The following is a 144179-nucleotide window of genomic DNA, read 5'->3' as shown; positions in this document are numbered from 1 at the left end:
CAAGAAAGATGACTGTTTACCTAAAGCATTATCAGAAAGGAACTGGGTAAATAAAGAAAAATGTCTTTTTAACTTTTTTTTTTTACTGTGATGGCTGTATCACTGTGCTGAGCCATCCACTGTAATCCTATCCAAACACTCCCACTTACTTTTATCCACTTGTGTTTCTCATCTTATAATTAAATGGTGAGTGTGCTGGAGTAAGATCTGTCCTCCTGCTTCATGTTTGAACAGCAGCTTGCACAGATTGCTCCCATGTCTCTGGCTAAGAACAGTAGGTGCTGCAGAAATAAAAATAAAATGTGGATTTTGATAAAAAGATAATCATGATTCACCTAGATAAAGAGATGATAGATGAGTTTGGCTTCAAAAACATGTGAAAAGAAAGGAGACAGACACATAAAAAAGGCCAAGGAGGAGAAAGTTAGTAAATGCAAAGATATGATGACTGTCTCAGACTGTCTGAAAAAATCAATTCCTGAGGGCCGGGAAAGTGCATTTCATGTCCAGTCACTGTAGAAGTTGTATCTATCTGCTTGAGATGATAGACTGACCTTCTGTGGCTATTCTATTGACCTTACATAAATGACTAAGCGATATTGAAAAAACAGACAGAGGTGTGGTAAGCAGTTAGAAAGAGAAGAGAAGACTGGAAAATCTGGAAGGCCTAGGGAAGGTCCAGTTTTGCAAAGTACGGGTAATGCAACTGTTAGAACTGGAAAACAACCAGGAAATCTGAGGAAGGAGGGAGAGAAACTGGGGACTCACAGGTCAAGCCCTGCTGGATTTCACCCACATTGGTACTGAAAAGTCAGCTAGACTCTGTGTGGAGACAAAGGAGAATCAGGATAGAGAACCAAAGTTCTCCCTGGGGTTGGGAGTCTAGGATTAGATCTAGTGGGAGAAAGGAGAAGGTCAGAGGAGTTGTGAGGCCAGGTGCAATGCACAGACATTGAGTGCTGGAACCGTACACGTGCTGAGGATATGGAGAATATGAGGAAATGCACCTCTGCCCATTCTGGTCAAACTCTTTGCAAGCAGGGTTGTAAGGAAGAAAGAGGAGAATCATGATTACTAGAAAAGCAGTCCGTGCACAGATCAACAAAAATGCATTTGGCTCTTGAATCAAAGTAAATAGTCAATACTGACTTCAGTAAATTTTTTCCCTGACTGGTATTGATTGGTGTCTATTTCTTTGACAGAAAATTATACTGCTAATTCACTTTTGTTTAATTATGAAACCAGGTTCTCCTAGCCTCCCCTGGTTAGAGAGATTCTTCATTATGCTGTAGTCTGTTTGAGTTATACCAGTAACCAACTGAACCACAGGCCTGTAGCATGTTGCTAAATGAGAGAAAGTCACTGCAACAGCCCCAAGGTACGCAAAGGGTGATTCTTGCTCTGTACAGAGGGTCATTGGCAAGCATAGGACTAAATAAATTGCAGTCCTTAGTTCCCGATAAATCAGCCAAGACATCTGTACAATAAGATAAACCTAGAGCTTCAAAATCTGTCTGATTACAATGCTTCAATTGAATGAGAAACAAATCTGACAAATTTTTACATCTACATACACATATCCTTTATAATCTCTAAAGGAAAAGCAAGACAGTAATTTTGCAAAGACCCACATGCTAAATTTCAGGCATGTGAGTACTATTGACTTTGATGATCCTTGCCATGTATGTGGTACTTGAAGAATCTGAATCTGTAGTCAGATTCTAGAGCATATTAAGCATATTAAAGGAGTAATAGCACTGACCCTCTTAGATTTATGGCAGAAAGGCACTCTGATGTCCTAAACTTTAAAATAAATAGTCTGTACAAGAAGCTCTTACTATTCTGCAAACAATGGAGTAATTTTCCAGAGGGAACAGCACTGTGACCTCTGTGTGTGATTGATAGCAAGGAGCAAGACATTATATTGCCAATGTCCAGACAAAAGCAAAGTATTAGCTGCGAGAGACTCCAGCACATTTTTGTCCAAGCCTTTCAGGCTGTCTCAAAGAGATAAAACAAACAAAAAAAAAATTAAATATCATAAACCAAATTCTTTAGGAGCAGTGATGTTGCAATGTGCTAAAATAACACAGGGTCTCCAAAATGCTCTCTGGGAATACATATCTCTCTCTGTGTGTCTCTCCTTACAGGGACTTTTAGTCCCTAACTTTAGATATGCTCAACAACACACGACTTAAATACCCTTACATAATTCTGTGATGGAAATTATCTTTAGAAACCTCTGTGATAAATACAGAGGGGGCTATTCAGTGATTCCTTGATCTAGAGGAGCAAGGTAGAGGATCCCAGTCCTGTCTTAACTTGAGCCACCAGGAACGTGATTTCAGTGGAGTCAGGCTGTATCTATGTTCTATTTAGGAACTGGATCCAGCTCACTGTCGATATGACTGGGAATAAGTTTTAGGTTTTGGGTGGGGTCCAGTGTACTGGCATGTCAGAAGAGATAAGCCCACATTATCCTTCTTACGGCTTGCTGTCACACTGGATGGACTGTGTGAGCTGTGCCTTCTGGACCTGGGTCCACAAACACAACTCACAATGCACTTTCTTGGCCATAAGCAACCATACAGGTCTGTCACAGTGCAAACAGTGCTGCAGTGCATCTCTTTGGCATGTGCTGTAGCTCAAGTACGATGCAAGCGCGGCCCACAGCTTACTGAGGGCAGGATGTGTGCTTCACAGAGCCTTTATGATCACAGTGTGTCAAACAATGATCTGCTAAGAAATAAAAACATTTAATTCAAATATTTAACTCACTGTATTTGTGTTTTGAAAATACAGTATTTGTTTATCTTACAGGACACTATCATTTAAGTCTCACTTTCTGTAAAGTTATTCTGGAACTGTTTTATGATATTTTATCCCTGACTATAAATGCAGTGTGCTGATGCTCTTTTCCAAGAACAGGAGAATGTCCTTCTGGTGTAGTTTAACCCACTTTGAATGAACAAAGTCCTCTTATTTTGAAATAAAAGTGACCATGCTTGCAGTTGTTCAAGAATAGCATTCTTTTTTCTGAATTCGCTTTCTAATTGGAGACATCTTTCAAATGTAAACAGATTGTTTAGATGTTTCGCAGAAGTGTCAGGAAGAAAATACCCATTCTGAGGAGTGATGCCCTAGCTGTCATGCCAGCTTCTACCTGTGCTCAGATAAATATCCAGCCCAACAACCTCTGGGTATGGTGCAACCGCCTCTCTGGAGCAACCTGACCTTTTTGCCATTGCAGGGAATCGTGTGAGAACATAAATATTCCAGTATCCAAGTGTCTCCATTCCACTTAGATGTGCACAAAAAGGACATAGCAACATATAAATGCATAGAAATATCTGAGCAGTATTGTCACCAGGAATACAGGACTGGACTTCAGGAATTTCACTGCATATCGTGCCATAACTACTGAAATTTTGTGGATGTGGCTCAAATATTCTAAGACCTTCCATTCCCTGATGTATGCAATTCTGTGTGCTAAAATACGGTGTGTGATTAGTATTAGGAGTGGGTTCCTGACATACGGCTGTACCTCTGAGCACAGAAGCTCACATGGGCTGCAGACTGCAGCTGAAGCACAGTTCTGCATTTTCTTCCACCACTGACTTCAGAATCACCTGCTTGGTAAATCACAGGTCAGGCCAATGAAATAATTTGGTGTCCTGTACTGTACTGCTGAGAGACCAGACATGTACAGAATACACTTCTGGGGGAAAGTAAGGCAGGAGCTGAGTGTGAGTGTTATGCTCAGCATGTGAGACTTGAGGGTATGAGTCAGGTGGCAGTAGGGACAGCATAAACAATGGGCACTGTGGAAATATTAATATTGAGTCTTTGGATGTTAGCCAGAATTTCCCTTTATTGGTGATTTTGAGTGCCTACCATGAATCTTGTTGGTTACTGTGGCAGCAGTTTCCAATGCCTTCTTTTAAGGCATTAAAATTTATTTAATTTTCAATTTATTTCTAAATTATTAGCTACTCATGACTGGAATAAGTCATCAGAGAACTGCCAGGGGAAAAAATGTCTCATGGTGTGTCTGTACACTAGCCGATGTATATCAATTCACTTCCTGTGGTGAAAAGCGAGTTAAAAAACATAAATACTTGTTAGAAGTTTTTTGGGTTTAGTGAGTCCAAAAGCAGTTCAAGTCTCTCACCCGGAAAGAAAAATATTTATATTGGCTCAGCAGCAACTCTTTTTAACAAAAGACTGAAAGATGCTTGAATTCAAGTGCACAATTGAACCACATGTTGATTACACTCAGAGCTGCCCCTCTTATTTTATATGAATGTAGAAGTAATCAAGTAATTAGGTTCATTGCTCTCAATAATTTATGTTTTTACAAAATTTGAGTCTCTAGTTTTGGAAAAAACATAAGATTCTTTTAATATTATTGTTAGTTAAACTTGTAATTTGCATTTATTGTCTTGCAAATAGCTTGTGATTTGTAAAAGAAGGATAATGTGCAGCTGTATGAGTGCATCTTTATGCTATGCTGTGCAAGGTTTGGACATGTGAGGAATGAAGGTTATATTCTAAAAAGAGGATTCCCAGATAACTCATTTGCTTAAATCCCCATGATTCAGATTCATGACAAAACTTAAAATAATTTATCCCACAGAATTTAATGTATAGCACATATATAGGTCAAATTTAAACTCTTGCTTTCGTATTAAATAAAGATACAGCTATTTCTTTAAATTTAAGACAGCTGAACTGCAAGCTCAGTTGGCTGTGAATACTATCACTCTTACGGGAGAAAGTTCTAAGCAACTGCTGTTTCTAGGTTAATTTGTTTAGGAGACTTGTATAAAAACCTTTAATAAAAGACAAGCTGGATTTGATTTAAAGTAGAGAAAAAGGCTTAGTTTTGCTCTTAAAGGCTACTCAGCCTTTATATGTTCATGTTTGTGGAACATGACTCCCCTGACATCAGGCTGTGGAATTGCCTTCATAATTCAAGTCTGTGGAGAAGATATAAAAGATGCCACACCAAAATGATACCCCTTTATCAAGAGAACACTATTGCTTAAGAAATACAGCCCTCAGTCCCTCAGTGCCTCTTCCTACCTCCATTCCTTTATTGTCATGCCAGAGAACAAACAGAAGAGTTTATTTTATTGTTACCACTTTGCAGAGAGTAGTATTAAATCATTTAATGAATACAGTAGGTGTTTCTGGGTTGCCATAGGATCATTTCACAATTCAAGACTTTTCAGAGCTTGGTGAAATGTACTTCTGGGGCAGTATTAGCCTTTCATACTCACAGCTCTCATCTCCCACCAATTTGCCAAACTATGCAGGAATTTATTTTGAGGGTCTAAGAGTAGTATTGTTCAACTTTTTTGATAGAGCAGATGGCTGGATTGCTTTCAGCATTCAGGAAAAGACTGAATGGCTTTTTCCTCTCCCATAAGGTGACCGAATCTGCATGCTGTCATACGCAGGGCTAGTGCTCCCAGAGATACTAGGCTCCTTCTGCAATGACAGCCAGAAACATTGCAAGTGCACATTCAGTGCTTCAGGAACCTCCAGATGTGGAGCAAAGACAAACACAAAGTCCTGCATCCAGGAGGGAACACACTGTGCATCAGTGTAGATCGGGGACTGACTGGTTTGGGAGAAGCTCTGCAAAAGGGACATGAGCTCCTGGTGGAACAGTGGCCCTGGATTCAGCAGTGTGCCCATGCAGTGATAAAAGGCTAACCACATTACTGGCTACACTGGGTACAAGTGCTCATTCCCCGCTGGCCAGGACTTGTGGGTCTGAATCTGGAGCAGGTTGTCCAGTTTTAAGCCTGCAGTATGTGAGATATAAACCAGAGAGAATCCAGAAACCACTAAGATGGTTAAGAGCATGAAGCACCTGCCCGGGGACCTTGGCCAGTAATGCCCAGTCTGGTACGTGTGAGCAGTTGCAGAGCACAAACGGACAGGACTTTCTGTCTGACCCTGGACCCACTGTGACCTCCCTGCTGGGAGGGGTGAGTGTAGTGAATGTGATGCTGGAGGGGGAGCGAGCTAGCATGGGACATAATCTCATCTCACTATTTCTTAAATATACCCCTCTGTCCAGATCCACTGTGTTTTGTTGTTTGCTCTGTCTCACTCATTGAACATCTCTGTTATACGCCTACCTGATTTGTAGTTTCATCCTCCTGAGGCAACTGAGAGCAGCCTGTGCGCAAACTTCCTCTGGCCTGAGATTTAAGCACAAGCTCTAGCTGTAATACCACCTTCTGTAACTGGCTAAAGAACATTATTTCTTTACTCTTGTACATAAGGAAAATAATTTATCGAGAACTACTAGTGCTAGAATGGCACAAAAGACAAACTAAACCACCGACTAAAGCATCCACCACCTTGCAATGATGCCAGCAATTATTTCCACACATCCTCCTGACGGCAACTCCAGCTATTCTCTTTAGCTGTAATACTCATCTTACGGTACAAATCAATATTGATACCCACCAGATTAAAATAAGAGGTAGCATCTGCCCTGTCTATAAGCCTTTGAAAAACATGATGACTTTCCCACAGGCTTTTCTGTAACTGCATCTGCTTGCTGTCATATCTGAGAAAGGAGCAAAATGGATTACTTGAAGCGATTTTGGCAAAGGGTGTAGGGTGGCTGCCTGGACAGCGTCAGTGGCTGCTGCGGCCCAGCAGTGCCATCCAGTGGGACACACAGCGAGCCACAGCCACCCTCTGCGGCTATGGGGAAGCGAAGGGTCCCCACCGCCGCTCCCGCTTGGAACCTCCGTGATCACCCGCGGCTGCTCCCTCCGAAGAAACTGCGAGACACCCAGCCGGTTACAGAGACCCTGGCAGCGTGCTGCCTCCTGTGTCCTCCCAGCTTGGCAGGTACCCTCCCGGACTGCTCTGGAGCTGGCAGCAGGCATTTTTGTTATTCCAAGTTCCAAAGACTTGAAAATTAGCGTCCCCACAGCCACTTTCTTTTTCGGAAAGCTGCTCATTGGAAACCTCAGTAATTGATTTTTCTTATAAATCACAAGCAATTTTAACATTTAACTTTAATTTTGTGGCCACTATTTAGATAAACATCCTGCCTCAGTGGGCAGAAAAGTGATTTTCTTTCTGGCACCATTAGAACCCTTCATTACAAGGGTTTTAAAGTTTTAAAATATTTTTTATTCACACTCAATTTTTCATATCCAGCTGATTTTGAATTTGTAACAATTTAAGTCTCAAGCTTAATTGACTTACTACGCTTCTAAACTCAGCAGACTGAGCAATTTAAATAGTAGGAACTGGTTTAGGTGAAATCTAAAAGGCAGTGCTAAATGAAATCCGCAGTGCATCTCTGCAACTACTTGGCATATGAATTCTCAACAGCCTGGTTGCCTCTTCCATAGCATACCTCTGTGCATGTAAGCTGTTCCTTCACACAGAACACAGGCTCATCTTCCTTGCCTCTACTGATCTGCCACAGTACTCAGTCATGCAAACTACCCCACCACCAGCTCTGGGACTGCTACCGTGCTGGAGCTCTGTGACTGCACGGACTTCTAATTCCCACTGTTTGTCTCCTAGGCTGCATCCTTAAAATGCATTATTCTTAATGCTTTAAGTGATCCTATCCTTAAATCAATGTAACTGATGTTCTTTAGGTTAAGAAAAATTATATTCCCTACATTACCTTGACCTTTTAAAGTGACAGTGCATTAGTATCAGTTAATTAAACAGATAACATACAATAACATTGTTCATAAATGACTAATAATGACAATGATAATTTTTTACCTGCTACAACAGCATAACTGCAGACATTGTGTGTGCACGTGTGTGTGTGCATGCGAGGAGGCTTAACACACAAAGATTGTAAATATCTTTCTTTAAAAAATAATTTATTCTTTACAAAGAAAGCAGAATGAGGATCTTGCATTTAAAAATGTATTTGTAGGAGCTAACATAGCAATAGGTTGCTGCATTCAACCCTATAGTAACAGATCTTTATGGAATTATTATGACTAGCAGGAAAGTGACATACATCCAGTCACAAAGTGGGGGATTCTCCCCCAAATACTCATAAATCTTTCATGTTTTCTCTATTTTAAAGGGCTAAGCACACATACCCTACCAAAAAAAAAAAAAAAAAGAAAAATGGATAAAACACAGAATTATCATAGTAGCTTCCCCTGGATTTTCCCTTGGAACTCCTGTAGGTCCTTATTACAAGACATACAAAAATGTCTAGATAGCCGAGTTAATTGTGCATAAAGACTGAAAAAGAAAAAAAAAATACACTTCCCGTGTCTGTCCTAGTTCATTGAAAAATGAAAAATTTCTCAAATGGAATGCTTCTGACATAGCTGTTTTGAGTATTGTACACATATACCAGACTGAGGCCAGTTAGAGCTAAATGTGCACCATGTAGTCATTTGTCTAGGTACAAAGAAAAAATTGTGTGACTACTGCACTTCCATGGAGAGAGAAAGGAGAAAACAACAACAACAAAAAAAACCTCCCAGAACAAAAAAAAAAAAAACTGTATGCATAGGCAAGAAATTCAAGGGTAGTTTCTGAGCATTCATCCAGTAATTAAAAAATATTTAAAAGGTGGAAGACTAGGACTATCGCAAACGACATCAATATAGAAAATGTAATTCCAGCTCCAAAACGTTGTTTCCCTTTCTAGAAAAATATTTGCAACTGTACTGAAAATTGCAAGCCAGGTACACTTTACATCTGCAAAAGGCCACAACTACTGGAGTAACCAATAGGTCGTATCTATTTGATAAATGTCCTGAAGTACTAACAATCCTAACTAACAATTTATTCATTAGATCAGAGATATGTCCAGTTCAAGCTAATAATTTCACTGCAACAGAAAGCAGATGATGCTGAAGTCTTTTGTGATTGGTTAATAAATAAGATCACAAACAAGAAACAACCAATTCCTACATGGTAGTTTGTTTGTTTGCTTCTAACAATTTTGGTTTGGGCCAACAGTTCTCCTGCAGGTGCTATTTCTTGTTTAGGCACTGCTTCTAGAAAAAATACAGAGGAATTTACAGGAACTGTCACTGTCAAGATCTCCACTGAATATACATAATAAATGCATGATGTGTGCCATAGGGCTGTGCTGATAAACTAATCTAGTGTTAGGTATATTTACAGAAGATATTAGATTATCAGATACAGTTAGAAAAAATTGCATCCTAAAGGCTCCAGATTGAAAGAAAGAAAAAAAACAAAACACCTAGGTTGCCCCCAGAATCACTTCTTCATCTGCTGCTGGCATCTAGGCAATCCTACTTGTACTTTCAATTCAGGACTGCAGCTGGAAGAATGTTAATTATTAAAGTACATGCCATGAAATACAAGCAGGCTTGCCTTTTAAATCCCCTTTCTGATAGTGCTGTCAGGACGAGATTCTCACTTCATCTGAACTGCAAAACACCAAAGTCTCTGTACAGTAAAACAATGCACAACTCCATTACTGTGCATTTTTACAATTTGCTTCTTCCAGGAGCCACTCAATTCCACTTAGCAATCCAGATAAAGTTGCAGCTATAGTGTCCTGCACCTGTAAAAATAAAAAAAAAAAAAGCTAATGTATTAGAGATAACAGGTAACAGGTTCTGACAGCATTTTAGCATCACCCAATGTCTATCCTTAAAGACAGAAATATTAGTGTCAATCTAAATTTTTATCATTGGTTTAAAGGTCGCTTAGTCAAAAAAGGTTTCTTAAGAGTAAGGTACAATCAGAAAACACTGCTCTTTACAAAAATGAATTTAAGACCCATTAGGAAAGACTTGCATTCTTGGTATCAAAGTGATTTTTCTCTCAATCGTTCCATCAGCTATTCTGGAACATTATACTTACGTTACAGACGAGAAACTACTTGAAAATTCTTTTCATAACTCTTAAAGCAAAATTGTTGCTAGCTTTAGAAATCAATGCATATTAATAATTCTCAGATTTCTGTCATGTATTATAAAGTGGCTGTTATAAATGGTATGTCTTTTTAAAAAGCCTGCAAATATTTTCCTTACGAAAACAGGGTATTACCTCAAATCAGGATTTTTGTTTTTCTGATTATTATTCTTCAGCTATATAATGTCACCAAAAATAAATTCAGTGTGGCTGAGCCACACTGATATATACTGTGATTGACAAGTACAAAAGAACAGGTTCAGGACCTTATGTGCTAGGCAAGAACCAGATTTGACAAAAACTCAATACACCACATCAAGTGAGCGGCAATTAAGAGCCTCCTGAAAATGGCACAAAAAAAAAAAAAATCTACCTTGTGTCCAAAGCCTTGGATTGTGACTCAGGAAATTTAGATTTAAATTAACTGAAGCTTCCTTACGCCCTTCAAGATCAGCACTTCATCCTTCCTTACATTCTGGTTCCATCTGAAGTTTCTTGTGTGCTCCAGGGCAAGCCACTTGGCTTCCCTACATTCAGTTAGGCTAATGCTTCATCTTGGAGGACCAGGGAAACTAAAAGAGGAGAGCTCACATTCCAGCGTTGAAAGCTGCACGCTTTGCTTAGGTAGGCACAGTTCAGGAACTACCATAAGCCTAAATTCAGTTTAAGCCACTGAGAAATAGAAAACAAAAGTTTAAAAGCAAGTACCATCCAGGGCTGACGTAGCAGATTTAGTTGCAACTGATGTGCCATGTAAACACATGGAATTCTTTTCACACCAACACCAGAGACACAAGATAAAACTAGTAGAGGTCTGTTTGGAGGCCCAAGGGCTGGATCAATCATTGCCAAAATACGAGCCAGTTCCTCTTGACGATCATGCTCTAGGAAATAATTTTTAATATATGACTATTAAATATATGCAAATTCCAATAACAACTTTTTAAAAAAACCAAACTTTTCAAATACTTAAGATTTTAGATGTGAGAAAACACAAAGCTGAAAGGGGCATGGCCAATTATCTTGTTCTGCTTATCTCAAGACTTGCATTTATGTCACACTTAAATGTTTTTTAAAGATCTCCGTAAGTTCTACAGCTAGTCTATCCAGTCCTTAATATCAGAGGGTTTTCAAAGTACCTTACAGAGAACAAAATTGCAACAAGCCATGAAGAAATATTGACACACTGTAGTCATAAGCCTTCCCTGCTGACCATACTTATCTCCTTAGTGTATGGCCTCACATTTTGCTATACTGTTTCCCGAGCTAGATCTTTCTCTCCATTTAAAGTTCATGACAAAAACTACAAAACTAAAGACAAATACCATAATAAGGGTTTGGATTATCCTTGCTACAGGACTATCCTGATTTGGGCTAATTGCATCTTTTACTGCAGTTTTCCTGATGAACGCTCTGTTTCCTGGTTATTACACTACCACTGATGCACTTCGGGCTTCTTCTCCAACCCACCCCCAGGGTTTCTTTTGTTTTCTTTAATTGCCTTTTTTTTTAGTCTAGATAATTTCCCACATCTAGCTTAGAGAGCAGCCACATCAGTATCAGCCATAGTCAAAAGATGGGACCGTAACACCTCACAGGGAAATGAGGGAGAATCTCTAGGACAGGAGCCCTCTTTAACTGGATAAGTTATGAAGAAATGGCACTAACAAAGCAGATTTTTAAAGAATCAGAACATGGGTTTTGATGTATTCCATATTCTTTTCAATCTTTTACAACATTCCAATCATTCAAAAAATGTGGATAAAGACAAACTCCTTACTTTTATGAGCTTCTGCATTAGCAACATAAATGAATCCATCAACTACTTCGCACACCTTTTTAACTTGAGCTATTACACTGTAATGCACAGCTTGTTGATTCCCTACTATGCTGTTCTCTTGGTAGAACATCTTATTCACAGTAACAGCTTGCTCTGCCCTTGCTTTCCTCCTTTCCACACTGAAAGATATTGAAATATTTCAGTAGTCACATTAATTGAGTAGAGAATGTAAAAATAGCATCTAAGCAGCACAGGAAAGCGACAGGAAAATGGTGTAAGCCAGCACAAGCGTTTAATTTCTCCCCATCGTCCCATTTTTTCTAGTGTACATCTACAGATGGTTAGCAATCTGCAAGACACATATGAAAATATACCCCAGGATAAGTTTATATAGTGTTTCAAAAGGGAATCCATCAAGGTATCAAGAGCAACAGAAGCACCTTTTACATATCAGTCACACACATCCGCTATGTATAAGGTTTGGAAAAGAAGGTTTATTACTTCCAGGTGGAAATTTAGCAGTTGGAGAAAGAAAGAAAAAGGCATGCATTGAAGCTTCAGTTTATAAGGGATATCCATACATGCAAATGCATGCATAAAAATCACACAACAAAAACTGGAGGAAAAGTGTGAAATAACTGAGCAACTGTAGAGGTTTTTTTTTTGCGGAGAACAAATCTTACCTGGTTGTTGAATACAATGTCAGAATATTGAATTTTTGATTGTTATTGAACTGGAAACTGACTCCTGATCCAATACCTACAGGGAAAAAAAATAACATGTGAGATTACAACTACTTGGTGACAGAATACAACTAAGCTATAGGTGGAAAATTCCAGTAGTGCCATAAAATGGATATATCTAAGGTGTTGCTAGGTGTTGCTGTTAGGGATAGTATATTTACTATTTTATGAGAAAATTTTATACATGCTGTAATTGATCAGACTATTAATTTAATTAAAATAAATTAACTAGTATTAAAAGAAAACAAGGAGGCATTTCCATGGTTTTGATACATAGATTTGAACCCAGAAACCTAAGTCAGAGAGGAGCTAGACTTGTGTCTATTAGCCAAAACTGGCATAGCAAAGGCTCTAGTCTGCTTATGAAGACCTGCATTGAAAAGGATGTAAGAGAGAAAAAAGATAACAGCAGTAAGAATTTGTATTTTCACATTTTCTATAAACACAATTTAATTATTCCAATTCTGCCATGCTTAAATAAACATTAGTTAAAAAGTAATAATTTTTTGTCTGTCTTTTGTCTTTTTGGACTGAAAAAAGTATGTTTTTCAACATCACAAAAAATCCTTCACCTGCTCCTACAACTTTTAGATGAAGTTTACACCATTTGATGCCACAAGACTGAATCACATAAAGGATCAGTCTTTGACTTCCTGTATAGAACTACAAGTATATTTTTCAGCCAGTTACTGGAAGCAGTATCTAAAGAGAGTTCTGTCTCCATTTATCCATTAAAACAGCACGTGTGACATGGAATTTAGGATTAAAATAGAAGTACAAGAAGAAAAATGATCCCTCTACCATTATGTAAATTTAGTCATAAATTCACTGCAGCTATAATTTTATCCCAAATGTTCGCTACATTTATCCTTCTGAATAAAAAAAAAAAAAAAAAAAACCCACAGATAAAAGTTTGGGGTTTTTTTTACCATTATACTATTGAGTTTCAAGGTGAGTAAAAAGTATCCCTTTTCTCCATTTCTCCCCCAATCTATTTTTGTGTGATATCTCACAAAACAAAACAAAAACAAAACCCAAAACAAGCAATACCGTGAATTTGTCTTTGAGGCAGGCCAGCTACTAGCAGAATTTCTGGGCATGTCATCATCTTTTGCACTAAAGAGTCATCCAGCTCTTCCAAACCCGGGCCAAACATAGCAAAGCGAGGTTCTGCCTGAGTCACCAGTGAGTGCAAAAACGAAGTCACAGCCCCATACCGAGGACGGCTTGATTTCAAACTTCTTCTACCCCGAGGACAGCTTTTTTTATATCTGTGTAAAATAGACACAACCGGAAATTAAACACAAAATACAAAAGATGTATTAAGCAAACAACAGAAACTCATGTAGGTCTCACACTTCTCAGGCTTTGCTACCTTTGCTTACTCAAGCACAGGCCAAAAATGATAAAGATCCAAACTGATGGTTTCAAGCCCCAGTACAAAGCAGGTAAAGGCATCAGTCCTTTCAAACCTCAAATACTGACTTTTTGGACCTTAGTACCTTTAATTTAATTAAATTAAATTACAAATTCCCCTACCCTAGCTGAACACACAATATTGGTAAAATAACATCAAAGCTGATGAGTCACATACAATACAAAAAGCGTGAGACTTCAGAGTGCATTTCAAACCCTAATTAGACCACTTGTGTTTATTAACTATGAAACAAGTAACTCCACCTGAAAAGGACCATTTCCCCTGTAGGCACAGAGAACGTATGTTGTGAAAGGAACAGGTGTTGTCTGCAAGCTTTATGTGCTCATTTGATGCAGAAGCTAGAAGGCATGAAAACTTTGGTCATGAAGGGAAAGATGTAACACTCATAGGAGTGACAGACATCCTGGAGAAGCAGCTTCACTCTTTGCTTCTGTGGTCACGGTAAGACTGCTGCTGGACAAATCACTCCAAGGAAACATTAAATAGGTGCTCCTGTACACTCAGGGCTGCTTCAGTTGAGATCACCAAAATCATTAAGTGCTCACAGACACAATGGAAATCAGTGACAGGTGGTTTCAAATAGGTGATGCTCTGAAGTACTCAGACCTAGAGAGATTTAAATTCAGTGTTGAAAACCAGTAGACATTTTGCACTTCAAATTCTGGGTGTGTCCTTCCCATCTGTAAAATGGGGATGAAGGGCACAGAGATTGCAGACATTAGTGCACTTAATCACGAAGCAACAGTTTCACGAAATCATCTTTGGAAAATTTAACTGCAAATTAAAAAAAAATTAAATTACTGCAAACTAATTAATCAAATTGAATGAAGTTTTTAAAAAAAAAAAAACATACCCACTGAATAATCTGCTTGGCCTAAGAGGAGTTCTCAGTCACCCAAACACATGATGAGTATTGCTATGCTTTTCAATTATAGTCGCTGAAACCAGTGTCTTTGTCCTTTGACATCAGAGCCTTTGACCATCACAGCTAAAGAAATACTACTTGCTAGTCTGTGCACATTAAAAAAAAAAGAAGGGGGTGGAGGGGGTTCTTTTTCCCTAGGTGTTCCAGGTAAGATAAAAAAAAAAAAAAAAACCAAATATTCACTGCATTTGCTGTAGTTTGAAGACTTCTTAGTACTTTTATTAAAAAAAAAGAAATACTTTGTCATTGTACTGAGAGCAAAAAACCCATTTTTATCACGATCAACAGTACACACAGCTGCTGAGATGACTGTAGTTCTGTGGCATAACAGACATGCAGTTTACAAAAAGCTTTATTTTTTTTTTTTTGTAACATTAGCATTGACTTTTTCTACAACATTTTACATTCTTGTTGAATTCCAAACAGGAAGAGCTGACCAAACTGTCAAACAACAGGAAATTGTATTTCCAAAATAAACAATGGATTTGAGACACATGAAAATTTAAGCAGCAGCTTACAGCACAGCTTTACTGCTGTAAATAGGAAACACGCCTGTGGGCTGAAATATTATTGCTGTAGAGAGCCTGTAAGTCATGTAAGAGAATATGAAGATACTCACACTGCCATGTAATCGTACAGCGCATTATCGCTGACCTCTGAAAAGGCTTTATTAAAAATCTCTGCATCTGGGACTGATTTCCAATCAACAGACGTCCAAAAGGGGAGATCCCTCAGGAGAAAATACCTCCACAACAATGGATCTTGCACAGCCGCCCTCCAATACGAACTCGTGCTTCCCAAATGGCACAAATCTTGGGGCGAGAGGAAGGACATGATGTTCAGCTGCACGTCGATCTGAAAACCGTCGAAAGCAGCGGTTTAACAACCCACATACCGAGCAGCGAAGATGCCAGAGGCGGGATACCGAGCTTCCCAACCCTTCCCCGACCGAGCCCTACTCACCGGCAGCCTCTGCAAAGCATCCACCTCCCCCGCGTCCTCCGGGAGCGCTGGACGCGGGGGACCCGCGAACGCGGCGGTAACGCCGCGTTCGCGGGTCCCCCGCGTCCAGCGCTCCCGGAGGACGCGCAGGCGACTCAACACAGCGGCTTCCAAGCCTCCCCTCTCCTCCGCTCCGCCGGCCGCCATCGTTCCGAGCTTCCGCTGCTGCCCCCACCACCGCCCCCCAGCCGCAGCGCGCCGGCGCCGGGACGCAGGAAGGAAAGAGGGACAGGCAGCCTGTTCTTGAGTCCGCCTTTATGACGCTGTCGGCTTTTTTTTTTTTCCCGTGGAAATACTTCATTAGACTTTGGACCTCTATTCCAGCAGTTCTTGAAATGCACGTTTTTACTGCAATACGAGTATACATTTTGAAAAGAAGAACGGTCAGACACTGAAGCAGAGACCACCTCCCTCAGCGTCCTCTTCAGACATAAAAGTTTCTTCCAGCACAGCCAAAGCAGCGTATTTCAGTTGTGCGATGTCACAAAGTTGCACAGCATTTGTTTTGCGGCTGTTGTGTTCCACCCTTGGCCTTTTAAAGGTCCCTCACATACAGCCACATACTTTGTTAGCATGTTTTTGCCTGTTTCTCGGAAATCCAGTGACACGCTCTGTGATCTGCAGCCCAGGTCACTGTTAGAGACAGGATCTATCCTCTCAAGGCTTTCCTGCTTCCCTTCTCCGCAGTGTTGCAGGCCCCAGTAGCACATTTCTCCACTGTACATCATCGCCAGTAAGTGAGTGTCACTAAATACACCTGAAAAAATAATTCAGATCAAGTACTTTACTGTTCTGTTATACGCAAGTGCACAGCTTGTTAACTTCAAATTTGTTTTCTCAGTAACACTGGAAAAAAAATTCCAAAAAGGCAATAAAAGCCTATTAAAGAGGTATACCAAAACCCCAAATTTTAACCATGAGATGACTGACACTGCCAAGAACAGAATCTGGATCAAGTTCTCGCTCTTACTCTAACCATTTTGCCCCTCCATAATGCTAAAATATTTTAAGACTGCCATGCAAGTACTATTCAGATAATTGTGTTTGCCTATTTATCTTAGAGAATTTCAGTATTTCTTTACAATCCATTAAGCGCAGGCATAATTGTACATATTTATTTTAGAATATGTCTGTGCCTCCCACAACGTAAGCCTAAAAGAATATGCTATTTGAGCATATAACTCAGGCTAACCAGCAGCAGCTTTGGTATCTGAACAGAAAGCCACATATGTGTCCATGGTCACTGGGAAAAAAAAAAAAAAAAAAAAAAAAGAATCCTGCTAAATAAATCTACAGATCAGTTACTGAACTTGGCTTTGCATTGTGGAGCTGAATTGGATCAATCCCACTTTCAGATGAACCTAGGCAAGAAAGTGCTCCATCCCCGCATTGCCAGAGTGGAGCTAGTTTTGAGCGTGTACAACATGGACCTCATGTCCTCAGCATTATAGTAACACATACCATAGTAATGAAACTTACACAAAGCTGCACAAAGTGAAGTCTCCACAAAGTGGAGATAGAATAAAAGTTTCACAACTCTAACCAATTCTGCATGTACTTTCTACTTGTGTGAAGCCACTAATTCTGTCTTCCTGTCTATGTTCTCCTAAATCTAAACAGGAAGACCAACATGGGAATATCCACCACCCTCTGCAGTCGTATCTGTGCTTTCAAGATTTGTCAACTGACAACTGGACAGTTGTAAAACACACATGCTGTGCATAAAACACCAACTGCTTCAGTTCACTTTCCTCCAGTGCCCTCAAAAACATAGAGAAAATGAGCACTGCCACCTTCATGAGTCAAAAAGAAGGAGGGCGGGAGGAGAGCACAGCTGCCTGCTTATCTGTCTTTTTTATCATTTTTTTTTTCTAAAAAGTGACAGTTTTTGAATACAAATGAAGCCAAACAACAAAAATACACAATAAAGCACTTCATAACATGGAGCACTAACAAGGACCACGGTTTGTGGGGTTTTTGAGTTTTGTTTTGTTTTGTTTTTTTTTTACCTTCACTGAGTAATCTAGCTGTGTCTTTATCTTGAAGTGAGACATCTTCATTCAGCTGAAGAGGCCATCTAAAGCTAAGCATCTTTATCAAGTAGTGAACTCCATCATTAAGACACTGAGTGCAGTTAAAAAAGAGGAAAAAAAAAACATTTTAGATAAGTATTTCTGGCTGTCATTAAATTAATCAGAACTTGTCGCTATGAATTTCCCAAAATCCTACTTTAAAAAAGAAAGCTGTATTTTTAAAAGAGAAGAGTCAAACTTTAAAACTGTATTCACATGCTCATAGAACTTTAAAAAATCTCCTTTACCATTTTAAATGTGGCAATGTTTTCTTGCAGCCATTCACTCCTTTCTTTTGCTGTATGACAATACATATAAAGCAGGGCTCCTTTTCTCCAGTAAAGACATTCTAACAACTCTGCACCAAGGATATTGATGGGCTGAAATAAAATACAACAAACTGGGCTAACCCAAAAGCAAACCATCTGAATTACTCATGTACACACTCACACACTCAAACACCGTGATATTAAGTCTCTAACTTTAGAGGCTGTACCTAACAGCAATGGTCACAGACACAAGCCTAATACTTTGGATTTAAACTGCCAAAAGCACATGGAATCATGAAATGTTATCAAGAAAAATTCTGAGCATGCAACAGTTATTTGAAAAAAATATTTTCAGGAAGTTCTATTTAAATAGAAATAAGGCTTGCAATTTTTTCAAAATACCTTAAATTCTGCCCATCAGAAATACAAATACTACTATCCTGTTTCAGACTTTTTATTTTTAAATAATTAATTATCTGGCTGAATAACATTAGTACTCACTTCTTCATTTATGTTGCATTCCCTCACTAGGTCTTCTGGTTCTGACAGAATACAAATAAGTTCTTTAACTTTTTTCAAGGAAGATTCTTCCGGAAAATCTTCATCCACAAGCTGGTTTTCCTCAAAATATGTAATGTCTAAGGTAGCCTATGAAAAGAAGACAATACACAATGTAAAAATACTACCAGCAAAATAATCAAACCATGGTGTGCAGTAACATATAAACTTGTTACAGTTTAAAAAATGTTACAATTCTAAGGTAATTTTTAACACGTAGATTACAAAAGCTGCAAATTGAAAGTTCTGAAAGTCTTGTTTGAAAGATTGTTGACAGTGCACATAAACCCAGAACCCTATCTGTCCTTATTATTGACTCTGAGTTTCTAATCCAGACAAAAGCAGCCCTGCACTTCACAGATGTTCACTGCACACACCAAGCAGTAGAGATTCCTTTGTTATACTCTCTCTCTTACACCCAAAGCTCACCCATACCCTACACAGCAGATTTTCCTGAAAGGGAGTTCTTAATGCTTTAAGTATACTACCTGTGTATAGAGCTGCAAAAGCGTGGAAGGATGTTCTTTCCCTTCATTACAGAGGTCCTTCAATTTGTCCAGAGTAGCAGAGCCCTTTGCTAAGAAGGCATCTGAAGGAAAAAATACAACGCTTTCTTAGCACTGGAAAGCACTCAGCCTTGCTTACTCCTCCTTTTCACTTCACAGGGCTTTACCGGTCCTTGCAGTATCTACAATAGCAGCTGAGTAACATAGCACTAAGTAGGCCCTGTTAGACTGCACCTTTCACGGCTAAATGAAGGACATCTATGGTTACAGTCTGGTGTTTCAAAACCAATGCCACACACTCCATTCGCAAACAAGTTATGTACCAAAACCACAGCTTGCTCAAGCGCTGGTACACTGTAGGCCTCGCCCGCCTTGCTCCACAGCGGAGCCTCCAGACGGAGGCCTGGGCCGGCACCGGCCGCGCCGCTGCCGGCGGGAGGGGAACACGCACACACACACTCTCTTTCCGGAGGGGGGGTGAAGCCTAATCCACAGCGGCCGCCCCGGAGCCGGGGGGGCCGCCCCGCCAGGCCCGCTCCGCAGCGCCGCGGGATGGGGCGGAGCGGGCCAGCGGGAAGGGCCCAGCCCCGTCCCGTTCCGTCCCCTCCCTCCTGCGGCCTCTCACCGTCGTCACCCGCTCCCCCGGGCGCCGCCAGCCGCCGGCCCAGCGCCGCGAGCCGTGGCTGCAGCGCAGGCAGCGCACCCCCCACCTCGACAGCCCCGGCAGCCGCCGCCGCCGCCATCCCCGCTGCCGCCCGCCACCGCAGCCCGCTCTGCCCGAAGCCGCGGCTCTGAGGGCGGGCGGGCCGGCCCGCGGCGCCGGGCGCTGGGGCGGGGAGAGCCGCGCAGGCGCAGTAGCGCCGGGGCGATGGGCGGTGAGGCGCCGCGCCACAGCTGGGATGTGTGGGGCCCGCCCGAACGGGTCGGGACGGGGCGGCCGGCCGGCTGCGGCTGGTGGGGCTGGAGCAGGTGGGCGCCCCTCTCCTGCCGGCTGGGCCTGCCACCACCGCAGCCCTCGTAGAGCTTAATTGGCCCCGTCTGACATGCGGGCCAGGGCGGCAGGAGAACCAGGGCTTCTCGGGCCTCCCCAGTGCTGCTTCAGGCCGAGGGGCCTGGCACCGGAACGGCAGCCGGGCCTGCTGGGCAGGCGTTGGGGCAAGGAAGGTTTCTTTATTCCAGTTCTCTTTCTAGAGATCAAACCAGCACACAATCTGAAGGCCGAAGGATACCCTCATGGCAGCCTACAGCTTCCTCACGGGGGCAGCATAGGGGAGGTGCTGATCTCTCTCCAGTGACCAGCGACAGGACGCGAGGAAACGGAATGAAGCAGCACCAGGGGAAGTTAAGACTGGACGTTAGGAAAAGGCTCTTCACTGAGAGGACAGTCGGTCACTGGAACAGCCTCCCCAGATCATGGCGCCATGCCTGTTAGGGTTCAAGGAACATCTGGACAAGGCTCTTAGTCACATGGTTTAGTCCCCCAAGAACTGGGACTTCAGTTCTACTTTTATGTGAACTTTAAAGCTCTTTTTTTTAACAGACGAGTGTGTGTCAGGGTCCCCAGGGAGGGTCCTTGGTGTGTCCCTGTGTTGACCCCATCAGATGGTGCTCTCCAGCCTAGCTGGGCCTTGGCCATAAGCGAACTGAAAAAACTGCTGAAAGTAGCAAGGTCTTTTTAAGACCAAACCAATTTTTAAAATCAATAAATACACCTTTATTAGTGTTTTTTAATTTACATTTTTATTGGATTACTTAACATACAGAGGTACAACTGTAAAAGTTTAGTTAAATCATCTTTACACCACATACCTTCAGTTAGAAGAATTAACCTTTTGCTCCAATTTCAAAAAACAAAATCTGTCTAGTACCCCACAGTAAATCTTAAAATATTTTATCTTGTAGAGTTACAAAAATGTTATATTTTACCATACTACTTCTCCAGCTTTCTCCACCTCTTTACCTGCCTGGTCTTATCGGAGTAATGTGTCATGAGCTCACACAACATTATGATTTTTAGCTTGAATATTTTAAAATAATTAATTCAAGCCATTTTTCCCTCTTCAGGTCATACAGTGTTCATTCTGTTAGTGCCTATGTCCCACGGAAGTACTTAAAATCATAAAAAAGTGCAACTTACTGGTGTATTTTAGGTAGTGGAAAGCATCTACATAGAGACACAGGTGTTTTTGCTGCTGCCTGTGTTACGTCTTATGAAAGAGTTGCCAAACAGATCAAGCACAACAAAAAAAAAAGTAAAACTTAAAAGGCAAAACTGTGTTTGCTTCCAGAAATTGTTTGTTTCCTAAAAGAAACCTCCTAATGTTTTGGTTGATTATGTATCTTCATTTATTCCTGCACAGTCCATAGCAGATACAATTTTCCATCTAAGGAACAGCTGTGTTAACAATACCACAAGTATTATGTTAGTTAACAGCATGATACTTGAGATTAGAGGAGATGGTGCTTCATATTTTAAGTGAAATACACTGCAGTTTTACTCACTGTTCTTTTCAGGGCTGGGAAATCTTAAAATTCAAATTCCCAGAGCTTCATACAAAGATAAAGTTGCATCCAATATTTTTCTGAAATTTTTCGATTTCGAAGAAACACTCTTTCTGAGTGACACTTAAAGTAAATTATGTTGAAGCAAAAAAACCTGCCACATTTGAGGCCATAGAGTTGCTTTAGGGAATAGTTACAATATGGTAAAATGATCTGAGATGAAGGGATTCGTGTGGGATTTGTGACCTTTCAGTGCCTAGCACTTCCTGTTTTTAAGGCTACTGTGATTAATAAGGGAAGGTAGAAGGTGTTGGCCTGTTTGGGGACAGGCTCTGTTCTTAAATTGGTGGAAGCACAACAGGAAAAGTGTTGTGGTGCATAAATAGTTGTGGTTGATGGAAGAGAGAAAGCTGTGATGATTTTGTCCTTCAGAGCCAAGAATACTGCGTTGCTGCAAGTGTTCTCTGGTTGTTTTGGGTTTATATATAAATATATCTCTGTGCGGGTGCACGTCTGTGTATACAGTGTGAATGTAAAGTAGATTATGCAGATTGCTACAGCAGCAGATTCTGCTGCTTCTTTCTTTCTGAACCCCATACCCTTGCTGTCCTCCTGAGATCTGTGTGTAAGTGTGTGTGCTGCTAGAGAGCAGACTGGTTGTAACTATACACTTTAGAATTATTTTTGTCCTGTTATATTCCATCAGCAGTTACTAACTGTGGAACTGGGCTAGCCTGACATGTCTGAATACCTGAGAACTTTGAAGGTACTAGAACAACTAATGTCTTGGATATATGTCTCACCACCCAAGCTGTGGAAGGCACGAGCAGGGACTGCGAGGATGAAGAAGCACCCGCTGTACTTGAAGAGCAGGTTTGGGAACATCTGAGGAACTTGAAGGTGCACAAATCCATGGGACCTAATGAGATCCATCCGCGGGTCCTGAGGGAACTGGCGGATGAAGTTGCCAAGCCACTGGCCATCGTATTTAAGAAGCTGTGGCGGTCTGGTGAGGTCCCCGATGACTGGAAGAGAGGGAACATAACCCCCATTTTTAAAAAGGGGAACAAGAAGGATCTGGGCAACTACAGGCCGGTCAGCCTCACTCTGTGCCTGGCAAGATCATGGAGCAGATTCTCCTGGAAACCATGCTAAGGCACATGGAGAGCAAGGAGGTGGTTGGTGACAGCCAACATGGCTTCACCAAGGGCAGATAGTGCCTGACCAATTTGGTGGCCTTCTATGACGGGGTGACGGCATCGGTGGACAAGGGACGAGCAACGGATATCACCTACCTGGACTTGTGCAAGGCATTTGACACTGTCCTGCATGACATCCTACTTTCTAAACTGGAGAGGCATGGGTTTGATGGATGGATCACTCGGTGGATAAGGAATTGGCTGGCTGGCCGCACTCAGAGAGTGGTGGTCAACGGCTCAATGTCCATGTGGAGTCCAGTCATGAGTGGCGTTTTTCAGGGGTCGGCGTTGGACCTGGCCCTGTTCAAAATCTTTGTCGGTGACACAGACAGTGGGATAGAGTGCACCCTCAGCAAGCTCGACAACAACACCAAGCTGTGTGATGCAGTCGATACGCTGGAGGGAAGGGATGCCATCCAGAAGGACCCTGACAGGTTGGAGAGGTGGGCCTGTGCAAATCTCATGATGTTCAACAAAGCCAAGTGCAAGATCCTGCATGTGGGTAGGGGCAATCCCAGGCACAACTACAGCCTGGGTGGAGAATGGATTGAGAGTAGCCCTGAGGAGAAGGACTTGGGAGTGCTGGTGGATGAGAAGCTCAACATGAGCTGGCAGTTTGTTCTTGTGGCCCAGAAGGCCAACCACATCCTGGGCTGCATCAAGAGGAAGCTGGCCAGTAGGTCAAGGGAGGTGATTCTGCCCCTCTACTCTGCCCTGGTGAGACCCCACCTGGAGTACTGTGTCCAGTTCTGGAGCCCTCAACACAAGAAGGACATGGACCAGTTGGAGAGAGTTCAGAGGAGGGCCATGAAGATGAGGCTGGAGCACCTCTCTTATGAGGACAGGCTGAGAGAGTTTGGGCTGTTCAGCCTGGAGAAGAGGAGGCTGCAAGGAGGCCTTATAGAAGTCTTCCAGTACCTCAAGGGGGCCTACAGGAAAGACGGGGAAAGACTCTTCAGTAGGGCCTGTTGTGATAAGACGAGGGGTAATGTTTTCAAAATAGAGGGAGGTAGGTTTAGATTAGATATTAGGAAACAGTTTTTTACAATGAGGGTGGTAGAACACTGGCACAGGTTGCCCAGAAAGGTGGTGGAGGCCCCATCCCTGGAAACGTTCAAGGCCAGGCTGGATGAGGCTCTGGGCAACCTGATCTAGTCAAAGATGTCCCTGCGCCTTGCAGGGGGGTTGGACTAGATGGCCTTTGAAGGTCCCTTCCAACTCCAACCATTCTATGATTCTATGTAATCTACCTTGCTTTAGAAGTTCTGTGACCTCTTTTATTTCTGAAGTTAAAGAAACAATGTTTAGACAAGTGTATTGTTCCTCTGTATGTTTAGTATTATCCAAACTCAGAAAATGTTGTTTGTTTTAACTAAAAATACAGAATTGTCTAAAGAAAGCAGCTTTGCATAGCAATAATTTATATAGTTTTATTTTTAGTAAACCTCAAGAACTTTGAACTTATGCAGGTTGTGCAAATTTTCTTGAACTATGGCACCTAAGTGGGGTGATAATGAAATCATAGTAATTCTTGGAGAAAGTAACCAAGAGAGGATTTTTTTTTGGGTTCAAGTGAACTATGTATGTTTATGGAATCACAGAATATCTCCAGTTGTAAGGAACCCACGAGGATCATCGAATCTAGCTCCCTGCCCCTTGCAGGACCACCTAATACTAAACCATATGACTAAGAGCCTTGTCCTGATGTTGTCACGTTCCGATTTCGGATGAGAGGAAGGCCCCCTTGCGTTCCAGCCGACCTCAGACGAGTCTGGGAGGCCTGGGGGCGGCTGGACCGACCTCTCACACAGCGGAGCGTGGTTTGGTTCGTATTCTCGGGAACAGAATTAAGACTCAAAACGGAGTCAAGCGCCAGGCAGCTTTATTAACCCGACAAGAAGTTTGTAAATGGAAGAGAAAGGAAAGAGGAAAAAGAGTTTCGGCTGCAATAGCTACCCCCACGGAGCTGCGGCGTCCCGACAGTCCAGTCCGCTCGATGGGGGAGCGATCTGTCCGGTGCTGGTCGTCTCGATGTCGGTTCTGTGGATGTGTATTCCGGCGAATGTGTATTCCGTTGAATGAATGAAGAGAAGTGAAGTGAAGAAGTGTTCCGGCGAAAAATGTTCCCCTTTTTATGTTGGTTGTTTTCATTGTATTTCGAGAGCTGGTTTTCCTAGCCGCACCCCTCACCTGGTGGCGATATGCATGCCCATTACCGGGTGCTCCATTACCGGGCGATATGCATGCCCATTACCGGGTGCTCCATTACCGGGCGATATGCATCTCTGGGCGCATGCCGGGGGTAGGGCTAGATTTCTCGGAACCAGCTCTGCATTCAGGTTCGCAAGACAACAGGAGCTGCCTTGCAAGATAACGGGAAGCCATTGTTCGGGTGGTGGTTTGATGTTTCAACAATGTTGAGACAAATTTTTGACACAGTCTTTTACACCACCCCCTGGCTCAACATTGTTGCGTCAGGGACGGAGTTCCGTGGTGGCATAAATGATAGAGGAAAGGAGAAAGAAAATAAAAAAAAAAGAGAAGAGAATAAAAGGAAAAAAAACCCAGAACATTAACATATCAACATTTATCTTACACAACTAAAAATTTGGCCCAGGCCAAGTTTGAGGCTTATGGCTCCTGGGGGATCAGAAGAAGCACGTCATTGTTTACAAGGACAATCACAAGGTAAACAAAGATAAACCAACAAAACTATAGCAATGCACCACTTCATAAATGCCTCAAGATAAAGCACCATCAAAATATTAAGCATTTTGTTCATTTTTGCAACCATTTTTTTTTCTTCGGCAAAACAGTTCAGTTTTTGCTTTTTGGTGAGGCTGTCGACCAAGTCCTCGTGGAACTTGTGGCTGTGCAATCCTGGTCTTCCGGAACTGGGGTCTGGATACGCAGCAGGAAAATGGATTTCCATGCCTCCAACTCAGAGCACAGTCAATAAACAATAACACTATAAATTTGCTGTCAAATTTGTATCACCCTGTGGACCCATGGTGGTTTACAAAAAAAAAAAAAACAAAAACAACCAACCAAATAAATCTCATCTTTCCATCATCTAGCGATGGTGAGACATTAATTAACCTTTTCAGTCTCTATCATCACCCCGTGGCTCAGCATCGCTCACCAAGGTTGAAGGGGGAAAAGGGAAAATAAAGAAGAGGGAAGGGGGGTGGTGTGTGTGAAGGGACTTAGTTATGCTTATAATATATATATGGCCACAAAATGGGTTTATATTCTTGTATGATACGTTGAGGGGTTTCTACATTTTTAATATCGACCACCCCAAGGTAACATACCTTAATCCAGGTCACATATAGCAATTTGGGGATATGATGTTCACAGATCCAATGATGTCAAATAACCTATTCAAAATCATACATATAACACAAATAAAGATGAATAGATTAACAATGACTACAGTAATCATCAAAAACATAGATTTAAATATCAATAATATTTTTCCCACCCCGTAAGTCCCAATATTTTCCTAAAAAAAAAAAAAAGTTTTAGGTAGGTTTCCAGGTTTGCCTTCAAATGGGGGGGGGGGGGGCGGAACCAATATGGTTTTTGGAGAGATTTTAAATTTTATACGTCATTAATTGGAAATCGTCTGGAGCCATTCTCTGCCAGTTGTAGCATGCCTGAGACAGCCTCCACGGGGGCAGGGCAGTGTTTTTCCAAAAATGGGGTGACTGCGCCTGCGCCAAGTTAGAGTTGTGGGCTTGAAGGCAAGCCGAACAACTACCCAGGATTCCCGCTCCAATACCAACATCCTCTGGAAGAAGGAACTGCGTATACGAGCCCCGAGATCCATTTCTAGATCTTTCCAAGGGAGGGACTGCGCATGCGCAATCTCAGACTTGGCATTCTAAAAGGGGCAACGGCAAGGTGCCACGCACGGCACCCGAGCGGTAGAAGTCGCTAGCTCCCATTCTCAAGATGTCGGCGGATGCGCTAGGGGTAGTGTTTTCTCCTTTCCTTTATTCCTTTACTTTTCCTGTTGCTTGGCTATGGTGGTGTAATGTTCTCTTATCATTAGAATGTCACTAACGAGATGTCGCCGCTCGGTGAAGGGGAGAGACCTGGTCAAGCGCCCGATCACGACGCGAGGCGATCAGTGAGGTAGGTATCATTAATCTCAAGAGGTCTCCTTTAACTTTCGTGGTTGTTAAGGTTTTCCTTTTGTTGTTGTTTCACATCCAGCTTCATGATACCTGCTGCAGGGCCAGAGAGAGAAAGGGCTGGCGCTGCCCGCAGCGAAGGTGCCGAGGAGGTCAATTGGAGGTGTCTGTGGGTGTTAATGTGCTTGCTGTTAGGGGCTGCAATTATCGGTTTTATCTTTCTGTTAGGTTCTTTGATTTACTGTTATTACTACGATTGTTGTGCATAAGCTGTTCTCACAGGTTTTTTTGTGTGTATGTGTTTTGTGTGGTGTTTTTGTTAACCTAGTTAATATATGTTGTACAATAAAGTTCAGTTTGCAGTTCATCAGGAGTCTCTTGTTCACATCTATGGTGGATCTGTAAGCAAAGGCGGGAAAAAAAAGGGGGGAGGGAGGTGAAAACTGCCACGCGGTCTCGCTGACAAAAGCCGATAGTCTCTATAGCAAGCAGAAAAGTTAAAAGTGGCAAAGTTATATGATTCTAACAGTTACGTGTTTGGTGTGCCGTACAGATCTGGTATGTTTAACCCCATCGGGTGAAGTCACAGTGACCGCTTGCATGCGCGTCACCGCGCTTTGGATTAATTGAATTAGGCACGGTATATTACAAGGCAAAAACATTAAGGCTGCTAACCCACATAGCAAATAGAATAAAAGTAGTTTTATCCATGGTGTTCCTGGTAGCCAGGACCACAAATCACCATCCCAGCCATTCCATGTCTGAGTGGGAACATGGGCTAGTTTTCTGATAGCTGAGGTTAGCTGTAGAACCAACTCACCTACATGCCTTATTTTTAAACAACAATTAGAAATATTTAACTTCCCACATACTCATCCCTCTTCAGGCAACAAATAATCCAAACCCATGCGGTGTTGCAAGATCACAGTGCACATCTCTCGAGATTGTTGATTCAAGAGATCTATAGCATCGGCAGTTTTGTTGGTTATGATTTCCAAAACTGCCTGCAAGCAAATTATGCGATTTAGGTTATAAATTGGTTCCTGAGCCCCTGTTACCAATTCAGTAGGATTCCAAGTGGCCAGCCCATAATGCTGTATTATCCTCTCGGGAGGTCACTCATTTTCCCCCCATTTCTGTGTTCCACCTGTTTCAATCTCGAAAGCTCGCTTATTGCGTGCAACACCTTCATCACCCAAATTATCATACAGTTTCACTCCTAGTTGGGGACTCTGCTTCTGGAAGCATGAAAAATAAAGGTTGGATAATTCCAATATAACAAACCCCTGACCAGTTTGCTGGTAGGATTTTGTAGGCAGTGTGTCCACAGATGTGTCCACAAAATGTCCTTTTCTCACTTTGACCCCTCCAGCAAACGGTCCAGCTGCAGTCTGTGGGTGTTGCAAGTAAGTTGTATTATAGTTTCCTATAGGGTGACATCTTCACTGCTAGGTTTTATCACTTCCTCTGCAGGTGTGCTGGGTTCTGGTTTGGTGCTTTCTTCCTCCTACAAAACAGAACTTGCTTCTCGGGTGAGAGGAAGAGCAAGAAAAAGCAACTGAGAGGTGGGGGAGGGGGGCTGTTTCTGCTTGTTTAGAAGGAATAAGTTTTTTCGAGAAAGTCAAAATTCCACATTGCTCCACCTCAGTCTGCATCAGTGTGGTGATTTGTGCTCCTGTGTCAATTAAAAAGGTTATTGTTTTTTTTTCTGTGGCCCTACAGCCACTGTAATCAATAAATCTCTTCTCACGTTTAAGGTGAGTTGTTTTATAAACATCCACCCTCCATTTCTGCATCAATTTATTCCCCAAGGCCTATCCATGGTGGGGCACTAGGGGTTGTTCCAAAATTGACTTTTCACCCCGACCATGTTTGTACAGGTTTCTCCATTTCTGTGTTGGAAGCCCATCCATTAAATCTCGGGGAATACCTGTCTGGAGCCCCAGTTGCCACCATTCCTGACGGTCTCCCTCTCCCAGGATCAGTAAGTCAGACCAAATTAGAATCATGACTTCTCTTGACCAGTGCTGGCCACCCTTCACCTTTTTCTGTGGCTCTTACAGTTCGGGTTTCAGTTTTGTTTTTTTTTTTTCCCGAATCCACCAAGAGGACTGTATTTCCTCCCAAAATTTGAGTTCTTGGCCTATTTCTCCCCATGTCTCCCTGTCCTTCTGTGATCGGGGGTCACTGTTCCCTCCAGAGCACCTGTAAGTCTATCTGCCACAGGGGTACTTTGTATCATCCCCTGTAGCTGGTTCCCAGTGGGTTTCAGGGAATCAGGAAGTCCTCGAATTAGAGGAGTCATCCATTCGGGATCCACAGGCATCATCACTGGAGAGCCCTGGTTTGGTTTGAGCTCTCTGTCATACATCATTTGCAAACAAGTAGCCTTCTGCACACTGTCTACCAGTTGGTCCACTGTGCCCGTGATGGTTAGGGGGTCTCCCCTCTCCAAAGGGTTCAGCCCCCCAGCCCAATATGCTGCCCTCTGTGTCAAAGACTATGGGTCCCGGCAATTGTCGGTAGTTAAAAATACACCCGGACCCCAATATCCTTCGGTTCCTTTTCTGACAACAAGATTCCATCCTCCCGCCAACAATGACACTCTCCAGACATATTCTGTTTCCGATTCCTTTGGAGTCCTTGCAAAACCCTTCCTTAATTTTGCTAACTCAGTTGCTGTAAACGGAACCTCTTTAGTAACAACTTGGGGATGGTTTTCGGTTTCTCCCTCATACACATACTCAGTTTTAGCTAGGGGATACATGTGAGGGGGGTTCTGTACAATTTCTTTTGCCTTTTGCAAGTCCCCCTGAGGGTAGATTTGCCTGATCCCCTTATCTTCTAACTTCAACTCCACCTCTCCACACGAGTCATTTTCTGTCCATAATTCTTCCTTCAATGTTTCTTTTAGTAAAACATTCCGGTGTTTCTCCTCCTCCAACAACTGCTCGGTCTCTTTTAATTGTCCTCGTAAGGATTCAACTGCCAGTTTCAAAGAGTTTATCACGGCATTATCTTGACACAATCTCTGCCTCCTGTCTTCTATAGCTGCTGCCAGGCTTGCCCCTAAAACGGCACAAATTATGGATTTTTCCCTTCCTGGGCCTAAGTTTGGAGTCCTTCTGCAATACCACGATCCTATCCACTATACTCTGCGGTTGGAACCAATGATTTTTCGCCCATTCTCGCCCTTGAAGGGACGGGCGAGCATGATATTTTTCCAAAAGGTCATCCAATTTCTCTAAATCCCCATTCAATACTGTTGCGGGGATCTCATCACAAACATTTGCAGATTTGCAAGCACCCGTCTCACCAAAGAGGGGTTATTTGGTCCTGAGAGGGCCGCACCACAATTTTCTACCACAATCCACACCACACGCTCTCAGGAGGTTACACTTTTCAAGTTTCACTTATCTCACACGAGGGGGGTTATTTCGGCCTGAGACGGTCACACCACAATTTTCTACCACAATCCACACCCCACCCCCCTCCCCCTCAGGAGGACACACCGTTCAAATTTCTCACGAAAGACACTTGTCTTTCTCTCAATTCTCTCTTTTCGTCCTTCTCCGGCTGTTTTCCTCGTGGACGAACAGAACCGCGGATCCAGACTCAGCACTCGCTTCGTACCAATGTACGTCTCAGTCACACACACACGAGTCTCTAATAAAGCAGTTGGACACTTTGTGTTTCTCCGAGAATCCTGCCGACTACGCCAATTAAATAATGTCACGTTCCGATTTCGGATGAGAGGAAGGCCCCCTTGCGTTCCAGCCGACCTCAGACGAGTCTGGGAGGCCTGGGGGCGGCTGGACCGACCTCTCACACAGCGGAGCGTGGTTTGGTTCGTATTCTCGGGAACAGAACGAAGACTCAAAACGGAGTCAAGCGCCAGGCAGCTTTATTAACCCGACAAGAAGTTTGTAAATGGAAGAGAAAGGAAAGAGGAAAAAGAGTTTCGGCTGCAATAGCTACCCCCACGGAGCTGCGGCGTCCCGACAGTCCAGTTCGCTCGATGGCGGAGCGATCCGTCCGGCGCTGGTCGTCTCGATGTCGGTTCCGTGGATGTGTATTCCGGCGAATGTGTATTCCGTTGAATGAATGAAGAGAAGTGAAGTGAAGCAGTGTTCCGGCGAAAAATGTTCCCCTTTTTATGTTGGTTGTTTTCATTGTATTTCGAGAGCTGGTTTTCCTAGCCGCACGCCTCACCTGGTGGCGATATGCATGCCCATTACCGGGCGCTCCATTACCGGGCGATATGCATGCCCATTACCGGGTGCTCCATTACCGGGCGATATGCATGCCCATTACCGGGTGCTCCATTACCGGGCGATATGCATCTCTGGGCGCATGCCGGGGGTAGGGCTAGATTTCTCGGAACCAGCTCTGCATTCAGGTTCGCAAGACAACAGGAGCTGCCTTGCAAGATAACGGGAAGCCATTGTTCGGGTGGTGGTTTGATGTTTCAACAATGTTGAGACAAATTTTTGACACAGTCTTTTACAGATGTTCCTTGAACTGTGACAAGCTTGGTGCCGTGATGTGGGGAGCCTGTTCCAGTGACCAACCATCCTCTCAGTAAAGAACTTTTTCCTAATGTCTGGTCTGAACTTCCCCTGATGCTGCTTCATTCCATTTCCTTGTGTCCTGTCGCTGGTCACCAGAGAGAGGGGATCAGCACCTCCCTCTCCACTGCCTCTCATGAGGAAGCTGTAGGCTGCCATGAGGGCACTCCTCAGCCTTCTGAGTGTGAGCTGGTTTGATCTCTAGAAAGAAAACTGGAATAAAGAGATTTTCCTTTCCCCAAATGACTAGAGGTTACTAAGCCTAAGCTGATGAAGATAGCACTGGGTTACTTACTGCTTGCTTTGGTTATGAAGGAAAAAAAAGTAAGGAAAAAAAGGGAGGAGTGTGGAGATGGAAGTAGTTAGTAATGGAAAAACTGAATGGAAAGACAAAGATGGAAAAACTAGATTAGACTTGATCAAACAAGACTCAAAAGATGTCAGATATTATCCCTTATCTAGCAGATTCCTAGTAGTTTTAAAGTCTGTGGTCAAAATTTGTCTTAAAAATGAACAAGGAATATCCAATATAATCAATATTAATTAATGTCTTTTAAATTTATATTAATTGACGAGAGAGACCCCACCTGGGGAGGGTGTGAGACCCCACCTGGAGTGTTCAGCTCTGGAGCCCCCAACATAAGCAGGACATGGACCTGTTGCATCAAGTCCAGAGGAAGGCCAGGAAGATGATCAGAGGGCTGGAGCACCTCTCCTGTGAGAACAGGCTGAGACAGCTGGGGCTGTTCAGCCTGGAGAAGAGAAGGCTCTGGGGAGACCTTATAGTGGTAAGCCCCCAGTACCTAAAGGGGGCTTATAAGAAGATGGAGAGGGACTTTTGACAATGGCTTGTAGTGATAGTACAAGCAGTAGTGGTTTTAAACTGAAAGAGGGTAGATTTAGGTTAGATTAAGGAAGACATTTTTCACTGTTGAGAGTGGTGGGGCACAGGAACCGGTTGCCCAGAGCAGATGTGGAGCAACAGAGAAGTCAGAGCATTTGGTATTCATACTGTTGATGCCAAATGTGAAACCAGTGCATAGGGGTGATCTGTAATGGAATTTTACCTTTGTGTCAATACATGTGAAATATATTTATTCTAGAGAGGCCTGTGAGTGCCAACTATTAGTAGACATTGTAGGTGTGTCATATTTGTTTTTGCGTAACCTTGCCTGACTGTTCTTTGTTCTGCCTGCTTTCTACTCTCTGTATAGTTCAGGTAGTGCCCTGACAAAATATAAACCAGCTGCTTTCTTACAATGTGGTCATGTGCAACCAGGACAACGTGGTTTGTGACTTGAATTTAAATAGGTACTGAACATAGAAGATTATTTAGCAGTTTGGTTTTTGGTTATTGGTTTTTGTTGACACTGGAACTGCTCTTCTAAAGGGACCTCCCCAGAAGAAGGGAGCATTAGAGACTGACAAATAGGGACTGTTTCTTGCTGCTCGAGGGAGAGCTGAAGTAGCTGCTTTTTCAAAAAGTACATGTACAATCTTCTGTAATGGAATGAAACAGTTTACTTGCAACAGGCAAGGAAACTTGCGTTGTTCTATTCTATGGTTAATGATCAAAGAACAGTGTGTACTGTGGATGCCTGCATCAGAAGAATGCTTGTGCCTGCCACTTCTCATTATAGGCTCCTGTACGTGTTGGTCTGGGAGAACTTGCTTTCAGCAATCTTCACCCCAGTCTCCAACTATTACTGTGTATGTAATTTGGGGTATTACTTCACAGTTGACTTCCAGCTAACACAGAAGTAATGCCATTTGGTCAAACAAGGGAGCAGACTCATGTCCCTAACTGCACGTTCTCATCTTTAATTGCATTAATCCTAGAGTCATGTGACAGTTTTGGGTGTAAGGTCAGGTCGCTTATCTGACTGAGTGCTGCCCATTTTTTCCAGAGACCTGGTCTGCAGTTGGATCGCCAAGGTGATCTGGGTGGCTATAAGCTGAGACTGTAAATTCCTTCTGAAACTGTAATGTGTAACTTACCCTCAGCACCTTCATCTGGCTTTCAGTAAAGTTTTATGCTACCGTAAGAGGTTTTATACTGTTAATTCCCTTGGATCATAGCAAAAGTAAATGTACTAATTGCAGTATTGTATTAATCTATGCAGCACTTAGCATTAAAGCTTTTCTGCTGCTTCTGGGGTTCTCTTGAGGGAAAAACAAAATAAAACAAAACTAACCTGAAAGGATCATGGGTTGCATAAGAAGCAATGTGTACTTGATAATATTTTATATGAGACAGAGGTGTAATGTGTTAGTTTGGCAAGCATTTGTTTTGGAAGAGTACTAATTTAAACAGCTCTCTGCTCTCTTGCCCTTTCTTCCCACTCTTTTGGATGCTGCCTTGTAAGTTGTGCTCATGTAACTGTGTCTTTCCGACGAACATGACTAGGAAGCTCATCTGTGTTAAAAGCCTCCCTGTCCCTTTTCCTGTACTACAGTTGAATGTTCAACCCTGCAAATGCAGGTACTGTCCTTGCTACGGCCAGGAGTCTGTGTTTCTTGTACATTAAGCAGGGAGTAGGAATATGAAATGTCTGCAGTGTTCTGGTTGGCTTGCTGGAAATCTGCTACCTGGGGGTGTGACTGGGTTCAAGAGGGTACTGTCTTGAACGTATGTTCAGCCAAATATCCTATTTTTCAAAGGCATAAAAAATAAATATAAGCATACTGATTTTGAAGACCTATTCTTGTCACAAGTAGCTCCTCTGTTACAGTCTACAACTGCTGGAGTGGCAAGCCATGATAACGGTAATCAAGGTTTTACCCTGTGAAATAAATTGAAAATCCAAGATTATTGACAAATGTTCTGATTCCTGGTGTGGATAACTTGCAAGCTGAGTTAAATTATTGCAGTGCCTGCTTGAATTTATTAGCGATTTAAATGCATTACAACCAAAACTATAATATTTATCACTTGGATGAATAATCTAGAATCACAGGAATTACACATTCTAAAGGTGATTTAAGATTATATGGGAGTCAGAGACCCCTTTTGCCATTCCCATAGTAATGAGTTTCAGCCAGTATTTCTGGTTACCATTGGCACTTAAAGATCTCTATCCCAAACTTGCTACAGAAGTAGCACCTCATTGGGACCTGCTGTCTTAAGTGAGGACAGGCATTGGTGCTGGAGGAAGGTAAGCATCAAACTGCGGGAAGCCCTTTCTCTTTGAGGATTCAGCAGGATGCCACAGGGTGTCACCCGTGCGCTCGGTGTAGTCCAGCTTTTAACGGGGATGTTTCGGGCTAGTGAGGTCAATCTTAAACGGTTGTGTTTCCTGAAACTCTGCAAAACCCCAAAGCAGAGTATGGATGTCTTCAGTGGACTGTTAGGGTATGGCTTCAAGCTAGATCCTAAATCAAACCATCCGGACCTTCGACAAGAGATTTGGAGCTGGTGACGTTGAGAGGAAGAGGCCCAAGAGCTTTGTAACAATGAGCTGTGTGCTTTTAAGTGCAAGGAACCTGCTGCTTAGGCTTAGCAGGCTTCCGGGCTCCCTTTGAGTGTGTATTTGTAGAACCAGGTTTAAAATCAGACAGATATACTTTTTCAAAACAAAACTTTTTCAAAAGGGAGAGCTGAAGGAAAACCCGATATCCTAAGGCTAACTGATTCTAAGAGGCCTTTTAAAAAGATGGACGAGTGAATGGTATCACTCATTTTAAAATAACCTTACAAAAAATTTAACAACAAAAGCTTCGGATTTTGCCATATATCCCATGTGAAGGTTAAGTTACCTTCTGTACTAATTCTTCTGTTCATTTGGTTGCGACTATGAAATTAAATGTCACAGGAAATGACGGTCTGCATTTCCTATCAGATGTGTAACCATTGGGACCATTAAGAATATTAACCAAGCCGTTGGTGAGCGGCCCACTGCAGGAGGAAGCCATTCTGAACTCCAGACAGGTCTTCCTCCAGCAGCTGGATAACTAGAAGAACTGAGCAAAACAATTCAAATGAGAATGAATTGTCACTTGATTTTGTCAGTGCACACAGGGAACTGGCTCCCTAGTCAGTGGATGATAAAATAAGTACAAGGGCTTGTACTACACACGTGGGTTTGCATGCTGGACTCCTGTATCCAAGAAATTGTGCTTGCCAATTGAGCTTCACACCCATGAAATGGATGGCAAAGTCCGAGTTTCAAAGAGGAAATGAGAGTTACAGGCGAAGCTTGCAGACCAGGCAGGTGCTGCTTTTCTTCCTTTCCAACTCTGCGGCTGTCCTGTAGTCACTGTACAGCACTAGCTGCAGTGACATACGGGATAGGGGGTGATCTGCTTACCGTGTACGACATCTGCAAACACAGTTCTGCATTGTCATCTTCAGGTTCTCTATTTGCTTCTTTAAGTTGTGTATCAAATACAAGGAAAAAGATTTCTCCACTAGTAGTTTTACAAAGTCCTCCTAGCTTCTGACTTTTAAAGTACAGTCTGTTGCTGATGAGGTCTGTTTGAAAGTACCCCGTGCAGCTTTTTAATGTAACAATGGGTAAATGTAGCATTGCAGAATCTGGAAAAGCCTGTTACAGTAGTGCTACCAAACATGAACTGACATGCTCAGGATTCCTCTTTATTGCTTCTGAGGCCCCTTTTGTTATGTTTACCTTTACTCTTTTACAACACTATTGGCATGGAGTGCAAAATAATCCTGTTCTTTCATCTTGGACAGTGTGGGGGGTGGTGGGGGTGGGGTGAAGACTTTTCTGTTCTGTTGCATTCTTCCAGCATAAAAATCCTGGCAAAAATGAGTAGTAAGAGATTAGTAGGGTTTTCTGAGTAAGAATTTAAACCAGCCTCCTTAAATATCAATACACAAACATACGGAACTTGTGCAGCAGATGTCTGCAAATATCTGCTGAATAGACATTTTGTTTTTTTCGTCACTCCTGCTGTAAAGGAGTGATAAGTCACTTATCCTTTCTCCATAACTAGTAGACATACTGACTGTCATTGTTGAAGGTTATTACACTTAATTAATTTGGACAGTGTTGATGACAGTTACTAAATATGCAATATATGAATATGTATAGAAGTGCCAAGGATCATTCTGAGTTACAGACTTTGTGGTTGTGTTTAAACAAAAATGACACCTTAATTTTAAGAACTGTGGTTTTGCATTGAGGCACATTTGCAGTGGTCAGAAAGTTTGAAGTTTTGTATTTTTGTATTTTTAAGACTACTGAAGTAACTATTTAACTGTTGATTTAACTGCTGATATTTTGGTGGCTATTTCTCAGTGCTGTTGAGGTTAATAAGTGAATAACTTGCTGCAGTAACTTTAATTCTCCAATTTTGATGAGGCTTAAAATGTTTGGTGCCTTCTTAGAAGTTCTGCATAGTTGCTGATCTTAGCTTGTAATAGCAATATGGTAGTCTGACATGATACAGAAACTTCTGTTCTGTATCATTTGTAAGAAAGTAGGGCATCCTGCCTGAAATCTAAGAATGCTGTATGGAAACTGGAGGAGTATGAAACAAATAAAAAAAAAAATCCCCCCCAGATTGTTTTTCACAATGTGGACCTGCTCATCCAATTAGGTTTAAAAATTTTTCTTTGTTAGGTGAGCTGCTGTATTCTACTATGATATTCATTGTAACAATTTTTTTTTTATTGACTTTCTATTGTCTGTTCAAGAGATCCTTCAGGGATAAAGAACTGCTCTTAACCAAAAATGGTTGATTCTTCCTTATTATGTAGCTTCAGGATCCTTTCATACTTTGGTATCCCCTTTGATCATAAGCTTAGAACTGTGGAGGGAAAATGCTGGCAGAGGTAGTCAGCAAAGGGATTACTCAACAGCTCCACGAGTTGTTTCCTTAAAAAATCTTGGCTCTGTGGTTCTCTCATTTGCCTTACATTTCCGTAACAGTCTAGAAGATGGTTTTTGTTGGTTTTTTTTTTTTATTCCAATTTATTTTTGCCTTTAGTTTTTACGTTTAATTATGTATGAACTTTCATTTGCTAAATCCCTCCTGATTTTTAACATGTATAGTTTTCACTAGACCTGTAAATATCCATTTTTCTTTGTAATGACCTTCCTGTCATCTGAACCTTGTTAATCAGTTGAATATTTAAGTTCATATGGCTTACTAGTGTAATCATTGGTGATGCAGGGGGCAGCCCTTTTGTCTTCCTCTAATTAAATGTATTTCCTGTAAATGCTATGAGCTGATCTTAAAATTGTTGAATGTATTGCACATTCCTTTATTTGTTTTCCCTGTAGTACTCCATTCTTGCAGGAAGATGTAGATGCTATGAAATAATCTTTCAATTTTCTTTGACTTTCCATCCCATATCAAGGGAATCAGGTTCATTCCAATTTGTCCAAAGATAAGTTTCAAGTGCTGTTAAATGATTAATACAAAAATACTTTAATATTTTAAGTAATACTCAAAAGTACTTAAACACTAACCTCTTGTTTCAGGACTGGGACCTATTAGTGTGTTGGAGATAAGTTTAGGTGTTCTGTGCATGTTCTAGTTGCTGCGTATTTTAACGAGCTTTCCCTTCTGTGTTATTTTCATGCCTGAATAACAGAATTTTCTTACCAAATGCCAATGGATCTGAAGGAAAGGTAAATTGCTAGATTTTAATTAGCTAAAATCTAGGTCAAGTATAAACAAATGTTGATAAATTTGTCTAGGAACAAAGTTGTTCATCTGATGTCTGGTTCTTCCCCCTGTACAAGTAAAGCAAACATATTAAAATAGCCTGCCTATCTGCTAACTCTTTGATGGCTTCTTTGGGAAATATTATTTCACTGCATTGCTGACTTTTATTATGCTTGGTAGAAGTATAAGTAAGCTGATGCTATACAGTGTATATAATGATTAACCTGTGGTAGCTCTGGAATGCCTATCTGCTGACTTGTTTTTGGCACCAAGGGATCAAAACTCTAAATGCTGTTGAACTTGAAAAGTGTTTAACTTGCATGCTACCACTATTACGTGATTTACTTCAATGAACAAAATAAGATCATATTAAAAATATTCTTGATCATTTTAGAGACTTTTTTTCATGTTGGCTGCTTAGTTGTAGTACTTGCTGTGTTAACAGCTTTAAAACATCTTAAAAAATTAAGACAAAGTAGATTATCTAGTATCCTTTATAAACTGCTCCAGAACAAATTATTTTATCTGCTCATTCAGTTATGTTTGGAGCTTGTCTAAACCAAAATAAGAGGCTTGTAGTCCAAAGCATGTGGACCTTGCACAATTTTTTAAAAAATAATTTTGGTTTTAGATGACCCATAGCACCTGATAAGGAAAAGTCATATCCTCTTAATTTCCTATTTCAGAAACTGTAAGTAGAATTACCAGCTTTGTGTAATAGATGTTCCAAGGAGGTATTAAGACTCATGCACAATACCTACTGCATGCCGTTAGCCCCCTTCCTCCGGCCTGCGAAGAGGAATGCTGCTGGGAGTCCAAATAGTGCGTGCAAAACAAGTGCTAGCTGGGTACGTAACAAATGCTAGCTGGGTACGTAACAAGTGCTCAAGAGTGAATGCTTTGTTAAGTTTGAGAATGCATGCTGTTGGTTTAAAGGAAGATATTTACTGAACTGAAGAGAATAAACTTATTTTAGACAAGTTTTTCAATGCTTAGGGAGTTTTTTTTTTCAGGAAAGGAAACATGACTTAAGGAATTTACATGTCTATATGAAATTTAGGTAGAAGCAAGGTTCAGAAATCCAGTCCTGTAAAACTTTTCTGATGCTGCGTAGCCCGAGAAGAATACACGCTGTGCTGTTCCTTTGTTTTTCAGTTCACTAAGCCCCTTAATTTGTAACTTTTTACACCTGGAACTGCCTCACACTTAGCTGACTAGTTAAATATTGTGAATATCTAGGAAAAAAAAACCCAAACCAACCCAAAACCTTCCTGACAGTGATGATGTCTCCACCATGCTTCAGTGGCATCTGCAAGGTTTGTCTGTTATGGGAACTGTTACTACAGATACCACCACCTTTTAAAATGCATGAGTGGCATGGCAGGGGGCACTGTGACAGGGCTGACTCCTGCTCCTCATGGGTACCATGGAGCAGCAGCTGCAAGGCTGAACCAGCGCTCTGAATAAAATGGACTGGGTGTGCACAAACACTTCAGAGACTAGCAGCATACTCTTAAAACCTTGGCGTCCTTGTTGTAAATTATCCTACTGCGTGTTCATGCCACCATGGTTAAATACAGTGAGGCCAGCAGCTGCGTTGGAGACAGGCTGGAAACAAGATGAAGAGCAGCATGACCTGCAAGAAGTGTGACCTCCTGTCATCTGCGTGAGGGGACTTTATCTTTTCCTGGATCTAAACAGCTTTTCACATTTTTCTGTGAATCCTTCCCTTCCATCAGGCATTGTTAGGGCATGCACTGATCATTTGGGATATTTTTAGAAAGCGTAAATAATGGTGGAGGCATGCTTTAAATTTTCCTTCTAGCAGCAGCAGAAATGCCAGCAGTTACATCACGTGGCTGCTGAAACAAGTACATAGCTATTCTCGTAACATTTTCCCACCCAAACATAGCATCCAAGCGGCCTGGGGAGACCATGTGCTTACTGGAGCCTGGCTCAACCCTGAGGGCTGCGCGTTGGAAACTTAACCATTCAGAGCCTCTGTCCTTACTTTAATTCTCGTGATGTTTGTCCTCGGTCACAAAGTGATCGGACAGAAATTTAAGCCACCGTCGTCTCACAGGGAGACATCTGCGATGGCGCATCTGCATTGTCTGTCTGTGGAAGTAAAGGAGCGTCAGAAGGAAAACTGGACAAAACCCCCCACCCTTTAGAGCTGAAGGGTTTGTCCACCTGAGTTTTCCGTGGGTTTTCAAGAACAAAACCGCTGACTGCTGGGTCGGGGGTATCAGTGGGGCTGTAGCACGGGACGGGGGGCGGGGAAGGGAGCTGCTTTCTGCTCCCCGAGGCTCCAGGAGTGGGGGCTGCTCCCCTCGCCTGACCCTGCCGTCGGTCCTCCCCCGTGGGACAGCGACTGAGAGACGGGGACCGCTGCTTGAGGAGAGATGGCAGCCAGCAGCTGCCAGCTCCCCTCAGTCGGCGGCCCCCGGCGGCCCCGCCTCAAGAGCAACCGACGTCAGTGGGCGTTAGGGCCGAGCCCCTCACCCTCCCTCCCTCCGCCCTCCGGAGCCACCGATCGCGTTCCGTCCATCGCCCTGGCCTCGGACGGCAGCAGCCGCCTGCCCCGGTCCAACCCGCCGCCTCCTTAACTCCGCTTTCCTACTCTTGAGAACCGCGCAGCGCGAAGATGGCGGCGTACAAATTCCTCCTGCCGTCTCTCAGCCGACGCATCCTCCTTCCTGCCGCCCGGGTGCGGGGCGCCGGGGCTGAGGTAAGGCGGGGAGTGGGGAGCAGCTGGGTTGCCCGACCCCTCCTCCACGTCCCCCTTCCCGCCGGGCCTTTGCCATCGCGGCCGTGACCTTGGCGAGGTACCCGCCGCGGCGGGGCCGACTCCTGCTACCCCGAGAAAGTGGCGTTGTCCGCGCCCGCGGGGAAGTTTTTGGGTCTTTCTGTTTATTTATTTTTTTCTTTTCCTAGGAATGTGGGGGTTTTGGCCCCAAGGAGGCCCGCGAGCGGCGGGGAGTGGTGGGGGGCAGGCCTGGCTCCGGCGGTGGTGTGGGATGCGGTGACCCGGGCCCGGAGGTTCGGCTTGGAGATTTAATTATTTTTACTGCCGCCGCATTTAAAAATCGCGGCACAATTACGGTCTTTTACGGTGTTTTTCCATCTTGCTCGGTCCCTCCTGGAGGCCGGCTGCAGGTGTAGGCGCGGAGAGCAGGGGTGGGCGAGCAGGGCTCCCTGGCAGCCCGAACCCCCGGCGTTCGGCCGTGCAGCCAGCCCGCTGCCTTGCTGTGCGCTTCTGGGGGAAGTCTCTCCCAGACCTCGCCGATCTGATGGTTTCCAGCCCACGCGTAACCGTCGCCAAGTTATTTTGTTGTCTCTTCAGCCAGGACTGTTTCTGTGGCTTTTCTTATTTTATTTTAGCGGAAATAGCTCATCTACTGTGCTTCTCATGCACATGTTTACTATTCCTATGTCTTTATAGACAAACAGTCATAGCTCTTTCAGTCTTTGTTTTGGTAAATTGTATTTTGCTCTTCCGTAAAACTTACTTAGATTTTGCTGATCGTTCTAGGAATTCATCCGTCCTCACGTTACTTCTCTCTTAAACCCGGGCTGCCAGAATTGCAGCCAGCTCCTGAGGCCTTAGCCTGCAGGGTGGGGTGGGTGCTGCCTGGCACCCCGGCTCCCGGAAAGCCCGTTGCTCTCGGACGGCGGGGTAGGTGGGCAAGAGACTGGCGGTGACTTATTTTGTACAGAAGGGCAGATACCCTCATCAGAGACACCCAGCCTGGGAAAGCACACGTGTAACATACGCTGTTCTGTTTTTACTCACTGTTACAGGCAGTTGGGAAGATTAAATAAAAGGTACTATGTGGTCTCTTGAAAATGTTTTCCGATGTGTGGGTACAGGGGCACAGCAGTGGCCTGGCCTCCCTCCAGCCCTGGCCCTCATGCCTGCTTGCAGCCCTGTGATACTGGGGCTCCCGAGGCTGCTGGCACTTAATACTCATTTTGTCGTTTGCCTGCTGAATGTGACCAGAAAAATGCTTTTTGCAGTCTTACTGTCGTTATGAAAGAAAACAAACAAACCCAACCAAAACATTTCAGAAAGAAATAGTCATTGTATAATTCAGCATGGGGAGGGGTCTTCTTCTCAGCTGGCACTGTACTTTATGACCCGCATACTGATTTTTTTTTTTTTTTTTTTTTTTTTTTCTCGGAGCCCACCAAAACAGAGGAACATCAGTGTTTCCACTGAGAAGGAGATAAGACTCCATTCAGAAAGGTTTTCTTAATACTCAGTATAAACTCTTGCAGCCTTAATTTTATAAAGAAGGCAGTTTGTGTAATCTTGAAACTGAGCCAAAAAATATTACCCTGGTTGTAACTGGATCTTAAGGCAACTCTTAAGGGATGAAATAGGCTATTGTCTTTAGAATGTGTAGATTAGCTTATTTATTATTTATTTACTCATTCTTCTCCTTCTTTCCCAGTTTAAAATTTCTCACTTCTACTGTAAAGTTAGAAGTGGAAACACCAGTAGGTAGTATTTTAACTTCCTCTTAATTTATGGAGACTGTGTGAATGTAATGACTTAAATGTCGGTTGATCTTGGTACCTTGACAGTACTTGATTAGTATTAATGCATGTCAATAGTAATGGGAAATACTTGAAGGAAAAAAAAAGGTTAGGGTAACTGTGACGTAAGAATATAATAGATGAGTTATGATGGTTACTGTGTATGTAATGGCTTTGCACTGTGAAGTCTAGATTTGGGAGTGGGAATTATATTGATTTCCCTCTTGTCCTCCCTATTTCATTGGTTTGTTGGAGTTTCTCTGATCCTGGGCTGTGTAACAACATAAATAACTCTAAGACTGTGTTAGGAAGTTGGGGGAAGGTTCACTCTGTTGAAGGGAGTCCTTGCTTACTATACTGCCAGTGCGGTGCTGTACTTCATGTTGTTCCTGGGCCTCGACTCAGATCTTGTGCTGGTGGTGGCTCTCTGCTTCAGCAATTTCTGGTTATGTTTGAAGCTACAAGTAGCAGTGTGTAGATTAGAGCAGTGTTTGAGTTGCTCTAACTCTTGCTGAGGAATTGCATTTGTGAATCTGTTCACAAAAAGTCACAATTTGTCAGTAGCTTAGGATGGAATTCAGAAACTTTAAATCTGTTTGGATACTGTCAATTTGATAGAGCTCATATTAAGCCTCAACCCTTCATAATAGATAGGAATGTCATAAAATAGGGGTGATGTGGGGGATAGAGAGACAATAGACTCCTTGTTTTGGAGACCGGAAACCTTCTCTCCCCCCTGCAATGTTAAATGTTTACAGTAGCAATATCTTCTAAAATATATTTTCCCCCTTCTCTAGCTAGGGGGATAGTCATCGTTATAAAGCTGCTTTTTACTCATTCACTTGTTTCTTCTAATGTTGTTCCAGATTTCTGGATGCTATTTTTCTACCAGCTGTCATCACAACACCAAATTTTACACTGATCCTGTTGAAGCTGTAAAAGATATACCGAATGGGGCAACTATACTTGTTGGTGGTAAATATTTAAATTCTTTAAGGATGAAATCATATGTTACATTAATGAGTTACTTTTTACCCTTTTACTGTGTTTCTTTTAATATTAACTAATTTGAGAATCCATATATTTGTGTGGGTATTTAAAACAAGTGATTTACTACCCTGCTAACGAGGGGCAGACTGTTTCAGTGAGAAAATCCCGGTTTGTTTCTTAAGGGATGGGAAAAAGCCTCAGAAAAATCATTAGGTTTTTTTCCCCGCTGGTGAAGTGGTGGACTTTATTTTTGCCAGTTTGAATGCAGAGCATCAACTTGGGCTTTTTCAAGTCAGCATTGTTATTTCAGATGGTAAAGAAATAAAATCTGGTTTGATTACTTTTATAGTAGCATTCTCTATGTTATGACTAGTTGCTGGGTCTCTGTGACCTTGAACAAATCACCTAACCTGTTTCTGGCTGTAGGAAGTGATGATAATACTTATCTGCGTTACTCTAAATGGTTACGTGGAGCATTTCCAGAAGGGTCAAGAAGTTGTGTCATACTGACGTTCACTGTGACTTGAGCTTTTGAATATTCTAGATTATTTCCACAATTTCATGCTTTTAAATCTACTGACAGAAAAGTGATCTCTCTATTTAGTAGGTTATAAGTGATTTTTAGTATTGGAAGAAGTAATGAATGTAATGTTGTAAAACATGGGAAACTTCACTGGAGATGTGTAATTAGGCAAAATGCCTTCTAGGAGGAATTACTGTATTTTTTTTTGTTGTTGTTGGGACAAAATAATATCTCTGAGGCTAAGTAGCTGGGAAGGAAATGGTAGTACTTCTAGTATTAGAGCCTAGCCTAAGACTTAGGTGCCTCAGATGCTGCATGGTATTTTATTTTAGGCATACTGGGTTCTTGCATAATAGATAGGAGCGTGAGGCACCTCAGCCTGGGTGGAGATCTGGGTTAGTGTGCTTCCAGTTACACATCTTCCCAAGAGATTTAAGATTCCCAGATTGTTATCACCTAATTATAGGCTAAGCTATATGGGAGAACTCCTCCCTTCTCCTGTTTGACATTATGTGCAGCAAAGAACTGAAGGTTGCTTGGGGAGAAGGAGGAATAGTGAGTACAGTGGTTAAGATACACACCAGGAGAGCCAAGGTCCTGGAGCCCTTCTCCAAAGGCCATTTGTGTGTGAGCAGGCCTCTGATGGTTAAATGACTTTCATCCAAACTGGTAAGCCTCTAGTGACTGCGAGATTCCAGTACTAGGGTACAACTCATTTCCAGAAGTCTTGGTTTATTTAGTAAACTGAGGAACTTCTTTTTAATTAAAACAGTGCACATTTCTCAGACTTCTGATTAATCTGTGTTCTTTCAAGCACTTGTTACATATTCAATTTTCTTTTATTTTACATAGGTTTTGGATTGTGTGGGATTCCTGAAAACCTCATTAGGGGTTTATTGAAGACTGGAGTAAAGGGAATAACAGCAGTCAGTAATAATGCAGGGTAGGTATTCGTATGTCTGTGGCTTAGTAAGTACAGACTAAATATTCTGTTCATCTGACAAGGCTGACATGTATGAAAAAGTCTAACTTTTCATCATAAGTGTTTTCATATTAACCACACAATTTTGTTTGAAATTGTTCTTTATGGAATGAAGCCAGAAAGTACAATACTGTATGTATGCTCAGTTTTTGTCAGGGAGAAATTATCACTGTTTTAGACAGTTGCAATTATGTATATTTATATATATTTAACTCGTTGGCTGTAGCTGAAAATTCTGACTTAGGTGCTTGGAATGTAGCATCAGTGATTTTTTTTTTTTTTTTTAATGTGTATGTGAAGTTCTAAATAGAGACTTGTTTTTTTTTAGCTAAGTTTGGTGCTCTCTGACCTTATTGTAGTTCTATTTAAAAAAAAAACAAACAACACTACAACAGTGGAGAATATTTATTATGAAAAAATGGAGAGCCTCTTTAATGGGTCTTAGAATTTTTAATTTAATTTTTAAAATGTTTGCCCATTAAGAAATTTGTTTGGAGTTGACAGAATAATTCTTTTACATATCTCACCTTCTCATTAGGGCTAGTTTTTACACAAGCTGTTCATTGTAGTAGGCTCCACAATACCTAGCAATCTTCATATAGGGGAAAAACTACAGCCACTGATAAAATAGAAATTAAATTAAATAAAAATAGTGATATGCAGAATATAGTGTGTTTGAAATCAGCTTGGTCAGTAAAACTGATACTCTGTTCCTTGCAGGGTTGTTGGATGACTAGGATCAGCAGGCGGCCCTAACCTTGGTTCAGTGACTTATTCTATTAAATGTCACCTTCAGCAACATAATAATTCCAGTGTAATTTACTTCACTGTATATTTAAAGAATATTGGAAGTCTGATGTTTCCTAGTGGCACTGTAGTTTCTTCAGCAAATTTTCTTTGATTAGGGAGCTCATTCTAAACTCTATTGTCTTGAGAAGTAAGTCTTCTCACAGCTAAATGTACTGAGGTTACAGACCCCAGTTGGTAAGGAAGGTAATTTGTGAGCATTCTTTCCATTTGTTTGGATTTTTTTTTTTTTTTTAAATTATAACGTCACTTACTTTCAGGCAGTGGTAATATCTGTGTTATTAGATTTTCTGTGAACTTTTTACTTTTGAATGCTATGCTGTATTTGTGATGAAATGAGAATTCTGTATCGTTTTCATGGAACTTCATTAGTGCTTGCAATTGTGAGCCCTTCCCTTGGGCTGGAAGTCTCCCATCTGTTCTGTGGAAGCTCAGCCTTTATCCAATTGCAGAATAAAAGGTGTAAGGGCAAAAAAAAAAAAAAAATCCCTGGGAAACTGTTTTCTTCTATATGTGTGTTAAAATGAGAGACATGTTTATGTGAGCCAGAAAGGTTGTTTGCATGTGAAGAACTTTGTTCTTCATACAAAATGAAAATAGATGTCAAACCCTGCTCCTTCACTTCCTACAGCCTTGCCAAAGAAGTGAATTAGATGGGATTTGTCTACTAACACTTTGTACTATTTTCAGCTGCATGATTACATCTCCTGTATACTTTGTCCATAGATTTGTATTCCAGTCTGTTCTGGTTTTAACCTGACTATATTTAACACGAGTTAAAACCAGAATACCATTCCATCCCCACAGGTTTAGTTTTTGCATATATAGTCCAGGATTCTGATACTGAAGTTCACAATAAGTTGATTTTCATTTATTATTAGTGCTTCATGCTTGCCATTCCACATTCGTTAGATAACAAATATGACTTGTATTGGTATTTGGCACATACACAGTCAAACTCAAGCTCTTTAGACTCATGAAAAACAATTTCTGCTGGATGGTAAAAAAGAGGAAGAGACAAACAGTTTTGAGTGGAAAGATCACTTAGAGTAGAGACAATTAACTTTCCTCATCCTCTTATTTCTGAATGACACACACATATGTAGATAGAGAGATTGCACAGATGCTTCTGGGAGGGAATTGAGGGTTTGAGTTGAGGAAAAGTGAAAAGGGAAGCACTGTGGAATGGAATGGAGAAGACGACATTTTGTATTATGTTCACCATATAGTTGGTGGTGCTACAGGTTATAATTAATTATTTGGACTTTGGGGCTGGCTTGATTGTTCTAAAATGTTTGATTGCTGGCAGGAAAGCGATATTTAATTCCTTTTTTCTTGAAACTAGTTTTCCATGAACGTTTATGGAAGCCTGGTAAGCTCCTCACAGAACAGTGAGCATCTCTTAATACCATGTGAAAACGTATAATGATGTTATCAAGTATTATAATACTAATAAATTAGTTTAAAAATTGAAATAGCACAGCAATCATATACCCTGCAGTAATAGTATTTAAAGGGTGAATTGTTCCTGTAGTCTTGAGATGTCACATACTTCGTGGCATGAGTAATTTGCCACTTTCCAAGATGCCTCAGGATTCAGTGTGTTTTGCTTTGGCACTGCTGTGCTGCAGTTGATGCTCTGCTGTGTTTCATCTTCCTGACTGCAGCTGTTTTCTCTTCTCCAGCTCTTCCAGCAGACAGGAGGTAATTGGTTCTGGTTAGGTGTTCTCATCCTGCAGTGGGGTCAGCAGGCAGCTTGTAATTGGAGCAGAGAAGGAGTAAGTACAGAGACAGAAGGAGAACCGTGCAGCTACATGGATTGTCACATGTCTTTCAATATGCGTGAACCACAAAATGTGTTACAGAGCTATCTGTAACTAAAATAGCAGCAGTGGAGACATCTAGGGCATCTAGGGCAAAGCGGCAATTAGGAAGTCCTGAAGTACTCTTACCATCTCTCTTTTAGCTGGAAAGAAGGTTCAGCAAAGCCTAGAAATGGCCTTGGCAGTGTCTGGAAACAAATTTAAAGGAGCAGGAGGTTCGCACTCCACCATTCTGTGCTGCAGTGTCATAGTGAGGACATTCCTCCTGCAAATTGTTGTTCAAATCATGTAGTTGCTGGCAGGTAAAGTCCTTGTTTTGGCTTTGGGAAGCTTGCCAAGGACAGGTTGTACAGCAGTGTATGGGGTGCTCTTTGGCACCCTAGTTAGAAACATCACACAGCTAAACTTACTGTCTGTGGCTGTGCATTATGCTAGCGTGTAGGCTGTGTGCTAGCTAGTGAATCAGCGCCTTTAAGAGCAGGTACTCTTTTGCCAGGCCAAACAAGGCGAAGTGTTTGAAAGGGAAGCAGTGTAAACATCCAGTATCTCTGGTATTTACATGACTTGCTGCAGGAGAAATTGGAGCTTGTGAACTAGGGAGATAGTGAAAGATACCATGGTGCATGGGTGTGCTTCTAAAATACAACCTCTCACACCTTCCCTTATGACTTGTTTTGCCTACATTGTTCATATTTTCAGTATTTCCTTTACAGTATGTTATTAAAAGCCCTTTAAATTTAGAGGATTCTGCTTCAATAAGCTACTAAAATACATTTTATTATATTTTCTCTGCATTCTTGTTTAAATTAGGTTCACTCCATGTATGTCAGTAGTTCCTTGTTTTAAACTGTATGTTTTTTCATCTGCTTGTGACTTCATGGTATCTTGTTGAATACGGATTTCAAGTTACAGTGGACTTGGATGTTTCAGGTCAGCTTATGCTAAGACTTCCCTAATGGGGGCTGTCAGACCTATAATTTCAGTATCTATGTTGCAACGAGAGCTGTTATTGTCAACACAGGCAAATATTTAAAATGAAAGTTCAAGAAACTGGCACCAGTTATTCTTTTTAATTGATTTTGCTTAATAAAATAGGTAACTAATTTTTACTATAATCACATTCTGAGATCAACACTTTTGTTCTATCTCTACCCCTTCAATAGGCTGAATTTGTACTTGGTACAAATGAAGTTCATTACTTGTAGCAACTGGACATATGGTCTGACTGTTGTATCAAATGAGCTACTTCCCTCTGGGGTTTGTCAGCTTTTGAGACTTAAATGTGCATTCTTTTTAAATGCAATAGTGTTGAACAATAGGGTCTCACAGTAAAAACAGAGAAGTCGCAGTTAATATTCTAATTGCTAATCACCTGGGTGATCATCTAAAAGGAGATTGACAGCATGCTGTCAGATTATCACAGACTCAGACCATCTGCTTAAAAGGCATTACCAGCTTTTTGAACTTCTAGTCTCTGCTCTTTTTGAGTAAGTTCTTTTTGTGTTACAATGTTATGCATTAGTAAGAAAAAAATAGCTTTGAGATAAATATTTGAACTATTGATCATGTTACCTGAGTCCACTGTTATTTAGTTCTGTTGCATGTAATACCTTTGTTTTCCTAATGGGCTATTTCCACTTGCCAAATCTACAGATAAGGCATCAGATGCAATGGTAAACTTGCTGTACTGGTATTCTGAAGCACAGAAGATATTTTTATGTTCTTAGCAATTAAATATTTTGAGTTTAAGGCAGGATTGATTGATAAGTGTTAAAGTTTATCTAACTTTTCAGTCATTGCTTTGAATTGTTTCAGTTCAAAACAAAATGTGTCTGCTGTCTTTACCACAGATTCCATTTGTTCTTGCATATGTAACTCCTATGGCTTAATTCCATCCTTATTATTACTTTATATATATATATGTGTATATATACACATATGTGTTCTATATGCTTATATATACTTAGAATCATAGAATGGTTAGGGTTGGAAGGGACCTTCGAAGGTCATCTGGTCCAAACACCCTGCAAGGAGCAGGGACATCTCCAACCAGATCAGGTTGCTCAGAGCCTCATCCAACCTGGCCTTGAATGTTTCCAGGGATGGGGCATCCACCACCTCTCTGGGTAACATGTTCCAGTGTTCTACCACCCTCACTGTAAAAAACTGTTTCCTAATATCTAATCTAAACCTACCTCCCTCTATTTTGAAATCATTACCCCTCGTCTTATCACAACAGGCCCTCCTGAAGAGTCTCTCCCCGTCTTTCCTGTAGGCCTCCTTTAGGCACTGGGAGACTTCTATAAGGCCTCCCCGGAGCCTCCTCTTCTCCAGGCTGAGCAGCCCAAACTGTCTCAGCCTGTCCTCATAGGAGAGGTGCTCCAGCCCTTTGATCATCTTCATGGCCCTCCTCTGGACCTTCTCCAACTGGTCCATGTCCTTCTTGTGCTGGGGGCTCCAGAACTGGACACAGTACTCCAGGTGGGGTCTCACCAGGGCAGAGTAGAGGGGCAGAATCACCTCCCTCGACCTACTGGCCAGCTTCCTCTTGATGCAGCCCAGGATGCGGTTGGCTTTCTGGGCCGCGAGAACACACTGCCAGCTCATGTTGAGCTTCTTGTCGACCATCACTCCCAAGTCCTTCTCCTCAGGGCTACTCTCAATCCATTCTCCACCCAGGCTGTAGTTGTGCCTGGGATTGCCCTGGCCCATGTGCAGGACCTTGCACTTGGCTTTGTTGAACATCATGAGGTTTGCACAGGCCCACCTCTCCAGCCTGTCAAGGTCCTTCTGGATGGCATCCCTTCCCTCCAGCGTGTCGACTGCACCACACAGCTTGGTGGTGTTGTCAAGCTTGCTGAGGGTGCACTCTATCCCACTGTCTGTGTCATCAACAAAGATGTTGAACAGGGCCAGGCCCAACACCGACCCCTGAAGAACGCCACTCATGACTGGTCTCCCCCTGGATGTTGAGCCGTTGACCACCACTCTCTGAGTGCAGCCATTTGGCCAATTCCTTATCCACCGAGTGGTCCATCCATCAAACCCGTGCCTCTTGAGTTTAGAAAGTAGGATGTCATGCAGGACAGTGTCAAATGCCTTGCACAAGTCCAGGTAGGTGATGTCCGTGGCTCATCCCTTGTCCACTGATATATATTATTATATAGTATATTACTTATATATATTAAACATACATTAAAATGTAGATTAAAAATAGGATCAGCTGGAAGTTGCATTCAAAGTTAACAGAAATTTGACAAGTTTTTTCACATAGTATAAAATGTCAGGTGGTTTTAATGGCATGAATTTGACAATCCTTTGATTCAGAGAATTAAAATGTAACTGAAAAAGTCAATGAGGGACTGGGAAGAAAGCTTGTATGTACACAAAGATTTGAGCAAGGTGATGCTCAGAGTATCTTACGTTGTATATGTCATTTTTGTATATGCAGAAGAAATTTTGTAAACATCCCAAGTTAGCTATACTTTCGGAAGTTAAATACAAGGTCACCAATGACTCTTACCTCTCTTGGTGGAGCAATAAGAGTGGAGTTATGTAAAATCTTGGTATGACAAGTTGCCAAGGTAATGAGGCAAGATATGTAAGATATTTTTATTGTTAAGTTGATTATTTGAAGCAGTTTATTATTATTATTATTATTATTTTTTTTTTAATGTTTTCCATTCTTTCTAAAGAATCTCATCAGATGCTTTATTGCAGGTGTTAAATTGGTGACACTGTGTGAACTGAGAATCTGACTGGGTCATCGTGCTAATTTTAGTGTGGAGATTATTTAGGGTTTTGGCAGGGCAAATTGTACAAAACTTTGCACTATGTGGAACTGTTGAGGAATCAGCTATGCAGATGACCACCTGGCTGTGATTACAAACGAAGACAAGACAGGTATAGAAATCAGCATGGTCAGGGAACTGTGTCAGCTTGGTTTTACAAAACTGGCAATAGAAGTTAAATCTGTCTTTCAGCCAGGAGACATCTGGAGTATGATGCGTTCATGATGAAATTTAAGTATTTATTGGATTAAGTCTATATCATATAACTTCACTGTGAGGGTAAAATATAGTTAAACTTTAAAAGTTCTGAATAGAGTAGTTTTATTCATTGTTATAAAACACAATATGCCATTTCATAGCAGAAAATAGTATGGAAAGAGGAGACCTTGCTGCTGATGTAACCATACAGTGTACAGTACTTGTGCTTTTCAAAAATTATCTGCATTTGCAACCTTGGACTTGGCCTGTATGCTTGCACCCATCATTCTTGCAGGAGTGGAGTGTTGTTTTTGGAGGAGGATGGTGGAGAAAGAATACTGCCTTTTTGCTTTGAGGCTGGAGCTGAGATGAAGTTACTGGAGCAGAGAGGACAGAGTTCCCTGAAGAAGGCTTTAGTAGCAGAGGGGAAGAGTGCAGTGCAAACACTGAAGAGAAGGAGCAGAGGGAGTTTAAGGCTCAGTCATACCAAATTACATGCAGGACTTCATGATTCCTGGCAACCGTGAGCTCCTTTATTTTCTTTTTTTCATTCTCCCCTCAAAATGGAAGAAGTCCCAGGCTGCTGAGCTGAGAGAGGTTCAGTGGACTTTTTGTTTTGTCCTTTGCCATGACTGAAAAGGTGGTGAGACAGTTTCTGTGTTTTCTGGGGGCTGTGACCTACTGCTGTGTTTTCTGTCCTGCCTCTTCCCTCTCCTGACCAGGACTGCTTTAGCATATGTCGTCACCCATACTTTTCTCTTCCTCCTTTTTCCTATATCACTTCCCCTTGGAAAGCTTCTACCTCTCTTTTCTGCTTCTCATTAAGCAGTTTCTATTAGGACAAAGGGCAAAATGTCCTAGGAAAAGGGAAAGAAGAAAGGTGGCTGAAAACAGAGTTGTAAGAATCAATAAGGCAAATAAACACTATGCCTCTGTCTAATTTGCCTTCCTATGAGCTGAATCTGTTTTCCACTTCCTGTCAGTTGACTCCCGTTCCTCATCTTGCCCTCATTCTATGTACCTGTCTGGAAGCTGGGGACAGAAAAGGAGGAGAAGCAGAGTATCATCTGAGCTGATGCCTTAATAATCTTCGTGTAATGCGTGGGGGATTATTGTGGGACATAGTCTCACTGTTAAGAGCCAGCTAGAAGACTGGGGAAGATGAGTTATCAAGAACTGTTAGGTGGATGGTTGTCCACATTTATTTTACTGCTGATATGCCTGCACTTTTGTTCAGTGTCTTCTGGCAAATGCCATCTAATAGGCATCTACCAATCTTCTGCGCAAAGGCTATAAAGGATCACTTTCTGCTCCTGCCAGAATTATACTTCATGATTATTTTTGTGGACCTATGACTGTGCATCATGAAGAACTCTGGCAGAATCTTCAGCTACCTTCTTCCATATGGTAAAGTTTCATGCTATAGTCACGCACTCCTGTGAGTCTGAAAGCTTAAGGCTATGTTACTAAGAGATACCAAACAGGTAGCGATTTGATGCATTCCTTTTAGTTGGGGAGCCTATGCGGACTTCGCTACTGTGTGGACCTATCAGGAGATGTAATTGCATGTAACTTGGAGGAGATCCTTTTTAGCACTGAAAAGCTGCTGTAATGAAGTAAAACAGATGAGATGAAGCCTCTTTTATATCGAGAATGAGAGAGGAAATTGTTTCCCTCTCCCACTTGGGGCCTCTTGCTAGGAAAATTTCTAGCTCTGGAACAGGTCCATCTGTTATCAAGTTTCGTGCATAGCTGTGCAACACTTGAACCTGCTGAATGCCTAGAGAGACTGCTGGTCTCCAGAAGCTGACTAATGTCTTTGCGTAAGCATTTTCCAGGAGTAGGACCAACCGTAAATATGCTTTTTTTTTTGCAGCAACAGCAAGAAACTGTAGTTTCTGCCTGAGGTGGAGTCTTGCCCCAGAATTCTTACTACATGCTTTTCTTTCTCAGTCCATAGTCTTCAGGGGTGATGTAGTTACCGTCCCGTCCTTTTAATGGATGGCAGAAAGGTCAGGTAGGGCATCATGTTAGCTCCTCTTTGGCCAAAATGTTTTAATTCTCCAAACTCAAATATTTATGTTAATCTTTCATAACCAGTGACTTCTGATCTTGGTGGGATCTCCCAGGAGTATGCATCACAGGTCCTGGAGAATCTTTGAATGAGTATAGAGGAAGATTTTTCTTTAAAGAAATATAGAATTAAGCCCTCATGCTAATTGATGCTGCTTACCATCCTTTTACAGTGTTCCTGACAAGGGCAGCTGGTCTGTCCTGACTGCTCCCACTTTTCTTAAACACGTATAAATGTCTTTACAAACACAGAGAAAGAAGAGAGTGTGGTTATCTCCTTTTACTCAAAAAAAAAAACAAACCAAAAAAAAAACAAACCCAAAGGCCATCTTATGTCTTGCCAGAGCAGTGTCACATTCCAAGTCTCCTTTTTTTTTTTTTTTTTTTTTTCTGCATAAGAATGCAGTATTCTGTTCCCTGCTTCATTAGGCTGTGTAGGACTTGCTGGTGTGTGAAGCTTTTGTCAGCTTGGAAACTTGGGTAATCTTTTCTTCCCTGTGATGTTGTAGAATGTGTTTTGCTTGATCCGTCAAAGAGAAAGGTCCGAGAGCTGCAAATTGCCATTTATCTGGAGTGCAACATCAACTTGTTGCCTTTGACTGCTTCCAGTATACTTGACATATGTGGGCTGGATCTGTCTGGGAGTCATCTTTGGCTAATTTCTAATTAGAAAAGGTAGACATTAGTTTTTGACAGGAAGGTTTTATAGGTCCGAGGGATGAGACAATAGAGAGTATTGTGTTGCTAAACAACCAGACCTCCTTAATTTTTCTTCTCCACATCGGTAGAATGGGAAACTTGGGTCATCTATGTTCTTGATGAGTGCCAGGCTAGATCTCTTTTCCTCTATGTGTTTGATGTATTCTGTTGATTCAGATTTAATCCCAATATATATTTCCTTCCTGTCCACACATTTTTATTGCACTTACTTTTGTTTACGTTTTTAAAGGACTGAATCCAGATTTAAAAATAGGTATACAGGATGTAGTTTTTCCATGCACCCAGTAAAGGATCTTTTTTCTTTTTATGGTTAGTATTTGATTGGAATAACATTTATTGCAAGACAGGTATTTTAGGGGTAATATTTTCAGCATAAACATAATTTAAGCTGAAACTTTTGTGCCTAAACCAAGACAACCAAGAAAGCAGCAAAATACGAAAAGGAGAACAAGTAACTAACAGTCACCATAAAAAATGATTATATTGAAAGAAATTTCCCTAAACCAGAAATTGTTTTTTATTTTTGTTCTGGACAGAGGTGTCAAGTAAAGAGCAAAGGCTAAGGAGACAGTAGGAGTGAGAACATTTTCACTGCTGTGTGAAATGTTGGTTTCTTAGGATATTCAGATATAAGAAAAAAACAATAGGAAATGTAAAATGGGCTGAAGTGCTCAAAATAAGTTTTTTTTTGGAAAGCAAAAGGGTTATTTTAGCTGTAAATCTGAATGCAGATTGCATCCTTAAAAAAAGATGAATAGCACTATATTTCTTTTAAGAAATTTATATCTGAAATAAACATATGAGTAACATCAATTGGATTTTGTGATGCTGCTCTGAAGATGAAATGAGCCTGGGGATTGGAGTAATTTAGTGTTATCAGGCAGGCAGAGCCTCTTGATCCAGGACTTTCTGCAGGTAAAATTCCTCTTCTCGTTGTGCTAGGGAAATAAGGTTGTATGACCTGTGTGCTTTCTGACTGATCGTCACTGCAATTTCATTTTTTAATAAATTGACTGCCATTGAGGTTAGGATAGTGATTGAAGAAGTGAAGAAGAACTTGGGATGGGTGTGACAGAGAACTTTTGTGCAACTTTCTGTTTAATTTCTATAGGGAACTTTGTAACTACGAAGTTTTCTTTGAGAGAAGAAACTTGCCTGTGTTAGGTGAGGGAATCAAACATGTCCCGAATGATCCCGAATGGGATCCTGCAGGATGATATGCATAACCCTGTTTAGGACAATGTGTGCCAGTGGCTGCTTCTGAGACCGTAGGAGGAAGGATTATAAATCTTTAGTGAAATGAGGCAGAAGTTTCTTTAACCATTACAAATCTGCTGTTGACCCTCTGTTGTCATCCCTTTCTCATGTGAATGCACACTCAAAATTTTGTTGCCTGCATGCAGAAATCTTGTATCCGCTTGTCTCTATTTGATAGCTTGCAAGTTTTGCAGTGGTGGGAGCTGTGTTAACCACCTGCATGACATGCAGAAGAAGCAAACTCTGGTTTGTAAGCAATTCAAGATACCCCTGCTTATTCTTGCAGTACAGTGCACTGCACAGTTTTGTTTAACTTCTGTACTTTTGCTACATAGTGCTGTAGTTGTACAAACCCATTACACTGCCATTAGATTTTGGGTTGTCTGTTACATCTGCTTAATACCTTTTATAATGAGAGGTCGGGGTTTGATGGGTTTCTTGTGAGAGAGATTATCCTGCTTTGAGTGACCCTGTACAGGAAATAGTCATTTGCATTTTTATTGGGTTTTTTAATTTTTTTTTTTTTTTTCCCCACAAGACCCCTCTTTTTACTTTGTTCCCAGATCTTTTACTTTCAAAGTCTGGGAATTTTTCCTGTGGGGAGTTAGAAGTATAGATTGTTTACAGGCAGCACACATTTCATTCTAAAGGCTTTGGCACTGCAACACTTCTATCATTGCATCAGAGTTAGATTTTTCATTTTCTTTTAGTAGGTCAGAGTTGGAGAGTGGAGCAAGCTTTTATAATAAGTGAAGTTCTTTAAGTCTAGAGAACATAGAATAAATTCAGAGAAGCAGATCGCAGAAGCTTGTTTCACTTCCTCTTATGCAGTTTCCAAAATGCTTGAGTGTGCGTAGAAGTGGGCTACCTTCTTAAAATAGTCCTCATTATGCATCCAGTTGAGGAGTCTTTCTGACTGCACGTCGGCTGGTGCAGCTGTTCTGAGTATTGTGGTAGGAGGTGAAGAGCTGCTGCTGGTACTGCGCTGTTCCGCCCATCTCCCTTTGCAGGCAGCACTGCAGCACATGCTATGGGATGTTGGCGCTGGCACCCAAGAAGATAGCAGTGCTGTTGTAGAAGTGGGTTCATCGTGACTGTTTTTGTATTTGAAAATTAATAATGTATAACAGTAAACTTTTTGACTCTGGCCTTTTGAAAGGATGCCAAGGAGGTTGCAGCTGGAGTGTCTGACATGGATCCTGAAGTGGTGGAGTATTAACGTACATTAAATGAGGTTTAGTTGTGGCTCAGCGAGTTCCTTCCTCTGATCTATGCTGATTTGTTGTGCAAAACAAATTCCTCTCAGAACACCCAGTATCATATTTTGATTTTTAAGTTGTTTTTTTGGTCCCCTTTTTTTTCAGTAAGATAGGGTTTTTTGGTTTTTTTTTTTTTTTTTTTTTTTTTTTTTTTGTATGGGGAGTATAGATTTGTATTACAGTACTTATATCTATCTCCTTTACATTGTTTTTTTTTCCGTATCACCTTAGCTTATAAAGCCAGGATTAGGGAATATACTTACCGATAATTTGGGTAAGATATAAGGAAAGAGGATAAAGAGAAAGAGTAGGATGCATTACTTTCTCCATCTCGTCACTAGTGGAAAGACAGTCCATTTTGACAGTACGTAGAGAACAAAGCAGTATTGTAGACATGGTGGTCTAAGAATACCAAAAGGGTGAGAAGTGTATAGGAAAGGGATGTATTTCATCAAAGGAATTAAGAGAACTGGAAAATACAGACAAGCCTTTTGGAGCTCTTCTTCAGGAGTGATATTTTCAGTAGGTTGCTTATATCGTAAGCACATGGGCATGTTAATTACAGCATGCTGGATGCTGGGTTTGGTTTCTTAAAGGATTCTTTTCATATTTTTCAGAATTTCTTATCCTGAAATTTCTAGCCATTGTATGGCAGTGCTTCTGGATCATGGCATCTTTCCTGTAGTGGGAGTGGAAGGTCTGAGTTCTCCACACATATGTTGCAGAGAAAAACGGAAATGTAGAGAAGCTTTGCACACATGTACAAGTCTGCCAACATACTGCATAATGTATTGGAAATGTGAAAGAAACATGCCTTTGTAATATCATCTGTGTTTATTTCCATTTTAATATTTTAAACTTATGTTTTTCCAAATTGAAATACCTTTTTTTTTTTTTTTTTTTACAGAGACCCTTTGTTGTAGGAATTGTTGAAATATGTTCTTGTCCAACCCGTACACAATATAGGGTGACAAACACCACAATAATGCTGAAGACTAGTAGAGAGTAATGTCCTTATGATACCAGAATTTAGAAGCACTGGCACAAGGAAAATGTTGTATATTATCTTTGGCATTCATTTTAAGCTGATATTATGACACAGACAAGAAAATGCTGACTGCAGTGTTAATATCTTTTGCTGGAGTAGGCAATTTCTTAATAAGTTACCAAATTATTTACTGTAATAAGAGAATATTTGTATTTAAATTTTCTTACTTTATATACAAACTAGCACTATAAATGTGAACGTGCCTTTCTCCTTGAGCTGCTAAGCAATCATTTGCTTTTTTCCTTGGAAGTAAGATTTTAAATTAAAAAAAAAGTCTTCATTCGCTGGAAGCCAGGTTGTGCCACGTGAGACTTTTTATTAATCAATAAGGCTTTTAAAATGAGCAGGTATGTATAAAAACAGCACTTGTTAAGCTGGTATTTGTAGCTGTTACACTTGAAATGTCTTTAAAAGGAAGTTTTAGATGTATTCAATGCCTTGCAAGATATGAGGTCTGAGCATGGGACTCCTGAATTTTTAATTGTAGCTTTGATGTTTTCACCCCAAAAGCTGGAGTTTGATTTTTGTCTCTAAGTCATTATGTCTAAAGTGGAGGGAGATAACTTTGTTCTGTCTTTTTAAGTCATTAAAGTTTATCGAGTGCTTTGAATACAACAAAACTCTGTTGGAAATGCTGTGTATTGTCTGGCTTTTTCTACACAGTGTTGACAATTTTGGACTTGGTCTTCTGCTTCAGACTAAGCAGATAAAGCGCATGGTGTCATCATATGTTGGAGAGAATGCTGAATTTGAACGCCAGTATTTATCTGGTGAGCTTGAAGTTGAGCTTACACCTCAGGTAAGGAGCGTCTCTAGCAGACTGATGATTTTTTTTCATCTAAAATACTGAGTAGAATAATGCTTAAGTGCTCTTACAAAATTATTTTGCAGTCCAAATGTTTTGCCTGTGTGCAGATGTGCAGTAAAGACAGATGGCACTTGCCATCTTAGGATCATGGGCTGTAGGCTGCAAATGATCTGTTAAGAACGAACTGGTCACGTTGCGTGAATTGCTTTTATGGCTCATTACATGATATTAATTTCAAGTACATGTGTGTGTGTATATATATATATGTACATTTTGTTGTACAGTGTTTGAGTTTTGGTAGTTCCTCTCAGATTGTAGAAAACCGTATGAAGTATGCTCACTACTGTGGCCCATATAAGGGGAAAAAAGTCGGGGAGTTGCTGAATTCTGGTATTGGTGGCAGCTCGCGTGCTTTTGGGGATGTTGCATATGCAGTGTCTGCCATCTAGTGAGCAGAAATCAAATTAGGAGATTTCAGTTCATTGGGAGACATAATTCTTTTGGGCTTGTTCATTAAATCTTAATTAAATTAATCTCTGCATAGTGTTGTGAGCCAGTATTTACGACTTTAATTTTTAGTACCATAGTTTTAATGGTTTTAGCACTGCCAAGCTACCTGAATAGCCTGAATGCAATGAGATCCTAAAATCATGAGCATCAGTCACGTTCTATTGAGATCTAGTTTTGTGAAATTAATACTCTAACTGTAAAGCCTATAGCGTGTGTGGCATTTCGAAAGGTGACACATAACCTTTGGACTTGAAACAGCTATTAATTTAAGTCTCTGGAAAAAGCAACAGTCTTAAGTTTTTATGGAGAAGAGAGTCTTGGGCTCCATCTCTTGGGAATGTCTCTTAGAATCCCATAGATGAGCAGAAAAGCTCCTTTTATGCCCAGTCAGCTGACATGGAAATAAGCAGACACTTGTCACTTCTCATGTTTCAAAAGTTGCAAATCTCACAATTTGTCTTTTCTTTTTTCCTACTTAATGGTCTGTACTTTCATCTGGAAGACCTTGAGCTCTTTAGACATGTAATTGGCTTTGGGGACTGCACAGGCAAGCTATGTAGATCCACCATGAAAATACTGGGTCTACAGTGTGCAGTGGTAAACAGTAAGGTGAATTAATGACTTGCTAGGAGATGTGAGGATTTGAAATATTTGTGTCAAGATAAAATAGTCTTTTGGAAAATGCTCTTCAAGTTTGGTATGACTTTAAGCAAAGTGGGGGACTGCTGTGTCCTTGTTACACAGTAAGGGAGATGTCATAGTGAGATCTTTAAATGCTAAGGCTGCTTGGGATGCAGGACTTTGCATCATTGCATGGTTCGCATCTGCCTCTTACCACCATTTTGTAAACCTAATAGAAGTCATTGTGTTTCTTGCAGGATAAATGGAAAATGCAACCTATGTTCTGGAGGCCATGAAGTTAGATAATTGATGATTGTTTCCTTGTCTTGTTTTTAATCCATTAAAAATATTTTAAAAAACTGGGAAAGGACACTAATGAAAAGCAGGAAGACATGTCTTTGGCTCTAAGTCCATAATTAAGGCTCATGAGAAATTTGGGCTATTAATATCAGTGGTACAGCGGGACATAGAGCAGAGTGCCGATGGGGTGGTCAGATAGAGTAAAAATGCTATTCTGTTGGCTTCTTGGTATTCTTAGCATGGGCAATCCAGATCACTGGACTCCCTCTTCCTTTCTCGATCTGCTATGCATGGCTGTTTCAACTTGGAGTCAGGTATGGTGTTTTTCTTAAGATATCGGAGGATGAAACGGATGTGTAGGACTGTTGTGGAGGAAAAGCTTTCTAGCCTATGTAGCCAGGTAGGAAAGAGAAAAAGAAGTCTATATTCCTCTCAGCGTAATGGATTGGGAAACAAGCTGAAGGAGAGGAAGTGCTGGGGATTGGAAGTTGATAGGGAGTTCTGTGACAGTGTGCTCTTGAGCAATTTATGGCAGTGTGTGAAGCATTTTTTGCCATATCCAGTACCAGTTCTACAGAGGAGAGCTAAAATAGCAGGTAGAAATAGATGTGATGGTTTGCTGAATTCAGAAGGAAAAGCTCCCAATGACAGGATATAAAAAGCTCAACATGAGCCAGCAATGTGCGCTTCCAACCCAGAAAGCCAACTGTATCCTGGGCCGCATCAAAAGAAGCGTGGCCAGCAGGTTGAGGGAGGTGATTCACCCCCTGCAGTCCACTCTGGTGAGACCCCACCCGCAGTACTGCGTCCAGGTCTGGAGCCCTCAACATAAGAAGGACATGGACCAGTTGGAGCAGGTTCAGACAAGGGCAACAAAAATGATCAGAAGGCTGGAGAACCTCTCCTGCTGAATGAATTGGAGCTGTTCAGTCTGGAGGAGAGAAGATGTTATAGTGGCCTTCCAGTACCTAAAGGGGGCTTATAAGAAAGATAAGGAGAAACCCTATAGCAGGGCCTGTTGTAATAGGATGAGGCTGGTAATGATTTTATAATAAAGGGAGCTGGATTCAGACTTGATATAAATAAAAAAAAATTTTACAATGAGGGTGGTGGAACACTGGCAGACGTTGCCTAGAGAGGTGGTTGATGCCCTATCCCTGGAAACATTCAAGGCCAGGTTGTTTGAGACTCTGAGCAACCTGATCTGGTTGGAGATGTCCCTGCTTCTTGCAGGGAGGTTGGACTAGATGGCCTTTAAAGGTCCCTTCCAACCAAAATGATTCTATAATTCTATGAGAAATAACTTCATGCAAGCCATTCATCAAAGTTTGTTCTGTTGTTTCCAAATGATTAATTCTTAAATATGTTTTCTTATAGGGTACGCTTGCTGAACGTATTAGAGCAGGAGGAGCAGGAATCCCAGCGTTTTACACTAGTACCGGCTATGGGACGCTGGTACAGGAAGGCGGTGCACCTATCAAATACAACACAGATGGCACCATTGCCATTGCCAGCCAGCCAAGAGAGGTAAGATGTCAGTTCATTATTAGGAAGCTTTCTGCTTTCAGAACTGAATTTCTTATGCATTTAGAAGATAAACAGTAGTTTAAGCACCTCTTGACCACATTTCACCCTGGTATATTGGATTAACAGGATGCCTGTGGTATCAGACACATTAGTTTTCCTCCCACTGCCCTCTTTTGTCCTTTGTGATGTGTTAGAAAAGTTTTTGCAGCTTTAGGGTGACTTAGCATCAAGAACTGGTCTAAGTGAAAACCTACCTTGCTGAGTTACTCTTCACTTGACAGGTCTGTGACAGTGTTTGCTGTATATTCAACTAATATCTTGTTCCAGGCCACTGCAGTGCACATTATGGACTGATAACAACCTCCTGTTAGTGGGGCAGGTGCTCCTTAAACCCTGTGCTATGGAGTAGGCAGCCCTGCAGCTGCACGTGAAGGTTTAGCATTAGAAGAGATGGGACGTTTTCGTGTTAAATAGGGAAAAGATCAGTTGACACTAGCTTTCAGGAAATGCATTTGACAACAGTTGAAATGCAATTTAGTCTGAGTATTTGAAATTGCAAAGAAATAAGAGCATGGCTTGCAAGTGAGAAACAAGGACTTCATATTGAAATTGGATGTAGAATTTGAAGAAGGGAAGAGACTTCTCAGTTGCCATAACTGTACTTGAGGAAATGGAAGGGCCTAATGCTGTATCTTCCAATTGGGCTGCAAACAGCATTAAATTCTACATCAAGAATGATTCTAGGGTAAACGTAATTTCCCCATCACCGTGTTTTTTGTGTATTTTATACATGGCTATTTTCAGTATCATTAACTTAGTCTTCTTTTCCTTAATTTTCTTACTGAACATGTCATTATGATGTTTTACCATTTGAAGGAATGTTTTGTTTGTCAAGTAGCTCATGATTTTGATAACATTTTTCTTCTACTTTTAACATCCGTAGAAAAGTCTCTCACTCCTCGCTTTTTTGGGCGGCTGATAACGTGACTAGCATGATTTGATCAAGTCCATTCTCTAAATCTATTTTGAAATCAAGTACCATTTTATAAAAGCTCAGATCTTCTTTTACAGTATCAAAAAACTGACTTCTGATACTTTTTTTTGGTCATACTTCCTCCCCCTCTCAGAAATTTTAAATAGCTCTCAAGCAGTATTTGTGTATACTCTAAACTTCTACATTGTTAAGAGAAATGCTGTTTCATGTTGATAGGACGAGGGGTAATGCTTTTAAAATAGAAGGAAGCAGATTCAGACTGGACATAAGGAAAAATCTTTTAAAATGAGCGTAGTGGAATGCTGGCTCAGGTTGCCCAGAGAGGTGGTTGATGCCCCATCCCTGGAAACATTCAAGGCCAGGTTGGACCTGGCTCTGAGAGACCTGGTCTGGTTGGAGATGTCCCTGCTCCTTGCAGGGGGGTTGGACTAGATGACCTTTAAAGGTCCATTCCACCCCAAACCATTCTGTGATTCCTTGATTCTATATAGGATTAAAACACTGTTTGTCAGTTACGTATTCTGGCTTCATGCACAATATCATTACAAGTACTGATCATAAATGCAGAGAAAACAAAATGAAATTCAGCCTGACACATCATGTGATTTGAGTACTCTGTCTCAAATTCACTTCATTGTAAATCTGGGGTTTCTGGTGGTGGGCAGTGATAATGAATTTTTTCAACAGTTCTGCTTTAGCACTTCAGTTGCACATCTAATACCAGTAGATGGAGCAGCAGGAATACGGATCCGATTCCTGTTCTGTTTCACTAAACAGACACTATGATAAAACTGGGGTTTACAGCCTTTCTGTGCTTCTCTCTTATTATACAGTTGAGCTGCAGTTTTTCATATAAAATTTTATGTAATACAAAAGAAAGTCCAAATATAATAGTCTGTAAAATTAACCCCATGAAATAAATATTACATGGGAGATCTGCTTGAAGAAACCTACATTTCAATAGTGTACTTTTCTCTGCAGGTGCGAGAGTTTGATGGCCGTCACTTTATTCTGGAGAAGTCTATTACAGGAGATTTTGCTCTGGTAAAGGCATGGAAGGCTGATCGTGCAGGGAACATCGTTTTCAGGTATGACTTCCTTACCAACGGGAAAAGATTCTTTAACCTTTTAGATAATGAAAGAGAAGGAGAATCCTGTCTCCTGTGTGATGGCAAAATAACGTTTTACTTATTTCGTTTTCTTTCATACTGCCTTTCTACTGTCAAATTACACTGCATAAAAAAACCAAAATATAATTGCTTTTTCTAAAGACTTTTGAGAATTCAAACATAGCTCTGAAATAAAACATTAGTAGTTTAAAATGAGACACAGAAGACCAAAGTCATTATGATGACTGTGGAGAAATATAGTGACATCTGTTCATTTAAATTTTCGTGTTAGTTTGGATCCTTTTCCTTGTGCAATTGAAGGCTGACCCAAGAGGTGCAGTTTCATGTATGTCAGAAGGGAAGGGAACTTAGTCTTCTGGTCAGTCAGGGAAAGGAAAACTTTATTCCATCCCCATAAAAGTGTGTTTAAAGTCAATTTGATCTCAGTGGTGTAGAATAAGAATTTGTAAGAATTTAAACATCTTTTGCAGTGAAAAGTTTGGACGTTGCATTAGTGATAACATCATTTATCTGAGTTGCTATATGTACACTCTGGTTTATCCTGAACTGAAGCAGGGGAGGTTTGCTTATGTTTAATGTCTGGTTTTTATTTGTTTGTTTTTTTGGCTATCAGATGAAGAGGTAAGTGTTATGGTAATCAGTTGCAGTTTACTACAAGAAGGTGCTGAATGATGCAGTCTGTCTTTGTATGTATTAGAACAAACAAGGAGTTGAAAAAGCAACTGAAAAATGTGCAGATAAAATAATACTGATCAAGTAATGCTTTTCTTTGTATATACATATATGTACACATGTATTCACATAAACTTTTACCTATACATCTTATAATATTAAATTAAAATACTTGAAAATTAAGAAAGTTTTTTTATTTATTTTTTTAATTAACTTTTGACATCCTGGCCTGCCCACTGGTAAGACAAGATGGTTTCTGACTGAAAACCAAACTTTCCTGTGTGCATGTACATGAATTTGCAGACTGCTAAACTGCTTTCCATAGGCTCTGGAATGTGGAATAGAGAAAACGGTCTTCCCCCTTAGGCTTTTCTTTGTTTAATCTCAAGTCTGTGCATTTACCCTGTATCTATCTACTGATGCTTGCCTACCTCTGAAAAATTCTTTTGTTCTCCACAGAGAAAGACTAGTTGCATTCTCGCCTTTCCCCCTCTTTCCTTTCTGTTCTGTGGTCTCTTTTTGTGCCTTTCTCTCTCCTTCCTTTCAGAAGTCTTTGTATGTCTTCCACGTTCACACAATGCGGTTGATACCAGATACAACTTCCATCTGGAGTGGAAACCTAAAAATATTGACTCCTACTTTCAAATGCAAACATTGTCATTGTGGGAGAGAACAGAGGAGGAAATTGTAAATTAGAATATCACAGCAATAGTTCTGTGATCTGCTGGATGAAAAGGAAAATGTATTTTTGATGTCATGCTACATGTCATATACTGAGCGTGTATTCACTGCCGGTGGGACCCTTCCATACTTTTTTTTTTTATTATGTGACTTCTGGTTTTGTTTGTTGAGGTATGCCTAGATGTATTTACTCACATCTGCCATGGCTTTCACAGCCATATGGTACTGTTTATAGTATGTTTCCCATGACTCTGGTGTCTGTGGAGCCAGTAGTAATGAAGTAAGTATCTGCCAAACTTACTCACACTCAAGCTAAGAGCTTTTTTCAGTCCAAAGGGCGTACTTTAAGTAGATTTATTTGAACCACAGGCCAGCATGAGGGTTTTTTTTTTTTTGTCTATTCTGGTACATGAAGCTATACTGTTTTCCTGGGCATCTGGAATGGCACTAGCTCCTTTAGAAAACTTTTTTTTTTTTTAAACAGATTTTTTTCTATATGATATTTTGTGTCCTCTAGTTCTTTTGTTCCATACAGCATGCTGTGGCTGCTTTCCTTCTAGGTGTCTTTATGCTGAGTGGACTATTCTGCACCACAGCTTTTGCCTAACAAGACTTGTGTCTGGCCCGGTAGGTGATAATTCCTAGGTATAGTGCACTATTTCCAAGACAGATATTCCAAGACTCTCTCAAACATAATGAAATAATCCCGCCTTGTTCTTGTGCCAGCTGAAAGGACGTGTATATGGGCATTTCACTTTGTTAGTCTGTTGCAGGTACTAGTTCTACTTAGCAGAAGAGAGGGTCTCCAGGTCTTAAGCTGCCTTGGAGCTTTACTCGTTAGGGGCAGCAGCAGGGAGTGCCACTGCTTTTATGTATATTCTACCTCCTTTGTCTCCCCTCCTTTTTCATCTGGTATCATCCTGCTTTGGAATAGTTCTAGCCAAATATACTTCCACTTTACAAGCAGAGGTGTGGTTTGGTGCTGAAGAAAGTACACTCTTGACAAAGGAAAAGAAATGTTAAAGGGATAACCTGAGTCCGGGCCCCGGCTGTCATGGACAGTCGTGTCAGGTCACCACTTCGTGCTTCAAGTGGTTCTGCATTATGTAAATTCAGCTTATATCTGAGGTGTCTCTTCATCTCTTCATCATTAGGTACGTAGTGGGTGTAGTTAATTGTTTTAGTCTACTATGAGCTAGTTTGCTATCTTTTGCCTTTGGGAGAAAAGCTGTTGTCAAGCCTTTGGGTCAGCTTAGGAGTCTGTTGCAAGGACAATGGACTTTGTAGACATTGCTGAATCTAGATGTCCAGCAAGCTATCTTAGAATAAAAAGGCAAACTTGGCTAGCTAGTTTGTGGATTTCATACTCCAAAAACATGAACATTATTCTGTGTTGGAAAGTAAGTATAGTGTTTCTGGGTTTGTGTTTTTTTTTTTCTTATGGATGATGTGTCCTTTAGGAATAAGACCTTTAATCTTGTAAAAGACTGCTACTTCTGGAAGAACTTTACTCAAAATTGCGTAAGCTTTTATAAACACGGCCGAAATAAAGCCCATTGACTGTTCCTAATTTGTATTGAAATGTTTTCTTATAACTGTTTCCTCTATGTAAAAAAAAAAAAAAAATCAATTCTTTTACTGACAGATGAGTGGCTTCCATCTTGAGAAAGTCTTTGGCTCAGAAGTGTAGTCGCTTGCGATGAAATAATGAATTCTTTGTTTCCTCGTCTGCCTTCCTCCATCTGTATCCATTCTCCTGTTATTTTAATTCAGCTTTTTCAACTCTTATTTTTCTTCTCATTTTCTACTCTACCTAGTTTAGGGCCGTTTTCCCTAAATCACTACTAGCTAGCATTGTATTTATTCACTAAGAGAAGACTATATATATAGTTTGGTTTTTTTTTTATGGTTTCCTGTTCCTGTGTGCTTTTGTCTTTACACAGCCACAGAGGAGACCGTGGACGAAAGATGTTATCCCTTCTGTAGCTTCTGTTAGAGGCTTCACAGCTGCTGTGTGTTCCAAATAAAACAGTATTTCCCCAAGATACGTGTTTTTGCGTATAGCCTTTATTCTGTAGGTCTCTGCACCAGAAATCCTGTTAAAACCGCAAGGTCCTCTCAGGATTTGGGCATTTCGATTCCCTTCCTGCCCCAAAGCCACGAGGTGGCAGCAGCATCCCAAGGTTCAGCACGGCCAGAGCACTAGGCCTGGTCATTGCGCGGCAGGGTGAAGAAAGGAGGAGAGGGCATTGGGAAATAAGGATAATCAGAAAACAAATACTTCTATGGAAATGGGGCGGGGGAAAAGGAGTTTGGACTTGTTTTGAACCCTAGTTTCATGCATTTCGTTGAAAATTTTTCAAGAGTTCTATTTTTTAAAAGAGAAAAATGCTGAGAAGCCATCAGTGGAACACCACAAAATATACATAATTTTTCCTAAATATTATGCTGCACAGTTTTGTTTGCCTCCTGAAAAATACAGAGAGGCGGCTGACACAGGTCACTTGTTTTACCTTGTGCCTGCTAGGATCTCAGTGCAGATCCCAGCACGGTTATACATGTCACACATTACTTCTATTCCCTAGAGATTCTCTTGTTACAGAAATAATGCGTGGGAATACTTGAAATGAATGCCAGAGTCTTGCAGCGAGTGCCAAAACTGGCACATCTTTTTTTAATCAAGAGAATCGGATTAAATTTACTACTGTGCAAAGTGCTATCCCAAGTCCTATTCTCAATTATGAAGGCATATGTGGGACTTGAGAGGTTGTTAGGCCCTGTGCTGGCCCTCCTGTGGAGATTAATTTCATTCTTTGTGCAGTGAAGTAATGGGAAGGTACATGATACAAAGCCCAGCTTGCTGCTACTCTTGGATATAATAAGTGAAGATATCAGTAGCATACCCAATTTAAATTAACGGTGTGCTGAATAAAAGTCAAAAGAGCTGTAACAAATATTTTCTAGTGTAGCAAAATATGATTTAATTTTATGTGCATATTATACAATTCCATAATACCTTTTCCTTCCTCCTATATTTTTGTTAGGTCTCTAGATATTTGACGAAAAGATTTGTGATGTTTGTATCACAGAGATACTTGTCGTACTTCATCTCTGAAGAGTCTTTCCTTGTATTATTGCAGCTTTTAATATTTACTAATTTTCTTTTGCAGGAAAACTGCAAGAAACTTCAACCAACCTATGTGTAAAGCTGCCAAGACAACTGTGGTAGAGGTAGGAAATTGAAACATAGTAAGCCTATGTAGTCTACAAACCTCTTTGTTTTGCATGGTACTTTGGGGACAGAGTTCTCCTTTTCTTGACTCGTTGGGGGATTTTGTATCAGGGACAGTGGTCTAACCTGTCCCCTTGCATTGCCTACTCCTAACACTATGCTCTGTTTTGGTGATTAGTTCACCATGGTTCCTCAGTTGTTACTGTTCATCTGATTCTGGTCAGGACTTCATTTTCACTGTGATCAGCTTTTGAAAGGGAGACATGGCAAGAGCTTTCACATTTGTTAAACAAAATAATATGTGGATGAAAGAAGAAACAGTAGGCTTATGCTATGCTTGAGAAGATTAACATAAGACCTTATGGAAAGCTTTCTGATAAGGATAAGTACGTAACAATGTAAATTGGGCAAATCATGGAGCTATCACAGTTGTAATCTCTAAAATTTAATAGATTACGTAAGTATCAGTCCAAAATGAGATTCAGGCATTTGGTTATGCCTTGAGAAAGAAGATGGACTAGATGATCTAGATGTTTCTTCCAATCTTTTTGTCCTTTTTGCTTGTTGTCTGAAATGATAATGTTTAAAAACATGGAGCAGTCTACACTGGAAGTACATTGACTGGAGAGTTGCTAAGGTGTACTAATATCTAAAAGATAGACTGCTGTATTTGCTTTTTCATCACTGTCTGGTAATTTTTTTTTTAGTATATCTAATAAAAGCTAAATATGGTTTGACAGTAAGATGAAGACAAATCCTTCTAGACTATTTCCATCTAGCTCTGGAGGCCCTAACATAAGAAGGACATGGGCCTGTTGGAGTGAGTCCAGAGAAGGGTCACAAAGATGATCAGAAGGCTGGAGCAGCTCTCCTCTGAGGACAGGCTGAGAGAGCTCAGTCTGTAGAGGAGAAAGCTCCAGGGGCATCTTATAGCAGCCTTCCAGTACCTAAAGGGGGCCTTACGGGAGAGACGGGGAGAAACTTTTTTAGCAGGACCTATTGTGACAGGATAAGGGGTAATGATTTTAAAATAGAGGGAGGTAGATTCAGACTTGATATAAGGAAAAAGAATTTTACAGTGAGGGTGGTGGAACACTGGCAGAGGTTGCCCAGAGAGATGGTGGATGCCCCATCCCTGGAAACATTCAAGGCCAGGTTGTATAGGATTCTGAGCAACCTGATCTGGTTGGAGATGTCCCTGCTTCTTGCAGGGTGGTTGGACTAGATGGCCTTTAAAGGTCCCTTCCAACCCTAACAATTCTGTGATTCTATGATTCTAGTAAATTCTAAGTGGAGGAGAATTTTTTTTTTCAAGATTTTTGCTTTGTTTATTTTTTTTATTTGGGGATTGGGTTGTGGTTTTTTTTTTTTTTTTTTGTTAAAATGTTATCTGGAAAATGTATTTGTTACATAAACATCTCTGGATAATACATTTGGAATTTGAGTTATTTCTTTGTCTTTTGCAGAACTATTGCAAAAAATACCATAGAATTTGTCACATTACTTAGAGTGACAATTCAGCAACAGTACCTGAATTTTCATTGTTCATCTTCAATAAAATTTTAAAATATTTTTCCTTTAAAAAATGAAATAAAGAATCTTTCATCATTCCCTTTCCTTCTAGTCACTTGCCCTTCATACTTTGTTCAGTCTGGCATTTAGAGAATTTAGGTAGATCAAAGCCTTCCACCTACATTCCATTGCATTCTCTTTTTCTGCTCTTCTGTTGATGTGTGATAGGGTAGAATTTTCTTGTCAGTGAGTTGCAATTATGTGACATCCTTCTTGCTATAATTCCACTTAACAGTCTTTAGTAGATCTGCTGTGAACTGTGTCCACCATGAGTCTTGTTGCATTTTCAATACCATTTAAAAACTGACAAGCTTTTTGCAGGATGGCACATTAATATTACCTTACAACTCTATGTTTTTATGGACAAATTAATGGGTGAAGACACATAACTAGAGATTTAGGACAAACGGATATATTGAGCCAAATACAATGCCTTATTGTCTTAACTTTTAAGTATCTTTTTTCCAAAGTGGAGTTCAGAGTGTTGTGTTTGGATTTAAGAGTTCAAACCCAGGGAATCAGAAGGAGATATCTCAATATGGCATCTAGTATGTCCTCAGTACTGAGCATTGTCAGCCTGCAGCTGTCTAGAGCTAATAACTATGGAACTGAGGCAAATGAAGGGTTTTGTCTGACTCTATGTTGTTCAAGGCTTAAGGGTGAAATTCTCAATCCCACTTACAGGGAGAAGAAAAAAGTTTGTGTAGGGTAATAATTCGTATTTTCTCTTGGCAGCAGGGATTTCTTAATTCTGATATCTGTTCCCAGCTCTGTTTCTGTTTTTCACTCACTGACCATTTCACTTAATTTAAGTAGACAGTCCTAGAAGTAGAGATTTGGAGCCATCCCTGCTCCTTTTCATCAAACTAGCTACAGGTCAGTTTTGTCTTCAGAGTGATGCGGTGGTTAATCTGGGTTTGCAAGATTGTAGTTTCTCAGTCTGGTGCTCTCATCTTGATTTTAAATGTGGAGCTTTGTACCTGATACGCAACCAGACTTATGCTGCCAACATCTGCTTGGCTAGCATGAAGCACCAAACTGAGGCAGGTAACTAGCAAAAATTAGAGGCATATTCCTCTGTTTCTGATTTTTGAGCTGCTGAGTTTTTCCTTTGAAATGAATACTATGAATACACAGAAAAGAGAGTTGTTGATCCTCATAGCTACTCTGATGGATTATTTATGTCCCTTTTCTGCTTATTTGTATACATCTAGTTTTATCCAGTCCTTTAGAAGCAATCTCTTTTTCAGGAACAGAACTTCGTTTGTTAAACTTTGTTAGAAGGATGGGTGCTAGGCCATTCACTTATGTCACTATTAAGCTCAATAATTACATGCAATCAGAGTACAACTTAAATTTTAGAAGATAGGTTTAATCAGAAAGTTATCCTGCCTTGATGCAACCAAAACAAGAGATGGAAAACTTATCCTTCTGTTTATGCTTGTTCCAGTGGTTAATCACTCTCACTGGTATAAATATGTCTTTTTACTGTAATTAATTTGGCTTTAGGTTCCATCTAGTGCTTTTACTCTCTTCTGCTAGATTAAAAACCTTTCTGAAGCTGGCATTTCCTTCCCACTCAGTGACTTCTCAGTGCTGTTGATACGATGGTCTTAATGGTTCTAACTGTAAAACATTTTCTTCAGCTCTCCTATCCTTTTTATGTTCATCTTGTTCTCAGTTTGTCTTTTTCTGAAAATTTACAACTGTGAACAACTGGAGTGTCTTCAGCATTGTAACACTGCTGCCACTAATGTCACCTGAAAAGTAGAGTTACTCTTTGCTCCTGCTGCTTCCTTGTTTGCATATCTGTACTTGTTGCTGTTCATTATGTGGGGGTCCGTGCAGCATTAGTTGCTTACATCTTGTTGACCCATTTTTAGCATACTTTGGGAAAAGTGTAATCAGTGTTTTCCAAAATGCATTGTGTAAGTATGGCAGGTATTTCTTGATCACAGATGTCTAACTTTGTGTTTTGTCCAAACTGTGTTATGTGTTCAAAAATGTGTAGACGTTGCACTTCAGGACATGGTTTAGTGGACATGGTGGTGTTAGGTTGATGGTTGGACTTCATGATCTTGGAGATCTTTTCCAACTTTAAAGATTCTGTGATTCTATGTCTGAGTGGACCCAGGTTACCTGTTGTGTCTGATACTGCCGCTTCCTTCTTACAATTTATTGTTTCACCAGTCTTTCCTCAGATTTATTTTAGTTTCTGATCTCTGATAAAATATGGAATGGCACTTGGCATCATAACAGGGGAAATATATACTACTGGAAATACAATCTCGAGGTATCTGTGAACTACCAAGTTCACAGGAAGTGAAAGCGGGGAGAGCACTGGGAATCAATTGCATTTGTTAACCTTCTATCTAAGTTAACACAAGGAGCTGTGAAAGCTCCTGACTTTCATACACAGTAAAAGACACTTTTTTTTTCTTTAATGTATTAAAGCTACTGTTCTGTAGTTTAAGTCAATGTTGTATTTTTTACTCTTAGCTGAAGTACAGACAGACACTTAATCTTTATAACAGTTCGGAGGTGGGAGAACTTGGCAGTATTTGCGGATGTGGAGGATAAGAGTAGAGACAATACTCCACCTCACAGACCCATAAAGTGATAGCTGTTACTTTCTTAAAAACTCTCCTGTGTTGTGAGAAATTGGGCTGGCTGTGTGTAGAAATGCTTCCGAAGGAGGAGGAAGTCAGGCTGTACCATTACCGGTTACATTTGTGGCACACAGTGGAGAGTTACTGGTTTTTAAAATTCCCCCAGAACAATATCAGATTAAAGTGTCTGACTGTCAGCCTTGTTTGTTTTGACTAGGCCAATGGTCAGAAGTAGCTGTTCAGTACCCTTTTGGGGATCAGAAATACATTGATTGTAAACTTCTAATAAAATGCAAGAGATGTTTACTGACCTGCACAAATATTTCGGACCATTACATGCATTTCTTTTGTTTATATAAGTGATAGGAAGGAGAACCTGCCAACATTTATGATAATAAGGATGTATAGTAAGGCTCAGATAACTGTCTGTAAAGATCTAACTGTCCTGAGTCCAGTGGAATTTCTACTTTAATTTAAAGATGACCAGTATTAAGTGTCAAAAAGAAGTTTTTGACTGAATTGCATGTTGTCTGGAAGGTAACATTTGCAGGGAAAAATGTTAAATAATCCAGTATTGGCAGCATTAGTTAGTTTGGTATTATCTATATGTGAAAACAAAATGTTGCAGGAGCTTGCTTTTTTTTTTTTTCCCCCACAGTTTTTCTACAGTGTTGCATTTGAAAGAAGTTATCTGTTTGTCTGCTTGTTACTTCACCTTGCAGAACCTGCAGGAGTTAAGTATGCAGTCAGAGCTGTAGCTTTGTTCGGAGCTGAACCGTCGTGTACACACTCAGCCTGAGGCTTTCAGTTCATTTTCAGATCTGTAAACACTGAGCCACCATCCCTTGTAAAGGTGCAGAGCAAGGGCTTGGCATGTCAAGGAACTTGAGGGCTTGTGTGGTCTTATATATGTGGTAACACTTCCAGAACTCTCTGTTGAATGAAAGACACGTCTGCTGAATTCAGCAGGCAGCACTGCTGTCAGGCCCCTCAGCAGACCCATTGAATTATGTGGTAGGAAACAAAATGTGTAGCAGCTCAGAGTTACAGGGAGGCCTCCTGTTGTGCGCCTAGACTGCTAGGGCAAAGGCATTTGGATGCTTTCTAAGATGTGCATCTTCCTGTGAGCAGAATCCCACCAGGAAGGACAACTTTTGGTGATGATGCCTCTTTTTTGGAGAGAATTGAGGCAAACCAAAGCCACAGGAAAAGACATGGTGTGACCTTGCCAGGTGTGGGTGTCGTTACAGCTTGGGAGAGGTGGAGGGTGATACAGGCTTGGGGTCTTGCATTCTGCTATGGAGGAGTAAACATCCATAACAGCCCCAAGCGTCCCTAGACTGTTGCCTGTTTTCTTGCCATTGTTATTCTCTCCTGTGAGACCTACTAAATACTTGTCCCTTGGTGAAGTGGTTTGAGATCTCAACGACTGCCATGATGTAAGTGTTTGATAGTGTTAATAGTCAATATGTTTAGAAATATTTGTTGACTGACTGTTTGAATATCCAGCTTGAATAATTTTCTTGTTCAGATTGCGGAGGAGGGCTAAATATATCTCCCTGTGTAAGCAGCATTTGCACCTCAAATAATATCAGGGGAGGAAAAAAGACAGTGTATTTTCTCATAGAAATGCGTTAAATAAAAATCATTAAACCCTGCGTTTTATCTCTGGTTGCCTAGGAACAACACAGCCACGTCAGTGAGCGCCATTATCTCAGGTACAATGAACTGTGCTGCACTAAGGGACAGAAGCAGACTGAAATAAGCTATTTGTATCCTGTTATCTGTGCTAAATCACGGCATTGTGTTTTATTGAGGAAACTGGAAAATGAACCTTTTTTTTTTTTTTTGGTGTCTATTCCTCCAAGTGCTTTAAAAATAGCAAAACTTTCCTCAGATGCATAGCTCTGTTCTAAGGATTTATTTAAAGTGTCTGCACAGTGACAGTTTACTGTAAAAAAAACCCCTGTAAGTAGTATTTTGAACTGGAAAAACAATCTCAAAGAATCTTTTTCTTTACCTAGATGCCCCAGCTGTGGAATTTGAAACTGACCCCTGACACAGGAAGTGGTTCTGGACTTGGGATGGGCACAGACTTTGCATTAGGATGTGTTTCTGAGAAACCACAAATCAGTATTTGAGGCCAAGAAGGATACAGAATTGAGGTCCTTCCGTGCAAGAGCTGTAACCACTCAGCTGTTGTGTTGCTATAGCCTTTTTCAATATTCTTTAGTTGCTCAATGATGACTGTGTGCGCTCAGGGGATGATTGCTGAGGGGATGCCCCAAGGATCTGAAGTGGGGGAATGTTTTGTCTGAGAATCTCATTTGGCACAGGATGGATGCTGAGCTGCTTAGTCCTCCAACCTTACCAGAAGCTTTTGGCAAAAGTGACAGTAGAATTCTAGTTACCATAATATATTAGTATAATGTATGAAAAATGTTATATATGTAAATATATGTAATTAGTGCAAGTACAGAAGTCTTACCAATCAGCTACCAATCGGCTCAGCCTTGGCCAGCGACAGGTCCCCCCTAGACCTGGCCGACTCCACTGGACAAAGGGGAAACTTCCAGCAGCTTCTTGCAGAAGCTGCCACTATAGCCCCTCCCTCACTAAACAAAACTAATGCACCAGAGTACAAAGCAGGCTGAAGTGTCTCATGCCTTTTCTGCTTCAGTGTTCAGCAATGTTAAAAAGCAGTTTGGTGGCTATTATAGCGCCAATCATAGAAGGTTAGAGAACAAGTCAGAGAAGGATTGGAATTGAAATCCAGGGACTAGTGGCACTGATTTGGAAAAGCATCTCCTAGAAATATTTGCAAACCATTGCCACAGCAATTTTAGTTTGCCGAAAAGAAGCTCACTCCCAGACTTGAATGCTCTCTTCTTATTTTTATTTCCCTTTGTTGTATTTGATTCCTTGTTTCTGTGTGTGCATGTGTTTATTGAAAGATAGAACAGGGAAACGAAACATTTTTACAGCTGTTGTACAGGCCATCTTATGATGATTTGAGAAGCACTGGAATGGATTGGGCCAGAAGGGAGTTCATAAGAGAGTGCTTTTTGCATTTAGTTAACATGCTTCTGATTTTCAGGGAAATAAACTTTAATAGTTAATTTAGCTGTGTGTGTGTTTTTTTTTTTTTTTTCCCCTACGGTTGCTTTTCTTTTATATATAAACTTTATGTGGGTTCTGATTTGGCACTTCATTGCTGGAGCGGTATTGAGTGGTTAAAAGTCACAGCAGATCGAATCGTTGCTTACTGTTGTTCAGATAGTTTTACCTACACAGAACATTGTGCTGGAAGATTCAGATTTGTTTTTATCTGTCTCTTATATTTTATTCCTTTCTAAATGGATACTTTCTGGAATGAGTATCATGAGCTTTCTCAGCATTCAGCTTCAGAAGTTCATTGCAGATGTGAATATAATCCTCAATAAAAAAAAATCCTCAATAAAAAAAATCCTTTTATCCCTGTCACATAGGTTAAGAACAAATATGACATTCAAAAAGAACAAGCTAAAGCAAGTCCATGATTAATCAGAAGATGCTGCAGATTGTCAGGAAGTCAGTGTGCTGGGGAAACTGATGGAAAGCCTCTGTTTGCTCCTAAAGCTAGATTTAGGGTTTTTTCATAACAATTTGTAGAAAGCTTGATACACTGCATGTTTGAAGTATATTTCATTAGGTCATATACTCATATTCTCAGGTCTTGTATCATGAAAATTTGAAGATTAATAGTATTTAAAATCTTCTAGATATAACTTTTCATTGTATGTACTAATTTGTTCAATAAATTGATGATAATTCTCATGCCCTGCTTTGTGTGTAAAATGCATCAATCAATCGGTGATTTAGCAGTCTTTGCACTTTAAATCACACATGATTATATTACTGAAAAAGTGGTGCAGAAAGAGTTTTGGGCATGATTTAAGGAATTTGCATGCATTTTTTTTTTTTTTGTATCTTTCAGCAATAATTTGTTTTCTGTGCTATGAGCATCTCTGATGGAGTTTTCTAGTACAAAATGAGAAAGATTTGATATTCAAATTGAGAATCATAGAAAAAATTCACAATGTGAGTAATTGCCTACTACCATGAAACAAATGCATTTTTTCAGGTGGTCAATGTACTGAGATTTGAAAAGCTGCAGTGAGAATTTTGGAATAATAATTTAAATCAGTAGCTCAGATTTTAGTGATGCTGCTTTTGCAGCATCATTCCCTGCAAATGTTGTAGAATATAATTATTCAGTGAAGAAAGTGAGAATTTAAAGTGAAGGAAAGGACTGAGATACCAAGACTGTCTTGACTTCAAATCATGCTGATTTTTCAGGCTGCAGAAGATGGTAAAAGAATGGCTGAGGACCACAGAGTAGCTTTATATGTCTATTTCCTAAATGGTTTCCTGGTGTTTGCTTGAAAGTTGCCTAGTCTTCATTTTTTTTTTTTTTCCAAAACTGTGTTAAATTGCTTTATAGAAAGTCTGCACTCATGAAGTCAAGTGTATGGAAATGCACGCCCATTGATGTTCTCATGGATGAGATATTAAGTTCCTTAGTTTGCTACTTGTAATTAAGCTGGAGAAAGTGATAGCTAAACAAAACTTAAAGCAACTTAATGTTTAAACAGATGTGTTCGGTTTTTTTATTGTTGAAAAACAAGCACATTTTTCTTTCTTGTTACCCTTTGGAATAAGTCAAATATATGATATCAGTTCTTTTCTTCTTGTTGAAAGAAGTGGGGAAGAACAAAAGGGAGAGCTGGGATATATTCCTCATCAAAACAGGGAGGTATATAGCCAATTGGCTGTGTAAGCAACGCATTAAGGAGCACTCATGTACCCCAGGCTGTCATAGAGCTGAATTTCTCAAACACTTTGAGCATCAAGAGCTGTAAATGAAGGTACAAATGCATCTAGCAATTAGTTTTTTAAGTAAACCGAACTTCTCAGTAGAACTGGTTTCAGGTACCAATTTTTATCCACAGTACCTTCAGAATAGACACTTGAATTTTTATGGCAAAATTTTTGCCTGTTTGAATTCTGGACTGATGGAAGTTACAGTGTTGTCTCATGGTTGTTCCTTGTTCTTACGTTATTATGCACCTTTGTTTCTGTTGTTTTGTGCTATTGGGTTTTCTGGTTTTGGTTTGGTTTTTGTGTTTTTGTTTGTTTGTTTGGGGTTCTTTTTGTGTGTTTTTTTTTTTTAATTTTTATTTTGGAAAGTCTTTTAGCTTTTGTAACAACTTGGGATGAGTCTAGCTGAGAAACAGGCTTCCTAGCTCAGACAGTAGCACATTCTTGATGCTGTGGTATTTGGTCACCTCCTGTAAGGCATTTAGGAGGGGTTATCTGCTTTGTGTTTGCCTTTGCCACCAGCAATTAGAAAAGGCTCCTGTCCCTCCATGTGCACCGAAGCAGACTATCCCTTGATTTTCCTGAGCTATGCATGCATTCAGCTATGCTTGGTGTTCATGGATTAAGAAAAGCTGTTTTTATATGGTTTTGGTTTTATATTTTACAGAAATGTGATGGTAGATGTGCTTCATTCATTCAAAATTAGAACTAATTTGGGATTTTAAGAAACTTGCGATTTAAGGGACTGAATTGAGCCATCAGATAAGTAGAACCAAGTTGCTGTTTGTGATGGATTCCATCAGATTCCATCAATGTTGAACATAGGCAATGTTGAACATATGCTAACCAAATGTATCCGATGTAGATGTCTTGCAGGAAGCTTATAGGAAAAGGAAGGACCAGATGAGTTATATGAAGCTGGCAGCCCAACCACCTACTTCAATTCTTTATCTAGAATTTCAAACACAAGAAACACAAAAATTGCTAAATGAATGGGAAGGTTTCTGAGAGTACTGAATTTTTATTTTAACAATTTAAAGGAATCAGAGACAGCAAAGAAACATATCATTAATGTATTTCTAGTTTGAGGGGGCTGAGGAGGGAAGGGTTAAAAACCCAAACAAACAGTTTACATAAAAACCAGTTTAGATAAGTTGCATGAGAGTTCTGTTGTGAATTTTAAGCCAATTGGCTTGATGCAGTTTAGTGGTTATTCCCCCTGATTAATAACTAGAAATAGAAACAGAGAACTTGGTACAATCAGGAAATTAGAAGTCATACTTGTTATGACTTTGATTATCATAGAATCATAGAATAGTTAGAGTTGGAAGGGACCTTCAAAGGTCATCTAGTCCAACCCCCCTGCAAGGAGCAGGGACATCCCCAACTAGATCAGGTTGCTCAGAGCCTCATCCAGCCTGGCCTTGAACGTTTCCAGGGGTGGGGCCTCCACCACCTTTCTGGGCAACCTGTTCCAGTGTTCTATAACTCGCATCGTAAAAATTTTTTTCCTAATTTCCAATCTAAATCTACCCCCCTCTATTTTAAAACCATTACCTCTCGTCCTATTGCAACAGGCCCTACTAAACAGCCTTTCCCCATCTTTCTTGTAGGCCCCCTTGAGGTACTGGAAGACCGCTATCAGGTCTCCCCGGAGCCTCCTCTTCTGCAGGCTGAACAGCCCCAACTCTCTCAGCCTGTCCTCGTAAGAGAGGTGCTCCAGCCCTCTTATCATCTTCGTGGCCCTCCTCTGGACCTTCTCCAACTGGTCCATGTCCTTCTTGTGTTGGGGGCTCCAGAACTGGACACAGTACTCCAGGTGGGGTCTCACCAGGGCAGAGTAGACGGGGAGAATCACCTCCCTTGACCTGCTGGCCACGCTTCTTTTGATGCAGCCCAGGATGCGGTTGGCCTTCTGGGCTGCAAGGGCGCATTGCCTGCTCATGTTAAGCTTCTCATCCACCAGCACTCCCAAGTCCTTCTCCTCAGGGCTGCTCTCAATCCATTCTCTGCCCAGCCTGTATTTGTGCCTGGGATAGCCATGACCCAGGTGCAGGACCTTGCACTTGGCCTGGTTGAACTTCATGAGGTTGGCATGGGCCCACCTCTCCAGCCTGTCAAGGTCCCTCTGGATGGCATCTCTCCCTTCCAGCATGTCGACGGCACCACACAACGTGGTGTCATCGGCGAACTTGCTGAGGGTGCACTCTATCCCACTGTCCATGTCGCCGACAAAGATGTTGAACAGGGCTGGGCCCAGCACGGACTCCTGAGGGACGCCACTCATGACCGGTCTCCACATGGACATTGAGCCGTTGACCACCACTCTCTGAGTGCGGCCATCCGGCCAACTCCTTATCCACCGAGTGGTCTGTCCATCAAACCCATGTCTCTCTGGTTTAGAGAGAAGGATGTCGTGCGGGACAGTGTCAAATGCCTTGCACAAGTCCAGGTAGATGATGTCAGTTGAAACCATGTTGGCTGTCACCAACCACCTCCTTGCTCTCCATGTGCCTTAGCATGGTTTCCAGGAGAATCTGCTCCATGACCTTGCCAGGCACAGAGGTGAGGCTGACCAGATATTATCAGATATGCTAAAGACAGTTTTTCATTGCTGCTAGAGGGAAAGAAATCAGAATTTTCTCATTAGGCTGTGATGAGCAAAAACTTTATTTTTATGGTCTGAAGGACTGACTTAACATATTTCTGTCAGCTTCAGCATCAAATAATATTTTTGGTTCTGTGAAGCACTGTATTTTTGTTTTTTATTTCTATGTATGTCTAATGCTCTCCTTTCCAGGCAGCTTTCAGGAGGGATAATGATTAAGTGTCAGAAAAGTTTGGTTTTTTTTTTTTTTTTTTAAATATTTTACTTAAGATCTCTTGATAGCCACATTCCTGTAGTTTCTGCTTAATCTGTTGTGTCTAAGCTGTATGTCACACTGCCATCAGTTATTTTCTTTCTTCTACTCCTTTCCTTGAATAATACTCTGACTACCTTCTTCCTTAACATTGCAAGACTGTTGTATTGATCTTCAATATTTTGGGGTTTTGGGATATCTGCTGTGATTTTGAAGGTGAAATGGACCACACTGACCCCTCACTGAGAAAGAGAAAGTGATAACATGTAAAGTAGTTTTCAGAAATCTGTGTAAACTACCACTGCCTGTAATGAATGTTTGAAATACAGAGGATAACTAATACATGTGTGCATATAAAGTGACATTTTGAGATGATATGTCTTTTCGTTGCCTTTATTGAGATACCTGCAGGGTTTCTTTTTCTTAACAGAGAGAACCAGTAACATAATTTTTTACAGAATAGCTGCTAATACATTGTTTTACCCTGATTACCTTCCTTTATGTTTCCTGCTTAGCATGCTCTCGTCTGGTCCTTAGTTAGAGATATTCCTTGTATTTGAGGCTGGTTAGTTGGACTTGCATAGCCTGGAAAATACAAATAATTCCTAATTGGATGGTGCAATTAAATCTCTGATTTTTTTTTTAAGTTTTTTTTTTTAATTAAGTTTTTGCTTTCAACCTCTCTATTCAGGACTTAACTTCATGTTAGTTAATTTTTGAAAGTGAAGCTTAAATTTATCTCCTGACCTTTAAGTTACATTTCTTTGAATGTGTAGGAGAGGAGATCTCTTTCAGTCTCTTTTCATTTGTCATTTCTCTGATATAAGTAAGAAAAGAAGATCTTTTGTTGAGATTAAAGCTATTTTTTAATGTTTCAATTCTTCTTCATACTATGTGAATAATTTCAATAAAAAATGTCAGTTACCTATTTTTACCTTCTAATCAGTCTTTCAATCTAATATATTTTCAAAATAAGCAGTGAAGTGCAGGAATATGTAGTTAAAGCAATGTGCATTTTGTTTGCAAAAATGTTAAATGTTATCCTTCCCGTAGAGTTAATATTGTTAGCAGCTATTCTGTTCTTTAGTGGAAGGCTTTGGGATGTGGTCAGTTACCTTATTCAGCAGATTGAACTGCACTTATTCAGTGCAGGTTGAACAGGTTCTTTTGCCATGAGCTAGCCCTTAACAAATTAAGATTCTTTTCATGGATTGCGGAGTTTTTGTTTGCTTTCTTCTGGCTCTTCTCCCATTATTTTAATTATTTGATTGAAAAATAATTATGTAATGCAATCTAAGAAAATATTTTCCAAAATTGCCCTTTTCCAGATCTGAGAAGGCAATTTTGTATGTATTCCATCTGGATGGCTACATTTCATTTTGTGTTAAGAACTTAGGTACTGAATACAAATTGAGCACTTTCTAATTAAAAGGTAAGATCATAATTATGTTCCAGTTTTTGTTGTCACTACTGTCACTCAGTTGAGTGTAATAAAAATAAGCACTGAGCAATATGAAGTCACCTAATTTCATCAAGAAAGCACAAGTCACAAAACGTGATCACAACAAGTGTGGGTTCATTGATGGCTTATCTCAAAACAACCAGATTTTAAGAAGGTGTGCCTGCTGCAGGAGGCTTGGTTGTTTGGTAATACTGGGACTGGTAGATTGCTGATTCTTGAAATAATCTCTCATACTTTTAATTTAGGTAATTTTACAGTAGAAAAATAGTGTAAAGTCCAAATGAATAAATTTAAGGAAACAAGAGAAGAGCCATCATGTATTTCTTTCGCTTTTTGATGCATGCAGAATCATATAGACCTATTTGTGCAAATTGTCAAACAAATAATTCCATCCGTTTAAGAGAACAACTTAAGTGACCAATAATAGGAAGCAGACTTTGCTTTTTTCTTCATTGCATTTCTTCACTTTGCAAACAGCTTGGGGAAAAACCTGCAAGTTTCAGTTTATACTTAGAGAATACATTTTTTACAGTACAGATTTATAGGCATGGTTGAGAGCAGGCCTTTATTATTGGAGTAGCTACTCTTTTATAAAATTGCTTCCATTGTGTTTTAAGTGAGTCTGCCTAAATGAGTTTTTATTTTGTGTATAACTGCCCAGTTATAAGAAAAAGAAAATTAAGATGAAAATACATTGTCTTGAGAATGTTATTTTCTTAGGATTATTCCTTTGTGAAATGTCAGTATCTTCTGACTTTGAACATGATTGTCACAGTTCAGCCTCAGTCGGGGCCAGACTATGCGGTCTCTCTCTCACCCCACGCTCCGAAAGTATAGGGAGAGATAATGCAAGAAAAATGGCTTGAGGTTTGAGATGAGGACAGGGAGAAAATCCTTAATGTTACCGTTATGAGCAAAACAGACTTGACTTGGGGAAAACTATTCATTTATTGCTAAAAACAAAGCAGGATAATGAGACAGAGAACAAGATAACCTCCTCCCACCCCTCCGTCTTCCCCGGCTTAACACTATCTCTACCTCCTTCCCCCACCCCGGAGTGGCACAGGGGGGAAGAGGGAATGGGGGTTATGGTCAGTTCGTCACTTGTCGCTTTATGCTGCTCCTTCCTCCTCGGGGGAGGAACTCCTCACATTCCTCCCCTGCTCCAGCGTGGGGTCCCTCCCACGGGCTGCAGTCCTCAGTGAAACTGCTCCGGCGTGGGTCATCTCTTCCACGGGGTGCAGTCCCTCCAGAACAGCTGCCCCAGCACGAGCCCTCCACAGGCCACAGCCTCCTTCAGGCATCCGCCTGCCCCGGTGTGGGGTCCTCCCGGGGCTGCAGGGGGATCTCTGCTCCTCCGTGGGCCTCCATGGGCTGCAGGGGGACAGCCGGCCTCACCATGGGCTGCACCACGGGCTGCAGGGGAATCTCTGCCGGGAGCAGCGTTACTGCTCCCCCTGCTTCTGCACTGACCTTGGCGTCTGCAGCCGTTCCTCTCACCAGAAATTCTTCACAACTGGCTCAGGCAGACGCCTCGCAGGTTCTCTTCACATCTCATCTCCTCTCCACTTCTTGCAGCCAGGCCGGGCTGAGTTGGGCACAGTCGGCTGCCCGGTGGGAGGCCAGAGGGTGAGGCCTGCAAGGCCCACAAGGCTCGTGCCTCCCCCATCTCTGCCCCTGCTCAGCTTCTTCGCATCATCTCTTCCTGTTTTTTTTTTTTCTTCTGTTTTCCCCTTCTTAAATATGTTATCGCAGAGGAATTATCACAGGACATTCTGATACCAATTGGCTTGGCCCTGGCCAGCAGCGGGTCCGCCCTGGGCCCAGTTGAGTCTGCTGAGCAAAGGGGAAACAACTTCTAGCAGCTTCTTACAGAAGCTGCCACCGTAGCGCTCCCCCCCCCCCCCCCCCAATAAAACCAGAACAATGATCTTGAAACTTAAGAATATCCTGTATCCTGGATGTGCTAAAGTGTGGCTTGCTTAAAAATTTTGAAGTGTAGTTCTGTGTATACCTTTTCAGAGGCTGGCAGTTAAATTTTTCGTATGCTTTGATGCATGCACACAGCTTTACATATAGATAGCTTTTGCAGGTAATCAAGCATGCTTCCTCTTTTCTTTGCAGTTATTATCCCAGACCTGCTATGTGTGAGTACCTAGAGCAGATAATTTAGTGCAGTCTGTTTTCTTCTTTGCTGTCAGCACTACGGCATGGAAGAAGAGGTTAAAGGCGTGGAACAGAAAGGGACAGGCTGGAGGAAACAGGCAGCAGGTGCAGAGAAGTGTGAGAGAAGAGATTAAGCCTGAGGCAACTAGAAGTGGAGGTAATTGAGGAGATGTAAACAGTGAAAACAAAGGTGAAATGAGTCTAATCTAGCAGGGGCTCCTAAATTACGATGATTTGTAGCCATATGATGAAAAGCCTGGAGGCAAAATTTGGAGATTTATGTCAGCTTTACTTTCCTAATGATCAGCTATGACATACTGGCAACATACCTTACTGTTTTTTTTTTTCTGTAGTGTTCACAAAGGATAACAGTCTACTGGAAGCATGGAAAAAATATAAAGGTACATAGAATCTTCATTGGTATGGAACAGGCAAATAAAGAACAGCTGCGTGCTATTCCTGTATTGCGAACAGAAGGAAGCACACAGTGAAATTATGGGAGATAATGAGAAGTGTTTTTCATACTAGTTAAATTGTAGAAATACAATGATGGAGTCTTTTGGGTTCCGAGAAAACTATTAGATGATTCCATGGTCCATCAGAAGCTATGAAGCAAGGTGGTCTGTGTCCAGCATCTGAACAAGAATGTCCTTAAACTGCATGTTTCTAGAAACTAGGAGAGTATAACCAGAAGCACCAAACTGTCTTTTATGCTCCTCTTCTTTACCAAGAAGAAGGGGTTTTGGACTAAATGGACCTTCAGAGTAACCCAGATCAGTCTCATTAGGCTAAAAGTTCTCTAATATATCTGAACTCTACAGGTTTTTACTATTCCCTTGCCCCCTCAGTATGTTTTTGAAGATGTTTATTCCAAGTCTGATGTGAGCATAATGTGGAGATTATTGACCAAGATGTGCCTTTATCAGACTACTTAGTAGTTGATTGCTTTTTAAAATTGTAAAACTCTTCTCTTCAAGATGGCTGCTGACTGGCTGTAATTTCATTGCCATGGGAGTTGGGCAGGAATAGAAATGTCATGGTCTGGCTTTCTTAGAGTCAGAAAAGGACAGAGCTGAACTCAGAACATCGTTTGTTTCATCTCCCTGCATGCAAGCAGAACTGAGTAAATATTAACCTGCTTTGCTCTTTCCTGTGGCCCACTAAGTTTATAAGGTGTGTTGTTAATTTCCAGTGATCTGTTTTCAGAGTGTATTGCACTGTTTTACAGTATCAAAGCTTTTGTGAAGTTCACGCTAAACTATTAAAACTATTAAATTAAGACTGACTTTTTTTTTACCCGTTTGTCATTTCCCGTGGGGAATGGTTGTTCACAGTTTCTATGATCTTAAGTGAACTAGGCACATACTGCTTTTCCTCATAGTCCTTATTGTGTCTTTTAATTTTTTTTTTAACTTCTAACGATTTTATAAATGCTACAATGAATTTTGCACTGGCATCCTGATTCTTACAGTAGTGAACTGTAGAAGTAGAGTTTGTCTTGAGCATCTCAAAGGCTAAACGGGGTTTCATTCTTCTGTTGTTTTGGACGTTTAACTAGTTGTAATGTTTTATTCCACTTTTTTTTTTTTTATTATTTGAAGAAGTAGGATAATTAAGATAGTGATAGAGACATTTAAATAAAGCCAGTTTAAAAATAAGCTATTTAAAAATGCATAGGTTTTGTTAAGCTCTCTCTTTCTCTCACCCACCCACACATGCACGTTTTAGATTTTTCACCATAATAAGGAATTATATTGTAATTTCTGGTTATAGCTTAGTTTTATGAAAATTGAGAATTAAAACTAAAACAACTGAAAACATTTAACCTATCATAAAAGATATAATGCAGAAATAGATTAAAGGGTAAACACTCAAAGGAAAAGCCTTTTTATTTTCAAGTGTGTTTATTGGAATTTCCATGCCAGTTTTTGGTTAAGAACCAGAGTTCTTTATCTTTCTTACTGGAAGTCCATAACCTTCAAGGTTCCTTTTCTTTTTCTGGAAGCCTTCAGAAATTCTGAAATAAAACTGTAGAAGAGTAGCTGAATTTCCATAAGCAAAAATAAATCAAACTACTTCAAAAAGGGAAAAGTAGATGTAAATTACAGAAGGAAGTGATACTGTGAAACAAGTGACCATTGATTCTGTGAGCGCTGATACCAAAAGCAATTGCAGAAGGCTCTTGTGAATCATATTGGGGAACAGCTTTTATGTTCTGGGTGTACTTGCAGATAAACCAGTATTAAGAAATGACTGAACTTATTCATTCTGCTCCCATTGTCAGCAATCAGACAAGATTTGCAAGAACGTTTATACCCAGGAAGAAAAACAATACTGTGAAACTCTTGAAACAATGAAAGGATTTTTGAATTGTGCATCAGAGCCTTCACATCAGAGGCAACTCAGCCCATGTGATCTCCTGAAGTTACTCTTTGGCTTTTCCTGTGTAGCAAAGACATAAACGTTTTCTGTCTTCTAGCATGTTCGTGAAGTTAAAATTTAAAATTAACACATGTGATCAAGGCAATCTAAATGGTACCAAAGTATTTTGATTTGCTAATTAAAAAAAGTGTAGGAGGTGATCTACCCTGATTAGTTCCCTCTTTATGCTTTGCCAGACTTTGTGTCTCTTGAGTGGGATGCCATATAATGATTTTTGATGTTTATAGAGATTCTTCTGTGCATTACAAAATAAAGCCTGAAGTAAGTAAAGGGATGAAAACAGAAAGATAGATAAGTTGGAGAGCAAAACAGGAATAAAACTCACACACATCCTTTTAATTATTAATATAAATGCTCTCTTACATGTCTGCAGGTGATTGAGGATTAAGGCTGTGGATGTGTTACAGAAAACACTCATAAACGAATATGAAACTTGAAAGGGAAGTGAATATGCCCAACTATGGAACTATTTATTTTTGCATTATTGTTCTTATCTAGAAAGTTATAGTTGTCTTGCAGAGGTCACAGAAAGTTGCTGGTTCCCTTAGCCATCGGATTTCCCATTTTCTCTTTTGCTGGCACAGCTTTATCTGTGGTAGCAGTGCTGGCAATACTGATGGCGGCTGCCGGCAGCCCACCTGCAGTGTCTCAGCTGGAGTATCATCTAGTTCCTTGTAAGCAGAGTAGGGAGAGATAGTTGGAGCAAACAGATGACATTTCTACTTCCTCAGTGTGGATTCTTTCTTTTTCATATAAACATGCTGATTAATTTCACTTGCAGAACTGGATGATATGTATTCTTGCAGACATTACATGCAAATTTTTAATCCTTTTTCATAATTTCATTTTATTGCTGTATTTATATTTTAACATACCTAATTTTAATTGTATTTGATGCTTATTTCACATAATGGTAGAACACAGAAATTGCAAAACACTGGTAAGAATAGTGGGGGACTGCCTGTGAACACAGAGGTGTGTTCCAGACTGCAAGGATCCTTAGGCTCATTTACAATCCCTTGGACAAAATACATATTGTCTGTGCTATGTTAATTTAGAATAGTATACTGAAATAATAAATAATTATGTTGGTGGTTCTTGTTAGGAAAAGCTCTCGTGCTGACTGCAGTTTCCAAAGAGACAAAATATTAACCAATTAAGAGAATGAGGTGATTAATAACAAAATCCAGCAATTTATTGTTGGATTAAGTTATTTATTATATGTATTCTGGGGGGTGGGGGGGATACAGTGTGTCAAGTTTTTTGCAGCGTAATTCTGTTAAAGTTGGTTGAATTGTGCCGGCAAATGGCACAAAAAATTGGTTAAATAATCTCAGCTACTGCAGCAAATGAATGCAATTCTTTTATGAGAAATTTTGAATCAGTAGCAATTAGTATTTTCCAGATCTGATTTTCCACCTGTGAAGTAAAGACAAGTGTAATTACAAATGGTGAATTTGAGAATTCTTCTGGTAGCGGATCATCTGCTTGCATATGTCTTCGTTGAAGAGTCTCATCTTCTCCCTTTTGAACCTGTTCTGATAGTAGTCACTCCACCGAGAGTGCAGAGTGCTTCAGGATTTTTTCATTTTATCTTGTTTTTGTCTTGGTCTCCATATGAGATTTAAAATTCGTTTATAAAATAATAAACTTCAAGTGAGATAGAGCATGGACGTGATTGCACTGTTTTTCCCTGAGTACACTAGTCTGAATTTTTTAAATATTGATTTGATTGCCTGTCCTTACCTTGTGGGTAAGAACTTTCTGGATGTGTGATTCTACTCTCCATGAATACTGAGGTTGATGTCTCTGTGGCTGTTTACTCCCTTCTTACCATCTTTGCCTTACTGATTTTGCAACATGTCTCTTTCCTGTCTGATTACCCCAGGGCTTTTTCAAGGGATCATCTGAAACTGATTCTATGGTGTTTAGATTGTTAATTTTCCTCTCCCTCTGCTGCTTTTAGGGTAGATTTGTTTGTTTGTTTATTGTCACACTGCAAGGCACAGTAAGAAGGTAATTGTGTATCATATGTACTATAGATTTTATTATTGATCACATTGTGCAGTAACAGTAGGATGTCAAATTGAATTTTAAGCTCTTTAATGTTGCCTCAATGGCAATGGCTCCGAAGTGATATACCTCTACTGATATGTTGTACCCTGTGGCTTGTTTTGGGGTTCTTAGACTTTGGACATTTCTGAAAGTTTAACTAGCTCCTGGTGATAAAGCAGTTTGGGAACTATTTAATTTATTTTTTAGTAGATTGTTCCAGATGTTATCTTTGACCTGTTGCTTTAACACTTTATCTGCAGTTGCATGCAGGTACAGCCCTAACAATAGTGACTGTTTTGCGGCAGAGTGAGCTGTGCTCTCTGCTCCTGAGACTTGTTAGGGAAAGCACCTGACTTCTTTGAAGGTCTGTGGTGCAGACATCTGGCCATAGCAGGGTCTCCAGCTAGACCACTCTGAACTCAGACATAGCAGGAAGGAAAACCCTAGTGTCTGTGGTGTTCCAAATATGTGACATTTAACATGTACTATATATGGATCTGTGCCCTTTTGTACTGAATCTCTGTTTCACTAGCTGTAGAGACTTCTAGATCTTCACATCTTTCTTGCAATTGATCATTAGAGTTCAAACGTTTTCAGTTTTATTTTTAAGTACACTATGGAGAAACTTCCAGCCAGCTTCTGCGTTTGTATCCTTAAAATTCATGGTTCTGCTTTGTACTCTGACATTTTGTTAACAGCATAGTGTTTCCTTCTGTTTGGATGGAAATCACTTGTAGGTACAAACAACTCTGATGTAACTGTACATGGTATACTTCCTCAAGGTGGTTGTACAAACTGGGCTGTTCAACTACTTTCAATTTGTATGCAGAAATATCCTTTGAAAGAAGAGGAAAGATTAACGTCTAAAATAGCCTGTTTTCAAGGGTATATCTATTTTAGAATCATAGAATCATAGAATCATAGAATGGTTAGGGTTGGAAGGGACCTTCAAAGGTCATCTAGTCCAACCCCTCTGCAAGGAGCAGGGACATCCCTGACTAGATCAGGTTGCTCAGAGCCTCGTCCCATTCTTTAGTTTTCTTGATTTGATCCACTGTATATGTTATATTTGAAACACCGTTGCTAATAAAATCTCTCATTGAGTTCTTTTTTTTCCTAAATATTTTCACTTTCCTATTTCTCTCTGTAGGTGGAAGAAATTGTTGATATAGGAGCATTTGCCCCAGAAGACATTCATGTTCCCAAAATCTATGTTGATCGTCTGATACAAGGAGAGAAGTTTGAGAAGAGAATTGAAGTAAGTAGCTGAGTTTCTTGATCAAAACATATTTCAGTTTGGGACTATTTTAGAATTCATAGGGTAATTACTGTAGCCACCAAGTCTTAGAACTGAGAAAATAGCGTGAGAAAGACCTGTCAAGTTTTGCTGAGTACTGGAGCTTAGATTGGTACCTAGGTAGTAGTTAGGTGCAGGTCTGAGAATTGAGCCATGTTTCTTATACCTCAGCCTCTCTGATCCAGTCCCTGAATAATTCAGAGCAACTTCCTGTAGTCCTGGATGGCTTTAACACAGTTGAAAATCTGTTGGAAATGCTATTTCATTTTTGTTCCTTCTCTCAGTTTGCCTTCTGTAGACAGAACAAGGGGAACACTTTGTTTAAGAGCTGACTTTGTCTATTAGATACTTTCTTTTCTACTGGAGAGCTTTTGACTTGCAAGCAGGGTCAATCTCAGCCCCTTTTGTGTCATATATTAAATTATGTTACATTGCAAAGATCCTGGAACCTTTCTTTCCTTCTCTTTCATCGGGACCTTTTTTAGCCAGTGTCATTTCTGGTCTGAATAAAAGATGTCAAAAGCCATTAAAAATTGCAGCAGTCATATTCCATCACTGAAAACACCCAAGAAAAGGATGATTGTGTAATTGTTTTTCCTTGCTTCTGTGGCTATGCCTCACTCAAACTATGACCCTATGTTTATTTTGGTGTGTGCTCTTAAAGTGCAATTGGAAATTCTGTATTTCTCCTGTCTCCATACTCTGGAGGTGGGAATTATTCAAAATTTCTTCAGAAGAGTTGGTGGAGGGGGAGATACATAACACAAGGTAAAAAAAAAATGCAGAAAGGAGTTGTAATAGTTAAACTTCTATTATTGAAGTCACAAAGTCCTAGAAAGTCATACAAGGCCTTTTTTCTGAGTAAACTATTTTATGAGTGTTAAGGTTAGAAAGCTTTTTTTCCCTTCCATCTGTTTATTCTGTAAAAGTGTATTGCATGTTGTTGTGTGGTTTTTTTTTTTTTTTTTTTTTTGGTTTGGGCATGTTGTGTTAGACTGCAATTAATGGCCTGTTTCCTTCTCATGAATGGATGCAATATTTCACAGAAGAGCTTTTACCTTACATGAGAGAACTCCATTTTGCATTTATTAAACTGTTGTTCTTATTGCAGTTTGGCAGTGGTGACTGCTAAAGAGGTGACTCTTTGTCCAGGGAAGACTTTTATCCAAACACCTGGTGTTTTTTGGCTTGTTTGCATAAGTGAATACACCGGCCTAGTAAACTACCCCCTTCCCTATACTCTTCAGAAAAAAAGGAAGTGAGATGTGGAGGGGGGAAAAAGGGAATTGAGATGTGGAGGGGGAAAAAAAGCTACAATGAACTGCACATCAAAGTTGTAACAGATAATAAATTCTGTTTGTGTAATTTTGTAATTGTGGCTGTCGTGTCTCTCATTAATAGAAGTATAGGAAGGAAATGGCAGGTTTATTTACTCTTCCATAAAATATTATGTATGAAGGAAGTGGCTGTACATATGAAAACGTTCAGTATTCAGTATGACAAGTGGTAAGAGGGGAGAGGAAGAATAAAGAGAAGCTAGTCTGTTATAACTCATACTGGCCTTAAATAGCAGCTCCTGCCTAATTTGGCTCAGACATGGTCCCTCTAGTACAAGTCATACTTTATATCGAACCTTCTCTTTGCTGCAGAGAAACCCTCTATGATTGCTCTTTTTCCGTAACTTGCAAGTGAAGCAATTCTAGGCAAAATAGCTGAGGCATAAAAAGAAAGCTACTCGGAAATTCAAGAGGATTGATACTGACTGTTTCTAACTGCCTAAGAGAAAAGACTCCCAACGTGGGGAAAAATGACACCATAAAAATCCTTTTGTGGTGATGAAAAGGAAGGGAGGATAATTTTCATTATCCCATGTTTGTTACAGCCTGAAGTAGGAGAGAATGTGAAGACATATTGGGGTGCAGGATATGACGTTGCCCAGAGTGGTTTTGTATGCATTGGAGAGATGCACAAAGAACATAATCTATGTAAACAATAATTTACAAAAAAGGTCTTAAAAATGTCTTGAATGTTGTGGCATTTTCACCTCCATATGATTTAGAAAACATCAACTTAAGGCCAGGAAATCTCAGGAAACAACTTCAAGCAGATTTATGCAAGATTATACATATTTATGTTTGAAAACTTAGTTGCTTAGCTCCAAGTATCTTTAGATGACTGGCATTTGTCTGTCTCATGCATATGAATCTAGAGTAGCACCACAGAATTGAATGGATGCAGGAAGAGAGCAGTATTTGTATTTTAAGCTGACATTTTACAAATCTGTTTAGGTATCTCTAGGGTAATGAATCTCAAACATGACTGTATTTGCACTAGTGCTTGGTGCCTTCTTAACCAGCTGTCTGTGTATGACGTATTCCCTCAGCCTTGGCAATAGAGACAAAGAAATAACATTTTGCTCAAAGGCTATCATTGGGAGTATTTGATGACTCCATTGGCTTAGATAAGCCTGAACTGGTAGAATAAAAGGTACTTTTTTTTTTTTTTTTCAGAAGATGGATAAATAACATTATATTTAGACCAAGTATCTCAGTGAAATCACAAATCATGCTTGAGAAGCAAGAGCCCGGATTCTAATCTTTACTTGTGATTACTTCTTTTTTTGCAGCGTTTATCAGTCCGAAAGCCTGAAGATTCAAAAGCCAAACAAAAAGGAGACAATGTGAGAGAGAGGATCATCAGACGGGCTGCATTAGAGTTTGAGGATGGCATGTATGGTATCCTTCAGCTGTCCTGTAGGTTAAAGTGAAAACTCACTAGGATAACAACTGCAGCTGTTTTGTTTAAGAAAGGTTAATTGCCATGCTCATTGTCTTTCCCAGAGCCTGGGATTCTCTAATTTTGTTAACACTCTGTATTGAAACAGACAGGATATTAAGACATGCAGGGTACCTGGTGTTTTTATCCAGGCATATCTGGAGAGTGTGTTAGCAGTTGAATGCTTTGCGAGAATTTATTGAAAAAGGTATGTATGTTGGAAATGATGCTTACTTGCACTGGGTTTTTTTATCACATAAAGCGTTTGACAGAATACACTTAGACAGTCCAAATGGCAAATTATTCATCACAAATGTGAGGCGTCTAACTAAAAAGAAAAGTGTTTGTGAAGAGAACACTTCTAATCTAATCATAGTACAATGATAGCTTTTTAAAAATTTACTAGTTTGCAGTATGTTTGTTTCTGTTTGTGCTTTAACCAATTCTCTTCAGCTAATCTGGGTATTGGAATCCCTCTGTTGGCAAGTAACTTCATCAGTCCAGACATAACTGTTCACTTACAGAGTGAAAATGGAGTCCTGGGTTTGGTAAGAATATATCTTGATCACTTACTGCAGTGTACTTACCTTGCAGGGGCTGTGTTTTATTCCCTGACTACCCCTAACCTGATTATAATTTTATTAAAAGTTATATTCCAATATATGCTATATTGCATGATGATAAAATTCTTATTGTAGTTCAGGGAAGTTTTTAAGGAAATGCTCGTTTCAGGATTATAGTGCTGCTTTTGCACTTTGTATGTTCTTAAATACATGTTTTGCTAGGAGTCAGAACCTTCAGTAGCGAGCAAGACTAAGTCTTGTAAGCATTATCAAACATAATTTTAAATAAAGCTTAAAGTGAATATTATTTTTACTGTTATATGGCTCTATGAAGTTGCACCTGCATACCTTTTTCTGAAAAAGTCTGTCACTCAAACCAAACAAACCCCACACTTTGTGGCTATTTAGTAATACTAACAGTCTGTGACAATGTCCTGATGTGTTAGTTGATGTAAATTGTGACTTGTATCATCAGGGATGTTGTTCTGCTAAAGACAGAAAAAATACATGTCTGTGATGATCTGTTTTCATTGATAAGCATTCGAAATAATAAAGCAGTTATTAATTGTATCTCAAAGGTATTTTAATGTAAAGCTGGAGTATGTCGTTTTCAGGGTCCTTATCCACTTGAAAATGAAGTCGATCCAGACCTGATTAATGCAGGTAAAATATTTTAAATAAATATAATTTATGGAAAATTATTTTTTATCGTTAATATCAAAATTTTCTTTTGATTCAGTATTTGAACCTAGACTCTTGTTTCATCTACTTATTAATGTATTTGTCGTCTTTTAAGTGAAGGTTTGTTGTGATCAATGGAGGTATTTAGTATTCTGGTTAGAGAGCTTATGCTTTTATGCATTTTAGTAGCTGCTGAAGGAAACTCTCTTCCAGGCCAGGCAGTAAAGGATCAAGTCTTCTTTTTCAGAAGTGAGATAGTTTTCCGAAGCCCAGATGGGAATATGCATTTGTTTTCCTGCTGCTTTTCGCCTTGTGTCTTCTAGAAAATGGTTTTCAATTATTTCTGTTTGCGACATGTTTTAAAATACCCTGTGTATGATGGCCTGGTTTATTCCTGGCTAGTGAGTTGCCAGGAGTGCAATTCATTTGCATTTGGAGATGGAGAAAGATTTGGAGAAAGGGAAAGAGCTCCGCAAACAGGACCTGGCACGCTGGAGGGCTCACTGTGGGTGGCTGCTTTTGCTGCTCTAGTAGTGGGGGAAGTGCCTGTCCCGAGGTGCTGGTTTTGCCCAGCTGCTTTGGGGCATTGCACCTCAGAAGCAGCCATGCAATGTAAAAACTTAAGCTTTTTAGAGTTTAGTGGGTCTGTCTGATTTCTGTTTTCTTAGTGGAAAATAGTGTGTATATCCATTCTCTATTTCCATGTAAAATTACACCTATGTGTTGCATTGTGACAAACAGAAGTAGGCCTTGGCACCTTATGAATTCTCATTAATGTTAATGTATAGATTGCAGACCCTTAGCTGACATCTTAGGGTTGTTTTTTTTTTAACATGGAAAACTACACATTTCCTATTTTTTTATATACATACATACACACCCATACATGTATGGATATGTATGTATGTATCTATATAGCTAGTACCTTTCCAGCTGCTATTAGCAAGTACAATTAAACTCTGAAAAGTCAAAGGAGATAAAGCACTAACATCAAACAAGCCTTTAATTTAGTATCAGGTGCAGTCCAGCGATTGTTCACTGACTAGAAACATTTGCTACTTGGCTTGACTAATTGATGCTATTATCATACTGCTATGTTATTGCCCCTATTTCAGGATTACATTTTAAATAAGGAGTTATTTAAGGCTATCTGTGAAATAAGTAATTATTGAGGAACTGAGTCCTGCATTTCACTAGTAGCTAGGTAACTGTTGTATTACACTCTATGAACAAAAATGTCAGAGGCACATGAGAGATGTGTTAATGCTTGAACTGAAGTTGAGGTGTTTTTTTAAAAAAATACCGATGGTATCATTGGAAGGAAAAAAGTATTTAGAATAAAAAACGTGAAATTATAGGCACGCATATTGGAATAGATGCATTAGAAATCACCACATTAGCAGAATGACCATAGAGAAAAAAAATCCAAGAATTTGATAAATACTCTGAAAAATCATTGTGCTTTTATATGGATGTCAATATGATTTTGAATTGTTGTTTATGGTTGATAAATATTTTTGAAGATATAATCTTGCCAGGATGAAGCTAACATAAGAGCTTCAAATTCAGCATGGAAATCAGATTATTCTAGTATTGGTACTTCACTGCTAAGCACCTTCACGTCTTCCTCTGAAGCAGCAGTAGACAGGACGTAGGATAGATGAACCTCAGCTGTACCACCAAAATTACTGTCGTTACCATTATTGAAACACACAGAAGCTGCTAAATCCCTCTGACACTTAGCTGGATTAAAGCAGTCTAGGTGCTTTCCAGACAAATTTAAAAAAAATGTGTGAATGTCGTAGTTCAGCCCCAATCGGGACCAGACTACGCAGTCTCTCTCTCTCACTCCTCCCACCCTCCGAGAGAACAGGGAGAGAAAATGTAAGAAAAATGGCTCGAGGTTTGAGATAAGGACAGGGAGAAGTCCTTAAAGTTACTGTCACGGGCAAAACAGACTCGACTTGGGGAAAACTATTCATTTATTACTACAAACAGCAGGATAATGAGACAGAGAACAAGATAACCTCCCTTCACCCCTCCCTCTTCCCGAGCTTAACATTATCTCTACTACCTCCCCCTCCCGAGCGGCACAGGGGAATGGGGGTTGTGGTCAGTTCATCACATGTTGTTTCACGCCGCTGCTTCATGGTTGGGGGAAGAACTCCTCGCATTCCTCCCCTACTCCGTTGTGAGGTCCCACCCCTACGCCACAGTCCTTCGTGGAACTGCTCTGGCATGGGTCATCTCTTCCACGGGGTGCAGTCCCTCTAGAACAGCTGCCCCAGCAGGCCCTCCACAGGCCACAGCTGCCTTCAGGCATCCACCTCCCCCGGTACAGGGTCCTTCACGGGCTCCAAGAGGATCTCTGCTCCTCCGTGGACCTCCATGGGCTGCAGGGGGACAACCTGCTCCACCATGGTCGTCACCACAGGCTGCAGGGGAATCTTGGCCAGGAGCTGCATTACTCCTCCCCCTCCTTCTGAACTGACCTTGGCGTCTGCAGCCGTTCCTCACAACAGGCTGGTAGATGTCTCTCAGGATCTTTTTTACATCTTATTCACTTCTCATCTCCTCTCCACTTCTTGCACCCAGGCTGGACCGAGTTGGGCCCAGTCGGTTGCCTGGCGAGAGGCCAGAGGGTAAGGCCTGCAAGGCCCATGAGGCCTGCGCCTCCCCCTCTGCACCTCTGCCCCCGCTCAGCTTCTTCACATCTTCTTTTCTCTCTTTTTTTTTCTGTTTTCCCCTTCTTAAATACGTTATTGCAGAGGCGTTATCACGGAACATTCTGCTACCAATCGGCTTGGCCTTGGCCAGCAGCGGGTCTGCCCTAGGCCTGGCCGAGTCCACTGAACAAAAGGGGAGCGACTTCTAGCAGTTTCCTACAGAAGCTACCACCTTAGGCCCCCCCTCACTAACAAAACCACGACAGTGAAGAAAATAGAAGCTAAATGGCAAACTAATGGGATTTAGTTCTGTTGGTGTTTGTAGGTTGGAATGGTACAGTATCAGCCTCAAAGTCTATGTTTTCAAAATATACTCCCAGTTTGGGATTTTGCCAAATTTTAATCTGTAAATGTAATTGTATTTCTCTGAAATATTGTGCATTTTGGCCCTGTTTTCTGAATGTGTTACATGGAGTTTATCTTTGCTGTAATTGAAAGGTAGACTCCTGTCTTATAGCAAAAATATTTACAAGTACTGACTTCCTGAGAGCATTTTAAAGAAGTGAGTAATACAGTGTTCTTGCTACATTGTTCTGTGATGCTCAGCTGTGTCTCTTTCTTCTTAGCATTTCATTAGCTTGTCACTTTATCCCAGGGCTCTTGCTCCATGTTGCTGCTTGCAGGCTGTGCCCTTGGGTGGGTGCCTGATAGAGAAGACAATTCAGGCAGTCTCAGTGGGTCTAGATATTTGCTTGGTAAATTCTTGTAGTCAGACTGCGAGACCGCTTGTATGGCCTTAATTCTGTGCTGTTTTGTATGTCAAAACTTAATTTCCATACAATGTCTTGGTGTGTAATACACCCCAAATGAACTCAATAAATTAAAACAGGTGACTTAAATCTCTATTTTAACTTTCCTACAGTGCTTCCTTCACTTTTTTAATCCTCTTAGTTAATCTTGTTGTCTCTCACTGATTTCTAGAATCTGTTTAATGATGTCTCATTCCTCTTCCCTTTATTGTTACACTAACGTTTTCTTCACAATGTCATCCAGCACTAAAGTCTTTTGGCTTTTTTTTATCTCAAGTTTCCTATGCTTGGTTTATAATTTCACCTTTGGCTGTGTTTCTTATGCCTTTCCAGAGGCACTCTGTACACGTGCTTGTTGCTTAGACTTATTCAAAGTGCGGGCAGGAGAGGAAGGAGAGGGCTCTGGACAGAGTCAAAATAAAGACACTTCTACGTGTGCTCCATTGCTTGACCCAAGCACTGTGCAGAGAACAGTAGAGCACACAGAAGTACATTTTATTTGGCAATTTGACAAAACAAGAGTAGACTAGATGTGTCTGCTTTTCTGTGTTCTACATCATTATCATTCTAGACTGTTCAGTCTGGCCTGCTCCCTCTTCCTTGCAACCTCTCTGTCTCCTGAAGATGCCCTTTGTCTATTTCAAAAGAGAGTTACCTCTCACTTTTTCTGTGGGTAGAGCAGAAAGCTGAAGTCCGCAGATATTTCTTAGCCTCTGGTGTCAGGGATGTTTGCCTGGAACTACTGGTGGTCAAAGAGTGGGCAATCCTATCATTAAAAACTGTCACAAACTGCTTCACAATTCATTATGATTGACTGTGTTTACATGTGACGTAGTAAGTGTAATCGGGCCCATAGTTGTACAGTTTCCAAAGGCATTTGATAAGAAAACCCTTATTTCTTGGTTAATGTCTGACTTCATTCATCAGAGAAACAAAATATGTATGTACTATAGCTTATTTCTTTTACAGGTAAGGAGACAGTCACTGTTCTTCCAGGTTCTTCCTATTTCTCTAGCGATGAATCATTTGCAATGATAAGAGGGTATGTAACAACAGAAACCCTGGTCTTTTGAAACATGAAAAGAATAAATTGAGTCAGTGACTGAACTCATTAGTAATTCTTTGAAATGTGGTTAGCATTTAACAACCTGTAAAATTATCATGGACTTAATCCTCTGTAAACCATCACTGATTAGGTCTAGCTATTGGAAACAGAAAAACGCTGTAACTAGTAGATACCACAGTGATGTTTGTGTCTACCACCACCTGGATATATATAAACACATTTGTAACTATGTTTTAACAACTACTTTTTGGTCATTTCCAAGTATCTAATCTGTACTTGCACTCTGTATATTCTCTTTGCTCAGCTTGCAACTGTGATCCTCGTTCCACCTCCCTAATGGAAATTCACTATCTGCACCTGTTTTTTGTTTGTTTTTCAGGAAGGAGGTTGGATGCAAACAAACACTAAATCCTAATGGCTCTGAAAAGATAATGAGTGCATGTAAATATGTGAAGGAGTGCACTTAAAAGTATGAGTTCAGAGCTGATTGACTGTGTGTGCAATTAAGCAAAACCAGACAAAAGTAATAACATTTTTGAGGCTCAGTAGGCAGACAGAAAAATTTGCATTAGCGATACATCTAGAAGGGAGAAAAAATAACTACATGTGTGACAAAATGGTTGCTACCTCTGTGGTATGCCACCGTTTTTATATTGATGTAATGAGAATGTGAACAAAAGCTTGTTAAGATTTGTGGGCTGTTACTTTAACATGATATGCTAATTACACACTTTCTGTTGCCAGAGGCCATGTTGATTTGACAATGCTTGGAGCTATGCAGGTGTCTAAGTACGGCGACCTGGCCAACTGGATGATTCCTGTAAGTAGACATTTGTACTACTGCCAGTACACTATATTTAGGATAATATAAACGTAGCTGAGGGTCAGGCAAAGGAGAAAAGGGGTGAAATGGAGTGGGAGTTGTGAAGCTCAAAGCATTAAAATAGAGGATATGTGCAGCTTTTAAGGTTAACAGGTTTTCTTGCATACTGCTGGCACCAAGCAATCAATTATCAGGAATCAGGCCTCTAACATTATGCTTGTGCTAAGCATTGTGAAAAGCTAAACATGATTTATATAAGCCTTTTTCCTTCATCTTGGGCCTGTGCCTTTCAAATGTCATGGTTTTTTTTTTTTTTTTTGCTGAGGACTGATAGTTTTTCTTGAGAATGACAACTCTTGTATAGTTGTACCTGGAGGAAGAACTTGAAGGAACGTGTAACATGCATGTAGCTCGTCATAAAATTATTTTAAAAGTCTGCATTATTTTTCTCAGTGTTCCTGTCAAAGGATCACAGCATTGCCAGTTTGAATACGCCTAGAAGGAAGCAATACTATTCTGTTTACCCAAATAGTCCTACCAGCCATAGAAATAAGCTAATCCCAGTATTGTTTAAGCAGCTGATGACATGAAGCCATTCTTTGAACATAATTTGTGATTTAACATTAAGCAACATATGTATCTTCCACATGATTTACAAGTCTGTTGTTTTAAATGGCTTTCAATATGGTACTTTCTGGTATGGTTTGTATCAGAGATGTCTGGAAACAAATTTTCTTTTTAGCCTCCTTTAAGGTAATGTGGCATATTTCTATCTGAGCAGTGCTAAAGGTTTCAGGAAAGTATTTGAAAACTGAAAGCTGCATAGAGGCAGAAAAAACCCCAAAATTAATGCCCTGTCTTTTGGAGAAGTGTTAGTTGAGCCCAGCAGTTTGTGTGACTTTTCCGGTAGGCCTGCAAGTGTACAAGTCATGGAGTGGTGGCTGGGGCGTAAGCTACTTGTAGTGAGAGGGGACAAAGACAGGGTCTGTATAGGCAGACATGGGAGGAAGTGTTACCTGAAGGACTATTCCAGGTGTCTGTGTGACCAGTTGTAGGGGATGTGAAGGCGTTATGGCTAAGTTGGAATGTGGCACATAAGAGAGATCCATCAGAAAACAATCTTCCTTAGATCTTCTTCTCACACCACAACATTGTTCCACACAAGTGGAGCAGATGGGCTAGTGCTGGCTAGATCTTTTCAGACCCCACTGATACAAGTGCTAGCTTTTTAGGACTCTTTTCTACTTCCAGTGTCATCCAGTTAATATTGTGGAAAATGGGATCTGAAAATTGATGATGCTGTTAGTGCATCACTCTGGGATCCCCTGTGTGTGCTCTTCTGTTGTTGTTTGTTGTCTTTTAATAGTGTTTGAACCTAATCAAATGGTCGGATATCCTGTAGGAGTCCAAGTATGAAGTACTCCAAGGTAATGCTGATTAGCTTTGCATTGTCTAGTTTCACATTTGTGCTAAAATCTGTGGTCTCCTTGAATGTGATTAGGAACTTTTTTTTTTGTCTGAAATTACAAGAACTTGTCACTAGAATACAAAATAATGAAACCAACCTCTGCTGAGGAACCCACACACGCTCTGAGATGTAAAGGCTAAATCAAATTACTTCTTTAACCCAAGGTTTGCTGTTTGAACCAAGACAAAAGTATGATAATGTAAGTTGTTAAGGAGTTGAGGCTTCAGGTAACTAAAATTGGAGTTCACCTGATTTATCCATGGCTCCATACCTGAAAGTCACCTGAACTCTCTGTATTTTAAATAGCTAACTTTAAAAAACTTGTATTTAGTAAACTGTATTTGTTGCAGATGATTGACGTAAATAAATATAAGTAAATGTTAGTCAAATACTGCAGGTATATGTCACTAAGAAGCTGAGTGTCAGTCTAAGAACTACTCTTTTCTTTTACGGCATGAAGTAGCTCTGGAAGAAGGTTTTGTGAAAGCACTTCCTTCACATTAACTTGTGGTGGCTGTGATTTTTATACAAGTAGAAATTTCTTGCTTACATAGTGGCTTTTAAAAGTGACTCTCAATTATTACATTCTGTGTCAAAATTTTGAAGTTAGTCTAGAAATAATATTTAAAGGTAAGTTGTTATATTATAAACTTTTTTTTTTTTTTTTTTTTTGTAAATAGTGTTTCGAGATTTTCTTACAGGCAGTGTTCAAGATTATTTTAATCTGTACATCTTTTCAATTGTCAAATAAGTTCTATGTTTTGTTTCGGTGAGTTGCCTTAGACTGACATTAGCTTTATACTTCTGCAAAATGAAAGTTGCTATCTTTATGTTCAGGATTATTTAACTCCTGATATTTTCTTCTTTGACAATCCTTTGGTCCTGCAAAAGCAGTGTTAAATGTTCCTGCATCTGGTAAAGCCTTCTGTTTACTGAAGCTGTTTCTCGAAGGCCTCTTAAAAAGCAGAAGGGGATGGGTTGAATTTTAGGTAGGGATAATTGCTCTGTTTGCTTTTTCATTGCTTTTGTAAATTGAAGTGGCAAGAAAAGCATTCTTCATAATACTCAAGTGAACAAGTAATAACGATTCCTGCTGTAAAGTATTCATAGTAAACCAGCAAAAATGCACCACTAGTGATAGCTTATGAAGCTGTGAAATTTTTGAATAAAGGCACTCCTGAGTCATCAGTGGATATATTTTAATGCCAAAAAATCGCAGAAATTTCAGCTGACCATTCTGGTACCTCTGGGATATAAAACTTCATGCATTTGCATCTGTGATGAATCTAAAAGCTATTCACTAGAGCTTTCATTCTTGAAAAGCAATGTCATGAGCCAGAGCAATTCACCACTTGTTTTCTTGCTTAGTTTCCTTTTACTTGGGATGGGGCTTTTTTTGTTTGTTTGTTTCTTTTTTTTTTTTTTTTTTAAAGCCCATTGTGGTATATTTTCAGTTTTATTTTTATTTTGACCTCCACTCGTATTGGCTTTTCCTATGACTTTTCTGCTGTGTTCCAAAGCTTTTTAGCAAGCAGTGTTCAGGGTTGTTATTCATGGCAGTATTTGTAAATGGAGTTGCAGGACTTTTTCTTTTTACATTGAAACTTGCAGTCAGTTAAAATTAACATATATTGTCATTTTCTCATGCCAGCTTATATTGTTTTAGATAGTTCTGTCTTTTCTACGTTTGACAAAATTAGTCATGTGTAACAAGCATTTTCTAAACTTGATAAACTACGTGTATTTATATTTCATACCACAAGGTATGTTTTGATATTGTTTATTGAATCAAAAATTAAATTTTTGCTCAGAGTACATATATAGTTATCTCTAGAGAAAGAGTGGAAAATTCAACTTTTACTGCATTTAGATAAACTTCAAACTCAAGATATTTTCCTTAGATATTTTCCTGATATATTTAGTTGACTGTCCAGACCTTGTTTGATTCGTATTAGCATCAGTTTCCAAAATATGTCACAATTTGAGACTATCAGAATTATTTTTGTGGTAATTTCAACTTACTAGTAACATCTGTGTTGAAGCAAAACATGTAACAGTCTGAACTGCTTCTAAAAACTCAACTTTAGCTTTTGTGCTAGACTTAGACTGAACAAAAGCACAGCATTCACAGACATTGCAAGCACAAATAATACTTAAAATACCACATAATGCTTTCAGTGGCTAAGTAATAGTCACTTTTCCATTAGCTTTGTGCACTTTTTAATTTCAGAATACTTTTTGCCATGTAGAAGCTAAAGTAATTTTTCTGATCATTATGTTGAAATTCTTTCTCTGACAGTTTTTGTGATTTATCTTTCAGGATTTAAACTATCAAAAGATGAAGCCAAGATTTTTGCATTAATAAAATAGATTCATTTACAAACATATTTCTTGAAACATTGAAGCTTAGATTGTATTCTAAGTTTTTCTTAAAACTCTGCAGACTTACATATTCCTTCCTTGAGTGCTTCATGTTCTCTAGAAGATGCTGATTTTAGTTTTGCATCCGTATCAAGGACGTTATTTTCTGTCTCTGGAATTGCTTATTTTGCTTATGAAAATGCCTCTCCATTCTGTTCACCCCCAAATTTATGAATAACAGGTACTTTTTCAAATTGAAAGGTATAATATACAACTCTGGGTAGCTTTTATTTTTCTTTTTGTTACCTTTGAGATGGACCTTTTTACTATAATACACCATATGGTTCCCTGTGACTTTTTGCTGTCCTCATTTGCCACTCTTTCCAACCTTTGTCTATCTGCAAATTTCTGTTGCAGTGAGTTTGTGTTTACTTGTGAGTAAGTATGCCTAATGACACTCCATAAATCCAGACAGCAGTCATTTCCCTTTGGTTACTTTGTTTTGAGATCTTTTGGTCAGATGATTCTTAATCTGCTTTACTGATTTGTTATTACTATTCCACAGTACAGGTTTTAAAAAGGGGATTAATCAGCACATATGCATTCAGATCTTCCTGTTTTCCTGTAAATAAGGTGATATGTTACCCTCAGTTAAGTTGAATTGTGGGTGAGATGCATCTTATTTTGGTCACAAGATTTGTGTGGGGTGATACAAAGATTGGGTTTGCTGAAAGCTCATAGTATAAGGAAACTTTAAGCTGTATTTTGTTGTAACATTTTTCACTTAGCTTTGCATTTAGGTTTGATGTAGATATTTCTTACACACTATAGCTTTTGGGTTCTTGCATTGATGGTATTCACCATTATTTCAGAGACAAGTAATAACTCTAAATTTTATGTTTTGGATAAGTACTATCATGAAGCTGTCCTTTTTGTCTTGTAAGAGTGTGATAGCACTTGAGCCCTAGTGTGTGCATGTGTATATTTACTTGCCCTTACTAGAAGCTGAGCTAAGGAAGGCTTGTTGCAATAACTACAGCCCTTTCTTTGCTCTTATCTGCTTATTTCTAGTGGAGAGGAAAATCCTGTGAGTAAAGGAAGAAAAGGGTGAGAATATTTTAAGCACATGCAGTGAACAATGTTGTTTGCTCAGGCAGACATTACTTCCTAAACACTGGCATTATTGGTAGTTTTATTCCATTAAGCACTACTACTTAATGACTTTTTGTCTTCCTTCCTTTGGTATTTCTCCAATTAACAAGAGGGTTTCTGGAGAGGGAAGGGAGAAGGAGGTGGCAAATTTTTGAAGAAGCCCCTGGGAACAGGGTGCAGCTGGGAGAAGGTGGCCAAGAGATGTGGAAGAGAAACACTGAGGACATGGCCATGGAGTAGGCCAGAAAGGCTGGAGCAAATGGGAGCCCATGGCTGCTGGAAGCCACTGGATGGAGCCATGTTTCACTTCATGACTGAAGGGCACGAAATCTGACCTAACTGTGTCTCTCAAGCTACTGTAAGAAATTGCTGCTAGCACGGCAGCTTCACTGCATCTACAGAGCTGCAGGGCAAGGATGCACTGTTGCAGCAGTCCTGAGTCCTGTGGCAGTTTAAATTGTCTCACTTGGGATTTTAAAACTTGTGCAATTGACTGCATGTCTCCCTGCCTGTACTTGCTTTATTTGTAGTTCCTTTCTACTAGTAACTTTTTGAGACCCTCAGAATGGAAGCATTTTATGAAACAGTTTTTGCTGCCTTTTCTGGTGGCTACAGCTAGGTGCAAAGTACTGCTTTCTTTTCTATGGTTGCCTTAATGGAAGGTATATATTTTTTTTTTGTTGCCATTGTGACATGTATCAGAGGCTGGGCAGAGGTCAAAACAAAGCACTAGAACTTCTGAAATGTTCCCCTGTGACACCAGTGCCTCTGTCTTCTTAATATGCTTTTCTGAGCCCTTAGCCATTAAACAACTATAATGTTACTACTGTTACTGTTGATGTTATGTACCAGCGGAAAAGCCATGAACCATGGACCAATGGTGAAGAAGCTTTGTAGCTGGAAGTTGATGAATCTGAAAGAGCAAAATGGATGCAGTGCAGTGGCATCACATTTCAATAGTCAGAAACTTATTACAGGTGGAAGGTATAGCTGTGAAGCGTATCATTAATGAGAGGGTAACATACTTCTGGATCAAGGTTGAGGTACTCAGCATCTTTGCCTTAGACTTCAGTGGCATGCTGTCTGTGGTTAGTGGTAGAATTTGGGGGAGCGTGGGCAATACCCACTGTAGAAGAGGACTGAGGACTGTTTAAGTAAACTGGATGTGTGTAAGTCCATGAGGGCAGATAGGATACATCCAAAGGGGCCAAGGAAGCTGGCTATTTACTAAACCAGCAGGCTCAAAGCCTAGATGCCAGCAGTTTGGTTAACAAGCAGCAGCCTTAGGAGTGATATTGGGACTGATACTATTTAACATCTCTCTTCCCTACAAACAATATAAACCAAATACAATTTTGAGCAAGAAAATTAAGTCTAGGTTTGTATATTCTTCTGCTGGAGTATAAAATTCATGTTTTGATAGCTAAGGTAATGCAGTTAGGGGGCTGAGCAAGAGGGTGATGTAATTTGTGCAGGGTGATGCAATTTGGATACATAAATCTGGACTGTAATTGGAAAAATAAATAAATAATCCTTGAATGTTTAGAAGTAGCAGCCTTAATTTTTAATGCTCTGACTTGGAGTAGCCAAACCTAAAGGATTAAACTGTTAATAATTAAATAAATTGAAAGAAAAATGATACAAAAATTCTAAGCTTTGTCAAGTAAGATTATCGGAAAAGAAGACATCAGTAAACCCAAATCAAATTTAGTAATAAATCTTTGAATTCACTATCTGTAGAGGTCAGTATAACCTAAGGCATTAGGAATATAATTTTATACATTATTGGTAGTTTTTCTACAGAGCTTCAAAGTACATCTTTTGCACAGTTTTGTACACTTTGACCATGAGGTGAACTGCATGTTCACTGGTGGAGACATTTTTAAAATGAAAGTAAACTGACAGAGGTCAGTCAGGACCTGTCACTACAGGAGGGTTTTTTGGTTTTATTTTTGTTTTTAATTACTATTTGTACCACCAAACCTGAGAGTAGAGGGCTTCACAGCAAGAGCTTTTCTGACTTGAAATTATAGTTTTTAATGATGGGAGAAAGGACATATACCTCTGAATGCCTGGGAGCGCTGTAGGTCTTCTCCAAGGAGGCTTGTTACAGGCTATTTGCCACTTTGCTTGAGTAGGAGTGTCTTTGCACAAGGCTTATTTTCATTTTGAGTCCAAACACAGTTTAGTAACTGTCATCTTCTGGTATTTCTGTTGCACTGAGTGCATCATACTATCAGTGTTTTCTTTCAAGTTCTACAACAATGCAAGAAATTTTGAGAAACGTATTTTAACTGTAAAATTAATTAGAGCACTACAAATTAGCCAAATTATGTATAAATAGAAAGTATTGAAGTTTAATTATGCTCCATGTCTGGGTTTCTCTTAGTAGTAATGTGAAGTAGTCTGATGTCTAGAACATGACTGAGTAGGGCTTACACAATAGTAGTTGTCAAAGGGGAAGGACAGGACTTGCAGTTACCTAGAGTCTCCTTCTAAATCTACATTTCAACAGGATTTTATTTTAATATGAAGAGATATTAGGTTTTTGCAGACACATCTCTTGGAATGAAGCCTACAGTAGTTTATCAGCTTACTACTTCTGTCCCAACAAACATGTGCCTGGAAGCTCTGCAGAGCCCTTGCAGCACGTAATTACCACCATTGGAAGAGTCCTGGAGCCTCAAAGGAGAAGAGGAGCATATTTTGTTAGCTCTACTTCTACTTTTTTGGGGGCTTTTTCTACCAATTTTATTTGTCTTTATTTCTCTTTAGACTGCACGGATGGAATGTAGGAGCTCACTGTTGGTATTTTATTCATATTCTTAAATTTTTAAAGTGGGAAATGGCAGCTGTGCATCAGGCATCTGTATAGTGAGAGCAGCTGAAGAAATTCTGCCTGTCTCAAAAATACAAGCATATGTCGAAAGACTCCTGATCTGTGGGCTAGTAGTAACAAATGTGACTATGATATGGAACCATCGCTTTCAAGTGACACTAGTATTATGTTGGCAGTAATATTTAATTATTGTATGCTATGCCATGTGTTTCGGAAATGGTATGCAAGGGTAAATGAAAGGCTTAACTGTCCCATTACGCTGAAATAACATTCATTACTGCAAAGCAAATCCATTTCAATGAAGCATGTTTTGAGTTGCTTCTGAGATGCAGTTTCTCGATGCGTTCATTTGAATTTCACTCAGTCAATCGAATCTGTTGCCAGTGGTTATTTCCAGTTAGTTTTATGGAAGAATAAATGAATAAAATTTGACCAACTTTCCTTGCACGTATTTTATGCTGCTTCAATTTTCTGCTTATGGAAAGTAAAAATATAAATGTAGTTAGTGCACGTATTTCTGAATGTTACATTTTAGGGAAGAGTTATTAATAAATTTTGCCAAGAAGTGTCAGTCACTCGAGAACATATGTTTCATTCTATCAAAAGTTATACTTGCTTTTAATTTTGCTTTTCATTATGTGTATGTTAGGGGATACCTGGTTAGCATTCTCGAAAATCAGGTAATTTTCTGTATGGCTAAACCATGCAACTAAATCTTTATTTTGGATGTCCTTTAAAGAATATTTTTACCTTGTTATGCATGTAGCATGTGCTCAACTTTATTGCATTCAGCCAGTATTAACTCTTTGTTGTGTTGTTGCATTAACAACTCTACTGATTTAAAAATCCCATTAATGATTTCCCAGTGTTTCTTGGTAATTCTTATTCAGTCATACTCTCAGAATAAAATCTAATCTAGCTGTCATAGTTGACAGTATAATTACAATAATTCTTTAATTGTGCCATATAAGGACATAAAATCAGTGGAAAATAGGACAAGGAAGTGTATTTCAGAACAGTTAATCTTCACCGTTATACATCTTTTTTGATACAGTCTTCATCCTGTCTTTTTCACTGAGGAAATGGCAAGTGAAATCTGGAAGAGTTGTGGCTTTCATTTTAGTTAATTTTGTCAACTATAAACCTTCCATTCCCTTAAACACTGGACAGGACTGTTAGCAATGGGCAAAGGATTGTCATGTACATTGTTATGTAGTTAGAGTAGATATATTTATATGTATTTTTTTAATACTACCCTTTGATTGGTATGTGTTTTGCACAAAGCTAAGGTCTGTGCTAATGCGCACCCTCCCAAACAAACAAACCCCAAACCAACCCCATCTAACTCCACAACAGCTGATGAGATGTTTTCGTTAAATAATTATGTATGGCTCCTATACGGAGAGGAAGACCTGTGTGACTAATGTGTGTTAGTAGTGCATAGACAGCACCGCGGAGAGGGCCAGAGCAGAGGGCTTTGAAGGGGTCCTAAGTTCATCCTTTTGACTGCAGTGTTATCACCAGTGATGATGGTGATGGAGGTATCTTGTATCCACTTCATTGCCTTCATTTCTGCTTTCCTCTGGGGAGTTCATACTGTTCCAGTTGCTCTGTATTTTATCAGCTGTCCCTGGCACGATATAATTATTTCCTTTCATAAGCAAGCTGAGACTGGTGATTGATTCTGTATCTGCCACCTGGTCTGTGTCTGTGGCCATCACAGATCATACTGAAATTCTTAAAATCATTACTCTTTCATGCTAGGTAACTTGTCCAAGGCCTTCCAGGGGGATGCCTGAAAATTCGGATTGAATGTGAAGCGTGTATGAGAGCTATAGTTTAAACTAGAAGCATTCATTATCTTCTGTAAGAGTTTTTGAAATAGTAGTTCTGCTAACTTTTGGCATAGTGTGATGCATATGTACTTTTAATGGAAGGAAAGAGAAATTTCAGACTGAATGCTATTTATTTAATACAGTATTCAGGCAGTTTGGAACATGGGCAAGGACTCTTAGCAGAGAAGTAGCTCAGTTCCTTTCAAACAGGTATACATTTTCACCTTGACTGTCATTTAATATTAAATTTTAAATTGAATTACTCAAGCTTTTATTTCCATCTGCATTCTAATCCTTAAAACTCTGTGTTTACCACTGATAAGTTTTCACTGCTGAACACATCATTAGCGTTTCCTTTGCTGTACTGTTGATGTGATATGTGTTTGTCTCAAAAGATTATGTTCTTTTAACATAACCAGATCAGTTCAGATCAATTTTATACTATGATGCTGGGAGTAGGTATAAAATTCAGCTGTAGAAGAAAAGTCCTTCCCCCGGGAATATAGAGCATGGATTCAATACCTTAATAGTGTTTGAAAGCTCTTGAGTTTTCCTCTTTTCTCTCTGCCACCTCTTTTTAGTCTGTTTGGCATCTTTCTAGCTTGCAATACAACTGTGGAAAAACTTCAGATTCTCTTCAAGGTATCTTGACTGTTTCGCCCACCTTGAAGTACTCACAGACTTCCACTGGAATGCCACAGATTGTCTTGGATGCCACAGATGACCAAACCAACAGGAAGGTTTCTGTTTAAGAATAATAATTAGGCTAAATTACTTTCCTGAGCTCTTTAATGTTGTATTTTGACCACTCAAATGATGTCCAGCTATGAAGGCATCAGATGAGAAAACATACACCCTTCTCTCATATTTTTTTAAAGATGCCCGATCACCACAACAGCAGAATAACTTATTCTGCAATAAGTAAGCATTACAAGAAATTCCATTAATTTTCTGTGGTTTTGTGTCAGTGAAGGAGTAGAAGAGCTGAATATGTTTAATATTAAAAATCAAAGATAAATCCATCAGGTCTGTGGTTTTCCAGCTCTTGCATCTCGCGACTATTTGGACTGAGACTTAGCAAGAACTGCTGATGATGCATAATCGGAAAAGTAGAATTCCTCCTTGCAATATTGACCTTCTATGGTAACTGTTTGAACTGAAGAGCTACAATGAAACTGTCAGCTTGTTTCTGACCTCTCCTTAATCCTCTGCACAGATATTGCCAACATTGAGCCTCCCAGGAAGCACATTCAAAAAACTTCTTCTCACTTCAAGCTCTTGCTAGTGAAGTGGGCTTTATAATACTGCTTGAACTTACCAGTTCTCTACCACTGAATTACATCTTTCCTTCTGGTTTCTTAAGCTAGCAGCACCAATGTAATTGAGAACTAACAAAAATAATCTTAAATTAATGAATAAATAAATAAATATATGGAAATGGGATGGCATGCAAACCCTGGGCCTTATGAAGATGGTAAGAAGGAGCAGAAAACCTGCAAATCTACTTTAGCAATTGCTTATTTGAAATAGCTCCTTTCTTTTTTTTTTTTTATGAATTGTCTAAAACAATTGAGCTTTGTATAGGTTATTACTTTACACTTCAGTGACTTTTCAAGTAAGCAAGAGTGAACAGTTTTACTCTCTGAAATTTGCCCTGTTCAATCAGAAATAAATAAAGATTGACACTTCTTTTTTGGGAAGTAAAATTTATAGTTCCCACTTCAACTAGTATCTGGCACTAAAAACTCAATTTAGGTCTTTTTCAGAGTTTTCACAGCAGAGGTGGCTCTTGCAAGTGGTCTTCAGTAGGATGGAGCAGTACCCTGTGCCACTATGGTGTGAGGGAAACTGCTGGTTGTGGGAGTTTGGTAGATGCACTGAGAGGGATGTAAGGCTCTTATGCTTTAGATATTCCTCAGAATAAAAGCATGTAATTATTAGGCTAGTTAGAGTTAATGCTTAATTGATTTTCTTTACCAGGCACCCTACAGTGATGAGTATGTTTGCTTAAAAAGGAGGAGCAAATGCAGCAATTTAAAGGTCCCTAAGTCTTTCTCTTCAACTTAACTTGCATTGTCCTGCTTCTCTGTACACAAATAGATGAAGTCTTTTCTCTCAGTCCTGTATGACAGCTTCTCCACCAGCAGCTTTGTCATTGTCCTTCATTGGCACTTATTTCTTCAGATATTTTGTAGTTGCTGTAGCTCTTTACTAGTTAATAGAACTAAAAGGCTTGGAAAATGAACTAATGACATTATCAGGACAGGTGTATTGATAGCATAATCCTCAGTGCAAACCTGTTCTGAGTTACTGGGGACGTATTCCATTGTCTTCAGCTACTGTGAGTTACCTTGTCAGTGAGCTTCTGGCAGGCAAATGAGAGGTCACTGCAGTCTCTGTAAGAGCTCTGTATTTCGAGATAGGATGGCAGAATGATCTGAACAGTGCCAGGATGTTAAGGACAAAGATAAATCCTCTCATCCTTTTTAGGCTTGTATTTGCAAAGAAATATTTAGTAGTAATGTTAATTAATGTGATTAATATTGAATATTTATCTGACCTGAGAAATTTCAAAGGGGTTGTTTATAGATGTAGGAAGATGTGATTTATTTCTCACTGTGCAAACATTAAGGAAATATGAATTTCATTTTTTGGCAGGAGATGTATACTCCCTTCAAGAGACCATAATGTTCAAGACAGCAATAAGTTGCTGGCCTGGCAGCTTAATGACACAAGTCTCTTCCATAAGTTTTATATCATAGTACTGATACTATTTAGGTACTGAATCGCATAGCTAATAAAAGGAAGAATAAGACCAAAACTTTGTAGTAGGAATTTTTCCAATTGTTTAACAATATACTTTTAGGTTTTGTATACTGTCCCTAGTTTATTTTAATTACAGATAATAACCAGTCAAAAGAGAGCAAATACAAAACACTTGAGACAAATTAATTTATTTTAATCTGTAAAATACTTTACCTCGTATTTCCTACTAACCTTCCCTATCATGCAGGTGCTTTGATGTTCCACTGCCCTTTTTACCCTCCTCAGCAACTCTGGAGGTTGTTGTCTTGTTTGTTTTTTGGGGTCTAGTGCTTCTTGTCTGTAAATGACTGCTCTGCTCATACTGATATAACTTTGTACTTAAGGTAATTTCCCATCAGAAGTTTGCAAGTCTGGACCTCTTACCTTCTAAGATCAGATGCGTTCAGTTTAAGATGGTGGAAACAGGCACGGATTAAATGGTGCAGCATTATGGAAAGCAAAAGTAGGAGTAGCTGCACACCAAGCCATAATACAGCTGCTGTGATAACAGGTGTAATTCAGACACACTTTAAGAGAAGAATGAGTCACAGAGGCAGAACGCATTGCTTGGTTTGAGGGAAAACCAGAAGTGAATACTGATCCATATTCATTTATTTGCTGATGTTCTGAAATGACATCCACCAACATCTGGAACAGAACAAAAAGATCAGTTTGTGCCGATAGAGTGATAGAAGCTGTGGCTTTCTAAACTGGCAGGTGGAGAGTGCTTACATGTTCTTGTTGCTAAATTTCATAAGCAAAGATTTCTTTTGGGAAAGTAATGACATTTCTATCAACAGGTGAATGAACACTTTGCTTTTCTAATGTCAGAACTGTTGGAACAAAATTTCATTGCTCCTCAGTGTCAGGGCTTCCATGAAGCCAATGGTGCTACCTCATTTCCTTTTACGATTGGGTGACCAGCCTGGTGGATGAGGGAAAGGCTGTTGATGTGGTCTACCTGGACTTCAGCAAAGCCTTTGACATGGTCTCTCACAGTATTCTCCTAGGGAAACTGGCTACCCTTGGACTGGGTAGGTATACCCTTCTTTGGATAAAGAACTGGCTAGGGAGCCATGCCCAGCAGGTAGTAGTTAATGGAGTCAAGTCCAGCTGGCAGCCTGTTACAAGTGGTGTCCCCCAGGGGTCGGTACTTGGGCCCATCTTGTTCAGTATCTTTATTGATGACCTAGACGAGGGGATTGAGTGTACCCTCAGTAAGTCTGCAGATGACACCAAGTTGGGTGGCGGTGTTGATCTGCCTGAGGGTAGGGAGGCCCTTCAGAGGGATCTGGATAGGCTGGATCGCTGGGCTGAGCTGAATGGGATGAGGTTCAACAAGGCCAAGTGTCGGGTCCTGCACTTTGGCCACAATAACCCCATGCAGCGCTATAGGCTCGGAGCTGAGTGGCTGGAGGACTGTGAAGAGGAAAGGGACCTGGGGGTGTTGGTTGATGCTCAGCTGAACATGAGCCGACAGTGTGCCCAGGTGGCCAAGAGGGCCAACGGCATCCTGGCCTGCATTAGAAATAGTGTGGCCGGCAGGAGCAGGGAGGTAATCATCGCCCTGTATTCAGCGCTGGTGAGGCCGCACCTCGAGTACTGTGTTCAGTTTTGGGCCCCTCACTGCAAGAAAGACATTGAAGCCCTGGAACGTGTCCAGAAAAGGGCAACAAAGCTGGTGAGGGGTCTGGAGCACAAGTCTTATGAGGAGCGGCTGAGAGAGTTGAGATTGTTCAGTCTGGAGAAGAGGAGGCTCAGGGGAGACCTCATTGCACTCTATAGCTTCCTGAGGGCAGGTTGTGATGAGCAGGGGTTTGGCCTCTTCTCCCAGGCAACAAGCAGGACCCGAGGAAATGGCCACAAGTTGTACCAGAGGAGGTTTAGATTGGACGTGAGGAAAAACTTTTTCTCCCAAAGAGTGCTCAGGCACTGGAATGGCCTGCCCAGGGAGGTGGTGGAGTCTCCGTCCCTGGCAGTGTTCAAGAGGCGGCTTGATGAGAAGCTAAAAGATATGGTTTAGTAGCTGTGGCAGCAATGGTAGTGGGAAGACGGTTGGACTAGATGATCTTATAGGTCCCATCCAACCATATGATTCTATGATTCTATACTCAGATTTAAGTTACACCTCAGGGCACCAACTATGACAGTGGGTCCTTATTCTACTCATCATTCTTCTCCTATTGGCATCATATAGAGATATAGAGCCTGGAATGAGACAGCTGTTTTCACTCTGTTGAAGCTCTGTTAGTTTTTGAACACACTGGTGATAAAACAGGTGGGCTTTCTATGCAGGAAAAGGTGAATATCTTGTAATTGCAGCCAATGTAGTCTATCTTGCCTGTCTTTTTTTTTTTTTTTTTTTTTTAGTAGTAGTAAAAATGTTACATTTTCATTACAAAATCAATTTTAGGGTAAGATGGTGAAAGGAATGGGGGGTGCCATGGACCTGGTATCCAGTGCGCAGACCAAAGTGGTTGTCACCATGGAGCATTCGGCCAAGGTAAGACTCTGCTGTTTCTTTTTGTTTTGTGCTATACCAAAAGAAGAAGAAGAAAGACATCTTTCATTCATTCTGCTACTTTTTTGAAGACTTGACAGTTTTGCTGTTAGTTATTATGGAGATGCAACATGGGCCTAGGTTGATACGGTTCCTTTCCTCTTGTAAGTGAATCATTCACCATGGAAAAAAAATGAAATATTAACTTGATGTTTAAAAGCTGCACACATTTTCTAGTTACTTCATGCAAATTTAATGAGAGTGGCAATTGCCAGAGCTGCAGTAGACGCTACCCCAGAGGTTTTACTCTTCACCTCAGAATAATTTGAAAAATGAAGGTTCCCTGTGGTTAAGTACTTGTTATGATGGAAAGATACTTACCTTTAAAGTTGCCAGTCAAATTGGTACTGACAGTTTAATAGAATAGATCTTTTTGTCATCATGAGATGCAGACTGTCTTAGATTATTATGTGATAGAGGTTAATCTAGAGATTTCTTTGTGAGGGGAGTTTTATAGCTATAAACAGTCTCCCACCGAAGGTCAAAGGAAACTTGCCATTTGAAACTTCTGAAACAGGACTGTCCAAACTATGAGAAAAATTGATTGAAGGACAAAAATCTCTGTTTTCAGGGAACTATATGAAATATTTAAAAGTTAATTATTTTGTTTAATTTCTGTATTTCTGTTATTCCAAATTTGTTTTATGTCTGCAATAATAATTAGTTGTGCATTGATAGAGATAATATTGCTGTTAAAATGCATAAGGGCAAGCATAAGGAATTTGCATGGTAAACTATAGTAAATATGAAAGCTAAATAAGTTACGTGGTTTTTAAATGTGATTTGAAGAGTGAATTTTCACTTAAATAAAAAATCTGTTGAAAAATACAATAGTTTCACAATTTATACTAAGCTGTGATCTCAAAGGGCACATTTTCAGTAACTGGGCTGAGTCTGACCCAGTATTTTTCACATGCCTATGTGTAAATGTGTAAATGAAAGTACAAAGCAAATTCATCTCTACGATTTGCATCCATATCACAGCCTCCCAAAAACTGGGTCTGCAATTATCCATTTGCTCAGACACATACTTCAGGTATTAATGTGATCTGAATAAATAATTTTGCTAGATTTCTAGTTCCTGTGGAATTTGATTGAGTCTCAGAATCCACACACAGTGTAATTATTCATGCCGGTTTTTCTCTTCAAAGTACTATTACCAAAATCCTTTTTTCAGTACAGTGTTTGGAAGTTGTTTGCATGTTGTTTTTTTTATCAGTAGGAGTACTGATACCTGAAAAAGACGGAAACACAGATAGGTTTGCTGTTACAAATAGTCCAGGCATAGCCATTTATTTTGGGATATGTATATATAACTTGGACTCTTATGTACATGGGATGTCTGGTGTGCACTTCTGGAGAGCTAGTTATAGCCTTTCATAAATTACTACTCCTGTTTTTGTGAGAAGTCACTCAAATCTAAACTATGTGCATGATTTTTCATTTTATTCTTATTTTAAGATGGAGGGTGTTCTTGGCACTCTTCCCTCTTACCTAGCCTCTTAATTGGGTCTTCATACTGCTTCTTGTTTGCTCGAAAGTGAAGATGATGAAATATGGAAATCTAATGTTTGGGAAACAAAAGCTGTTGTTACGGTTTTGAGGTGCTTCTCTCTTTTTTTTTTTTTTTTTTTTTTTTTTTCTTTTTTTCCTCTCCTTTTTTTCCCCCCTCTTTTTTTTTTTTTTTTTTTAAATGCACAAGCAAATGTAGCACCCTGGAGATCAGTTCTGAAAGTCAGAAGCCTTTTGTTAGGGTGACTGTTTCTTACAGAGGTTACTTTATATTCACGATTTTTTAATTCTTTACAAAAAAAGATTTTCTCACAAACTTATTTAATCTGTATCTGTGCATCAGAGGAGCAATCTTTCATCTTGCTTGGAGCCCAGTATGCTACTGAGTGAAAGAAATGTCTGTATGTACTGTGACAATCTGTTGTACCTGCTGACTTGTTAGTGTAGGGACATATATGTCATCTTATTCTCCAAATACATAATAAGAAATCTATCATTAGACTCCAAAGTCTCCTGTAAATCAATAGCAGTCAAGATTTGATGAATGGAAATACAGTGGAAGGCATGGGATATACACATTGCCTTCAGTGGACATGTTCAAGAGTTGCTGCAATAACTAGTTCCTACAGTCAGTTTTGTCTGATTTATAATCTTGTGAAGAATCTTTTAATCCTTTTCAATTTTTTTTTTGTGTAATAATAATGGCTTGTCAAACATTAAAATAAGTTTTCTAAGAGTTTAAAAATGCATTCTCCTTTCAGCACACATGTTGCAGTTTTTAAACATAGCAATAGGCTGAGTCCTTCCAGTGCAGGCAAAACAATTTACACTTAATTATGAAAGTAAAACTAGTATCTGTCCTAACACTCAAATAAGTACTGAAAGAGTTTTCCTCTTTTTAAACTCTGATATGCAGTATGTTACAAATAAAACTAAATACTCTCTGCCCCAAATTATTTACATTTTAAAATTACTTAAATTTGTATGTGTAATGGAAAACAAAAGGTACAGAAGAAAGATACCAGCACATGAAATGAATTTTGTAGAAGATTCTTCAGCTTAAGAAGCACTGTTGAGAAACAATAACATAGAAATATATAAAATAATAAAGGGCAGGGAGAAGATGGATGCAGAACGGGTAATCACTCCCTTCTACATGGGTAGGGGTAGCCAACTGAAATTAGCAACCAGTGTGTTTGAAACAACAAGAAACATTTTTCACAGACAGCTACTGAAGTTGTGGATGATCGACAGGATGATGCAGAAGCTCAAATAATTAAGTCTATGTGAAGAGGACTAAACTGTTTTATTAGGTTTAGTTAATTGGTGACAATTAAACAGCATTGCCCAGAAGCAGTCTTTAGCTCAGGAAATTTATGTATCACAGCACGTCAGGAACTAGGAGGACATGTCTGTTGGAAATGTGGCTCAGTTTTTGATCCATATGCTTAGGCCACTCTGAGAGGCTTGGCAAATTGAAAGTCTAGTTCTTTATGGTATTTTTGCTAAATTACTTTTCTGTTTATAACCATGAAGAAAAATAATAGAATGTAGGGTTGTTATTTAATCTGTAAACAGTCCCTGTGCATCTATGCCTCATCTGCTAAATACTGTTTAAGAGAAATAAAAGTCAAGTTCTTACCCCCATACCATTATTGTCATGTTTTGCAAAAGATAGTAAAGTAAAGGCTGGTAATTGTTACATGTTGTGAAATGAGTTGTCTACATCATTCTGAAAAATAGAATGGAAACTAGTTTTAAGCACTTGATTTGATTTGGATGTGACTGAAACATGGAGCACTGAATTGAAAACTCCTTTCTGTCATTTTGAATAGTTTTGATTTTAATGTGTCGTGGAAGATTAAGGACATTTTTGTTCTTCAATAACAGGATGTTTTACTTAAAGCAGGCTGAAACACCTTAAGGTTTTCTGTATCTGTACAAGTATTTTCCTTTATCTGAACAAATCTTGTATAAACTCAGACTGTAAAAATTCATACGGTTCCATTTGGATTCCTATTCTGATAGTGCCCTGATGGATGTCTTCAAAAAGTCCCCTTTAATGCTAGCTGGTAATACAATAATCTTCAGTTCAAGTGTTAAGAAGCTGGAATGTATCAGTTCTCTGGGTCACAGGAGCCTTTCAAGCTGTCACCTCTGCAAGGCCATGCATTTCAATATCAGTTGGGTGCCAAGAAGAGATACTTCATTTCATATGGCTGAAAAGTATACCTGATATGTTACTGAAGATATTACAAATAGCACAGATTAATTTCGGCTCTTAAGCAGAGTGTGCAGGAATGTCCTCAAGATGGACAGGATATAAATAGATCAATTGAAAGTAACACTCTGACACAAATAATTATTTTCATTAAGAGTGAGTGAGTTTCATCAAAGTAGTTGCCTTGATACCAGATGTGGATCTTACCAGTGTAAAATAGAAGAAAGAATAAAGAAATAGATCTTCAGAGAAAAAGATAAATTCAAAAGCACATGGATTGCTCATTTTGTTATCACTCAAGTCAAAATGGCTCAGAGATGGTTCCTGAGTTTATATTAAGTCTTAAGGCAAACGGATGATCGTAAATTTAAAAAGTATTGCATTCAGATGGTTAAATAAGACATGTAATACTCTGACAGTTTTGAAATATGTAACTGAAAATTGATAATTAGAAAAAAAATAAACGCATGTGATGATGGGAGAAATGTGCACTTAATGCTACCTCTGTAAAATGCCTACAAACACTGGCTAAAAATGTAGCCATCCATCTCTTTTATATCCATTCAGAGCTCTTGCATTTATGTTCTTGCAGCTCTTACATTCATTTAGCAGGATCTAAAGCTGCTTGTGAACTCCTGTTAAAAAAAAAAAGGAAGAAAGAGGAAAAAAAAGAACGAAAAATACCCCAAAAAACTCACCACCCAAATCTTACCTGCCCAGCTTCATGTCAGAAGCTGTCTCTTCTCACTAGGTAGTATTTTCCCCATGATTTAGAGTAGCTGACATTTGAGGCTCCAGAAAAGAAAATGCCTTAAAGTAAAGCCTGTTTTATATATATATATTATTTTCTACTATATTTGCATGCTAATTTGTTCTGTCTAAACCAGAGATAGTGTAACTTCTGTGTGGCACTTGAAGATGAGCATGTTGCACTCATCTCTTAGTCTGCTTTTGGGCTTTCCTGGAGAGATGGAGGAAATGAGAATTCAGTGTGGGTAAAGAAACTGGATTTACTATTTTCAGAGCATGACTGCACTTGAGCCCTGGGGATTTGAAATGCGTATGTGTATGGCTGATCCTGTACATGGTGTTTGTGATAATGTGTAAGACTGCAATGTCTTTCCCTAATTTTTGTCCTTGATGTGTCATCAGCGAGGTCTCATGTATCTGGAGAAGAGGAGGCTCCAGGGAGACCTGATAGCGGTCTTCCAGTACCTCAAGGGGGCCTACAAGAAAGATGGGGAGAGGCTGTTTAGTAGGGCCTGTTGCGATAGGACGAGAGGTAATGGTTTTAAAATAGAGGGGGATAGATTTAGATTAGAAATTAGGAAAAAATTTTTTACGATGCGAGTTATAGAACACTGGAACAGGTTGCCCAGAAAGGTGGTGGAGGCCCCATCTCTGGAAACGTTCAAGGCCAGGCTGGATGAGGCTCTGAGCAACCTGATCTAGTCAGGGATGTCCCTGCTCCTTGCAGGGGGGTTGGACTAGATGACCTTTGAAAGTCCCTTCCAACCCTAGCCATTCTATGATTCTATGATCTGTTATCCTCACATTGCAGCAAGAAAGACAAATTATTAAGCAAAAGTAAGCAGAACTTCTAAACTCAGAAGCCCACTCACTGGTACAGTGAGATTCTTGTCATGTTGCTATATATGGATTTTAAGTAACAACTGTCCAAAATTGCCAGAGATGTAGTCTGCCATAGAAGTGAATTCAGAAAATACACTGAATGTTTCAGTAATATTGTGATTTTCCTTTTTTTTTTTTTTTTGTGTACATACTTGAATTCTGAGTAAATTGTCTTGATTTTGAAAACTAATGTTTGTCTATATATTGTTAAACACAGGGCAATGTCCATAAAATCTTGGAAAAGTGCAGTTTACCACTTACTGGGAAACAGTGTGTGAACCGCATCATTACAGAGAAGGTAAAGTACTTTTCTTGAATCGCTGTCATTACTTTCCTCCTCCTGCTTTCCTCCTGAAGGGACACTCTGTAAAAGCAGTAAAGCTTAGTAAAGATGAAGAATATGTTTGATATCTGTTGCCAGTGAAGGGCAAAGATTCCCTTGGATTTGAATTTTAGAGGTCTAGAGGCTTCTATTTTTCCTTTTAAAGCTTTCATTCACCATTGACATCTAGCATACTGGGCCATATTCTTAGACACCTTCAGAACAAAGATGCCATGTATGAGAACTATGCAAAATGTTCATCTCCTTATTTTTCCCAAAGATTTCCTGAAAATATGCCATGTAAGATGCAAATCCTCAAATACAGCTGTAATGACAACTCCTTTTTTTTTTTTCCAGCAGAGCAACAACTGTGTAGCACTTCTATGTCAGACAATTGGCATCTTTCTTAGTGTATTCGACAGTGTATTAGTGTATTTCTCTTTCAGAGAAACACAACCTGTAGCCCTAGTGGGGCTTTAATTATTTTGTCCTTACTTCATTCTATTTGTGAAGCAGTTTACTCTCCAGTGGAAGTACATGTGAATATCTGATATTGCTGCTGTTCAAAGTACATTAGGGGATCTTTTCAGCAAAGGATAAGTGACTTAAAGTTTTTGCTGTAATCGTACTCCTTTTATTATCAGTGTTTACACTTCTAAGGGCTTAGAAGAGTCCATCTGTGAGCCATCTATCGTACTAAGTAGCATGCCTCAAAGCTGATGATGTAGAATTTGCTTTCTTCTAGTGGCATATTGCTACTGTAAAGGTTTTTTTTTTCTCCACGTAGTACAGAAAAATAAATGAAAATGTGGATTTTTTCCAGTCTTCTACGAACTAGCCACATGAAAATGTAAGGTACAAAAAAATGAGACTGAACAAGGACTGATACAAAATAAACAAGCAGAAATTTCTCTAAGAGTCACCACTCGTCAAATCTAGTAGCTTTATTAGGAGGTGAAACAAATGTGCAACAGTACTTAGATAGTGCTGCAAATTCTGTTTCCACTCTAGCTTCTTAGCATGTATATTCCTTATGCCCAGCTTCTCTTTTAAGTCTTAAAGGAGCTATCATTTTTCAGTCCCATAAATCAGTGTGATGCATCCAGACGACAGCTGAACTTCAGTACGCTTCTGTGATGAGCTTAAGACTTCGCTTTCATATAAAGTCTTTTGCCACTGCCTTTTTTTTTTTCTTTTTCTAAATGGAAAATTATTATAACCCTTATTGTTTCCCTGGCAACTTAACATGCAACCTGTGTATCTCCCTCTGGTAGGCACCACTGAAGTGCACATCGTTTTACAGGTATTTTTATTTGATGCGCTTCTGAGCCTTGGAAGCAGAAAGCATATCTTGTGAAGACATCAGAAAGAGCAGCCTTTCCTCTTTAGCCACTTCATCCCAGGCTTTCTATTAAAAATACAATAAGAAATCTTGTCTTTCATTGCTAGTTTCTGAAAATAGTAAAATTTGCACTGGGCGTGCAGTAGCTGTTGGAGAAGTTTATAACCTGATGAAGGTGATCAACCTCTCTGTACCTCTCTACTGGCCTAAAAATGAAATAGAAAAATGAGGGAGCCATTGCCTTTTCCTGTTCACCTTCATGATCTCTTGTTGAGGATTGTCTTGCAGTAAAGAATGTCTCAACTCTTTCCTTTTGATCTCTCAGTTCTCACTAGATTGAAGCAGGAGGCATGGTCCTCATTTCATGCAATGAAAAACAATTGCATATTTTTCTTGCAGAACTAACACGTCTCATATTTTAGATTCTTTCAGGTACAAATAAATATAGCAGAAATTTTCACTGGTAGGTCAGAAAAGTGAAAAGTGAAACCAATTGATAATTGCATCTTTTGTTACTAAAGGAATGCTAACCACTTCAGCATACCATTTTGTACAATATTACTCCTTACATCCTTGTTTTCTGCTCTGATAGTAAAAAATTAATTGTGTGTTATTTGAACTTGACAGGCTGTGTTTGATGTGGACAAGAAGAAGGGGTTGACCCTTGTGGAAATCTGGGAAGGACTGACAGTGGATGATATCAAGAAAAGCACTGGCTGTGACTTCACAGTAAGTCATTTTACAAACAAATGTAGTTAGTCTGCTGTCAGAACAAATACTCTCCACAAATACTCATCACATGAAGACTTGTAGATGCAGTAAGCTTCCTCCTTACAGTTGAGGGCTTGGTAGATCACCTGTGCTATTTAGAAAGAAAATAAGAAGATAATTTAGGGCTAATCTAGTATGATTATATTGAAAGCATTATAAGCCAGGAAAAATAGAAGCAATGGAGAAATGACTAAGAGTAAAAGGACAATGTAGAAAGGGAACTTTCATGATACTTTGAAACAGGGAGCTGATTCATATGAGAGGTGGATGAATATTTATTTTCCCACTGTACAAGTTAGTTTACTTAACTCTCTGTTGCTCAGTTTTCGTGCTATCTTTAGGTGGAGTTGTGAGTTTTCTCAACAGGGGTGATTAGATGTGCCCAGTCTGTGTTACTAGTGCCAATTAATTAAATGCTCTGCTGTTGATATCTTTGCTTTTATTCTCCCATTGCCTTGTACAAATGAAACTTACACTCTGCATTAATCCAGAAAGCCACTGCATTTTGACCTTTGCATTCATTCTTAAGTCTTGCTTAATGCTAACACATTAATGAAAAGTTGTAGCACAATAGATTGTAACTGACTGCTATGTGTGGTTGATAACAAATATAGTTTCTGCATGGCCTTCTCCTACATGCACATTGCGAAATTTTTTCTTCTGTGTTGTGAAGCCTTTGGGGCAGGTCAGCCTTCCTCTGGCAAGGACAGCGAGTATGGCACAGTACAAATTGTACTGTAAAAATAATTGGGGAATATTTGATAATGAAGTGCAATACTCGTCCTCTTTGCAGAGTTTAATGACAGGGCTAGAGCGCGTAATTGAAAGATTGCAGAGCAGTTAGTGTGTGAAAGAGTTTGTTATTAAGGCTTTGAGCATACTATTGGCAGTAAGTAAAACTTTCTGAGCAATGAGCCTGTGCAGTTTTATTCATTCTCTGTGTCCATAAGAGAGCATTTCTCTTATGGATATGCTAAAAAATAATAGTGTGTGTTTTTCTTGTGGAGTTTTAAATATTTTAAATAAAGAGCTGTTCACTTCAGAAAATACATTAGTTTATCTGAGAAGAATTGTTTGGTTAAAGATGAGCTATCTGCAACTGCAAAGTGCAGGAAACTGCTACAAAATCATTTTGCTCCATTATTAATTTTCCACGTAACATTTTATGGAAGTCATTATTATTTTTTAATTTACAGTGTAAGCAACCTTCCATATTCAGCAATTCTGTGTGCAAAAGAAATAATTCATTCAGCTTCTGACTGTGGGTTAGGAAAAAATGATCAATTTTTAAAAACTTCGATAATGTCAGGACTTCTTCTTTGGCTGATCAGCCTGTCAAATAGCTAGCATCCGAAACTAAAACATAAAGAATGACCTTGCAGGTTTGTATCTATTGCAGTCAGTCACTTTATTTTGTTCCTGTGTATTTAATTTGGGGATTGACTTCATGATGAATTTGAAGGCGCCGTGTTTGGTAAGCATTTAAATAGACTGAAACTGCAGGAAAGGACTTTGTTGTCAGAAGACGTCAGTCCTTATGTTTTCCAAACCTGCTTGTTTGGAAGGAGTTGGTTTGGTTTTGGTTCAGGTGACTAATACATATGTATTTAATTGAGTGTGTGTCACACAAAGTGAAGTCCAGCAGCCTGTGCTCAAGGCAATGAAAGCAGAAGCAACCAAAGAATTCAGAGAAAGAAATGATAAGCTTAAAATGACGGACTATGAGATTAACCTTTCCAGCAGCACAGTAGGCATGATACAGCAAGACTATTAGGACCAGAGAAAAGATTAGCACCAGTCACTGTCCCTTAGTGATTTCCTGTAAATGTTACAAAGGAATGGCATAACTTTTGAATCTTTAGGATAGCCTGAAGTTAGCCGTTGATGAGAGGTGTTGCAACAATCCACCATCTGGGTCCCTGGAATCTGTCTCACTGGGAGCTGGAAGGGACATTTCACAGGCACCTTTTCCTAGTTCTCCTGAAGGCAAATTCCAGTGCAGTCAGCTTTGTAGGGCTGCCATGGTCATGCATGAAATCACGAGCTACACTACAGGAACTATGGGCATGAAAAATGTAGATGCTGCTTGGTTTATGCACTCTCGTATACTTACTTGAAAGCACACAGTTTGCATAATTGCTTGCAAAGCAGTGCTTGCTTGCAAGTCGTACCTCTGCCAGGGTATGTGCTTGGGTCAGTGTTACCTGCTGATTTGTAGTTCCCGAAGTGCCTGAAATTTCTCTAGTGCTACAGATGGAAATTATGAACCACAGTGATTTGTTTATTAAAGCTGTGGCATGGAAGAGCTCATACTTTTTCCGTTGTGTCTCTTCCCCCCTGCCCGCCCACCCCCCCCCACCCGCCCACCCCCCCCCACCCGCCCTCCCCCCCCCCCCCTGCAAAGAATGTTTCCGGGCCACAGTGACCCAGTCCTCCTCTCACTGAAATCCTTACCAAAACTTCTGTTAAGATCTGTGACAGCAAGACTAGGTCACTGTTGCATAATATTGGACCATTGATGGCGTGATACTCATATATAGTGAACACCAACAGCTCCTTCACTTAATTTTGGAGTTCAGGAAATAGAGATTTGAGCATTGTGACAGGCAGAAAGCAGCATCCTTTGTCCTTTTTACCACATTTCAAGACTCTGCCGCAGGCTTCCTTGCAAGCGCAACAGTTGTGCTTGTGCTTATTTATGTTCACTGAATGAGACATCTCGTTTATATTAGTGACAGGAACTTTAGTGATACTGTATTGCTACAGTAAAATTAGCAGGTTTTGGATCATGTGTTTTGCTAGTTTGAAACAGAACTAATGGATGGAAAATTAGGAGTTGACCCTTTTCTAGCAGCTTTTTTTCAGTGGATGATGCAGTGAATAATCTGAACTAAACCAAACTTCTCTCTAGATTTTAAAGGATGGCTGTACCTTTATGTGTAACTATCTCTCCCCATGCAGACTAGTTTTTTGGAGAAGAGAACTTTGTAGCCTGCATGGCTTTCTTTGAGACACATTTGGCTACACAGTCCTATTTTCACAGTCTGCTTACTTATTTGGAAAAACATCCTTAAAGGACATTTGCAACAACAAAATGTCAAAGAGAACGTGATTTAGAGTCAACAATCTTCATTATAGACTGGCATCATATAAAAAATAAACAATTTCCCCTCCATTTTACTGTGCTGTGAAGACAAAATAATGGCTTATTTTGCATGCTTAAATCAGATTTGCTGCTGCCTAGCATATAGATCACCTTGGCAGGTAATCTGTTTGGGCTTGCACTGCTTTACATTGTTGATGAGACTGTGAAAGAACAGACTGAGAACCATACTTTTGCAGATGCATTTCATTATTTTAAAAACATCAGGATAAGTCTGTCTGGGTAAAAATTCCCCCTAGCTTCCCTTTTATTTTTTTTAATCTAAAAGCTCAGTTTTACAAAATAATCTTAAAAGATAACAGGCCGGTCAGCCTCACCTCTGTGCCTGGCAAGGTCATGGAGCAGATTCTCCTGGAAACCATGCTAAGGCACATGGAGAGCAAGGAGGTGGTTGGTGACAGCCAACATGGCTTCACCAAGGGCAGATCGTGCCTGACCAATTTGGTGGCCTTTTATGACGGGGTAACAGCATCGGTGGACAAGGGACAGGCAACGGATATCATCTACCTGGACTTGTGCAAGGCATTTGACACTGTCCCGCACGACATCCTTCTCTCTAAACTAGAGAGGCATGGGTTCGATGGATGGACCACTCGGTGGATAAGGAGTTGGCTGGATGGCCGCACTCAGAGAGTGGTGGTCAACTGCTCAATGTCCAGGTGGAGACCGGTCATGAGTGGCGTCCCTCAGGGGTCCGTGTTGGGCCCGGCCCTGTTCAACATCTTTGTCGGTGACATGGACAGTGGGATAGAGTGCACCCTCAGCAAGTTCGCCGATGACACCAAGCTGTGTGGTGCCGTCGACTCGCTGGAAGGGAGGGATGCCATCCAGAGGGACCTTGACAGGCTGGAGAGGTGGGCCCGTGCCAACCTCATGAAGTTCAACCAGGCCAAGTGCAAGGTCCTGCACCTGGGTCATGGCAATCCCAAGCACAAATACAGGCTGGGCGGGGATTGGGTCGAGAGCAGCCCTGAGGAGAAAGACCTGGGAGTGTTGGTAGACGAGAGGTTCAACGTGAGCTGGCAATGCGCCCTTGCGGCCCAGAAGGCCAACCACATCCTGGACTGCATCAAGAGGAGCATGGCCAGCAGGTCGAGGGAGGTGATTCTGCCCCTCTACTCTGCCCTGGTGAGACCCCACCTGGAGTACTGCGTCCAGTTCTGGAGTCCCCAACACAAGAAGGACATGGACCAGTTGGAAAGGGTCCAGAGGAGGGCCACAGAGATGATCAGAGGGCTGGAGCACCTCTCCTATGAGGACAGGCTGAGAGAGTTGGGGCTGTTCAGCCTGGAGAAGAGGAGGCTCCGGGGAGACCTGATAGCGGTCTTCCAATACCTCAAGGGGGCCTACAGGAAAGATGGGGAGAAGCTGTTCAGTAGGGCCTATTGTGATAGAACAAGGGGTAATGAGTTTAAATTAGAAGGAGGTAGGTTTAGATTAGATATTAGAAAAAAATTTTTTTACAATGTGAGTTGTAGAGCACTGGAACAGGTTGCCCAGAGAGGTGGTGGATGCCCCATCCCTGGAATCGTTCAAGGCCAGGCTGGATGAGGCTCTGAGCAACCTGATCTAGTCAAAGATGTCCCTGCTTCTTGCAGGGGGTTGGACTAGATGGCCTTTGAAGGTCCCTTCCAACTCTAACTATTCTATGATTCTATGAACATGAAGTTCAGGAAAAGCATCTGCCAGAGAAACATTAGGTAGTTGAATAGCAATTGACTAGTGTATGTTTAATAATAAATTGACTGTCCAAGTTTGAGCCAGTGAGTACAGAATAATAGAAGATATGGTTTTATTTTCTGGAAGTACATTTTCCTTTGGGGAAACAGGCTGTTGCAGGATTGAGTCCATTTTTAAACGGATGTTGTGGTTTTTCCTGATCAATCACCCCCATTGCAAAAGTCATTTTAGGAACATTAGGAGATTTTTGTACAAAAGCTGATGTTGGAATTGTGGTTTGCTTTTATCTGCAGTTTCAAATGTTAAGGGATAAGTAACTTATTATTCTAACAAATATTCTAACACTGGTCATCTTTTCTTTTTTTTTTTTCTTTTTTTTTTTTTTTCCCCCTTGAGGGACTGTGTTTACATTTTTGAACAATGACTTGGTTTTGCACACCTTCTGATGAGGTAATTAGAAGTTGTTAGGACTCAGCATTGTTCCAAATCAGCCCTTGAAAGAACTGCTTGCTATAAAGAAACATAATGAAATAAGCATAGGGCTGTTTGTGTAGCTGAAAAGGGTAGTTTGGAGTTGGAAATCAGAGAGTCAACAAGCTTGATTTGCCCCGAATCCCTCTCACCAGTTTGGATGCTGCATACAGGACTGCCCAGGCAAGCTGGTCCCAGCACATATACTTGTTCAACATTAGCAAAGTGTTCTGAAGCTTCCAACATAAGCTGTTCTTCCTGTAAGTGAAATAATAGTAAGAAAGAACATGTTGCTCAGCAAGTACTATAAGAAAGTAGCAGCTCTGTGGCTGTGTACTGTAAAATAGTCTTCAGTAAGTACATTCAGCCCTTAGCAAATGCCGTGCTCTGAGCACAGGGTGACACTGAATTGACCGACTCTACTGGAATTTAAAGTAGTGAACTTGGGGAGCATTCTGCATTTCAGACTTGATTACTCCTTCTTTTCCAAGCACAAACCATGCCTTTTGTCACATTAGCATTTTTTTTCTGCTTATTTATACACATTTCATTTAGAGAAACAGTTGTATTTGGGTCCAGATTTGAGTGGTGCTGGGCTCTCGCCACCTCTGTTTTCTTCAGCAGGCATTGTGGCACTTCAGCACTCATGGGGATCAGACTCTTTCTGAAACTGATAGCAGTACACAAATGACAGCTGTTAGCATCAGATGTGCAGACATTACATTTAATGTAATATGCTCATTCAAATGTAAAACGCTTGAGGTTTTGATGGCACCAGAATCTATGACAGCAGAAAAACAATAATCTCCTCCGGATATTGCCTTTTGTCATTATTTGCAGAATACAGATTTTAGTGGTGCTGTCTTCATCCTCCAGTTTTTGCCTTTACTTCAGTGGAACCATCCCTGGTTGAGGCAGAAATAGGCCCAAACTAAGTGAGGCACATAGGCACCTGGAGTCAGAAATCTTGAAACATTTCTGGAACTAGTCCAGGAATGCTGGTGCACTCAGGGACTTTCGCCAGCTCCTCTACACTTGTACCTGTTGCATCTATTTGTTATCCTAGTTCACCCACAACTTTGAAAAATCAATGAACAGTTTCCCTCCACTGAAAACATTTCATTAGCATTTGATACAGTAAACACATTCTTCATGAACTAAGCTTTCTTTGGTGGCTGTTCTCATAAGGTTATAAATGATGATATATAGTGGCTGGAGGAAGGATAATGTAGAAATATAACTCGTACAGGAAATACAGCCCTGTACCTCTAAAATGAAGAGGCTTTAATGCTTGGAAAGGCCCTTATATATCATTCTTTCATGAGCTAGCTTACTTACTGTTAAGTGAAAAAGATGGGATAAGGAGGCAGAAAGAATGCAGTATGTGATGTTTCTGTGGAACACATTAATCAACTAGGAGCCAGATGATCCGTGGAACTACTTTTCATCCTGAACACGTAAGATCACATGAGTTATTTTTGATCTTCACCGTGGGGCATCTACTTAAATAGAGCTGGGAACAGGAGATATTTAAAGAGGCTTGGATCTTCTGTGGAGAGCTTTTCTTCAGGGTATTTGTGTAGGTCTGCAATCAGGGTTCAACCAGATGTTAACCATTGCCACTCTTCAAAATCTTCTCTGTGTTTTTCCCATTTACACCTTTTTCCTCATCTAGTTTCCTGTTTCTGCTTACTGTGTTTTGGTTTTGGTCTGCTGGATATCTTCTAATATAACTATTTTTTATGTGTATGTGGAATTAAAACAATAGAATAAAGTGTATCCTCACACAAAAATAGACGTCAATGGAAAAAGACAGGTTTAAAAAAAAAAAGGTAGAATTAGAAATATTGAACTCTGTCATCATCAAATGAATCAAATGAATGTGAACAGAAGAATGCAAGTTTTTAAAAAATAGGTAAAATTAGAAGCATTGAGTTATATAATAAAAAATAATCAAATCAAATGTATACATATACTGTAGATACAGTATGTGTATATTATCTGTAGACATTTGATTGTATATCCCATACTAATACACATATTCCAAAACTCGATTGACTACTGCACAGACCCAGGATTTACAAACGGCATCCTCTCTGCTGGGGGGTGGGAAGAAGAAGCAGAATGAACTTGCCTATTGAGCAAAGAAGGGAAATCATCCGTTTAAGATTCCTTGGCATGCTTGTTTTAATATTGCAGTGGTGATTCAATCATACATTACATATAATCTGGTTTGTTGACTCTACATCATTCAGTGTATTGATGCTTGAATACAAGTGGATTAGAAGGTGATGGCTGAAGCTGTTGCCCATATGCAGCTCTCTCTCCTATTGCTGCTCATGGTGAGCACAGCCCCAGCATACACAAGCTATGACAATTTATGGGCCAGTGTGTTAACCAAGCCACAGACTGTTTTTGAGTTACGTTCATGCACCATCCTCCACACTGTATAATTGAGGAGCTGTTTCACCTGAGTTCAGCTATTCCTTCTCCTGGTATTGGAAGCCACTTGAGAAGACCATGGAATTAGCAGGGGCATGTACAGGTTCAGCTGTCCAAGTTTAATCTGCTTATATTCTTAAATTAATAATCCAACTCAAAATAAGTGAGGTTTAGAGGCTGGATATTAGCACCACTCATATCTTGTATTGCTACATCAGAAAATTTAGTTGTGGGAGTGTTTATCTCTGAAATACTGCAAATACATGAGTTTAAATAAATACAGTGTCTCTAGTCTTCCGTGGCACGTAGTTGATAGAGGTGGAAGTGAACGGTGGGTTGTCCTGCTGTATCTGTATGCCAACTGTTGTGTTTTTTCCCTTGTTTTTGCTAGGTTTCGCCAAAACTAATACCAATGAGGCAGATTTAAACATGAAATACAGACCGGGCTTAACTTGCCAGAAGGCTTGTTTCCAAATGGGAGCTCAGTGAAGAGAAATCGATGACTGTTTTGCGATTTTACTACTTTTTTTTTTTTTTTAAGGGCTTTGTAAGTAGTTTCCAGATGGTTAAACTCAGGCTGTGACTACCAGCCTAAATTATATTTTACTTTCATAACATTACCAATTTTAATGGAAGGGTGAATTTATTCCCTAAATTTTGAATAATGTTCTACTAAAATGTTAATGAACATTATACAAAAAATGCCTTGTAGTCTGTCTGCCAAATACTACATTTTTTACACAGATTCAGAAAATGACCATGCAAAACTTATGATTGCTTCTGCTTTTGCTGATGTCATTAAACTTACAAATCACTCCATTGCTCTCGAACTGCAGCACTTACTACGTCCATTTTCCTGTAAAGGTGTTTTTTCTGGAGTGGTCTATAGCAAATGTATGCAGCTGTAGAGAGATGTGAGGAATATGGACTTTCCTTTTTCTAAACCTTTTAATGAGTCTGTGACAAAACTGTTTATGGAAGTAACTGGGTCCTTAGCCCTGAATGTGTCTGCTCTTTCCATGGTGTATGTCTGTTGGCATTAAGAAGCCTACATGTCCCAGAGTCCAACTCTGGCTCCTTCTATTTAAATAATACAAACTAGAATGGGGCTAGTGTGAAATAGGAAGATTAGAAAGTCTCCATCCCCATGCAGACAACCCATAGCTGCATAGTTGTCCTGCATGAACCGCTCTTACTCTCTGGATATAATCCTTCTCCCCAGCCCCCATTCAAAGGCAGATGAGAGTTGTTTCTGGAATGAGGTCTGTCCATCCCGTGTTACATAGAAAACAGGGGAAGAGATTGTTGTGGACACTTGGAGGATTCTTCTGAAGGGAATACAGTTGGTTAAGGGTAAAAGCAATAGTTTTGCACCACTTGCCAATCAAGGCATCGGCAAAACCTAAAGAGTTTGGAACACAAACTCATGATGAATGAACGCCATGAGACAATCAAAATGAAGTCACTCCCTCATACTGTTTCTGCAATTTGATAAAGATCTTTCTTCCACTGTTTTTAATTACAAAATGACTGTTATTTTTTGCAAATAGGTAATATTGACAGCATTGGATCTTGCATCCCAAGTTAGCACAGTATATGTTTTATTATACTGAGCATGAATTGACTGGAAATCTGCATTTACTAAAACAGTGTTTTCCCCAAGTATAATGGTTTCTGTCATTCTAAATAGGAACATGTAAAACACTTGAGTTAAAGTAATTGCTGACATAATGTTTGACATAATGACTGGAGCAGATGATGGAAATGTGATGGAAAACATGTAAAATGTAGATACAAAAATAAAGATACGTGTATATATTCCTACTACACATGTGATAAGCATTGTTGGGATACGGTATAGAAAGACATTCTAATATGAGATGAATGAGGTAATCACAGTAGTCAGTGTGTGTTGTGGAAGGAATGTAACATATTTCTAGGGAACCAGATAGGAAAATCCTGCAATATTTAGCTCCTGTGCACTAGTCTTTGTACTGCTGTGTACTAGCCTTTGTACTGCATTTTTCCATTCTAAAATAATGCTTCTCTTTCATGGAACAGTTATAAAATTTGTCTTGATCTACACATGGGTTTATAGCAGTAAAACTGTATTGATTGGAGAGATTATTTTGTTTAGTTGTACTCACTCCAAACAATTCTTTGATAATCTCTTGTCAATACCAGGATAAGTTATCCTTCTTCCCATAAAGGAATAAACAGAATGCCTTTGTAAGCACCTTTATGCTAGTACAAAAGTACTCCCATAATGCTAAGTTGTATGACTTGAACTCATGGGTGCTAATAGGTGGTAGGCCGTTGTGTAGGCAAGACCTGATGCTGAGCCCGTGGGGAAGAAACCATGTTGTACAAAGACTAGTGCTAATTTCATAATTAAACATCTACAAGTGATTTGATTGACAGGTAATTTGCATGTAGGACTTGAAACTCCGTTGATCAAAGTGCTCCAGAATGTTTTGACCCAAAATAAGCACAGGTTAGTTTTTACCTAGCTTAATTTTCACCTGTTTTCTCTGTTTAGATATATTACATATGTTATTCCATCATTTCAAACAAGTTACTTTCTTAAAGCTTGGCTGTTTCTTTTGCTGTGGAAGTGGACTGAAGTCCTTCTCATAGAGGTTTTGCAGATTAAAAGTCTCTATGTAACAAAAGGTGACTCTATTTTAGCTCAGTAGGAAAGAGTTGTGGCTTTGGATAGAGGCCTCTTCCTCAGTCCATAAAGACACTTCAGTGACAATTCTGACCCTTCTGGTGCTGTACACAGCAAAAGGTGCCTATCTTTGCCTTCAGGGCCAAGGATGGGTGAAGAGCTACTCTGAGGGGATGGGTGTGATTCCTGAAGGTGTCTTGTTCATTGTCACTCAAAGCTCTCAGAGAGAGTATGCAGAATGGATGCTGTTTTTAGAGGGGAGTATGAAAACTATTATACAGGGAAGGGAGTGACTATTAACTTATCCAGAGGGGAAAAAAAAAATTAAATAGCTGGGGAAGTCTTAAAGAAATCTATAAATGAAATGTTGATCTGTTGCAATTAATTATCTATGCTACATTAGTTGTAGCACTGATTAGTTAATTACAGTGAATTTTTATTTACATATATAAAGTACAGGAGAAGTGTCTGAGTACAGCATCAGGTGTATGCTGCTTTGGCCATGGAACTATGCTTTGCTGACATACGCACAGAAGCCATCATTGTCATTAATATATGGCTATAAAGACTAATGACCTGATAATGTATGGGAGTTCAGCACATCGGTTTCTGAAGCAAAGAATTAGAAGCCAAGAACTCCTGAGTTGCAGCTTTTCTAGTTCTCCACTGACTGCCTTGAGAAATGTTATCTGTGCTCTCTGCCTTGGCTCCTGTCGCTGGAAAAGGAGATGTTATTCTTCCTACCTCACAGGGATGTTGTGAGGAATAATCAGCTAAAGTCTGTGCAACAAGTTGTTTTTTTTTTTCTCTTCAACTTGGGGATAACACTTGACCAAGAGTGTGGAAGAGTACTTGAAGACTGTCATAGATGCTGGATGTTTGAGTTCTGTGTCTTCTCTTATTTGCATCAGTGTTAATGCAAAAGAGCAAAAGTCAATGTGGTGCTGAAAACTGGGGAATAAAGGAGAACAAGCTCTCTCCATATATGACAGTAGTGCAAATATGTGTATGTCACACTTGATTTTTTTTTTTTTTTTTTTTTTAAATCTTGAGAACAATATATTGTGGTAGAATATTGGTATTGTTATGAAAATGTCATGTGTCTGCACAAGCTAATTGCAACAAACTGTGACTCCACTTTTTAAATTGATTTGTAAAGTAGGATTAGAAATTAAAGCACTCCTAAGTATTTCCCTCTCTGTGGATGCAAGTGTGGTTCATAGGTAAGGTATAACTGAGCAGTAGTTGTGATGATTAGTGTTACAGGGGTTAGAGCTTCTCATTCCTCTTCCGTGGTTGATGGCATGCATGAAGGTTTATTGGGACATCACTGAGATCATCCCCTGCTTAACAGCACTTCACAAGACAAGGACTTTTGTCCTGGAGAAGAAGATGATTTTACTATATTAGCACATTGGACTTATTTCACTTTTATTGACTTTTGTCCCTGAAAAAGAAAAAAAATGAAATATTATAGAAAATGTAGTTGTACTGTAAGCTCTGCAAACTAAATGTCAAAGTCCTTCTATGTATTTGCAAAACAATCAATAAAATAAAGATTAAAAATCCCAGGTTTCATCTATTGTTACCATTTTTTATGGTGTTCTGTTCTGCGATTAGGAGCAGTAAAGATTAGCTTCTGTTCATACCAGCATGTCACACTTTGACACATGTAAAAACTTCGAGGTCTTGGCTGGAGGTGGAGAGATTTGCTAAACAGAAATAATCCTAGAGCCATAGAATCTTTACGGTTGGAAAAGACCTCTAAGATCATCAAGTCCAACTGTCAGTGCAACACCACCCTGTCTTCTAAACCATGTCCCGAAGTGAGACATCTACATGTTTTTTTGAACACATCCAGGGATGGTGACCACCACTTCCCTGGGCAGCCTGTTCCAGTGCCTGACCACTCTTTCAGTAAAGAACTGTTTCCTAATATCCAACCTAAACCTCCCCTGCTGCAACTTGAGGCCATTTCCTCTTGTCCTATCACAAGTTATTTGGGAGAAGAGACCAACACCCACCTCCCTACAACCTCCTGTCAGGTAGCTGTAGAGAGCAATAAGGTCTTCCCTCAGCCTCCTTTTCTCCAGACTAAACAACCACAGTTCCCTCAGACACTCCTCATAAGACTTGTTCTCCAGACCCTTCACCACCTTTGTTGTCCTTCTTTGGATGCGCTCCAGCAACTCAGTGTCTTTCTTAAAGTGAGGGGCCCAAAACTGCACACAGCATTCAAGGTGTGGCCTCACCGGTGCTGAGTACAGGGTCACAATCACTTCCCTACTCCTGCTGGCTACACTGTTCCTGACACAAACCAGGATGCTGTTGGCCACTTGGGCACACTGCTGGCTCATGTTCAGCTGTCTACAAGCACCCCCAGGTCCCTTTCCACTGGGCAGCTTTCCAGCCACTCTTCCCCAAGCCTGTAGCACTGCATGGGTTGTTGTGACCCAAGTGCAGGACCTGGCACTTAACCTTGTTGAATCTCATACAGTTCATTTCGGCCCGTTGATCCAGCCTGTCCAGATTCCTCTGCAGACCCTCAAGCACATTGACAGTCTCGCCCAATTTAGTGTCATCTGCAAACTTACTGAGGGAGCACTCAATCCAGTCATCCAAGTAATTGATAAAGCTATTAAACAAGACTGGCCCCAAAACTGAGCCCTGGGGATCACCACTTGTGACCAGCCACCAACTGGATTTAACTCCATTCACCACAACTCTCTGGGCTCGGCCATCCAGCCAGTTTTTTAACCAGCAAAGAGTAGACCAGTCTAAGCCGTGAGCCTCCAGCTTCTCTAGGAGAATGCTGTGGGAGACACTGTTATAGGCTTTACTGAAGTCCAGGTAGATCACATCCACAGCCTTTCCCTCATCCACTAGGTGAGTCACCTGGTCATAGAAGGAGATCAGGTTGGTCAAGCAGGACCTGCCTTTCGTGAACCCGTGCTGCCTGGGCCTGATCTCCTGGTTGTCCTGCACATGCCTGGTGAGTGCACTCAATCTTCCCTGACACAGAGGTCAGGCTGACAGGCCTGTAATTCCCTGAATCCTCCTTCTGGCCCTTCTTGTAGATGGGCGTCACATTGGCAAGCCTCCAGTCATCTGGGACCTCCCCTGTTAACCAGGAATGCTGATAAATAATGGAGAGTGGCTTGGCAAGCTCCTCCACCAGCTCCTTCAGTATTCTCAGGTGGATCCCATCTGGCCCCATAGACTTGCCCGTGTTCAGGTGGCGTAGCAGGTCGTTAACTGCTTCCTCCTGGATTATGGAGGGTTCATTCTGCACTCTGTCCTTGTCTTCCAGCTCAGGGGGCTGCACACCCTGGGGATAACTGGTCTTACTGTTAAAGTCTGAGGCAAAGAAGGCATTAAGTACCTCAGCCTTTTCCTCATCCTTAGTGGTAATGTTCCCCCCACCCTCCACATCCAAGGATGGAGATTCTCTTTGGGTCTCTTTATGTCATTAATGTATTTGTAAAAACATTTTTTGTTATCTATCTCATACAACAGTGGCCAGATTGAGTTCTAGATGGGCTTTTGCGTCTCTAATTTTCTCTCTCCATGACCTAATGAGATCCCCGTACTCTTCTCGAGTTGCCTGCCCCAGTGAAGCTCGAAAGTAAGCTAACAGCTGGATTCTGCACGTTCTCTCTTCTCATTGATATCTGTGTTGGGTCAATCTCAAACATCATTATCACATTCATTTTCGTCATTACTTGTATTTCAATCAAGTCAAATAATGGACTACATATGTAGGCCTTAGAGAAGTGATTTTCTTTCCTTTTTATTAAAACTGGTGTAGAAATGATAGCATTTGAAATGTTAATCATTTATGTTACTGTGTGGCTGCACTCTGAAAATAGTACTAGACGACACGTGATGACAAATTCCATTAACCACCTGGTGAATGATAGAGTAGGTGATTGCAAAGTGATGAAAATGCCTGTCTCCGGATGGTGGGGTCATCCTTCCGTACATGTCATAAGGTCATGAGTAAGTATGTCACAGTATCATAGTTTTATCTTCAGTATCATAGGAGAGGAGGTAGATAAATGTGAAGAAAAATGTTTAAGCTCAGAAAAAAAAAAAAAAACAACCTTAGTAAATCATTCTGAAATGAAACTCTTCAGTAATTTATATGCTGGTCGAAATGCAACAGTCTGTCACCTGTGTGAAGGGCGGTACAAGGTGAGTGCCAAAACCACTGGGAGAATGCACCTGTCTGACAGCTGTGAAATCTACTCATGCAAGTATAGAAGGTAAAGGTTTCCTCTGACGAGGAGGAAGTTGGTTACAGGCGTATCTGAGCAGTTTTGGGGTATTTTGTATATCTTCTTTTGTTGTCTGTTTTACAACATCTCCTTGTTTCTTTGTTGCAGTGCAATATTCTGAGCCCCTCTTCTGCTCATATCCATCTGCTCCTATAGACCAGGAGTCTTAGCTCTGTAGATACCTACAACGCAGTATATGTTGCAGTGTTTAATGGAACAGCTTCAGGGGACTCCTTGGGAGGGGGAGAAATTCCTTTTCTGAACGTATTTACGTAACATCAGATTTTGAGGCTCCAACAAAGGTAAAAGTAGCTATTGTGTTTGTGTTGCAAAAAGTTGCTGTGCCTTGTTCACATATTTAGGTATATATTTAGAAGAAATGAAACCACGGAAGAAATTCTTGCCTTTAAGGCCAACAGGTTCTCCATCTGCCTCCCATGGTACTTAGATTTTATTTGTTTTATTTTATTACTGTAATGGCTTGCAAAAGCAAGAACATTACTCATTTGTGGGAGCAGTAGAGTCTAAAACTAGAATTTCTATTTCCATGCTCTTAAAGCTGTCCCTTGAGCATGCAATCCAGAGAAAAACTTAAATTTGTGTAAAGCTGTGATAGAGGCTTATACTGCAGCTGCTGCAATGCTTTTTGGCATTGCCACTGCTGCTCTTGCACAGCGTGAGAAGTGCTGCTTTCAGTGCAGTGTGGATCATCCCGTTTGTCTCAAACCTGTGCCAGTGTGAGGTTCACAAACTGGTGTCCATCCCCCTGACCGCCGAAGGGTCTCACCAGGTGTGTAGGTTTGTGCAGTCTTCAACATAGAAGTGGCGCAGCCACTTTAAAAAATGGTGATGATGGTTCTTTCCCTGCATTAACTCGGCAAGGGGAATGTGAAGGTTCAGCTCCTAATCGATCCAGGAAGATTCAAAGCACATCTTGCTTCTCCCAGGAAAGCACCTAAACTTCTCCGCTGTGGAGTGAGCTGGGTAAGGCTGCTGCTTTGGGGAAAACTGGCTCTTTCCAGAGAGGATTGCAAGGGCTACGGGGCTGTGAATAGAGAAGTAAGAAAGGAAGAGGAGAGGGTCACCTAGTGTGTAAGTCATTTGCATAGCAGTGGCAAGGCCTCAGTTATCCTTTGAAGAATGGCTTTTCTTTTATTAATACAGGCTTTAAACTGTGTAAGCAACTCACTTCTCCTCCTTTCTGGCTCTCCTGCATGTAGGCACTTACATGCATGAAGCCAGGTATTCCTGGGCAAGCGCAGTACAAAAACATGACGGCAGGTCCAGCAGCGTGATGCTCTGGCATCGCAGCAGGGTACAGGATTTTCCCTTTTAAGATTAGATTGCCTAAATTAATCAAATTCTCTTCTAGGTGCCTATGTTAATTACTTTTTTTTTTTTTGATAAGTTTCTAAACATTCCTTTTGGTTCTGTCAGCCGGAACGTACATAATGCATAGGTAAAAAACGGAATTGAAAACTTCTAAATGCAGGGAAAACGTTACAAGGAGCACAAAACCTGCAGCCAGGAGAAGAACTAGTTTGCATAAGCTGAGCAAAAGCAAAGTGAAAAGCAAACATAGAAGTCACCCCCCAAAAAATAAAGGCAAGCTGCAGAAGCAGCACGTTGGTACCACCTACAGAAAGTATACATTAATTCTAGGACAAACTCAATCTCATCTGTTTAGGCAGTGAGCGAATAAAGACTATAAATGATCTGATGCCCATATCCCGCAAAATAGTGCTTCCCCCAGCCCTTTGGAAAATCTGGCTGTGGGAGAAATTAACACTTTCTCTCAGATCTGTCCAAGAATAAAGCAGGCTGTGCAAGGCTATAGCAGGCAAAGCTGTCTTGTCCAATAAATATTCCTAAAAATATGAACTTTATAATCAGGCACTCTGGCTTGCCAGTCATTTCTGTCTAGTTTCATCTCGCATTTGCTCCAATAAATCTCATCACCTGTGCTTTCCTCCTTCTGGCACCCTCCTAATCCTAAAAGAGTAGTTCCCTTTGCCCATGGAAGGCCGCTCAAATTGCATCAGTCTTCCTGCTTGCCTGGGCTTGTTCTCGGGTGAAGGCGAGAAAGTAGAAGCGTGTGTCCACTGAGCCGTGCCAGTGGTGGAGCGGAGACCAGCAGAGCAGAGCTGGTGTGCGCTGTGCTCGGCTGGGTGGCTGCAGAGGGGCACTGCTCGGTCTGGCTGCTCTCAGCCGAAACGTGGCTGCAATGGACGGCCTGGGCAGAGATGGTGCTGGGGAACGGCGTTACAAAGCTACGTGCTGCTTATCAGCATGTCTGGTCTGCTGGCCTGTTTCTAATGCACTGCTGCTCACATACCTCCTGCCAGAAATAAAAAAAAAAAAAAGATGCATGGTATGTTCTTATCTCTGTTTTTCATTTCGTTTCAACTTGGAGATTACAGGGATGCTGGTGTTTGAAAGATGAAAATAATGCACTCCTGTGAAGAGGACGCATCTTAGCAAAGGAGGTTGTAGGCTGGTGGGTGTTGGTCTCTTTCTCCAAGGAACAAGTGATACGATGAGAGGAAATGACCTCAAGTTGTACTAGGGGAAGTTTATGTTGGATATTAGGAAAAAATTCTTCTCTGAAAGGGTTGTCAAGCGTTGGAACAGGCTGCCCATGGAAGTGGTGGAGTCACCATCCCTGGAGGTGTTAAAAAACGTGTGTAGATGTGGCACTTAGGGACACGGTTTTGTGGTGGACTCGGCAGTGTTAGGTTTATGGTTGGACTGGATAATCTTAAAGATGTTTTCCAACCTAAATGATTCTATGAACAGCTGGGGACTAGCTGCCCAAGCCCTGGGCATACTCCTGGCTGCAACGCCCGCCAAGGTGAGGAGGAAGACATCAGACTTGTCCATGGCTCTCCTCAGATCCTAGGTGTTCATTGAATGGGCTGTGCTTACAGCCGTGGGGGACAGGGCTGTACCACCACATCTGTGTGCCTTGGCTGAGAATGGCTCAGGACTTCTTTGGAGCAAAAGTCAGGGCTGAGATCTGGGACTTAAGTGGCACAAAACCACATCTCTGTCCTGCACAGCAGAACCAGTGCTGAAACTCTCAGTTCCACAAAGAGATTCTTCTTGTATAATCACTGGCACTTCCTTTTTTAGGCTTACAGGCTGGTATTTGCTGATTCTCTGCTGCTGTATTGAGTAATACTGACATTTTCAGACTCTTTGCTTCTTCAGGCAATCTACAGCTTGGGAGGGAAAAAAAAATCAACTGCATAAATCTGCTAGCTATAAAACTGAAAGATGGTGAAATTAGTCTGCAACAGCATACCCATGTTCTCATGAAGAGCAATTCAGCATTTTTAGGGTATGTTAACTGCTGCAGTGAGGAGAAGAGGCTGCAGATCAATATAAAATAAACCACAGCCTTGAAAAATCCCATTTATAATTTCCAAAGTACTTTCCCTCAGTTGTGGAGGAAAGTAATTCTCAGTACATTGGGGGGTCAATAGTTACAAAGAAAACGTTGCAGGCCAGTTTGAGTGTGCAGCTGCAAAACTAATTGTTGTGGTTTAGCCCTAGTCGGCAACTAAGTACCATGCGGCTGCTCGCTCACTCCTCCCCCTCAGTGGGATGGGGAGGAGAATCGTGAAAAAGAAAGGCAAAACTCTTGGGTTGGGATAAAAACAGTTTAACAAGACAGCAAAGGAAGAGAAAACAAGGGAAAAAACCCCAACAATAATATAACATACTAAGCATATGATTCACAGCACAATTTGTTCACCACCCAGAACCTGATGTCCAGTCTGCTCCTGAGCAGCCATCCCACCCCCTGGCACCATTCTCACTTTATATACTGAGCATGACGTCATATGGTATGGAATATCCCTTTGGCCATTTGGGTCAGCTGTCCCAGCTGTGTCCCCCTCCCAACTTCCTGTGAAAATTAACTCTTATCTCAGACAGAACCTGGCCACTCATCAAACCTGAAGAAAATCCCCAGATGTTAACGAGAACAAAAACCTAGAGGTAATCTGTATGGTCACAGAGAAACTGAGAAATGGTGAGAATCACTGATGGTTTCACTTCAAAGGTGGGAGAGGTCATGGCTGGTAATTAATTATCCAAATCACTGCTGTTGTATGTCTCTACCTAACAAGTTCTTTGACTGTTTGCAAAACAATCTCTCTGAGAATGCATCAACCTCAGAGCTTCTTTCTATGAGGATTTTAATTGTGTGGCAGATTATTTTCATGGCAGAGCTGAAACAGGTAGCTGGACCAGGGAGCAGCAAATGTAAGCTGGGTGCAGCAGACAGGGAGCTCTCAGGCAAACGGCCCCATGCATCGCATCATAGCGCTGCTGGTCCTGTGGCAGCGAAACCCTCACTGGAGGTCACTGCTCGTGGCTGCTGATTTGGATGAGATGCCTTTGGGTGATCTCTGTAAGTGCATGTTTATTTTATGCATATCTTCAAATCTAAACAGATTTAAGGATGTGCATGGGGACCTCTGGGAGCACGGGCTTTGAGGCAAAGGCTGGAGGAAGGCAGAAGACAGGCTGATCCTGATCTGAAAGGGCTTTTAGGCTCCAGCAGAGTGTGGCCAGGCAGGACCTACCAGTGGCCAGGGCATTTGCTTGCAGCCTATGCAGGAAACAGAGGAAGTGACAGTGGGACGGGGTGCTTGGGAAGTGCAGTGCCACTGCTGGTACAACAGCTGCCCCGTGCTGTTAATCCCCACCTCAAAGTCTGATTGATGCTGTGCAGAGCTGCACCAAAAGGGGAGGTGCTTCGGTGTGTTTCGCAGAGATTTTGCATCTGTTCCCTGAGATGATGAGTGCTGGATCCTGGCTTGGATAGGGCACATCTGAATGCTTTCATATGCAGAACAGTTCTTCTAACATGACAAATTTTGGCACTGGCTGACAGTTTTACCGCAGTCAGACCAGTTCTTAGTATGAGACACTTCTATGCACAGCATGATGCTCCAGCTGGGGCAGGCAGTTTTAACTAGTTAAGCCTTAAATACTAAACGTGTTAATTTAGTGAGATCGTGGCCTAAGGATCCCAGAGTTACTGCTCCCAGGTGAGGTCTCTCACCACTGAGTCACAGTAAATATTTTAAGCCTGTGGCTTTCGAGTATTGAGATACATTGTGCTAAAGCCCAGAAATAACCCAATAATAATATAACCTAACAACTGTATTTAATTTGAGAGGTTCTGTAAAAGTCTACTAAAGAAAAAGTGCAGGAGGAGGAGGGCTTTCCTTGGCTTTCTTGCCATTTAGCACTCAAAACTTCACATGTTCACACAGCGCCTCACAGTTTAAGAGGACTTGGGCGAATCAAACCCAGCAGCAGCCATTCATCTCTATAATTACTGGGGCCAGACAAGAGTAAACAAGCTGTAATCCCACCACGCTTACTTGCAGGTGAGGCCCTTCGTAGTAAAAATGAACACAGCTTTAGTCTCACTAGTTGTATTGAACTTTTAAGGTAGAAAATGAAAAAAACATAATGGTTTGCTGAATAAGCCAGCACCGTTGTCTCTGTGGGGAAACATGCCAGTTACCTACACGAGGAGGAGGATGGTGCCCCATGCCAGGCACTATCCAATCTCCCAGAGGGTTGCAAAGGCAGCTGAAAATGGTGCACTTGGTGCATCCTCACTCTCAGAAGAGTAACATCCAAATGGGCTGAAATGACAGAAAATAGGGTCTATTCTTAGCTGGTTTCTGCCACAGGAGCCCAAGACCACAGAGAAGGAAAGCTGCTGCGTCCTCTTAGGTGAATTAAATTGTCAGTCTAAAGCAAGCACTAACTCCTCTCCAGATCATGGCTCTCTGGTGTGGTGTGGGCCCCAGGGCTTTGTTGCTGCCCCCAGCTGTGAGACTCTTGGTAGCAGGGAGCCAGCCCACCTCTACCAGCACCTTTCTGATGATTTTGTCACCATTGCTGTTTTTTAAGTCATTGCAAAACAATGGAAGTCTTTAAGCACGAAAGGGAGCTGTGGCAGAGATATTATTCAAAGCAGAGGGCTCTTATTTCTATTCAAGTGGTTCAAAGCAGGATTGCAGAGATATTTGCTAATCACAATAAACAAAAAAATCCCTGCAGCTGAGAAGCATCTCCAGAAAGCACAGGCAGAGCTAGCTCTCCCACAACTTTCCCTCCCAGTAGTCCTTCCCTCTCAGTCATGTACATATACAATATTTGGTTTTCACCCTTTGCCCTGTATGGAGAAAAAACACAAACAAACAAACAATTTTTTTTTTCTTAGAATAAGAGAGATATATATATTTTGTACCTATCCTTCCACAGATACTAACAGGAGAGTCTCAAAATCCTTGGCGTGCGTGCATGTGCGTGAGCGTAAGATAAAGGAGGAGAGGACGGCAGTCAAACCTGTTACTGTGATACTAAGCGGCATGGGTCCAGAAATCCTGAAACTTAAGGGTAATTTTAAATCTCTTTGGCCAGGTCAGTCTTGTTACCAGTCCTGGCAAAGGGACCGTGCACCATATTATAAGCCATAGTGCCTGAAAATCCTGTGGTTTGCTGTTGAAGCCACTTAAAATGAGGAAAAAGTGAAGCAGCAGGCAGATGTTCAACTTTCAGAGTGTCAGAGGTTTTTCGATAACCAAAGAGCACAAAGTTGGCCAGTTAGTATTTCGGACAATGCTAGAGCTGACAGAGCCCATGAAGTTCTGGCAGGACAAGATCTAGTTTCAAGTAGTGGAGATGTGTGTTACATCCCCTGGATTATTTTTGAGCAAGTGAAAGTAATTATTTATGATTACAAAATGGGGAATGCGTGTGACGCCAGGGCGAAGAGTACTGATGTGAGCCCTAGGCCACCACTGCCATCGGGGCATCTGAGCCTGCTGGCAAGGATCTGCTGGGGGGCCAGAATTTGGGGTGAGGATGCTCTGTGTGTGCTTGGTTGGTACTTTGGCTTTTAATCAAGCCCTGGAGTAGTGCCCAGAGAACACAATAGAACACAATAGAAAATAAAGGACAATATGAGAATATCCAGGAGAACCAGCTCATTTTAAAATTCAGGTGACGTTTTGGAGAGTGGTTTCCACAATCCCAAGGCCAGGAGAACAGTTTGTTCATTGCCCATGCCCATGGCTGGAGGAAGTCTTGTGAAACTTGTTTTAATGGAAATTTTTGGCCAATGGTGCTAGTTTTCCTGTTACCAGAAAAGTTATTTTTTTATCTCTCATCTG

At 40.4% G+C, this 144179-nt stretch overlaps 3 protein-coding genes across 6 annotated transcripts; 1 reads left to right on the top strand and 2 right to left on the bottom strand.

Moving 5' to 3' along the window:
- Positions 1 to 7862: 7862 nt before the first annotated feature.
- Positions 7863 to 16173, bottom strand: FBXO4 (F-box protein 4). 2 transcript variants are annotated; one of them, XM_086770903.1, is made up of 8 exons: positions 15891 to 16173; positions 15768 to 15814; positions 15424 to 15659; positions 13492 to 13712; positions 12382 to 12457; positions 11699 to 11877; positions 10627 to 10802; positions 7863 to 9565 (listed from the first exon to the last, which is right to left on the bottom strand). In XM_086770903.1, exons 1-8 carry the CDS (start codon positions 16171 to 16173, stop codon positions 9476 to 9478), a joined length of 1308 nt encoding a protein of 435 aa, XP_086627029.1. In that variant the 3' UTR covers positions 7863 to 9475. The 2 variants fall into 2 exon arrangements, with proteins under 2 accessions (XP_086627029.1, XP_086627030.1); XM_086770904.1 differs by having other exon boundaries at positions 15768 to 15983.
- RIMOC1 (RAB7A interacting MON1-CCZ1 complex subunit 1) lies at positions 16133 to 20013 on the bottom strand. 3 transcript variants are annotated; one of them, XM_086770905.1, is made up of 6 exons: positions 19837 to 20013; positions 19194 to 19294; positions 18649 to 18795; positions 18127 to 18258; positions 17816 to 17930; positions 16133 to 16563 (listed from the first exon to the last, which is right to left on the bottom strand). In XM_086770905.1, the coding sequence occupies exons 1-6, from the start codon at positions 19952 to 19954 to the stop codon at positions 16274 to 16276; spliced, it is 903 nt and encodes a 300-aa protein (XP_086627031.1). In that variant the 5' UTR covers positions 19955 to 20013; the 3' UTR covers positions 16133 to 16273. The 3 variants fall into 3 exon arrangements, with proteins under 3 accessions (XP_086627031.1, XP_086627033.1, XP_086627032.1); XM_086770907.1 differs by lacking the exon at positions 19837 to 20013 and adding an exon at positions 19446 to 19643; XM_086770906.1 differs by lacking the exon at positions 18127 to 18258.
- A 20747-nt stretch (positions 20014 to 40760) lies between these two features.
- On the top strand, positions 40761 to 131851 carry OXCT1 (3-oxoacid CoA-transferase 1). Its single transcript, XM_086770517.1, has 17 exons — positions 40761 to 40986; positions 43664 to 43772; positions 45163 to 45253; positions 58932 to 59067; positions 61885 to 62034; positions 64010 to 64116; positions 68682 to 68742; positions 89921 to 90028; positions 92694 to 92802; positions 93296 to 93390; positions 94020 to 94068; positions 98531 to 98603; positions 99372 to 99447; positions 114324 to 114413; positions 120053 to 120133; positions 122127 to 122228; positions 130418 to 131851. Exons 1-17 carry the CDS (start codon positions 40903 to 40905, stop codon positions 130451 to 130453), a joined length of 1557 nt encoding a protein of 518 aa, XP_086626643.1. The 5' UTR covers positions 40761 to 40902; the 3' UTR covers positions 130454 to 131851.
- The last annotated feature ends 12328 nt before the right edge of the window (positions 131852 to 144179 follow it).

The sequence above is a fragment of the Chlamydotis macqueenii genome, chromosome Z (assembly GCF_036417535.1).
Source record: "Chlamydotis macqueenii isolate bChlMac1 chromosome Z, bChlMac1.mat, whole genome shotgun sequence".
NCBI lineage: Eukaryota > Metazoa > Chordata > Aves > Otidiformes > Otididae > Chlamydotis > Chlamydotis macqueenii.
The sequence above is the reverse complement of the archived record's forward strand: the minus strand, read 5'-3'. Positions and strand labels throughout refer to the sequence as shown.

Excerpts from the sequence above, each read along its gene's own strand:
- OXCT1 (XM_086770517.1), top strand. The coding sequence starts at position 40,903 with ATGGCGGCGTACAAATTCCTCCTGCCGTCTCTCAGCCGACGCATCCTC. Across the intron at positions 59,068-61,884 it reads AAGTTGAGCTTACACCTCAG|GGTACGCTTGCTGAACGTAT; the intron begins GTAAGGAGCGTC and ends GTTTTCTTATAG. Across the intron at positions 114,414-120,052 it reads CCATGGAGCATTCGGCCAAG|GGCAATGTCCATAAAATCTT; the intron begins GTAAGACTCTGC and ends TGTTAAACACAG.
- FBXO4 (XM_086770903.1), bottom strand. The coding sequence starts at position 16,173 with ATGTATACTCGTATTGCAGTAAAAACGTGCATTTCAAGAACTGCTGGA. Across the intron at positions 13,713-15,423 it reads CTGTACGATTACATGGCAGT|ATATAAAAAAAGCTGTCCTC; the intron begins GTGAGTATCTTC and ends TATTTTACACAG. Across the intron at positions 11,878-12,381 it reads ACATTGTATTCAACAACCAG|TGTGGAAAGGAGGAAAGCAA; the intron begins GTAAGATTTGTT and ends AATATCTTTCAG.
- RIMOC1 (XM_086770905.1), bottom strand. The coding sequence starts at position 19,954 with ATGGCGGCGGCGGCGGCTGCCGGGGCTGTCGAGGTGGGGGGTGCGCTG. Across the intron at positions 19,295-19,836 it reads CGGGGGAGCGGGTGACGACG|ATGCCTTCTTAGCAAAGGGC; the intron begins GTGAGAGGCCGC and ends TTTTTCCTTCAG. Across the intron at positions 18,796-19,193 it reads TTTTGCAGCTCTATACACAG|GCTACCTTAGACATTACATA; the intron begins GTAGTATACTTA and ends TTCTTTTCATAG.